The 136992-nt window shown below is 41.8% G+C and overlaps 32 protein-coding genes across 32 annotated transcripts; 16 read left to right on the top strand and 16 right to left on the bottom strand.

Annotated features, from left to right (window-relative positions):
• Positions 1–12342: 12342 nt before the first annotated feature.
• On the bottom strand, positions 12343–14580 carry K441DRAFT_703605 (acid protease). Its single transcript, XM_067653486.1, has 4 exons — positions 14268–14580; positions 13787–14218; positions 13633–13732; positions 12343–13582 (listed from the first exon to the last, which is right to left on the bottom strand). Exons 1-4 carry the CDS (start codon positions 14479–14481, stop codon positions 12778–12780), a joined length of 1551 nt encoding a protein of 516 aa, XP_067507568.1. The 5' UTR covers positions 14482–14580; the 3' UTR covers positions 12343–12777.
• Positions 14581–19948: 5368 nt separating this feature from the next.
• Positions 19949–20881, top strand: K441DRAFT_654991 (uncharacterized protein; the record flags this gene model as incomplete). Its single annotated transcript, XM_067647772.1, has 2 exons — positions 19949–19986; positions 20064–20881. A coding segment is annotated over exon 2 (317 nt), but the record flags the coding sequence as incomplete, so codon positions are not given.
• Positions 20882–21155: 274 nt separating this feature from the next.
• Positions 21156–22612, top strand: K441DRAFT_674713 (arginine biosynthesis protein ArgJ; the record flags this gene model as incomplete). Its single annotated transcript, XM_067650782.1, has 2 exons — positions 21156–21640; positions 21721–22612. The coding sequence occupies 2 exons, from the start codon at positions 21156–21158 to the stop codon at positions 22610–22612; spliced, it is 1377 nt and encodes a 458-aa protein (XP_067507566.1).
• A 112-nt stretch (positions 22613–22724) lies between these two features.
• K441DRAFT_685079 (glycosyltransferase family 8 protein) lies at positions 22725–24142 on the bottom strand (the record flags this gene model as incomplete). The annotated part of the gene is made up of 3 exons (XM_067651844.1): positions 22725–22897; positions 22985–24007; positions 24124–24142. 3 exons carry the CDS (start codon positions 24140–24142, stop codon positions 22725–22727), a joined length of 1215 nt encoding a protein of 404 aa, XP_067507565.1.
• Positions 24143–24744: 602 nt separating this feature from the next.
• On the bottom strand, positions 24745–26690 carry K441DRAFT_630004 (peroxisomal matrix protein importer Pex3). Its single transcript, XM_067646254.1, has 4 exons — positions 26452–26690; positions 26004–26386; positions 25563–25959; positions 24745–25506 (listed from the first exon to the last, which is right to left on the bottom strand). The coding sequence occupies exons 1-4, from the start codon at positions 26607–26609 to the stop codon at positions 24867–24869; spliced, it is 1578 nt and encodes a 525-aa protein (XP_067507564.1). The 5' UTR covers positions 26610–26690; the 3' UTR covers positions 24745–24866.
• A 1005-nt stretch (positions 26691–27695) lies between these two features.
• Positions 27696–28671, top strand: K441DRAFT_741001 (uncharacterized protein; the record flags this gene model as incomplete). Its single annotated transcript, XM_067654370.1, has 1 exon — positions 27696–28671. A coding segment is annotated over one exon (699 nt), but the record flags the coding sequence as incomplete, so codon positions are not given.
• Positions 28672–29841: 1170 nt separating this feature from the next.
• Positions 29842–32100, top strand: K441DRAFT_654987 (uncharacterized protein). The gene is made up of 4 exons (XM_067647771.1): positions 29842–30006; positions 30106–30521; positions 30568–31630; positions 31682–32100. Exons 1-4 carry the CDS (start codon positions 29977–29979, stop codon positions 31961–31963), a joined length of 1791 nt encoding a protein of 596 aa, XP_067507562.1. The 5' UTR covers positions 29842–29976; the 3' UTR covers positions 31964–32100.
• Positions 32101–32891: 791 nt separating this feature from the next.
• K441DRAFT_703601 (uncharacterized protein) lies at positions 32892–34070 on the bottom strand (the record flags this gene model as incomplete). Its single annotated transcript, XM_067653485.1, has 2 exons — positions 33595–34070; positions 32892–33531 (listed from the first exon to the last, which is right to left on the bottom strand). The coding sequence occupies exons 1-2, from the start codon at positions 33978–33980 to the stop codon at positions 32892–32894; spliced, it is 1026 nt and encodes a 341-aa protein (XP_067507561.1). The 5' UTR covers positions 33981–34070.
• Positions 34071–76319: 42249 nt separating this feature from the next.
• Positions 76320–80728, top strand: K441DRAFT_629996 (purine and uridine phosphorylase; the record flags this gene model as incomplete). The annotated part of the gene is made up of 5 exons (XM_067646253.1): positions 76320–77925; positions 77977–78814; positions 78874–79784; positions 80187–80288; positions 80592–80728. Coding segments are annotated over exons 1-5 (3105 nt in total), but the record flags the coding sequence as incomplete, so codon positions are not given.
• Positions 80729–81572: 844 nt separating this feature from the next.
• K441DRAFT_654982 (uncharacterized protein) lies at positions 81573–82539 on the bottom strand. Its single transcript, XM_067647770.1, has one exon. The coding sequence runs from the start codon at positions 82237–82239 to the stop codon at positions 81730–81732; it is 510 nt and encodes a 169-aa protein (XP_067507559.1). The 5' UTR covers positions 82240–82539; the 3' UTR covers positions 81573–81729.
• Positions 82540–83307: 768 nt separating this feature from the next.
• Positions 83308–83705, top strand: K441DRAFT_629994 (ankyrin; the record flags this gene model as incomplete). The annotated part of the gene is made up of 2 exons (XM_067646252.1): positions 83308–83508; positions 83613–83705. Coding segments are annotated over 2 exons (294 nt in total), but the record flags the coding sequence as incomplete, so codon positions are not given.
• Positions 83706–85402: 1697 nt separating this feature from the next.
• Positions 85403–87705, bottom strand: K441DRAFT_604849 (uncharacterized protein). Its single transcript, XM_067645356.1, has 2 exons — positions 87263–87705; positions 85403–87203 (listed from the first exon to the last, which is right to left on the bottom strand). The coding sequence occupies exons 1-2, from the start codon at positions 87396–87398 to the stop codon at positions 85573–85575; spliced, it is 1767 nt and encodes a 588-aa protein (XP_067507557.1). The 5' UTR covers positions 87399–87705; the 3' UTR covers positions 85403–85572.
• Positions 87706–88086: 381 nt separating this feature from the next.
• K441DRAFT_654980 (alcohol dehydrogenase) lies at positions 88087–89591 on the bottom strand. The gene has a single exon (XM_067647769.1). It carries the CDS (start codon positions 89301–89303, stop codon positions 88287–88289), a length of 1017 nt encoding a protein of 338 aa, XP_067507556.1. The 5' UTR covers positions 89304–89591; the 3' UTR covers positions 88087–88286.
• A 522-nt stretch (positions 89592–90113) lies between these two features.
• Positions 90114–92756, top strand: K441DRAFT_654979 (uncharacterized protein). The gene is made up of 4 exons (XM_067647768.1): positions 90114–91130; positions 91186–91472; positions 91624–92583; positions 92665–92756. Exons 1-3 carry the CDS (start codon positions 90207–90209, stop codon positions 92261–92263), a joined length of 1851 nt encoding a protein of 616 aa, XP_067507555.1. The 5' UTR covers positions 90114–90206; the 3' UTR covers positions 92264–92583; positions 92665–92756.
• Positions 92544–93135, top strand: K441DRAFT_654978 (uncharacterized protein). The gene has a single exon (XM_067647767.1). The coding sequence runs from the start codon at positions 92687–92689 to the stop codon at positions 93050–93052; it is 366 nt and encodes a 121-aa protein (XP_067507554.1). The 5' UTR covers positions 92544–92686; the 3' UTR covers positions 93053–93135.
• A 3143-nt stretch (positions 93136–96278) lies between these two features.
• Positions 96279–96752, top strand: K441DRAFT_342354 (uncharacterized protein). Its single transcript, XM_067641272.1, has one exon. It carries the CDS (start codon positions 96443–96445, stop codon positions 96698–96700), a length of 258 nt encoding a protein of 85 aa, XP_067507553.1. The 5' UTR covers positions 96279–96442; the 3' UTR covers positions 96701–96752.
• A 1572-nt stretch (positions 96753–98324) lies between these two features.
• K441DRAFT_546252 (uncharacterized protein) lies at positions 98325–100565 on the top strand (the record flags this gene model as incomplete). The annotated part of the gene is made up of 1 exon (XM_067642850.1): positions 98325–100565. One exon carries the CDS (start codon positions 98325–98327, stop codon positions 100563–100565), a length of 2241 nt encoding a protein of 746 aa, XP_067507552.1.
• Positions 100566–101755: 1190 nt separating this feature from the next.
• K441DRAFT_545579 (cell cycle control protein cwf14) lies at positions 101756–102392 on the bottom strand (the record flags this gene model as incomplete). Its single annotated transcript, XM_067642815.1, has 3 exons — positions 101756–101899; positions 101976–102106; positions 102218–102392. 3 exons carry the CDS (start codon positions 102390–102392, stop codon positions 101756–101758), a joined length of 450 nt encoding a protein of 149 aa, XP_067507551.1.
• Positions 102393–102569: 177 nt separating this feature from the next.
• K441DRAFT_604835 (uncharacterized protein) lies at positions 102570–103363 on the top strand (the record flags this gene model as incomplete). Its single annotated transcript, XM_067645355.1, has 4 exons — positions 102570–102662; positions 102714–102775; positions 102846–102992; positions 103079–103363. Exons 1-4 carry the CDS (start codon positions 102623–102625, stop codon positions 103361–103363), a joined length of 534 nt encoding a protein of 177 aa, XP_067507550.1. The 5' UTR covers positions 102570–102622.
• K441DRAFT_654974 (RBP11-like subunits of RNA polymerase) lies at positions 103246–104145 on the bottom strand. Its single transcript, XM_067647766.1, has 5 exons — positions 104038–104145; positions 103829–103881; positions 103676–103767; positions 103549–103625; positions 103246–103495 (listed from the first exon to the last, which is right to left on the bottom strand). Exons 1-5 carry the CDS (start codon positions 104099–104101, stop codon positions 103377–103379), a joined length of 405 nt encoding a protein of 134 aa, XP_067507549.1. The 5' UTR covers positions 104102–104145; the 3' UTR covers positions 103246–103376.
• A 102-nt stretch (positions 104146–104247) lies between these two features.
• On the top strand, positions 104248–105345 carry K441DRAFT_629974 (IGPD-domain-containing protein). The gene is made up of 2 exons (XM_067646251.1): positions 104248–104592; positions 104693–105345. The coding sequence occupies exons 1-2, from the start codon at positions 104325–104327 to the stop codon at positions 105100–105102; spliced, it is 678 nt and encodes a 225-aa protein (XP_067507548.1). The 5' UTR covers positions 104248–104324; the 3' UTR covers positions 105103–105345.
• Positions 105346–106416: 1071 nt separating this feature from the next.
• Positions 106417–110885, bottom strand: K441DRAFT_604826 (uncharacterized protein). The gene is made up of 6 exons (XM_067645354.1): positions 110562–110885; positions 110274–110510; positions 109641–110224; positions 108955–109578; positions 107344–108894; positions 106417–107163 (listed from the first exon to the last, which is right to left on the bottom strand). Exons 1-6 carry the CDS (start codon positions 110720–110722, stop codon positions 106646–106648), a joined length of 3675 nt encoding a protein of 1224 aa, XP_067507547.1. The 5' UTR covers positions 110723–110885; the 3' UTR covers positions 106417–106645.
• Positions 110886–111383: 498 nt separating this feature from the next.
• On the top strand, positions 111384–112327 carry K441DRAFT_545709 (uncharacterized protein; the record flags this gene model as incomplete). Its single annotated transcript, XM_067642825.1, has 3 exons — positions 111384–111582; positions 111641–111734; positions 111793–112327. The coding sequence occupies 3 exons, from the start codon at positions 111384–111386 to the stop codon at positions 112325–112327; spliced, it is 828 nt and encodes a 275-aa protein (XP_067507546.1).
• K441DRAFT_654971 (protein FYV10) lies at positions 112067–113941 on the bottom strand. Its single transcript, XM_067647765.1, has 4 exons — positions 113790–113941; positions 113188–113724; positions 112944–113132; positions 112067–112877 (listed from the first exon to the last, which is right to left on the bottom strand). The coding sequence occupies exons 1-4, from the start codon at positions 113838–113840 to the stop codon at positions 112446–112448; spliced, it is 1209 nt and encodes a 402-aa protein (XP_067507545.1). The 5' UTR covers positions 113841–113941; the 3' UTR covers positions 112067–112445.
• A 117-nt stretch (positions 113942–114058) lies between these two features.
• Positions 114059–116665, bottom strand: K441DRAFT_703593 (ATP-binding cassette sub-family F member 3). Its single transcript, XM_067653484.1, has 4 exons — positions 115931–116665; positions 115704–115868; positions 114511–115652; positions 114059–114452 (listed from the first exon to the last, which is right to left on the bottom strand). Exons 1-4 carry the CDS (start codon positions 116387–116389, stop codon positions 114326–114328), a joined length of 1893 nt encoding a protein of 630 aa, XP_067507544.1. The 5' UTR covers positions 116390–116665; the 3' UTR covers positions 114059–114325.
• Positions 116666–116899: 234 nt separating this feature from the next.
• On the bottom strand, positions 116900–117884 carry K441DRAFT_685067 (uncharacterized protein; the record flags this gene model as incomplete). Its single annotated transcript, XM_067651843.1, has 2 exons — positions 116900–117565; positions 117615–117884. The coding sequence occupies 2 exons, from the start codon at positions 117882–117884 to the stop codon at positions 116900–116902; spliced, it is 936 nt and encodes a 311-aa protein (XP_067507543.1).
• A 2348-nt stretch (positions 117885–120232) lies between these two features.
• K441DRAFT_654965 (uncharacterized protein) lies at positions 120233–122901 on the top strand. Its single transcript, XM_067647764.1, has 3 exons — positions 120233–120813; positions 120988–121779; positions 121830–122901. The coding sequence occupies exons 1-3, from the start codon at positions 120652–120654 to the stop codon at positions 122589–122591; spliced, it is 1716 nt and encodes a 571-aa protein (XP_067507542.1). The 5' UTR covers positions 120233–120651; the 3' UTR covers positions 122592–122901.
• Positions 122902–122957: 56 nt separating this feature from the next.
• K441DRAFT_674692 (SET domain-containing protein RMS1) lies at positions 122958–124600 on the bottom strand (the record flags this gene model as incomplete). Its single annotated transcript, XM_067650781.1, has 4 exons — positions 122958–123452; positions 123502–123735; positions 123791–124374; positions 124477–124600. The coding sequence occupies 4 exons, from the start codon at positions 124598–124600 to the stop codon at positions 122958–122960; spliced, it is 1437 nt and encodes a 478-aa protein (XP_067507541.1).
• Positions 124601–125084: 484 nt separating this feature from the next.
• On the top strand, positions 125085–126332 carry K441DRAFT_654963 (uncharacterized protein). The gene is made up of 2 exons (XM_067647763.1): positions 125085–125172; positions 125243–126332. The coding sequence occupies exon 2, from the start codon at positions 125251–125253 to the stop codon at positions 125947–125949; it is 699 nt and encodes a 232-aa protein (XP_067507540.1). The 5' UTR covers positions 125085–125172; positions 125243–125250; the 3' UTR covers positions 125950–126332.
• Positions 126333–126535: 203 nt separating this feature from the next.
• On the bottom strand, positions 126536–128332 carry K441DRAFT_545301 (carbohydrate-binding module family 48 protein; the record flags this gene model as incomplete). Its single annotated transcript, XM_067642804.1, has 2 exons — positions 126536–127238; positions 127497–128332. 2 exons carry the CDS (start codon positions 128330–128332, stop codon positions 126536–126538), a joined length of 1539 nt encoding a protein of 512 aa, XP_067507539.1.
• Positions 128333–128482: 150 nt separating this feature from the next.
• On the top strand, positions 128483–129492 carry K441DRAFT_604801 (uncharacterized protein). Its single transcript, XM_067645353.1, has 2 exons — positions 128483–128908; positions 128965–129492. Exons 1-2 carry the CDS (start codon positions 128699–128701, stop codon positions 129253–129255), a joined length of 501 nt encoding a protein of 166 aa, XP_067507538.1. The 5' UTR covers positions 128483–128698; the 3' UTR covers positions 129256–129492.
• A 526-nt stretch (positions 129493–130018) lies between these two features.
• Positions 130019–130546, bottom strand: K441DRAFT_740930 (uncharacterized protein; the record flags this gene model as incomplete). Its single annotated transcript, XM_067654369.1, has 2 exons — positions 130019–130256; positions 130341–130546. Coding segments are annotated over 2 exons (444 nt in total), but the record flags the coding sequence as incomplete, so codon positions are not given.
• Between the last annotated feature and the right edge of the window lie 6446 nt (positions 130547–136992).

The following is a 136992-nucleotide window of genomic DNA, read 5'->3' as shown; positions in this document are numbered from 1 at the left end:
CCTGCGCCTCGCCTACGCTAAGCCGGTTACGGCCAGTGTATCTCTATAGCCTAATAATAACCTCCTTTTAGACTACTGTATAACCTATTAGAAAATAAGCTGGTGGTACTATATTAATATATAGTAGATAATCTCTAGAGAGGATAGATTTAGCCCTTTATAAGCCTAGTAGGGGTACTAATTATATTTATACCTAAGAAGGATAAGACCTTTCGCCTCTATATTAACTATTAGGCGCTAAATAAGATTACTATAAAGAATTGCTACCTATTACCCTTAATAGGGGAGCTTATTAACAGACTATTAGGCGTAAAGATATTTATATAATTAGATATAAAAGATATATACTATTAAATCCGGATTAAAGCCGGCGATAAGTAGAAAACGGCGTTCTGAATATAGTACGGCCACTTTAAGTACTTAGTAATGCTATTTGGGCTTACTAACGCACTGGCGATATTTTAGGCTTATATTAATAAGGTATTATTAGGCCTATTAGACACGATATATATAGTCTACTTTAATAACTATAAAGTATATACGTACCACGTATAAATAGTACTAAAAAGACTATGGGAATATAAGCTCTATATAACCCTAAAAAAGTGCATATTTTATATTACTAGCATTAATTTTCTAGGCTTTATCATTAGCGTTAACGGAGTATTAATAGAGAAAAGTTGGGTGGACGCTATTAGGGAATAGCCCTACCCTATAATATTTAGAGAAGTGTAGGTTTTTTTAGGCACGGCGAACTTCTACTAAACGTTTATTGTTTATTATTTATAAGTAATATTTCTAATTACTAATCTATTAAAAGGATCTAAGAATAGTAAGAAGTTAGGACCCTTTATATTTAGGGAAGCTACTAAGTAGGCTATAAACTAGTTAAAGGATTTATTTACGTTGGCGCCTATTCTAATATACTTCTGCTAGGAGCTATATATATACCTTAAAACAGATATATTTAGCTTTACCCTAGGGGCAATTATATCTTAATTAAAAGACGGAGAATAGTATCCTATGGCGTTTTAGTTAAGGAAAATAACCCCTATAAAATAGCGTTACATAATATATAACTAGGAGTTGCTTATAATAGTCATAGTAATAAAGTACTAGTGATATTATTATATGGGAAGCAATTACCCTATTAAAGTCCTTATAGACTATAACAACCTAGAATACTTTATAACTATAAAGGTGTTAAGCGGTCGATAAGCTAGATAGGTAAAGACACTATTATAGTATAATTTTAAAATTATATACCGCCTAGAAAAGATAAATCCCGCTAATAGGTTATTAAGACGTCTGGATTATAAGATAGGAAGAATCCAGGATAGTATAGGGGAAATAATTCCTATATTATAAAATTTGCTTAAAAAGAAAAAAGACTCTTTCCCTAGAACTATAGAATTTCGTAATAGGGTAGAGGTCCTAGCGATATAGCTATAGAGCGCTATAATTATAGAGCTATAGGATATAGTTATGGACTAGGTTATAGGCTAGGCAGATATTATAAAGTTAGCGTACTTTAGAATTAGTAAGAATTTTATAGGATATACTAGGGGTATCGCGGCACCTTTAACTTAACGGCATATTAGCTATAAGTGTCTAGATCTAAGGGGAATAGATAAGATACCTATCTACAGCGTAGTATACTACATAACGGTAGGAGAATCTATTAGTACTAATAGTTTAAAACATCTTGTGCTACGCCTTATGTTTATAATAGTAGTAGGCAAAATAAAAGTAAGCGATTTATATAAAACCTTTTTAGATCTTCTTCTTTAAGCATAATAAAGGGACGCCTTTATTTTTGGGGAGAGGTAGAAAGATATAGTAGAGACTAACTTAGCTAGAGTTACTAAGAAGCTGTGGTAGCAAGACTAAAAGGGTTTATTGCGCTTTAAGGGTGCTATATATATCCCAAAGGACTAAGCGGTTTAAGATAAATTTTTAAAGGTTTTTTATAATAACCCTTTTTGGGGTTATTACGGTGCTAATAGAACCCTTAAGGCTGTTTAAAGGAAATACTTTTAGGATGGAATGTTAGAAGAGGTTAAGGACTATATATTAAGATATAATACGTACTAAAGGGTATAGATATTTAGACATCGCCTATATGGCGAGTTATTAGTGCTTCCTATTCTATAGGGACCTATATTAGAATTAATAATAGATTTTATAATAGGCTTACCCCCTACTAAAATAAGAACGGGAGAGGTTTCTAATACTATTTTAGTAATCGTTAATAGATATATAAAGTTCTTAGGGTACTTTACTGTTATAATAATGATTATAGTAGTAGAACTAACAGACCTGTTTTTAGAATGGTGGCTCTTATTTAGCACGCTAAGGGGAATTATATCTAATAGAGGTACCGTATTTAACAGCGCATTTTAGTCTTTATTTTATCTCTTATTAAAAATATAGCAAAGGATAAGTACTGCCTTTTACCTATAAATAGATGGGCTAATGGAGCGTCTAAATACATTATTAGAACACTACCTCCGCTACTATATTAATTATTAATAAGATAATTAGATATTATGGTTGGCTTTAGCGTAATACGTGTATAATATAAGCATCTATAGTAGTATAAAAATAACCCCTAAAATGTTAAGGACATTATTTCTAAAATGGAGGTACTAGTAGCGTCCGAGAGAATTAAGCAAATAAGAATTCGCAGAGAAGAACTTAAAAAGCACTTACTAGACGCCTAGGCTATATAAAAAAGGTACTATAACAAAAAATATATACTAAAAGAATTTAAGATAAAAGACGAAGTCTTACTATTTACAAAAAATATCTAAATAAAACGTATTAAGAAGAAGCTAGATTACTAGTAGCTTAGACCCTTTAAGATAGTTAGGAAAACTAAAGGAAATTAAGCCTATAAATTAGAATTGCCGAAATTATACCTAATATATCTTATATTTTATATTTCCTTACTAAAGTTATACTAGAGAAGAGACGGTGTGGAACCGCTACTACTTAGCGAAATTAATAGGGAACTAAAATGGAATATAAAAGATATTTTAGACTAAATATGGCGCCAAAAGAAGCGCAAATTTTTAGTTTACTAGGAAGGATACTTTTAGGCGTATAATAGTTGGGAACCTAAGGAGCACCTTTAGCTAAAATATAATATAGTAATTAAAACCTTCCTAAGGACTAAAGGTAAGGATTTAGTAATAATTCCGGATATACCATAGATAAGATAATAGGGAAGACCCCGTAAATTAAAACTATAAGGTTAAGTATAGGCATTAAGAATAGAAACGTTTTGCTATTATAATAGGGATCCTAGAACCCTATAAGGGGAAGCCTATAGGATTTATAGGAGAACCACTAGGGATACTATTTAAAGAAGACGCTGTTTAAAAATAAGTAGTAGCAATATAAGAAAAGGCCTTAGGGATTTAGAAGGTCCCCTTAGGGATAAAAGGAGAGTATCTAGTCTAGTACTGGAGATATATAGTAAAGTTAATAGTACAAAGAGGAGTAAAAGGACAGCCTATAAAGAATTAAAATTTTTAAAAAATTATAAAGCACCTATAGGAGTACTACCCGTTTATTATATATGGGGATTATAGTAGTATACTACCTTTATATAAATTGTTACCGAAGCTTAGAATAAAGGTATCCCTAAAGTATAAAGTTAATTCCTAATAATAGGGTATCCTAAAGGCACCTAAGAAGTACTATATAAGGCTATTCTATAAATAAAAAAAGGAAAGAGCTAAATAATAACTTAAATACTAGTAGTAGTAACAGGAGCCTCCTCTTTTATCTTAACGTTATTATTAACGGTATTATCGGCTCCTCTATCCTTAGAAGTATTAGTACTTCTACTAATATTCTTCTTAAAATAATAGGCACTAGAAGGACTAGTACAGGTAGAAGACTAACGAGGAGAATGTTTATCTAGACTTTTATTACTATCCTTAGTATCTCTAGGCTTTAAATTAGCATCTAAGTAGGGATCTAAAAGCCGTTAGCTAAGAGAATTAGTATAGTTCCTAAACGTATTACTAAAGAAACTTACCTAGCTAGAAAGACCCGCGTAAAAATGTGAATGTTATTATTTATAAGGGTAAGCTGCTCGTATATACACTCTTAAACACTATATATCCGAGATTACTGCGTCTCCATAGTAATAGAAACCCTTATTAAATTAAAGAGCCTATAAATAAGAGTAGATACCTTCTATCCCTATCTATTGCTATATAAATATAGGCGGAAATCCTAATTAGTATAATAGAGCTTATAAGTCTTATATATATAAACGGCGGGGATCTAATATAATTAGTGAAATTTAGAATAGGATAGAATGGAAAATACTAGAACGCAGGTTTTTCTCCTACTGCGGTAATAAGAATACTTAAATTTGTTTTTGCTAGAGTAAGGTATTTTATAGGCGTGGGATAAGTTTAGTATAAGCGCGTAAACGCAATAACGGTAGTACTTTAGAGAGATTACCGTAGGAGTAATAGAGGTAGTTTAAAATGGTACTAAAATAATACCGCTGCCGGTCTAGGGACGCGTAGTATAACCTTAAGCTATTATAAGAGAATACTATAGGGAGTTAGTATTATTAATAGAGATAAAATAGGGATCCTATTACTTATAAACGTGTTATAAGAAAAGAATAAAGTAGCTATAAAAGAATAGCTAGAGATACGGAAGCTAAAAGTAGAGATATAGAGGAAATAGTCTACTAAAAGATAAGATAAATGGTGTTGTTAATAAAAAGATGCGTAAGAGGCGACAGCTTATAAATTAGAAGAAAATTAAAATAAAGACGTTATTATTAGAACCTATTTTAGGTAAATAGGGATAGTGGCTTATAGATATGTTGTATAGGACAAACTTTTATAATAAGAAAGGTAAATCTTATCTAATTTTTTTTTTTTTATTTAGTTTTATTATAAAGGTATTATAAGAAACTATAGTAGGAGAAGAGTAGAGAAACTAAGGATAAAGTAAAGTTTTACGCTAGTAAAGAACTAGCTATAAGTCGCATTATAGAGTACCTTTCTACTAAGAATTTTCCCTAGTGATTTTAGCTGGAACTTTATAAAAGCTTAGTAAAGGCAAAGTCTTAGAGGACTAAGACCCTTAAAGGGGAGGTAATTATAACAGAATTCCTTAAAAGGTATATATTAGATAAAATAGAAGGAGGTCTTATCTATATTCTATCTATATCCTAAAAGACACAGTTAGATAAATAAGGGGTAAAGGGTTTTACTAGCGTCTTAGAAGGATTATATAGGGAGCTAGTTCTCCTTTAGAGAAGGATTAGCAATTAGTCTCTAAATAGAAGAGGTTAGAAGGCATTATCCTTTATTTATAAAGATTATTCTACCTTAACTTATCTTTTACTTACCTGCAACTCTTATTTTATACTATTAATTAAATAATTATATGTTTTGGTTAGACTGGCCTCTTATAGGTCTTTATATAGGAACTTCTTTAATATTTCTAAATCTGGCCTTATATATTCCTTTAGTTTCTAATTTTAGTATTTTTATAATATTTACTTTCTATTAATTACGCGCTAGGCGTAAATAGGTACTAAGTTAAACTATATAGCCTTTAATCTAGCTTATATAACTACCTAGCCTATATAACTAAAGCCGTAATATTAATTACGTACTAGTATAAATAAGCATTCTGCATAGACTATGCGGCTTTAATACTGTAAGCTTAGTAATTATATAAGCCTAGGAATCCTATAGGACAGACTTATACTTAAACCCCTACTATTACTAAGCTTGCATAATTGCCTAGCTCGCACAATTGCCTAGCTTATACGATTACCTAGCTTATATAATTACCTAGCTTATACAATTACCTAGCTCGCATAATCACCCTACTCGCACGATCACCCTACTCGCACGATCGCCTAGCTCGCACAATCGCCTAGCTCGTATAATCGCCTAGCTCGTACGATCGCCTAGCTCGCACAATTACCTAGCTTATACGATCGCCTAGCTCGTAGAATTAAAGCCGCGAAGTTATTAAACCTATTAATATCCTATTTACACGCTAGGCGTTAATTAAAGGGCGCTAAGTTAGACCACTTTACTTGCATAATTACCTAGCTTATAGGATCCCCCAGCTTGTAGAATCCCCTAGCTCCTATAAGCCCCTAGCTCCTACAACCTCCTAGCTTATAAGGCTAAAGCCGTAACTAGGCATTATATATAGCTATAAGAAGTATAAATAGGGTTAAGCTATAATAGGGACAATAGGGATAATAGGGACTAAAAATAGGTATAAAAGTAATAGTATGTTATTACTTAATGTTAATAGTAGTAAAAAGGGGAATTTAACGCTATATTGCTTAATTAAGACTAGTAGAATACCTAATATACGCTACCTACATAGTTCTAAAGATCCTACTACTTTGTTTAAAGATAGGAAACTAAAGGAGTATTAGGGTCTTGTGTACGTTATAGGCGTAACGTAGAATATGCAAGTCATTCTTAAGGGCTGCCTTATAGTTTAGATAGCTATACCTAATTAATCGTCCCTTTTTAAGTTAATTGAGGTACTTACGGTAGATATATCTCTTTAAAATGGCCCAGCTGTAGAACTAGTGTGGGAGGGTACAACCTCTCTAAGATAGGAAAGTTACGGTGCTGTCTGTCTGTCGGTCGGTCGGTTAGTTACGTCAGGAAAAAATTTACCAGCATCTAATTTTACTTTTCTGCCATTTCAGCATTTCCAGCATTTCCCAGCATTTAGCAGCTAAATGCGGCATTTATAATTAAGTATTAGCATTTAGCTGCATTTATTACTAAGTACTAGCATTTAGCCGCCAAATACTGCATTTATAATTAAGTATTAGTATTTAGCTGCTAAATGCTAGAAAATGCTAAAATGGTAGAAAAGTAAAATTAGATGCTAGTAAATTTTTTTCTAATATAGAGGCTCCGTATAAAGTTCTACACGAAGTTCCGCATAAAGTTCCGCACGAAGTTCCGCATAAAGCTCTGCGGAAGCTCTATATAAAGCTCTACACGAAGTTCTACACAAAGCTCTACGCGAAGCTCTACACGAAGTTCTACACGAAGCTCTACGCGAAGCTCTGCACGAAGTTCTATACGAAGTTCTACACAAAGCTCTGCACAAAGCTCTACATGAAGCTCTACGCGAAGCTTTGCACGAAGTTCTACACGAAGCTCTGCACAAAGCTCTACATAAAGCTCTACGCGAAGCTTTGCACGAAGTTCTACACAAAGCTCTGCACAAAGCTCTGCACGCAGTTCTGCACGAAGCTCTGCACGAAGCTCTACACACGAAGCCCTGCACGAGGCTCTGCACGAAGTTCTGCACGAAGTTCTGCACGAAGTTCTGCACGAAGCTCTGCACGAAGTTCTGCACGAAGCTCTGCACGAAGCTCTGCACGAAGCTCTATACGAAGCTCTGCACGAAGTTCTACACAAAGCTCTGCACAAAGCTTCTACACGAAGTTCTACACGAAGCTCTACACGAAGCTCTACACGAAGCTCTGCACGAAGCTCTACACAAAGCTCTTATACAAAGCTCTACACGAGGCTCTACACAAGGCTCTACATAAAGCTCTGCGTATAGAGGCTCTGTATAAGGCTCTACGCGAAGCTCTCGTACGGAGGTTCTACACGAAGCTCTGCGTACGGAGGCTCTACACGAAGCTCTGCGTACGGAGGCTCTACACGAAGCTCCGCATCGGGTCCCCGCTATATTCCCAATAGCCTCTACACGTGCCTCTGCCAAGTATACCCCCTATATACACCTAGGTAGCCACCTTATTTTTTACCCTTCCTTATATCCTCCCTACCTAGGAAGACACCAGAACAACAGCTAGCAGACGACCGTCGTCAAAGCTAGACGACCGTCGCCGGAGCCAGATAACCGTCGCCAGAGCTAGACGATCGTCGTCAGAGCTAGACGACCGTCGTTAGAGTTGGACGACCGTCGCCGGAGCCAGATGACCGTCGCTAGAGCTAGACGACCGTCAGAGCCAGACGACGGTCGTCAGAGCTAGACGACCGTCGCCAGAGCTAGATAACCGTCGCCAGAGCTAGACAACCGTCAGAGCTAGACAACGGTCGTTAGAGCTAGACGACCGTCGCCGGAGCTAGATAACCGTCGCCAGAGCTAGACGACCGTCAGAGCCAGACGATCATCGTCAGAGCTAGACAACTATCGCCGGAGCCAGATAACCGTCGCCAGAGCTAGATAACCGTCAGAGCCAGACGACCGTCGTTAGAGCTAGACGACCGTCGCTAGAGCCAGATAACCGTCGCCAGAGCTAAACAACCGTCAGAGCCAGACGATCATTATTAGAGCTAGACGACCGTCGCCAGAGCCAGATAACCGTCGCCAGAGCTGGACGACCGTCAAAGCCAGACGACGGTCGTCAGAGCTAGACAACCGTCGCCGGAGCCAGATGACCGTCGCCAGAGCTAGACGACCGTCGTCATCGCCATATAACCGTTGCTAGAGCCACACAACCGTCGCTAGAGCCACACGATAACCGTTTAAACGACCAGCCAGCGAACATAATAAACGATTCGATCAATCGATTAAATCAAGGTAACATAGACAGGTAGACACAGATAGGTAGGCATAGACGGGTAGGTATAGACAGATAGACAGATAGACAGACAGATAGACAGACAGGTAGGTAGGTAGGTAGGCAGGCAGGTAGGCAGGCAGACAGGCAGGCAGGCAGGTAAACAGGCAGGTAGGCAGGCAGGCAGGCAGGCAGGTAGGTCGATAGGTAGGTAGGTAGAAGAGAACCGTCGCTATATTATATTAAATTATCTAAAATAATATAATTTATTTTGCACCAACTGTATAAACCAAGCAAATACTATTAAGTGCGTAGGAAGAGTAAGATATATAGAATACGCGAGAAGGGCATTATATACAGAATGCGCAAGGAGGGCATTATATATTAATTGCGCATTAAGTGTAAAATGCGCAATTAGCTATACTGCATTATTAAATATAGCAGTATGCCGCACTATATTGTTGAATATAGCAGTATACCGCACTACATTATTAAATACAGCAGTATGCCGCACTGTATTGTTAAATATAGCAGTATACAGCGGTATGCCGCACTGCATTGTTAAATGCAGCAGTATGCCGCACCTTAGTCAATACTATACGCTACACGTTATAGTGCGCGGAATGCGCATTTGGCCGCCAAATGCTGCCAAATGCTGCAAAAATGCTGGTAAATTTTTTCCTGACGTAGTTAGTTAGTTAGTCGTAATTAATTAGTAGGAAAGCAGTTAGTAAGAAGAAAGGAAAGAATGTATTCCGGTAACTGGTAGAGTTGTAATTAAGAGAAGGAGAGAAGCCGAAGGCTTAATATATACAGGAAAATGCTAAGGCACTAGGCGTAAGCTATTTTACCCTACTATACTAGTATACACGTTCTTCTATTAGCTTTACTTTATCCCTAAGATAAAATATTTAAAGCCTAAAATCCCCTTAGAGAAATATAAACGCGTTTAACCTCCATTATTACTATATAATTATTTTTAATAGTCTTAATATATTTATCTTAATTCTTAATTAACGCCTAATATGGTCCTAATTAAGGTTTATATAAACTACTACCGTAATATAGATATAAAAAACCTCTAAGGCGAACGTGAGTGGTAATATAGAGTGTACCCCTCTAGGTAGTACGCCCGTACTATATTAACGGGAGGAAAAATACCTTTAGGTCGCTGCTCTAAGACCCCCGTATAGGGGTGTCCTAATTACCTATCTTGCCCTATCTACCTTTTATACCATACTTCTTGTTAAATATATAATTGCTATAAAATTAATATAACCCTGCCCTTTTGCTCCTATTTAAATACCCTAGCGTATATACGCCTATAGTCCTCCTACTTATAGCGTAATTTTTACCCTAAAGGAATAGCGGGATAAATGTAGATCTAGATCTAGGTATCTTGTCCTAGGGCCCCAACCTAGGTCCCCTATATATACCCCCAGCTAAAGGTATAGAGGAAGACGGAATACCGTGTAGTAAGTTTAGGCCGTTAGGTAGGGTAGGGAATAAGAGGCTTATTATAGACTTCCTAGGGCGTATAAGGTTCGGTCGGTCGCCGTTCACAGCTCGTTAGTTGCCACATGCGGCTTGTTTAGTTATGTAGGTATTCGTATAGGAGGTAGAGGGGGGACACCAGTTTAGATGCCGTACTTTAGGTGTACCAGACGTATACGTAAAGACGTAGTAGTGTTTGTAGGCCTCCGCTAGGGCTTACCCTCTTAGTAGAAACTTCTTTACACCACTACGTCGCAGCGCCGGCGCTACGCAGCCGTATATACGTCTCTGCGTTTACTCTAGTAGTCTATCAGCACGATCTAGATAGGACGCTAATAGCTATATACTAGGTTCTCGGGCTCCACCGCGTAGAGGTATAAAGGCTAATTTTATAGAGTCATCTTATTAACTAGGTCTTAGCGCTAAAACCTATAAAAACTCTACTGTTCTAATAGCGTTAAGGGTTAAGTATTTAAAGGCGCCCTCTAGCTACAACGTAACGTCGCTATATTAGTAACAGACGAGATCCTTACTCTTAGCTTAACCGTATAGATAAGATAAGACGGAAAGAAACCCCTATAGGACAGTATAGGTTAGATCTCGATTTTAGTGTTCCTTTCTATTTATCTTAATCATATCTTTAATATCTTTATTTTTTTATAGGGTCTTATATAGTAACCGCTCTAATAACTCCCTAGCGGTAATTACTTTTAAGGGTCTTATAAGATTAAATAGACTAGCCGTAGCTTTCTAGTCTACTTTTTTATAAGTAAAGGAAATACGCTTCTCTAGGGAGACTTTATTAGCCTCTTGCAGTAAAGGCGTTATTTTAAGGAGTAAAGAAGTATAGCCTATTATTGTTAATTAATAGCTATACGTTCCTTCTATAATAGATTATAAGTAATTAGAATTATAAACCGCTAAAGTAGTAGAATATGCCCACTACTTACTTAATAAAGAAATAACCACTTTTAATTAAACCTATGGTATAATATATACTAGAACTAATATATATAGTATAGCTAAAAAGCCTATATAATATAGGAGGGTTATAGTAGACTTAAAGGTAGGCTAATATATAGAAAAACGCAATACTATAACAACTAAAGGATAATAACTAGAAATAGTAGAAACTTAAAAATATCTTAAAAGATATTAAAGAAGATTTAAGAAAGGGAGAAGACAAATACCTATGTATAAGGGTAGCGTGTGTGGCCTAATAGGTAGGATAAATTACTTAGAAACTATAGACTAGGCATAATAGAAACCAAAACGCCGTAAAAAAAATAGGCTTAAGCGTATTAAGGATGCTATAAAATTATAAAGGATATTAATAATGTATATAATAAAGCCCTTATAGGCCAATGTTGCCGCTAGTGCCTAATTAGCGCCTCTTTAGCGCCTACCTAGCGCAGCACCTATAAGGTTTATAGTTTGGGTCTAAATATTAAAGATAGTGAAAGTAAAGCTAGAATATATTCTTATATTAATTAAAGTATATATACTAAAGGTAGTGGCAGTAAAGGTCCTATATAGTAGTAATGTAAAGGTTACGTTCTCTAACTAATAGGTAAAGGACTAGGCTCTTCTCTCTCTTTAAATAAGCTATTTTATATAAAATAAAATAAAGATACGCTTTTTCTATTTCTAAGTAGAATAGAAATAGCTATTAAAAAGTGGCTAATAATAGTAGGATCCCTAAAAGGAGGCAACTCCTAAAAGGCTTTTAGTAAAGAGATATTAGTAAGTAAAAGGATAGAAATAAATTATAAAAGGATAGGGATAGGCGTTAGGATTTGTTTTCTTTTCTACCGTTTTCTTATTCCCTAGTAGTTACTTATAACTTAGTATTTTACTAAGGAACTATAAATCCCAAGTTTAGGGATTTATAAACTACTACGATATAGTTACTAGTATATATTAAGCTGCCCTAAGGGATTTATATATATAGGACTATAGCGCTATAGCCTAAAGGCTGTATATATGGTATTATACGCAGTATAATATAACGGATATAATTTTTTTTAAAAAATACTAGTAATTATATTTTAGTAGTTTATAAACTTCTAGGGGTTTCTAACTCCTTAGTAAAGAACTAAGTTACTAATAACTATTTAGTAATAAGAAAATAATAGGAAAGACTATAACAAATAAGAAATCTTCCTTTTCCTATACTCTAATCAGTTATAACCTAAGGAGCGGTCAAACCCCCGTTAACTACGTTATATATATACTAAATGATAATGATAAAGAGCAATTAAATTTAAGTAGTATAGGTTACTAAGGGTTAAATAAGCTACTATAGGCTAAACAAAAAGAGGAAATTTAGGGAAAGTTTATAATACTATACTAAGTATTACTAACTCCAACTGGCTTTTAGGAGAAAGTCAGGCTTAGTAAAGAATGATATAGTCCCTCTTATATGATTTTCCAATTGTATAGTGTATTCTTAGCATAACGAAGTTTAACGAATAACTAAGCCCTTAGATAAATTAATCAACGACGCTTAGTACTACATTAGGTGTTCACTCGCAATATCTTCGCATTTTATATCTTTTCGGGTGGGTATAGATGTCCCAAAAGTTTCCGTATAAAAGTTTTCCCTTACATTAACATCACACCTTTCACATAAAAATATCTCAAGCCTGAGTTGGCGCATTGAGCGGAGCAAGCCAAATAAAAAATTATGCCTTGCCCAGGCGTGCGATCTAACATGTCTACAACATGAAGAGTGCCGCGAAGAAAGGAGAAAGCACCGAAATGGCACTAACTGTGAACCCAGAGGCTGCGCCTAAGAAGGGCGCCACAGTTGGCGTGAACGATCCGCTTCCAGTGGGTCGCGTCATAGTGGCCGTACCATTTCCAAACGTTGCCACAGGAACCGACGGGACGCTTGGGATAACATTGGTAGGTGTTACCCTAGGCGTAGTCACGGGTGTAGTCCCGGGTGTGCTCGTGACGGTAGCCGGGCCCTCCGAGCTCGTAGAAACGCTCTTTGAGACGGAGGAGCTTGTGGACGAAGAGCCGCACCCACAACCTTTGACCTGAGGTACGGCGTCTGGGCCCTTGCCAATCGCAATGACGTTGGAACCGCACTCGTCGGCTTGGTCAAGCCAGAGATTTTGGTTGTCGACGTCGTAGACCACGTAGGCGGCGCGGAGGAACGAGTCTCCTAGGACATACTCGCCACTCGGCTCGGATTTGATGCCTAGGAAACAGGTGCCGTCGGTATTCCAGATGAAGTCGCTATATGCTACGCTGATGGTCTTGCCGCCGAAAGTGAAGTCGATGGATCCGGAAGGTGCATTGCAGGGCACGTCGTATAGCGTGCCTGTTGAGTCGAGTCTTGCCCCAGGATAATCTTGGCCGATTGCTGTGAACAATGAGGCTGGGATCGAGGAAAGCGTTCCGCCGCTGTCAAGGAAAACCGGGAGTCCTTTGGAATTACCACTAGGAAGTGCATAGGACTTGGATGATTGCCCGGGAACGGTTTGGCCAATACCAGTCAAGTATATCCAATAACTTTGAAGTGTTAGTAGGGGTCTGAAAAGAATGGGGAGCGAGTTTTATACCGTGGATAATCACCCGGAGCTTGGGAGGCAGGAATAATAGAGCTTTTCGCCAAGTCGCATTTATATTTCTTGGTGTCAATGCCTCCAAAAATGACCGATCCTAAGCCTTATTAACAACGGGAGCATATGTTATAGGAGGTTTAGGCTAGAATACCAAAATCCTCATCCACAGAGCGAAGATCAAGACTGAAGGCCACGCTCTTGGTTTGTCCTTGGGCAGCAAGGCTCTCGATAAAACTAGGGTAGTTAAATTCAGGCGTATGAAGCCCAACTCCTAATATTCCTGTACCTAGATCGATGGAGTCTGAAGCGACACCAAATTGTTGGCCCTTAATTGTGCTAGATCCAACCTTGATGTCGTCGGTGTAATAAACACCATCAACCTCGCCTTTGCCATACGCAAGCTCGAAATTGTCCCCGAGATTATTAGAAGAAGTTGAGGTGGCAGGGTTATATCTCGACAGGGATTCACAGAAGTTTTGAAGTTTAACGGTAGGTGCTGTAGTACAATCTGGATTGACCCAAAGTTCGCTGGAGCCAGTATCAAGTTGAACCGATACATTCTGAGAATTACTTCCGATGCTAACTAAGAGTTGTTAGACTCGGCTTATGTTAACTAATAGAGGGAAACGCACGAGTGATTTGATAAAAAGTTCCCGTGAATTTATTGGTCAAGGGAGATGCAGCTTGTCTCCTGCGAAATGAAGGCTGCGATGTCCTATCAATGGCTTGAACTGGAAAGGCGACAAATCCATCTGTATTGTCGCGTTCATAGATATTGGCGGGACTGGGTGAGGCATACACTGATAAAAGTAGAGATGCTGCTACAAGAGAACGAGCGTATATCATCGTTGCAACAAACGAGAGGTTCAGGGCCAAGCTTTAGGAAACGAAAGGCGACACAATGTTTGATGGCCCTTAAGCAGCTACCAAGGGCGTCACTTTTATACATGAAGACGCCAGGAAGGCTGCACATTCGGCTATGGGTACAGCAGTGTTACAAAAAGCCATAGCTGTAAAGTCTTCTAGGCAACAACGAAAGAGAGGCTTGATGGCGGAGGCTGAGGTATCCCATATATTGAACGAATATCGATAAATGAAAAATGAAACGGCTCTATACCCAAGAGAGTAACCAACTCTGTGACTAAATGTTATCCTTAACGTAAGGCAAACATCTCCACGAGAATACGATAGAGTGAGCCTTGTCGTTTGCAACGCACGCCTGCGGCATACCCTGTACCGTGTCGGCAGCTTCTGGCTAGGAAGTCCTTGCCATAGGTGGCTCGCGGGTGGTGGAAAGACATCCAAAATTCCGGCTTTGGAAAAGTTTCAGGCATATCTGCGCTAGTGGTTCATAAGTGGTCATGCCGTTAAAGGAAGATTCTAGGCCTCAGCCTCAGGGGCATCAAAAATATGGAAATACGAAGTTTGCCTTCCTGCAGGTTTGCGGGGGGTAGGGATCAGGCCCGGTCGAGATGCATCGGGTGAGCGAGGGCTTTTTCCATTCGCTAGAATATGCTTAAATTGAATAGATCTGCACTCAGGAACCGAATGACGCAGCCGCAGCACAAGAAGCTCAGCATGAACTTCTACAAGTGCATTTTGCGTTCTAATTTTATCAACCTTTGGTGGCGTTTCTTGGCATTCTCTACCCATAGCAGGTAAGTGCATTAATGCATGCGCCGGAATAGGTAAGCTAAAACGAGCAAAGCGAGAGCGTCTACTACCACTCCACTCGTCCGTACAGAATTGAGACCAGGGAAATTTAAGGACAGGAGAGATGTTCTGTTTCTTCACTGATCACCATAATCTTAAGCTCCGTTGTGTTCTCCGCTCATCCTCGACCTTACGCCACGCGGTAACCGATTGGTGATTTTGCGGGGGCGTGTTCGGGTCTGGACTAGTCTAATGCGAGATACGAGCAGGAACAAGAATAGTCCAATCCTTTATAACACCTGAATGATTCCTTAAGGCATATGCGCTGCACGTGCCTAGGGAAAACCCTTCCTTACCTCGCAGCTAGACACCTCCTTTCCCTTTAAGGATTTGTCTATGCTTATAATATACCCTATTATTCTAACAATTGAACTCCTTATTTATACTTTACCTTATATTTAAATCTCATTTTTAGTTGGGTGTACTATACTTCTCGTTTTTTTGTATATTATATTATATAAAGAGGTTTTCTCTTCTAATTTTAAAATCTAGAGAGATTTCTTCTCCTTTCTATATAGAACCTTCTAAGCTTATACTTATTAATATACTATTTTAGCTACTTTAAGAGACTTATAGTCTTTACTAGTAATAAAGTATTTTTCTTTATAATTAATGTAAAGAGAGGTAGTATACTTATAAAATCTATTTATTATATTATAAATAAAATAGAAGTAGTTTTTAGATAGGTATACTACTATATAAAGCTAATAGGCCTTAATAGAGTATCTATCTTCTATATTACTAAACTTTTAATAGCTTATATACTATATTATAGGAAAGATCTCTAAGTATTTAACTATTAAAATAGTCCTTACGTGTAGCTATAGCCGTTCGCTATAATTACTATATATAGTTATTAGTAACTAGGTAAGATTAGATACGCTATAAGGGGCTAGTTTAACTAGAACGTATACTTATTTAATTAACAGTATTATATATAAGTCGAAGGTAAGTTAAAGGTAATGTATTAGCTACCTAGTCGAGCTAGCTATCTAGTTAAGCCACCCTAAAACATACCAAAATCTACCAACTTTAACCTTTTATAACTCCACCCCTATTAAAGATATTTAAAAAAAAATTTAAATATAGCCGCTTATTTATATTATTAATTCTATTTATTACCTAATTTGGCCTCTTTTAAGTCTATATAGGCTTTTATTAAGTATTTATTAGCTTAAATATATAAATAGAATACTTATATATATAAGCAGCTTTATATAAAATTTTATTTAAATATCTTTAATAGGGGTAGAGTTATAAAAGGTTAAAGTTAGTAGATTTTAGTGTGTTTTAGGGTAGCTTAACCGGGTAGCTGGCTCGACTAGGTAGCTAATACGTTAAGTTAAAGGTAAAACGAGCTTTACGTATTAAAGGATAAAGGTTTTTTAACCTCTTTTATATAGAGGCTAATTACTAGCTTTTCTCTAAAGAAGAACTAGCTCCCTTTATACTTCTTCTAAGACACTAATAAAACCCTTTATCCCTTATCTATCTAACTATATCTTCTTTAGGATATTAGTAGGATATTAGTAAAATCTTTATCTATTTTATCTATTAAAGTTTCTTAGCATTTGTATAAAACAGCCTATCTTATAAAATATAAAAGAAATTTTCTAAGACTATTTGCTGTAATTAATCCTTAGTGTTAAAACTAAAACTATACCATTTATAGAGTAAATCCATGTTCTAAATAGTTGTAGCGCTCTACAAGACCGTACCGTATATATCGTCGGTATATTATTATAGGTGCATCTTATACGCCAAAACAATCTAATAGAGGTTATATTGGATCTTTTCCCCTTCCCTAATATTTGCAAGGTGCTTCCGCTTAAAGTATTTACTAAAATTACCTAGGGTATAAAACAAATATATACGCTATTTAATTAATAGGTTTTTATTACCTAGATAAAGGAAATATATCTTCGGCCTCTTCTTACTATATACTAACACTTTAGCTGCTTCTAAAGCTTTAACTCAAGAGTTAATCTTAGCCTTATCTATCGTCTTAACTAGTATTACACAACCGCTAGATTATTTGTAAAGTTTAAAAGTGGCAAGGTACATTCCACCTTCCTTAACCTTATAGTATTGCATAACCGCATAAATAGCCCTATTACGTTAATAAATCTCCTCTTTAAATATGGTACCTAGTAGGCTAATAACCGCATTAACTAATTTCTTTTATTTTAATAATATGCCCTTAGAGATCCGTTACTACCCTAGCCTCTATATTAACTTAAACGCCGGCAAGCTATAGTTTAATATTATGCACTAGTTGCTCCTATTCCTAGGTCTCCTTAATATCTTTAAGAAGTACATACCGCTAGCGTTGCCTTTCCCTATTAATTTCGCCATTAAGCGCCTTATACTTTAGATATTTTATAGCTTTGCCTTTAAAACGGCATTTAAGTTACTTTCTTTACTTAAGCAGAGAACGGATAGTAGGATAATTATTAACTAATAAAGATTATTCTGTTATAAGCCGCCGCGGTTATTAAGGATTAATTAAACGGCTTATAGTATAAGCGGCCCGCATTAATACATCTTAGGGCTAAAGGCCTTAGATAATTGCCTATATATCTGCTATAATACGTCACAATAGGTAGTGCCTTAAGAACGTTTATATATCGGTATACTGCATTATTAGGTTTTATATGGCCTTACTAATATTACCTATATTTCTCTTTAGTGCTTTTAATAGAAAGGCTAGTTGTAATAAAGCTTACTATTCTTATTAAATGCCTTTCCGGCACTATATCTAAGCGAATATAGGCAAGAGACCTAAGTAAAGCCAGTAATCTCCCTAAGCCCTTTAGTTTAGGATATAAGGGTAAAGTATAGAAGAGGTTCGTTATAAGAAATGGTCTAGCTATTTAGAGTCCTTACTAACTGGCGGAACACGGGAATATCGTCTAGTTTCTAATTTAGCTATAATAGTAGCTTATTATAACCTAGCTTAATATAAAGCTTACTTAGCTCCTTAGGAGATATAAGGTTATATACTATAAACGCCTAATTAGTAAAAAGGAGACTAAGAAGGAAGATATAGGGGGTAAAGCTAAGGGATAGGTTATAGATAATTTTAGGAATAGGGAAGGTATTTCTAGTTAGTAGGTAAGCATTAGTACTTATTTTATAACGTTATAAATAGTAGCAACTAAAAGAAAAGGATAGAACTTTAAGAACCTACATATTTTTTATACTAAGGTACTCCTTTATAAATTTAAATATAAATTCCAGTAAAATATAGTAGGGCCCACCCTCTAGGTCCTAGAGTAGTGTAACCCTAAGATGCCGATAGCAGAGATTAAGGAGGGCTTAGGGCTAATTTATAGTAAAACCACCTAGTTATAGATATAGCTAAAGTAGTATCCTATGGCGTTTATGGGAGTACCTCTTTTTAGTCATTATTAGGTTCGTCCGTAGTACTTCTATAAGGTCCTCTATATATATATAGGGCTTCTCTGGCCCTATCTTCTTTAAGCTATACTTTTTAGCCAGCTTTCTAAGCACCTAACCCCTAAAATTAGTTACGTCCGAAGCCTAGGGTATATAATATCTTAAAGTAGCTAAAATACGCTCACCTTATATATATTCCTATTTAACTAACTATTAAGCTTTATACTAGTCGCTCTTTTATATACAAGGCGGTAGACCTTCTAGTATATCCTAAGGGAGTTTAATACCTTAGTCCCACGGCGCCTCCTTCCTCCTTTCCCTTGGCGTTAATTAAGCAGCCAATTAAAAAAGCCGTAGAGACTATAAAGAGAGACGGTTATATAGGCCTTTTAAGGGTCCTTTCCTAAGTACACCCAGAACCTATACCACACGTTAGCGCCATTAGGGTGGTATAATATAGTAGGGAAACGGAAAGAGATGGGCTGCTTACTAGTACTACTGCTCTTTAATACGGTCAAGCAGACGGGTACTACTAGGTTTATAATCCTCCTTCGCATATTCTACGTCATCAAACGTATTAAGCTATTTAAGGTAGTACTCGGGCGGGTGATCTTCGTTAGCGAGAAGCCTGTCACGGGACGGGGGCAGTGGCTACAAAGCGTATGTATTCGAGGAGTCTACAAGACGTTGCGCGATCGATCGTAAGGGTCGAGGGCGTAAGGAGGTGATATACTGTCACGGAACGAGGGCAGTGGCTACAGAGCGTATGTATTCGAGGAGTCTACAAGACGTTGCGCGATCGATCGTAAGGGTCGAGGGCGTAAGGAGGTGATATACCTACGCGTAGCTGACATAAGCTGTACGCGAGGTATACGCGAGAGCACGGGGCTCTCCTATAGAGGCCCCTGCGGTAGGGTTCCGTGACAAGCCATACCCAATCATTATCGTTATCATCACTACTAGTATCGACGTTAGTTAAGTCTATGCTAGAACTAGCTTCATCGGTTTTCGAATCTACATATTCGCTCTCCTTGGACGAAGAGTATTTGTCTAATAGGTATCGTCGCATATTGCGTTGTCGTCGGCAAATCTGTTAAAGGAGGGTTAGTACAATGCTGCTTTACGCCACCTAGACCCTAAAAAGTAAGCGAGTGTCTAGCTTACTTGCCAGATGCGCTGCGTAGAACAATACATATACTGTGGTATCAGGCCTATATTTTGTGGGTGGGAAGGGCCCCTGTGAGTGTACCTAACCCCTTTAACGTAGCATCTTACTCAAATCAGTCTAGACCGCTAACAAAAATCTGAACACTAAGAATGAATCGAGGCTATGAGAGAATGGCTTGCGCAACAGTAGTCAAAGGAAAAGCAGCCCGACGCCACGTATCCAGAGCAAATATTTGAAACTTCCTACTGCTAATCGCCCTCAGCCGCCTGTCTGCCAAGATTCCAAACGCACGCTATTTCAAAGCAAATCCACCGAAATAGGACACCCGATCCCAGTCGCCGTGACGCAAAGGCTGTGGCGGCAGAACAAACGGTGGGGTTGGCGCTGGATGTAGACACGAACGAGGGTTTTGTGGTGTTGACATTGCCTCTGGTTATTAGATGGATATAGGCTGTTTGCTAGTGTCCTGATTTTTTGATACTTTGAACTGAAGTGCGAGACTGAACAATGGCAGCCGTCGATGAGACCGCACCTCTCCTTCCTACAGTTGGGCTTGTTAAAGCCCTAGTGGTGGACGCATCTGCATCAATTGACGGGGATATCCCACCGGCTGACAGGTTTGGTGGAGGAGAGGTAGTCCTGATCAGCAGCATCTTCGCCCTCACTATCATCACCTCCATCTTAAATTTGCATTTCAAAAACCCTCGCGTTCTTTGCCGCCTCCACCTACTTCACCTCGCCCAGTCACTGCCTCAATCGCTATACCTGGGCATACCCGCAGCCTTGATCTTCTTCGTCGCCAGCCCAGCTATCGTGAAGCCTAACTGAGTAGCATTCTCATGGTGTCTTGTCCTATTTTGCTACCTCTTAAAGCAGTCTTGGGCGCTGGCATTTTTGGTGCTAGTCGGGAGCGGTTTAGCTGCGCGACAGGGCCGATACCGCAAAACCGATAAGGTCACGGCTCCACTGAAATTTTGAGTCGCGAGCTATCCAATATATTGAGGGGTAGCCACCACCTCAATTGGCTTTCTGTTGGACTTGTCTAGAGCATATACTTGGGCCTCTTGGGTGAGTTTATCTATGTTCATGTCCATTGGCCTCGTCTTCCTCTCTATCAGAGCTCATCTCCCTCCACCGCTCCCACATCACCGAGCTCCACCTGCTCTCCGCAGAGTTCTCCCACAGAGCTCTCCCAACCATTCCAGCACCACTTAAGCTAATGCCTCTTACCAGTCCAGCCATGGCTCTCCCTACCTCTGCCGCTAGGCGGCTCATATCTCATCTCTCAACCCAAATCCGACGCTACGCTGCGCCCGGTGAAGGCAGAATTCCCCCCTCCAAGAAAAAATACGTCCCGACCTCTGGGAGCTACCCCCTAGGCTTCCTCGCCGCGAGCGCACACGTCGGCGTCAAGGCGTCTAACACGCGGTTCGACGACCTGGCACTGGTGGCCTCTGAGACGCCATGCGCGGGCGCGGCGGTGTTCACCAAGAACAAGTTTCAGGCGGCGCCGGTGACGGTGACGCGGGACATGCTGGCGCGGCGGGGCGGCAGCGGGATCAGGGCTGTGGTGGTGAACTCAGGGTGTGCGAATGCTGTAACGGGGAGAGGGGGGATAGAGGATGCAGTTAAGATGGGGGAGGAGACGGATAGGTGTTTTAGCGGGGAGGGAGATGGGTTGGGGTCGAGTACGATTGTGATGAGCACGGGGGTTATAGGACAGCGGTAAGCACTCTATTTCTGAGCTATGGAGGAGATGTATTTAAGGAGTGTGTGGGTGCATTTGAGTGCTGATGGCTCAGTAGATTACCCATCCAAAAAATCACCTCCAAAATCCCCTCTGCATACGCATCCCTAGGCTCAACCCACGACCACTGGCTAGCCACAGCTCGCGCTATCTGCACCACCGACACATTTCCTAAATTACTGTCCCGCTCCTTCACGCTCCCTTCCTCTCCTAACACAACATACCACCTAGCCGGCATGACCAAAGGCGCCGGCATGATCCACCCGAACATGGCCACCCTCCTCGGTATCATCTGCACCGACGCACCCATCGCACCCGCACCTCTGCAATATCTCCTAACAGCCGCAATTGACAAGTCTTTTAACAGCATCTCAATAGACGGCGACACCTCAACCAACGACACCGTCGCCCTCCTAGCCAACGGCGCCGCAGGCGGCACCCCGATCGCCGACTCTGCAAGCCCAGACTACGCAACGATGCAAGAAACACTGACGACCTTCGCGGCCGACCTGGCCAAACTAGTCGTCCGCGACGGCGAGGGTGCGACCAAATTCGTCACCATCCGCGTGACCAACGCGGCCTCTTACACCGACGCCAAGCGCGTCGCGTCCACCATCGCACGCTCGCCGCTTGTGAAAACGGCGCTGTACGGCAAGGATGCTAACTGGGGCCGGGTTCTCTGCGCGACAGGCTATGCTGAGGGTGTTGAGTCCGTGGTGCCGGAGCAGACAAGCGTGAGCTTCGTGCCGACGGATGGCAGCCCGGAGCTGAAGCTGTTGGTGCGGGGAGAGCCGGAGGCGGTGGATGAAGCGCGGGCGGCGCAGATACTGGAGGCTGAAGACCTAGAGATCTTGGTGAGGCTGAGTGAGCGGGAGGGCGAGGAGGCGGTGTATTGGACTTGCGATTTCAGTCATGAGTATGTTACCATTAACGGGGATTATCGGACGTAAAGAAGAACTTGGAGATACCTGGCTAAAATAAAGTTCATTTGTTTGAGATGGTTAAGTTTTTAAAAATGGCCGATGATGTAGAGGTAGCAGGAATGGTATCAATATGTCAGAGTTATGGGTCCACCATTGACCGCCCATGCATACGAACTACAGGACCATGTCCCTTCTCCCCAAGCATTTTCTTACGGAGAACCGGTCTGTAAGGGGCTTGCTGGGGTTCTTCGTCCACTTGATCGTTGGCGTTACCTTCAGAATTAGTCTGCTCTTGGTGCCTTTGAGGATGTACTACCGGACCATGGCCTCTTTCTCCTAGCATCTTTTTGCGCAGAACCGGCCCAAAAGATCTTTTCTCTGCTTCTTCAGCAGCCTTACTCGCAAATGGCTGTGTCTGGCTCCCTATAGCCCTCAGATCTTCCCTCTCCTCTCCGTTCTCGCCAGCGACATACTGCCTTACTACCCCGACGAGCTCCTCCTCACCCTCTCTATCCTTCTCCCATTTCCCAAACTCTTCCCACCACCACCTGTGTGTGACTCCATCATTCCCCTTATAGCCCGCCACCCCATCCTCTCCGACCCTCGCAGCCCATGGCTTGTCAGCGATGTAGTGTAGACAGCACACCGAGCCATCATCCCACATATCCGGGTGCCAATACCGCATCGTTTTCAGCGCATTGAACTGATACCCAACGCTCCGCCACCTCCCCTCGAAAAACGCCGTCATGAAATCCTGACCCGGAAACGTATACGCAGCCAGCGATCCCGGCTCGGCGCTCTCAAACGCCCGCATCAAGCTCTCACCAAGCCGCTGGCCGGGCGCAAACACAAACATGCCCGAATCCAGCAGCCGGTGCTCTAGCGGCGCGTCCGGCGTCACGGGTCGCGGGTGCGAGAGCGCGGACGGGTGCGTCAGGCCGGCGTAGGCGCAGTTCGGCGGTGTCCAGGACGCCGGCGCCCACGGGTCGCGGTCGTGGTCGAGGTTGCAGACGCAGACGTGCGTGGCCAGGATGCCGTCGTCGGGCAGCGGCTCGCTATCGAAGACTGCGGATGGGTCGCGCAGCACGAGCATGTCGGCGTCGAGGAAGCATATTTTCGTGTGGGGGAGGGAGGGCAGCTCGAAGACGCGGAGTTTCGTCCATGTGTCGGCGAAGCGCTCGGCGATGAGGTGCTTGGGGTCAGAGTTTGGTGGGAGGAGTGGCTCGACGGGATAGAGGGTTAGGTTTGAGTGGCGGGATTCAGATTCTAGAGCGGCGATGCAGGAAGTGGGAAGACTAGACGGCGTGTAGAGGATGATGAGGGGGTACGAAGGTGAGTGCTTTCGCAGTGTGTAGGCAAGAAGAATAACGCCGGCGAGATAGGAGGGGCAAGTTATTAGGGTTGCATAGGCATATTTTGGAGCTTTAGGTGCCATATTTGTGGGAGATATAATATGATGTTTGAGGGAAAACTCGACATGGTAGAAAAGTTTCGATTAAAGGTGGCAGTGATAGGTGGCGGCGTTGTTGCACGTTCACCTGTGCGGCGTGACGTCATCAGGACGCCATGTCAGAAGTTTGTGGAAAGGCTTGTCTTCACTCACATACTAAATTTCAGGTTAAGGGTGGTTATAATAGTAGAGCATCATGAGTTCTTTAAGATGGCTATACAATATTGTAAGTAAACCCTTGCCTATGAAGTCTGCCATACGATTCTTTGCTCTAGACTTAATGGAAACGCATTGCCAAATTAGGAAACGTCACATTAAGTGTCGGCTGGCCCCCTTCCCTAAGTTCCTGAAGGCATTCTGGTGGTCTGCATCTATCAATATGGCCATAGAGCTGTAGGCAAGGTAGGGTAACTATAGTCTCAGCTTTTGTATCCAGTTTTAGGACTATCATAACTATTAGTGATTTTCATGGCCTCGAGGACTACTTCATCCTTCGTTAGGTCTGAGTTAGTTTTCACTCAAGCTTATATTATTCTAAATCGAAATACCTTGCTATACAAATCGACTCGGTCGATTTAGTATGAACTATGCGGGTTTAAGGCAATAAAGAAAAGGTTAGTAGCTGGTCAATGAAATTTCTCTAATGCATATGCCGAATTTCGGACCTCCTGAAATACGACGACCCTCAATACCTAAGAAGAACACAGTTCATTCATTATGTGTTAGAGATAGTTTAGGGTATCTAGCAACCCCACACCCGTAACCCTAGTTTATAGTATCGTACAAGTTCTTAGCCTAAGCAACGTCCTGTCTCTCCTCCTGTACTAAGATTTAGTTCTTTTTCCCATCCTCCTTCGCTAATGCTTTTCCCCATGCCGACTCGAAACCGCTTTCTGCGTTCACGAAGGTCGTTTCACCATCTGCTCCTTCGCTATCCGAACTCTTATCGGCAGCGCCAGCCGTACTCGGCCGGCTGAATTTACTCCGGTCAACACCCAAATCTCCGGCACTGGCTTCTGGTGTCTCAAACTCGAAGTTACTACTATACACCACCGCAGCGAAAGCTTCAAGGTCTCTGACATTCTCCATAGCTGCTAGATACTCGTTGCTCATGCCGCTACCAATGCTGTGTGCCTGTCTGCAGAAGACCGCAAGACTATTCGCCACTTTAGCTTTTGCGTCGGCGCCGACAATCTCTTGCACCCGTGCGGTAGACGCAGAGGTTGGTGGTATTTTGTAGGATAGGGCGGCTATTTTATTATCAATTAAAAGAGAGAATGCCGAGTCGAGAAGGAGGGTTAAAACGTGGGTGAAGGCTGGAGAGTCGATAAGGTCAGATGTTTCATCTAGGAGACGGCGGAGGGAAGGTGATGCTGGGGTAGTCGTCGACGCGGTGGCCATCCCTGATTCTTGAAGGACGTAGTCTTCTTGGTCCGGACCCGGCAATAGGTAGGGGAGCCATTTACAGGTTCTTTAAAGGATTAGTTTGGCCTGATGGGCGAATGAGCTTGAAACAGGATTGCATACCTTCTCTGCTCATCTGTACCACCCTCGACTTTCTTTCGTACTTCTAGTGTGAGCTCAGAGAGCTTCTCCAGGGTAATTTCTTCACGTGGGTCTATTCTGCCGAAAACTTCTTTCACGGCAGTGGTGACTTTGTCCATTATGTCCAAACATCCTCGGTGTAGTAGCCACCAACTGAAAGACAGGTATCGCCGGTTTGTCTCAAAATCATTGCCATAAGCATGCTCGAAGTTATCATCATCATTATTCTCCAAATTTATACGGGACTCATGTGTAGGTGGTGAAGCTAGTGAGACAACGCTTGCGAGGTAATTGCGACGGCCGAGAAGGTTAAGTTGTATTCGAGTGAGGAGTGTGAGTAGGGATAGAGTGTAAATCAAGGTAAAGGCCCTCGCAATTGCTGCCCAAATCAGTTTTAGTAGAAAGAGATTTTAGAACACTCACAGCTTATCTTCATCTCATTCCATAATTGAAGTTTAGTCTTCTTCTGCCGTGAGGAAGCCTGAGGCACACCATCACCACCACCCTCTCCATTTCCGCTGCTGCTGTCGCCAATCTGGCTGGCGTGAACATAACTCTCGCTCTGAAAGCTAGTCAGGCTCTTTCCATCATCATCCGTCACACTCGGTGGTGCCGATTGCACATCCGAGGTGGCAATCTCGGAGGGGCCCACAATCCTTGACAATCTCTCTGCCTTTTGCTTCTGAAGCTCGCTCAATGTTTGTTCGACAGGCAGCGCCTCAAGTATATTTTCTGTCGCGGTAGGAAGGATAGCAAGGATCGTAAAGGTACAATCTTCCTGATTCTGCTCGAATCGTCGGCGGAGGCTGGCGGGGGTCCAGTTAGCATCGATCTCGACGCGTGCGTAGGCATAAGGATTCAAAGAGCATACTTCTCCTTCGCAATGCGGTCGTCACTCATGCGCTGCCGCGCTTCTGAGACCTTGCCCAGGATATATTGACCTGCAAGATATCCAGCCCCCAGCACGCCAGCTCCGATAGCGAAATTGGTCCGATTGCGCCGGAGCCACCTGCGCGTGGAAGCTATCATGGTGGAAGAAAGGGTAATATAGATATTCGTTTCAAGTCATGAGGAAAGATCGGGTAGGGTTTGGCTTCGTTTTCAGGGTTGGCAAGCTTGCCTGCCCAACTCTAGGCCGAGGCTGTTGCCCACGTCAAGACCCATGATTACACTAACATGAATTTGGCCGCTTCTGATCTGCTTGCTGGAACAGGAAAACCTACACGAGATCGCGACCCAGCCTTGTGTCTTTCAGCTCCAAGTAGCAGCAGCACGATGGAGACTGATTACCTCTGAAGACTAACTCCTCAGGTCAATTGCAAGCCATAGATAAAGTGCAATACATTCAGATTGACATGTCACGGTATTCTATACCCTCATTTAGTCCACCATGTGCCTGCGTTCTGCTGTCTATCGTCCGATCTCTAGCACCATGAATCAGTTATATTCATTTCGCCGAAATTTCTTTTCAGGCTCTCATTCTTCAGATACAAAACGCGACCGGAATCTTTGTAAGGATTGTCGACAGTAGATATCGAGAAGTTCCTCTACAACGAAGGAGAATTTCAACAATCCAAGGCTCTCCAGCCGCGTACTCCAGAGCCGCGATGCCAATTGTGCCAAATCTCTCAAGATGCGTATAACCAGATTTTCAACGGCGCGTGCTCGAAGGATCCTGACCGTCGGTTTTTTGACTCGGAGATGGTGGAGCACTTGGCTAAATGCGATGCCGAATTGGATGCTATCGCCAAGAGTAAAAGCTGGAAGAATGGTGTAACCATTAGCCCAGCACGAGATTACTTGGGTCCATACTTTGCAATCAAATGGCACGGTGCAAAGCGAACAGAAGTATGGTTACGACCGCTCAAGCTGATCGAAGAGAACCTGGCCGAGAAGCGTTTGTCTTTCAATAGCAATAGCTCATGGATGTCTAGTCCTAGAGATATCCCTGATGAATCCGAAGGCATCATCGAAGGGTCGCAGCTCTCAACAGGTCTAGTTCGTAAATGGCTCTGGAAATACACAAATACGGACGGTGAACGCTGTAACTCAAGGTTGGTCGACGATAGATACAACGAGCCTATCGACCTCCTTATAGACGTGATCTAAGGACGACTAGTTCAAATCCAATCTCAAAGGAGATACTTAACGTTATCTTACTCGTGGGGTAATGTTCAGGGACTCCAGATCACAAGAAGCAATTTCCAGGCTTTGCAGCAGCCAGGCGCCATTTCATCTAATCGTGTTGACCTTCCTCTAACTGTTCAAGATGCCATTAGATTCACCCTCAATCTGGATATACGTTATCTCTGGGTTGATCGTTTGTCCATAGTCCAAGACGATGCAGACTATAAACATCGACAAATTGAAAGAATGGATATTGTTTATAGTCATGCACATATGACTATTGTAGCAGCTTCCGGCGTTAGTGCCAATGCAGGCCTGGCGTCCGTCCAGGTTCCCGTGGCGTACCAGTGTATCCGGCCATTGCTCTGGGCAGCGTTCCATTCGGCTTCTTACGCTCCCGACCAACATTCCAGAGCGCACTTTCAAGCTCACATATTCGAACGCGAGCGTGGACCTTTCAGGAGCGACTGCTCTCGAGACGATGCCTCTACTTCTTTACTGAGCAAGTCTTTCTACTGCAACTCCGCCTTCGAGGCGGAGGCCTTCGGCGCACCTGAGGTTGACTTTGGCCACAAGGGATATCGTGTGCACGAAGCCAACCCGTTGCACTGCTTACGTCGAACGGAAGAAAGGTATCATGCGGGAGGATCGGATAAAGACTTCACGCCATTGCGTATTGCAGGTTAGTAGAGGAATACACAGCAAGTAACTTATCGTATCCCGGAGACATTCTGGACGCCTTTGCGGGCCTCACAGCAGTGCTGCGAAGCGAGCTCGTGAGAAAGGGACACAGTGGAGTACTACTCCATAGAATACCAGAGCACAAGATCGAAAACTACTTACTCTGGTTCTCCCGAGGCGAGATAACCAGACGCTCTCCCCCATGCTTCCCAAGTTGGACTTGGGCTGGATGGGTTGGCGGCGTTGCCTTTCTGAACATTGAGAACTTAGAGGGAAAGATCCTGTGCCATAAATTCGGCTATATCCTGACCGAAGAAGCTATAGAACATATCAAGTCAGAAATCGCACAAGCGCAAAGGACTGGCGCGACATTCCGCAATAGTCTCAGCTGGCAAAGGGTATATGTGTCGTATATTAATACTGATTGGAGCGCCGTCCAGGGTATGCTTCATTTCGTCGCCCGTGCCATCAATGCTAGTGCTGTTGCTCCTGGATATTTAGGAAATAACGATTGGAGCATACCTACACCAAATGACGGAAATCGCTACTGACACATTCTGATGAATGAGACTATACACACTAAAGAATGGAACCCATCACTATACGATCTAGTCATTTTGTCACAGACGCATGATGTCTATAATGTCATACTAGTCCTTTGGAAAGGCGATTTTGCGGTGCGATTCGGTGTGAGTGTTTTTGAAGTCTTGGCCTGGCCAGGGGCTCATGAGGTCTTGAGGCATATTATTCTCGACTGAGTGAAGCGCGTTAGATAAGCAAGTGCCATATCTGCTAGACTATCTATACAAGCAGAGTTTGCCCAAGGCCATAGTTGTTCGTACTCAAGGATTGCCAGGAGATCCGGTTGAGCCTGGCGGTTGGGGTGCCCTTAAATCTCGCGTGCTTACCTTCAAGCTCCTTCGTACACGGGATTCATAAATGGGCTTCAAATAGGACTAGCGGGTTGTATCGAACTTACAGGCCGTTAATATCGGAAAGCTTTGAGCAGCTTTTTTCCCGATACCTTTAGCACCGGTTTTGTCATTATGCAGTATGTCGGCGCAATGCATCGTATTCCATGCGCTGGTGGCGTCCAACGAGTTGATGGTCCGTGCGCGAAGACCAAGCAGCTCTACATAGCTTTATTTAATAAGTCTACCGCCAATATAGGTAGCAAACATGCTTCCAATGATATAGACTTTGTTGAGCCCCTGAGGGCAAGAGAGGCTACCCGCACATATATTTTAGACTATATAAGGCCTTGTTATCACGAGTTGCATGACCTCAAGGCACGATGAGGACGTTAATGTAGAACCTCTTATTGGCTCGCTTACCATTGAACGTGTGCCATGGGACAATCGTACCAGTTTTAGCAGGGATTCCCGTGTCTAATGCCAGCGGGGTCACACGGCAAGCAAGTGAGCGATGCAAGGCTGGGAGGTTGCAGTATTCTCCCGCCTGAAGGATGCAGATGGGGTGGCTGAGTATAAGTCCGCACAAAAATCCGCACATTCCCAGATTCCACATTTTCGTTTATTCATAATTTGACTCGTACATAATTGCTGTCCGTGAGAAATTCGTATCGTAAATGGATCCTTTAACAATTACGGCTAGTGTGGTGAGTAGCAAATACACAGAGCACGGTCATCTTCTACAGTAACCCCCGGAGGCTGGTTTTAGCGGTGCGGTTTGTTTGAATTACATCTGACTTGCACAGGCCAAGATCACCGCCGTCGGCCTTACTTCTGCAACGACGCTTCGGGATTTGTGCACCAAGTTCAAAGACGCCGGAATTACCATAGCATCAATATGCAACGAGACAACTATTATAAGCGCATCGTTGGTGCAAATCCAGTCACTGCTTATCCAGGATCCACAAGCTTCGAGTAACCAGTTCCGCTCCAGACCAGAGCTCCTGGCCACCTTTGATACAGCATTGACGGGATGCATGGTCGTTTTCTCATGCCTTGACGATGAGGTGCGCAAGCTCACTGCGAGGCCGACGGACCCAAGAAACCTTCGGTGGAAAACGAGACTTCGCGCAGTTTGGAATGGAGAGAGGATGAATGATTTACTGGTGCAACTCCGAGGGCAGCAGTCCGCTGTAAGCGTGCTAATTCAGGTCATGCAAATGTTCGCGAAACCTTACTCTTAACTTTACTTATGCTCACAACGACAGGGAATCGATATCCGAGATGAAACAAATCATACAAGAAAACAGCGCTGTGCTAGAGAAGGTAGCTCATCGAACGCAATCTCTCCGACAGTCAAATCGGCATGTTCCGATTCCAGGATCAATCCTAGGCACTGATACCACTAGGGAAAGCATGACTGGAGAAGCCGCATCAAGGAGTAGTATGGCTGAATTTGATTTTGATGAGTTGATAGTCACTTCAGGAGCATATCGAAGAGCCTTAGCTGCGGCCCGTAGACAGGTATCCAAGGGGAAACGCAAAGTTAACACTCCGGAAGGAGATCTCATCGACTTATCTGAACCTGGTGCTTCCATACCGACTGTCCAGGTCCCTCGCGAGATCTTCGATGACCTGCGATCTCTACGATTATCAATGGTAGATGAGCAGTTTGATATTGCCACTCTTCCAAATGCAGTCGACCAGATGGTTGAAGACGACGATGATGCTAGTTCTGATCGTGGCTCCTTCTACAGAAGCTTCAAGAGTATGGGGCTCGTTCTAGAAGAAAGCGAGGAAAATCATGAAAGTGCTGCGAGAACAATGCGGATGTCACATGAAAACATCTCTCGCTTGTCAGCTACTTTAATCCCGATGTCAGTCTCCTCCAACACTTTATCATCCTCTGACGCACCCGCCTCACCTTCTAAAAACCGAATATCATCCTCCAACAATTCAGTTGCATCCCATACGAGCCCACTAGCTTCTTCTATCACCCTTGCACAAACCTCACCTACCTCAACCTCAGCATCCGATACTCTTATATCACCATCTTCAGCTCTAGCATTACCATCCAGTGCAACAATATTACCCTCTTCTCCTCGAAGAACTCCCCACACCTCAATTTCCACCCTTGCCACCTCAATATCGAGCCATTCTACCCCGGCTCTCAGTCCAGAAAAGGTTAATGCAGACGAAGGACCCCCTTCTGACATGGGGGTTCAATTCCTAGCCGCCAGCCTATTCGAGTTTAACGCGTTAAGCGCGCAAGAAGTTGGACAAGGAGTAGGCAAAGGCGGAATTCCATTTCTATCCTACAGCCCTGGCGAGGTGAGCAGAAACTCTCCTTCGTCCCTAACAAATTCGCTAACTATGCATTAGATCTTTGACATCGTTAGCGTACACGATGAGATCTGGCTCGCGATAAGTCAAGACGACGATCGCAAGCAGGGATGGGTTTGGGAGAAGCACTTCGCTCGCATCTCACCTGAGTCGAGCTCGCCCTTCCAAACGCCGGATCTGAAGGTTTTCACGCAGCAACAAAGACCGGAGAGGCTATCAGATATCGATGAGCCGACGCTGGTTACAGAGCCACGGAGGCTAGGTTGGGGGCGTAGCTTTTGGTCGGGCTTCGTTAAGGTTGTGGATGAGATTAGTTCGTAGCGGCGTGGCTTGGAGGGTTTTCAGCATTCTATGATATTTATTTAGTTAGGGACGTATGCACATAGCCGTCCTAGTATATGATTCAAGCAGTTAATTGAATATGTTAACATTGGATCTTGACGATCCTTATATTTATCCCACTTCAGCAATAAGGAATATGCACTATTCCATACACCGCTGATAACGCTTACGCACAACCGATCAAAGCCTCTCCACTATTCCTTGCGACACCATGCGGGTTTTCGAGGACCTCGGAACTAATCCTGCAGAGGACCTTGTTAAGATTTCCTCGGTGTCTGAAGGCATCCATGAAGGCGTAGTTGGGAGACGAAATTACACTCCAGCGACACACGGGAAACCCTATTTTCATCTCTCGATGGCTAGCGCAACACAGAATGCTAATGCGGGGTGGTGCGATAGACGATTTTACACCTTCGATTTACGGTCCTCCAAACCACACCTGCCTAACCATCAAATTGCCGACATTTCTTCCTGACCCTTTCGCACTACGGAATGCGAGCTGAAGCAGATCTCACGCCTAACACGTCATCCGTTTGGCTTTTGCTAACTCTTCTTCATCCTCGACCGCAATTCCATTAGAAGCCTTCCCAGCACGCCCATCAGTTTTCTCGACAAGTTTTGCCGTAGTCAATCTCGCGAAGCTAATAAATGGTGATTCTCCAATTCGCTCAGCAAATTAGGAATGCGCTATTCATATAAGGCGGAAGGGCCGGGCCAGTCGAATCTGTCCTCCTGATCTCGAGCAACTCCATTCCGTGCCAGGCCATTTTCCACGATTGGGGGATTCCTTTCCCCCCGCTTAGGAGAATTCAAGCTGGCACTATTAAGTATACACAGCGAAGACTCCCCTACAGCGCCACGGAGTCCAGATTTCCAGAAAATACAACCTTAACGGCGATCAGACATCCTACTGATACGTCGTCGCAGCCGGTTTATTAGGACTATCAGGACGCACCGGCGAGCCAAGCTCGTATACAGGCCCATGATGCTGAAACAGCTCCTGCGGCGGGCCCGGGTTCAGCTTCACGCCCGTAGCCATGCCGCCGGAATGCGAGCCCTGCAGTTCGTGGGCCTGCTCGGCGGGGACCCCGCTGTAGTGGACGCCGCCGGAACCGGAAACCGTCCTGTTGCGGCGCATTTTCCGCAGCATGAGCAGGGCTAGCCCGAGGCCGATGAGGAAGACGAGCGGGACGACGACGCCGATGGCGATTTTGGCGCCCGTCGTTAGGCCGCTAGAGGAACCGCCTGCCGTCGCCGCCGCGCTGGTCGAGGCGGCGGCGGAGGTGGCGGAGGTTGAGGCTGAGGTTGATCCTACGGTTACAGTTTTCACGGGCCGGTCGGAGGCCTTCCAGTTGATTTGGATCATGGGCGCGTAGAGTGAGACTTCGGAGATGGTTACGGCGGAGACGGTCGTGAAAGGGATGGTCCAGAATGCGAAGCCGCCGCTCGTTCCAGACTCACACGTGACAGCTGAGTATGTGGCAGACGTAGCGATTGATACGCATGTCTGCCAGCTGTATTGTGGGTTGTTTGAGCAGGAATAGCCACTTTTCTAATTATTAGTAGATGTAACTTATAGGGGGAGTGCATTGGAGAATCGGGCAACACACGTAGGACAACAGCCAACGGCAGTCTCGCCAGCATTGAGGGAATATTGGAACACAAATGGGGTTATCAGTGATACTGATGATGATGATCCTTGTGCTTGCGATATAGCTGTACAGGCGCTAGTATAGCCAACTGGACAGTTCAAACCAGGAGAGTAGAAGCCCCATCCTGCCAGCGGTGCCGGCGGAGTGGTGGCAGTTGCCGGAGGCCAACACGACGCCTGGTCCTCAGCGCCTTCATCGCTGCTATCGACGCTATAACATGATTGTCCTTGCCAGGCAACGGTACAGGTCGCGCATTGGGCCACCAGGATAGAGCATGCGGGTGGAGGGGTGAAGGTTGACTTTAACGGGCCGATAATGGTACGCGACATAATGGCACGCGACATAATGGTACGCGATATGATGAGTTGATCGTTGCGCGAATAAGGAAGTGGCAAGTACCTGATAATTAGTGAGCGCGATGCGGGGAGTCTTTTTCTCGATTGTTTTAAGGAGACGACGTTGTTAAGGGTCCTAAGATTTTCGAAGGATTCAAGCATGGATCGTAATCACCGAAGCATTTAGTCCGCAAAGGAGGCAGTGAAACTCGGGAGGGCTGCCAATGAGCTTTACCTGCAGCCTTTCTTTGAATGTAACGCGAGCCAGTCTAATAATATAAAGACGAAGGATTCGGCTGAGCCACCTCTAGATTCAACTTTATTTTTTAACTCTGTTTCTAAGTCTAATTTATCTGATCTCTAAATCACAGGACAGTGAGAAATTCAAGTTATCAAATAGCAGAAAATATTTTAATACGCAACTTCGAAAAAAGGAACAAAAATTTAAAGCCGGGAAGGGAAATTGGTGGTTGCTGTAGATTCAGGGTCTCCAAGCTTTCCTTGGCACTTTTAATGAGCCGCCCCTCTGATTGGTGAGCACGGGCCATCTTCTCGTTAGACGCGAATTGACGGGCCAAGATACTCTGACTGTGCGAGGCTGGCTAGAGTTGCCCTATTTTGTTTGAGCCCCCGCCCCTTATCTCATAAATCAGACGCTCCGTAGAAGAATTTTAGCCGAACTTAGTTAGATCAGGTCTGATTTATGAGATAACCCACCCCTCCCTCGCTTTCCCCGCGACCATTTCTCACCTGACTTGGCGCTCAACACCATACAGCCATCCAAGTGTAATAATGGATTAAGCCTCAACCAGGGGTAGTTAGCCATTCTCCTTGTTGAACCGATGTTTCCGGCGAAGGCCCCTGTTGATGCTTCAAGATGATGTCTCCTCGGACAGTTGCAGACTCCCAGACCAGAGCTGGGACGTGTTACGCAGATGAGAAAAGCCACATTGCATCCAGGAACGGCCCCAACCTACTGAACGCTAAGCTGAAATAGCGCAAGGATGTGGCGCCGATGGCCATCTACTTATAAGCCAGTGGCTCCGAGTCTCTGTCCTGGTGCAATCAACTTTGTCTTGATCGTTGACTCGGCTCCAGCACCATGTCAGATCGAGACAATATTCTCCGTCCTGCACTCCAGGTTCTTCCCTCCCCCAATCCGGATCTGTCGAGGCATGAAGCTCATCTATTAGAGACATGGACCGTTTTGATGATCAGCCTCACTCCGGGGGTCGAAGCCAAGACGATGGAGGTCCAATTTCCTGGGATTCCAGCCAAACAAATTCACGATCCAATTGGGCCAAGATGACCCGACCGGCCTGGATAATCTAAAGCATTTTTGGAGTGGTGGTTCTGGCCGAGCGGGCGCGCCAGGAATCCCAGGATCCTCTTCCTCGGAGCAGGCTGAAAAAGCAGTGAACATTGAAGGAAACCAAACGAAGAAGAGAATCTTCATCTGCTGCGACGAAACCTGGCAGAATGCAATCGGCACTAATAGACCTCTGACCAATGTTGCGGGATTCGTCTGCTCTATTACACCGACAGATGCGGATGGTATCATGCAGATTGTCTATTATGCTAGCGGGATCGGCTCCAAACCCGACAACACGACTGAGATGCCAAAGTCGATCGCTGAGTGGGGGGGAAACCGCTAGTCTCGAAAAGGAAGGGGACATCCCTTTTTGCTCCGTGGGTCTCCGACGTGCCGGCGATGGGACAACGGCTGGGTGACCGGTATACTAAGTATTTTGGCGGCAGCACAGGATCAAGTATTTGTCTTTTCAAGTGATTCTTCTGACAGTGCACTTGCTGATATTTGACTGCTATGGACTGGTGGCAGGCATTGCCGGCAACATCCTGAATGCTTACTACTTTCTCTGCCTCAACTACAACTTCAGGGACCGAAAGGATGAGATCGTTTTGGTTGGATTCTCCCATGGCGCGTACACCGTCCGATGTCTTGCTTCATTTATCAGCTGTGTCGGCCTCATACGGCGGAAGACCTTGGCTTTCCTGCCAGAGCTCTTCAAGGGATGGAAAGACGAACTTTCATCGCAAAAGAAATGGAACTCATCGTGAGAGGAAAGCAGTACATTGCAAGAGATTGTCGGTTACCTCAAGGGGGAAAAGCTGCTTTTCGAAACTAGCATAACGGTCTGCGGCGAGTGGGATTGCATGAGTGCCTTGTGGTCCCCCGAGTTTCTCTCATCCAAGACAAGGTTCCCAAAAAGGTCGACAATGCCTTCCACGCCGTAGCGCTGCACGAGGCGCGGACCGACTTCCAACCCGTTGTCGAACATTGAGGTCACTGTCAAGTACCACCTTATGACTCACACCCTGTTTCTTGCCATCGTATGTCTTACTATCTATTTTCTATTACCTATTCATTACCTATCACCGACTGAGTGGCAATGTCGACCTGGTGGCGATTGAGTAATAGTTCCAAATNGTCGTCAGTGTCGTCGTCAGTGTCGTCGTCAGTCTTTTGCCCCAACGTCATGTATATAGAGAGCTTCTGGAGCCAGCTTCAATCGACAGAGTTCTTATGAGTGACTTGCCCGTCCGACAGTTATGAGCCCGGGCCATCTACTGCATCATCTTTGATTTAAAACCCTGATTACCCTATCATCAACTAAACAGTAGAAGCCTTAAAATGTCCTCTTAATAATCCGAAACCCTTATTACAACGCACACTATAATCCTAGCAGGCCCAAACAATTGGGATTAATAAATTGGTGTTATTAAGTATAGAGCTAACGGTAAGAGTGTATAGGAGTATATCGATCTAGATATTAAGAAAAATAATCTACCTAGACACAGAGCACCGTCAGAGCTATTACTATTAGTTATTAATCCTCAAAAGACTATATTCTTAGCCCTTAATAAAGGCAAGAAGGAAGAGCTTTAAGCTTTACAAAAATAGTATAACTATGCTTATAAACGGTATAAGAAAGAGGAAGCAGCCCTTAAGTCTCTACGCACTTATATTATTAGCACTATTTCCCATAACTATATTAACTATACCTTTAAAGGAAATAACGTCTATAATATCCTTATATTACTTAAGTAGGCTATTACCTTAACTAATAACGCTTAGAAGGTTAATCTAACTACCTAATATTTAAAAATAAAGAAAGCCCTAAAGAGTTAAAATATTAAGAAGTGGCTCTATAAGTAGGAGAAGGTGTATAACAACTATAAGAAGGTTAAACTACCTAAGGTAGATAACGATTAGCTAGTTAAGGACTTCGTATATACCATTAAATCTATCTTATTAGGATGGTTAGAATATTAGAAAAACGAATTACAGAACCTTAAGAGGAAGAAGGAAAAACTACCTACCCTTTAAGTTATTATTAAGGTCTATTAAAATTATTGTTAATTAGACTTAGCTTAAAAGGTAAGGAGCTAGTAAGGCTCCTATATAGTAAGCTTTAAAGAAGAGCTAATTAATAAGCCTAAATCGAAAACTAAACCGGAAGCTAAATCTTTAAGAAGGTTAGATAAGAAATGGATAAAGCTATACCTATACGGACTGCTATACCCATAGAGGAAATGCTTTTACCTTATTAAGTTAATTTAACTATTAGGTTAGAAACTAAATAACTTAAAGATATAGTTAGTAGAGTAAAAGCTTACTAAGGCTTTACCTAAATTTAAGGCCTTAATTAACCGATTAAGGAGCTAAGCCTTATTTAATAAGAAGCTAGAAAATATAGAGAATATAAAGTAGAAAAGCTTACCTAGTAAACTACACGGAAGCTTTAAAGTTAATTAAGCTGGAGCTTATATCGCATTTAATTACGCTCTTTATAATAGTGTAATTCTTAACCCTATAATGACCCTATATATTATTAACAACTAAGTAAGGTTTATAGGTGATATCTAACTGGCTAGTAATTAGTTATATATAGGATTTAGTATAAAAACTATTAAAGGCTTTAGAACAGCTGAAGTTACAGTTATTACCCTATTAGGAAAGAAGAAGATTTATCTAAATAAGGCTATATATATATTAGGATTTTATATAAATCTAGTCTATAATTAAAGACTTAATAAAAAAGGTGTCTTTTAGCATAATAAGGGTAACTACCTCTACTATTACAGTGGCGAGAAGTTTGTATATTGCGGATATTACTATAGTTAGATAACCCTCGAATATAACGAATTAAAGCTAAAAACGAAGGACGCGTCCTTTGCGGCTAAATTAACGGAACCTCTACTAAATCAAAAGGTAGATAGACGACTTTAGTATAGTTAACTCAGATATATAGGAAGTGCTACTATTAAGCAATTACCTAAAAAAGTAACTGGGGCGATTCTATAAGGCCCTATAATAATTAAATATAAGACCTATATAGTTAGTAAAGCTTATAAGATTATATTAAGAAGGATACCTATAAATAAGGTAATAAGGCCCTTCTACCGTATATATATAGATTTAATTTAGGAAATTAAAGCCTATAACGGACATAAATATATAATATTTTTTTTAATAATCTAACACGAATAAATAAGGTTAAGATATTCGCGTAGAAGTTATTAACCACCTAAGCAATTATTAAGTATTATAATATAGTTAAGCGATACTACGGCTTTAAAGTCTTTATAATTTATATTAATAATAAGTTATTGCTTAGAAACAAATTTAATAACTAAATAGCCGAAAAGGGTATTATAGTAGAGTACTTAGCTCTAAGTATACTAAAATAGAATAGTCCTACGGAACGTTCTAGGAGGGTAATTATAATAAAGTCTTAATGTATATAAATTAAAGCATAACTACTAGAAGAACTCTAGCCTAAAGTCTTTAAAGTAGTAGTGTATATAATAAATAGGACACTAAGCCGACGGCTTAACTAGAAGACGCCCTTTAAAAAGCTTTAGTTAGTAATAGGTCTCTTACTAACTAAGCTAAATATAGCTTACTTATATGCCTACGGCTATAGAGTATACCTACTTAAATATAACATTCCTTATACCTAAAAGCTTGCTCCTAGAGCCTATATTAGGTATCTAGTAGGGTATAATTTAACGAATATCTTTTAAATATATATACTAAGCGAAGGGAAGGTGATTTGTATAAAAGACGTTACGTTTAATAAACGACTTATTTATAATAATAGCCAGCTAAATTTAGTAAATTTGCTTTAGGAGAAAGCTAATTAAATGCTAAAAGTAATTAACGTAATTAACCCTAATAGGACGCTTTAGAAAGACCTAGTAGATAATATAAGTAAAGACGATAAGATTTTAGATGAAATTCGAGTTAAAAATAATGGAAATTAACGTGTGGATTCTTGTGGAAATTAGGACCGTAAGGAGCTAGATACTTAAGGCGATGATGTAATTATAGTAGATACCTCTAAGACCGATTCTCTACCTAGCCTTCCTACACTAGAATTAACGCTAAAACCTTAATTGATTCCTACTAATATAAAATCCTTAAGCACCTTAAGCACCTCTAGATCCTCCGCTTTATTAACCTATTAACTATAATAGAACCTTATAGCAGGAACTACGGTGGGCTTATTATTAGGCTAGGTGTATAGGTAATACAAATTAAAGTTAATAACGTAATAATAACTAGTGGAGTGGTTGCCTAATAGATTAACTTTAATTGTATTCTAAGAATTACTATAAGGAAGAAACTATCTAGGTAGGGATTAAGGGTCCTTAAATATACAACCGTACTTCTATAAAATCCTTCTTATATATAATATACGTTTTATATATAAGGTATATAAGTCCCTTTTATTCCTCTTATTTAATATATAGTATATTATATAACTTTAGTTACTATTCCTCGTTATATAGTTCTATCAGCTCTATTATAGACTATACTTATATTAATTAACTAGCTTCTTCTAACTCTTCCCTAAGTAGTTATAATATTATACTTAAAGCGTCCGTAATACTATCCCCCCCCCCATCCTTATCCTTAAAGATTCTTAATATCTTTAAGTTATTTACTAGAGGTGTAATATCTGTTTAATTAATTTGGTTAATATTATTACTTATTATACCTAAAGCAATTTCTTCTTTATACGCCCAATGTCGTACTCACACTATTACTGCAATATTGTCTCTTAGTGAGATTATACTATCTCTATATTCTTGTTATTTAAAAGAGGGGTTAGTTTATATTGCGTTAGCGAACCTATCTTTATAATAACCGTCCTCTTATTTAGAGTACACTAAAGCGAATATTTATTTATTTTGTAATGTTTACTTTACCTTTAATGCTAAATATACGTAACCTATTACTCTTAATAGTTATCTAGTTCCCTAATTAATTTATCTTAGGGTCTTATATTTAATCTACTACTACACGGCTAGATAGTAAACTGTCTTAAGCCCTTACTAAGTTAGAACGTTCTTAGGATGTAGAATAGAAGGCCCTAAATACTTATATCGCGGCGTTTACTTACTTACTCTATCTTAAGAAGGTTTATAAGAAGGTTTATTTCAAGGAGTAGAAACTTATAGAATAGGGTTTATAGAAACTTAGTAATAAAAAAACGGATTCTCTTCTAACTAAGAAGGAAATAAATCCGAGTAGCTTAGTAACTGCTCTTCTTAGGTCCCCCTTAAGTAACTTATTCTTTAGCAATCTTTCTTTATTAATGCTGCCTAACCTAATCTCTTCTAATACTCCTATACCTTTTCTATAGCGTTTTTTTTAAATTTTTTAGTAGTTCCTAAGTAGTTTTAGTATAGCCTATCTACTTAACTTCGTACTATATTTTATTATTAATGTCCTTATAACTAATAATCTTTAAAACTTACTATTTATCTTNNTTTNANCCTNTATANNTNTCTNCTTTATAAACTAGTAGCTTAATATTCCTATATACTAGCTCTAGTATTATAATATACTATATAGGGTAGATCTTTATTTTAGCTGGTAGGTTTAACTTAAATATAACTAGTAAAATTCTTTATTTAATTTTAAAAGGTCCTAGTCTAACGTAGTCTAACTTCTTACTTAGTTGTCGACTTTTAAAATTTTTGTGTAGTAGCTATACTTTATCTCCCTCCTTAAGATCTGGTCCCTTAGATCTCTTAGCATTATAGTACTTTTTTATTCTCTGCTATATTGCCTTTACTGTTTCTATAAGGTTTTTATAAAGATTTATTAATATCTCTATTCTCTACTTAGCTGTGCTATTTATTTTCTTTACTTAATATAGTAATAATAATATCCTTAGCTTATATCCGTAATTCGCCTTAAATAGTAACGTACCTATTCCTTTTTGTAGTATTATATTATATATAAACTGTATAACTAGTAGTAATAATACCTAATTATTTTATGCGTAATTAATATAGTGTCTTAGATACTACTCTAGTGTCTAGTTTAGTCTTTCTATTTAACCGTCTATCTGCGGATAATATACGGTAGAAGTTACTGCTCTAACTCCTTATTTCGCTAAGAATACCTCCTAAAATACTACTATAAATCTTAGATCCCTGTCCAATATAATCTTACTTAGTACTTTATGTCTTATAAATACTTCTTTAATATAGATTCTAGCGATATCTTCTACTAATATCTCTTCTGTGTATGCTATAAAGTATCCCTACTTTATAAGCTTATCTACTATTACTAAAATTATATTATAATCTTATCCGGTAATAGGATCTCTTAACTTTAATAACTTAATAATAAAGTCCTATAATATAACTTCTTATAGTCTCTCTGGTATTTTAATAGGTTATAGCCCTCTATATAGCTTATACCTTATTAGTTTATTCCTCTAGCAATCTAGATATTCCTTTATAACTTTTCGTGCTATACCCTAAATTCCGTTAATAATATACTTATCTTAGAGTCTTAATATTAAGCCCGTGGCTCTATTATGTCCTTAAGTTATTCCCTTATAGAAATCTTTTATAAAGTATTCTGCTATGCTTCTTAGGATATATATTACTTCTTAACTTTTATATATATCTATCTATAAATCTTTTAGCTATACTTTTAGAATTCTTTATACTTAAAAGCTTTCTAGTAACTTATAAACTCTATCTTATTCTTTTTAAGTTATTATAATTTTCGGATAATTATATCTAATTAATCCGTCTATGTCTTTTCGCAGTAAAGCCCCTAATGGCTTCTCGTTATTTTATAGTTTAGCTTTACGGCTTAGAGCATTTACTTATATATTATCTATACCCTTAGTATACTAAATTTTAAAATGGTATTCTATAAGCATCTCTACCTATCTAACCTATCTTTAGTTAAGTTCCTTTTGTAACGGAACCTTGTAGTAGGAACTACGATGGGTTCTGTTAATGGGCTAGGTATATAGGAAATGCAAAGATAGTAGTTAACAACGTAATAAGAACTGGTAGAGTGGTTGCCTAATAGATTAACTCTAATTATATTCTAAGAATTACTATAAGGAAGGAACTATCTAGGTAGGGACTAAGGGTCCTTAAATACACAACTGTACTCCTATAAAATCCTTTTTATATATAATATACGTATTATCTATATTAAACGTAACGTCCCTTACGTTTAATACAGCTAATGCGTTTAACTATTATATGACCTTAGTTACTATTCCTTATTATATAGTTCTACTAGTTCTATTCTAGACCGTACCTAAATTAACTAACTAGCTTCTTTTAACTCTTCTCTAAGTAGTTATAACATTATACTTAAAGTGTCCGTAATACTATCTCCCTCCTCTCTATCTTTATCCTTAAAGATACCTAGCATCTCTAGGTCGTTTACTAGAGGTATAATATCCGTTTAATTAATTTGGTTAATATTATTACTTATTATACCTAAAGCAATTTCTTCTCTTTTTTAGGTTGAGCGTTGCCTTCGTACCGTCTCCTTAATACTATCGCTAGGTAAAGTAATGGCGATTCCTTGCTCTTGTTATATAAAAGAGGGGTTAAGTTATATTACAATCGCGAGTCCTTCTAGTTACTAACCCTCTTCTTATTCTAAATATACTCACGCTAATATATATTTATCGTATAACGTTTATTCTACATTTAATGTTAAGTATACGCGTCCTATAACTCTTAATAGTCTTTAAGTTCCCTAAGTAATTTGTTATAGGGTTTTATATTTAGTCTACTGCTATAAAGCTTAACGGTAAGCTAGCTTCTGCATTGCTTAAGGTTTAGCGTATCTTAGAAGAGTCTACACATATCCTTAAAGCTTAACGTTTAGCTTACGCTCGTCTTTAGCGTTTAGAACGTGTTTATAAGAAAGTTCGTTTAAAGGAGTAGAAGCTTATTTAATAAGGTCTTTAGGAACTAGGTAATAAGAGAACCGATTCTCCTCCTATAGTGAAGGGAATAACTCCAAGTAGTTTAGCAGTCGCTCTTCCTAGGTCCCCCTTAGGTAACTCATTTTTTAATAATCCTTCTTTATTAATATTACCTGATTTATTTTCTTCCAATACTCCTATACCTTTCCTATAGCGTTCTTTAAATTTTTTAGTGGCTTCTAGGTAGTCTTAGTGTAGCCTATCCACTTAACCTTATACCATGTTTTATTATTAATGTCTTTATAACTAATAATCCTTAAAACTTGCTATTTGTCTTCTTTCTATCCTCTATACGTATCTACTTTATAAATTAGTGGCTTAATATTCTTATATACTAGCTCTAGCATTACAATATGCTGTATAGGGTAGATCTTTATTTTGGCTAGTAGGTTCAACTTAAACGTAACCAGTGAAATTCTTTATGTAATTTTAAAAGGTCTTAGTCTAACATAGTCCAACTTCTTACTTAGTTGTTAACTTTTAAAATTTTTGTATAGTAGCTATACTTTATCTCCCTCCTTAAAATCTAGTCCCTTAGATCTCTTAGCGTCGTAGTACTTTTTCATTCTTTACTATACCACCTTAGCTGTTTCCGTAAGGTTTATATAAAGATTTATTAAAGTCTCCATCCTTTACTTAGCTCTACTACTTGTTTTCTTTACTTAATATAGTAATAACAACGTTTTTGGTTTATACCCGTAATTCGCCTTAAATAGTGATATACCTATTTCTTCTTATAGTGTTATATTGTATATAAACTATATAACTAGTAATAACAATACCTAATTGTTCTATATATAATTAATATAATGTTTTAGATACTACTCTAGTGTCTAGTTTAATCTTTCTGTTTAGCCGTCTGTCTATAGATAATATGCGGTAGAAGTTACTGCTTAAACTCCTTACTCCGCCAAAAATACCTTTTAGAATACTGCTACGAATTTTAGATCTCTATCCAATATAATTTTACTTAGTGCTCTATATCTTGCGAACACTTCTTTAATATAGATTCTAGCGATATCTTCCGCTAAGATTTCTTCCGTATATACTATAAAGTATCCCCACTTTATAAGCTTATCTACTATTACTAAGATCGCGTTATAATCTTATCCGGTAATAAAATCTCTTAACTTTAGTAACTTAATAATAAAGTCCCATGATATAACCTCCTATGGTCTCTTTAGTATTTTAATAGGTTATAGCCCTCCATACGGCTTATACCTTATTAATTTGTTTTTTTAGTAATCTAGATACTCCTTAGTAACCTTCCTAGCTATTCTCTAAATTCTATTAATAATATACTCCTCCTAGAGTCTTAATACTAAGCCCGTAGCTCTATTATATCCTTAAGTTAGTCCCTTATAAAAGTCCTCTATAAACTACTCTGCTATGCTTTTTAGGATATACTTTACTTTTTAATTTTCGTATATATCTAACTATAGGTCTTCTAGCTATTCTTCTAGAATTCTTTATACCTAAAAGCTTTCTAGTGTCTTATAGACCTTTTCTAGTTTACTCTCTTAAGTTGCTATAATTTTTAGATAATTATACCTAATTAATCCGTCTTCATCTTTTTGCAGTAAAGCCCCTAATAGCTTATTATTATTTTATAATTTAGTCTTTCTGCTTAGAGTATCTGCTTGTGTATTCTCTGTGCCCTTAATATATTAAATTTCGAAATAGTATTCTATAAGCATCTCTACCCATCTAACCTATTTTTAGTTAAGTTCCTTCGTTATTAGGAATCCTATTAGGTTCTTATAATCCATTTTAACTATAAATAGTTTTTCTATACCTTATAAAAATGCTCTCTATTTCTTTAATGCTATAACTATACCTAATAACTCCTTATTGTAGATATTATAGTTTAACTCTAGTGGTATTATCTTCCAACTATAGTATACTACTAGATACCATCCGTCTGGATGCCTTTATATAAAATATGCTCCTAGTATAAAGTCCGATGTATTTATTTCTACAACTATCTCTAGTTCTAATTAATAGATCTTAAGAACTAGCTCCTAGGTAAACAACTTTTTAATTTTCTTAAAGAGTTTTTGCTATTTCTTTCCCCATACCTATAGTTCTTCTTTCTTCGTTAATTGTGTAAATGGTTTAATATCCTTTAACTATTATGCTATAAACCTTCTATAATAGTTGCAAAATCCTAGAAACAATCTTAACTGCGTAACGTTCTTTAGTTTTTACTAATTTACTATAGCCTTAATCTTCTTTAGATCTATACTAAGTTGGCCTAGTTTAACAATAAATTTAATGAAATCGGTCTTTTTAGTAAAGAACTCGTATTTCTTAATTGCTACTAGCATCTATTCTTCCTGTAGTCTTTTTAAGACCTATTTAACATGTTCCCCGTATTCTTTCTTAGTTATTAAGTAGATAATAATATTATTAAGGTATACTATAACAAATTTATCTAAGTGTTCTCTTAATATATTGTTAATACGCTTCTAAAACGTTGCTAGTGCGTTTATAAGCCCGAATTGCATAACTAATAGTTTATATAGTCCTTCCTTTAATCTAAAGGCTGCCTTCTATTTGTTACCTTCCTTGATTCTAATCTAATAGTACGCCTATTTTAGATCTATCTTTATAAAGATTTGCGCATTACCTATCCTATCTTAGATCTCGCTAATTAAGGGTAAAGGATACCTATTCTTCCTAGTAATACTATTTAACTATCTATAGTTAATATATAGCCTTAGTTTGCTATTCTTCTTTAGTACAAATAGTACTAGATAACCCGCTAATGACTGCGATGGTCTAATATATCCCTTTTATAAGTTTTCTTAAATAAACTCTTTTAATACTTTACCTTCCTCTTTAGTAAGCTTATAGATTGGAAAGAACCTTAGACTTATTCCTAGTTTTAATTTTATTTTATAGTCCTATACTATATACTTTAACAGCTTTTTACTCTTAGGTAACTATAGTTTCTTACTATACTTATAGTATCTTTTTAGTATATAGCTTAGCCCTTTTTCCGTTTCTTTATAGGTTGCTCCTACTTAGTACCATACTATCTTAGCTTGTTATTACATCTTATAGCGTCGAGTATCCTTAATATTAACCTAACCTATAATCCAATCAATCTTTAAATTATATTTCTATAACTAAGGCATTCCTAATACTGCCTTATTATTCCCTAATAGTAATATATTAAAAGATATCTTAACTTACCTTCCTTTAATAGTTAGCTAAATAGGTCCTATTTTAAGATTAATAATACCTTCTCCGTAGGCTATCGGATCTCCTAAAATTATTATTAATAGGTAAGAACGTTCCTTCTATCTATATAGTAATCCTATTCTTTTAACTGCTATTAGCAAGATATAATTCCTTATTGCTCTACTATCTATTAGCGCCTTAAACTATTAATCTTACCACTTAACTTATAAATTTAGGTATCATCCTTAAATTCCTTTAAGGGTCTAAGGCTCTACTACTAGCTCCCTTTAGTCCTATAGGCCTCTACTTTTCCTAACTATTAGCTACTAAATCCTATTTATACTTAGTCTAACTTAGGCTAATACTTAGTTTATTTTTTGTTTTTAATATACTATAGATAGGTGTTCTCTAGATATTCCCACTATTATTATCTATTTAGGTATTCTTCCGTAAGGAATCTTTCTAGTTAAAGTATTAAGTCCCCTTATTCTTAAACTTCTACTAGGTGCCAACTATGCATATACTTAGCGTTTTAATACTTCGCCTTATCCGTTATCTAATATATCCTTATTAAATACTTCTAATTTTTATCCTTTAGTGCTCTATATATGTTGCACATATTATCTACGTATACTATCCATAATAGTGTATAATATGCTTAGTATCTTAGGTTAACTCTTAGTTCGTCTTCGTCCTTAAGTTTAAACCTCTTTTATATTAATCTAAGCGTTATAACTTTATTTATAGGTACTAAGATATGCCTTTCGTTTCTCCAGTCCTCTAATTACTCCTTTAGATCCTTTAATGTTATAATTAAGGCTCCCTTAATATAAGTTATAGCCTTCTCTATAATTGGGTGGTCTTAGATAACTTTCTTATCTAACTATATATAGAAATCCTTCCACTTATCATTGTATTATTGCCTGTACTACTTTTAATACAGCTACTTAAGTGTATACGGCTCGTCCGTAAGGAAATATCTCTTTATTACTATATTATAATAGCCTTTAGTATATTATTCCTTAAACCTAGTAGGAATCCCTAGATCCTCTTCTTGTTCTAGTTTAGTAAGCTACTTAGCTCTTAGTGTGCCTGCTTTAGGTCTATTAGTAATCCTTTATACTAGCGCTCTGTCCCTTATATATCCTAATGTGCTAGATCTCTTATTTAGTTTCTGTTCTTACTATAAGGTAATTCTTACTCTAAATTCCTCTATAGTTTCTTTTATATCGCGTCTTATAAGTAGATCCTTAAAGTCTCCGTACTTCTTAATTTTAGTATTAACTTTTCGATCTTTAGGCCGAACACTATATTCCCCTAGTAAGTCTTTTAGGTCTATATATCTGTCTCCTAGCCTAATTACTATTTATGCTGCAGATTCTTTGATCTATAAAGAAGCCTCTTGCCTCTTATTTATAAGTATTCTGATTTATACTCCGAATTCTTAATCCCTTAGATTTATTAATCCTAAGCTTGCTTCTGTTTTAAGCTTAGCTCTAGCCTTAGTCTAACTAGGCTTGCTTAGTGTCCTTATCTTATTTTAAGAGTCCTAGATCTTACTTATCTCGTCTTAAAAGTCTTATACCGTTAGGAACTCTTATCCCAAGCTTATTTATATGTCTCTAAACTAAGCTACTGCTCTACTTTATTGGTTTCTGTCTGTTATAGGTCTTTAAGCTTACCTTATCTCGTCTTAAGAATCTTAGTCGTCTCTTATCTTATTATAAGAATCTTAAGCCTTTAGCCTTTTGCCTTTATTAAGTAATAAGCTAGCACTAGCAGTCGTCTACTTACTTAATTGTCCTTAGATATTGCTCCTTCCGTCTTATAAAGCGATGGATGCCGTATCTAACGGTGTTATAATACCCGTTACTAAACCTTGCTCTATGGCGGTCTTAGTCTCTACTTTTATCGCGTTATTGAGGTTTAGATACCCCTAGTTAGTTCCTTTACTATCCTTATCACTGTTAATTAATAAGTACTCTAACTCTATTATTATTATTGCTAATTATTATCCGTATATTATTATAACATCTTAATCTAGCTTATAGAGTTAATCCTATTCTTTATCTAACTCTTTAGTTCCTCTAAGTCCTTTTAACTCTGGCTCTTATAGCCAATAGCTTGCACTATACTTAGCGTCTTTATAAATTTGGCATGCGTTATTATAACAAAACGCAAAACTTTTAATTAAACACTCTTTTATTCCTCGCAGTATACTATTATCCCTTTGTACGTATATGTTATATACTATTAGTCTAGTTCCTTTTATTACATAGTAACTCTAACTATCTTTATAATCCCTTATAAAGTGACCCTGTTTTCCGTAATTTATATAAGCTCTATCTCTAAACTATTAACTTTATTATAAAGTCCACCTAAACATCTTCTACTGTTAAGATCCCTGGTTTAGCCTTTGCTCCTTAGTCCTATAATTACTAGATCCTTAACCTTTAGGTTTTTATAGTTTCTTACTCTATCTCTTATAGGCTTCTTTAGTACCACTTAGGTCTATTAGCTCTGCGCCATACTATAGTTTTTAACTTAGCTTTAGTTACTGCGTACTTTGCGTCTTATATAACTATAGAACTCTATTCTAGCCTTTCTTAGCCTATTCCCTTTAGAAGATCCCATTATTAATCTTAATTACTTAATCTATTAATTCCCTTAGGGTGTCCGCATCTTCTATTAGAATAATTACGTCCTAGACTTTAGCCTTAAGTCCTTATTTATACTGTACTATAAGCGCCCTATTATTCTACTTAACTTATATTACGAGTGTTTAAAACTATATTATATATTTAATTACTAAAGTTTACTATATTAGGTCCTGAAGCTTTCTCTCTACTATAGTCGTTGCTTTTGGGTCCCTAAATATCTGTGTTAATTGTTTTATAAATCCTGCCTAGCTAGAAAATACAAATCATACTTCTTAATTTATAGTAGTTATTCCGTTAGCCTGTATTTTTATTAAGTAGGGTTTAAACCATTTAAGTGCCTAACCCATTAGGAATAGTCCTACGTAGGCTATCTAGTCCATTATTATAGCTAACTTAGCCCCTTCTTATATAACTTTAAAATGCATTTGCGTTAGAAATCCTTTAAGCTTTAATCTCTCTCCTAAGAATCGTTTAATTAATGGTAACTTAACCTTTACTGCTCCAATTCTATTAAGTCTGTTTTTAAGTACCGTATTGTTTTCTATTAATCGATCTACTATTTCTTATAATTGTCCTACCATCACAGGTTGTTGCGAGTCAGTGTCCGCTATACTAGTGTTACCCCCTAACCTTAACGTAGTTGCCGCCGTTGATGGCGTTATAGTGGCTGCTTTTGGTGGTATATTGTTTGATTTTACGTTTAATACTATAACCAGGTAGTAATTATATAACGGAACCTTATAGTAGGAACTATAATGGGTTCTATTAATAGGCTAGGTGTGTAGGAAATGTAAAGATAGTAGTTAACAACGTAATAAGAATTGGTAGAGTGGTTGCCTAATAGATTAACTCTAATTATATTCTAAGAATTACTATAAGGAAGGAACTATCTAGGTAGGGACTAAGGGTCCTTAAATATATAACTGTACTCCTATGAAATTCTTCTTATACGTGATGTACGTGTTGTCTATATTAAATATAACGTCCCTTACGTTTAACACAGCCAATGCGTTTAACTATTATGTGACCTTAGTTACCATTCTTCGTTATATGGTTCTACCGGTTTCATCCTGGACCGTGCCTAAATCAACTAACTAGCTTCTTCCGACTCTTCTCCAAGTAGTCGTAATATTATACTTAAAGCGTCCGTAACACCTTTATTATTAGAAATCCTATTAGGTTTTTATAATCTATTTTAACTATAAATAGTTTCTCTATGCCTTGTAAGAATACTCTTTATTTCTTTAATACTATAACTATACCTAATAACTTCTTATTATAGATGTTATAGTTTAACTCTAGTAGTGTTATCTTCCGACTATAATATACTACTAGGTGCTATCTATCTTAATATCTCTATATAAAGCACGCCCCTAGTATATAGTCTAATATATTTATTTCTATAACTATCTCTAATCCTAGTTAATAGATCTTTAGAACTAGCTCCTAGGTAAATAACTCTTTAACTTTCTTAAAGAGTTCTTACTGTTTCTCTCCCTATACCCATAGTTCTTCTTTCTTTGTTAATTACGTAAATGGCTTAATATCTTTTAATTATTGCGCTATAAACCTTTTATAGTAATTATAAAACCCTAAAAATGATTTTAACTGCGTAACGTTTTCTAGTTCTTGCTAATTTACTATAGCCTTAATCTTCTTTAGATCTATACTAAGTTGGCCTAGTTTAATAATAAATCTAATAAAATCAGTCTTCCTAGTAAAGAACTTGTATTTTTTAATTGCTATTAGCATCTGTTCTTTCTATAGTCTCTTTAAGACCTATTTAACGTGTTCTTTGTACTCTTCCTTACTTATTAAGTAGATAATAATAATATTAAGATATACTATAATAAATTCATCTAAATATTTTCCTAATATATTATTAATACACTTCTGGAACGTTGCTAGTGCGTTTATAAGCCTAAATTATATAACTAATAGTTTATATAGTCCTTCCTTTAACCTAAAGGCTGCCTTTTATTTATCGCCTTCCTTAATTCTAATCTAATGGTACGCCTATCTTAGATCTATCTTTATAAAGATTTACGCATTACCTACCCTATCTTAGATTTCACTAATTAAGGGTAAAGGATACCTATCCTTTTTAGTAATGCTGTTTAACTATCTATAGTTAATGTATAGCCTTAGCTTGCTATTTTTCTTTAGTACGAATAGTACTAGATAACCTACTAATAACTGCAATTGTCTAATATATCCCTTTTGTAGATTTTCTTAGATAAACACTTTTAATACTCTCCCTTCTTCTTTAGTAAGCTTATAGATTAAAAAGAACCTTAAACTTGTTCCTAGTTTTAATTCTATTTTATAGTCCTATACTATATACTCTAACAGCTTTTTACTCTCTAGTAACTATAGTTTTTTACTATACTTATGGTATCTCTTTAGTATATAGCTTAGTCCTTTTTCTATTTCTTTATAGGTCGCTCCTACTTAGTACTATACTATCTTGGCTTATTATTACATCTTATATTATTAAGTATTCCTAATATTAACTTAACCTGTAACCTAATTGATCTTTAGATTATATTTCTATAACTAAGGCATTCCTAATACCGCCTTATTATTCCCTAATAGTAATATATTAAAAGACATCTTAATCTATCTTCCCTTAATAGTTAACTAAATAGGTCCTATTTCTAGATTAATAATGCCTCCTCTATAGGCTATTAGATCTTCTAAAATCGTTACTAATAGGTAAAGTTGCTCCTTTTATCTATATAGTAAACCTATCCTTTTAACTGCTGTTAGCAAGATATAGTTCCTTATTACCCTACTATCTATTAATGCCTTAAACTATTAATTTTGCCACTTAACTCGTAAATTTAGGTGTTGTCCTTAAATTCCTTTAAGGGTTTAAGGCTTTACTACTGGTTCCCTTTAGTCCTATAGGCCTCTACTTTTCCCAACTATTAGCTGCTTAATCCTGTTTATACTTAGTCCGTATTTAGCTAATACTTAGTTCGCTTTTTGTCTTTAATATACTATAGATATATATTCTCTAGGTATTCCTACTACTATCGTCCGTCTAGGCATTTTTCCATAAGGAATCTTTTTAGTTAAAGTATTAAGTCTCCTAACTCCTAAACTTCTACTAGATACTAATTATATATATACTTAGCATTTCTATACCTTTATTCTTCTGCTAACTAATATATTCTTATAGGGTATTTCTAGTGCTTATCCTTAGGTGCTCTGTATATACTATATATATTATCTACGTATACGATCTATACTAATGTATAATATACTTAGTATCTTAGGTTAACTTTTGGCTTATCTTTATCCTTAAGTTTAAACCTTTCTTATATTAATCTAAACGTTGCGATTTCGTTTATAGGTACTAAGATACGCCATTTGCTTCTCTAGTCCTCTAATCATTTCTTTAGATCTTTTAATATTATAATTAAGGCTCCTTTAATATAATTTATAGCCTTTTCCGTAATTAGGTAGTCTTAAATAACTTTTTTATCCAACTATATATAGAAATCTTCCTACTTATTATTATATCTTTATCTATACCACTTTTAGTATAGCTGCTAAAGTATATACGGCTTATCCGTAAGGAAGTATCTTTTTATTACTGCATTATAATAACCTTTAGTATGTCGTTCTTTAAACCTAGTAAGAATCCCTAGATTCTCTTCTTATTCCAGTTTAATAAGCCACTTAGCTCTTAGTGTGCCTATTCTAGGCCTATTAGTAATTCTTTATATAGGTACTCTGTCCCTTATATGTCCTAATATGCTAAATCTCTTATCTAGTTTCTATTCTTGCTATAAGGTGATTTTTGCTCTAAATTCCTCTATAGTTTCTTTTTTTTTTACGTCTTATAAGTAGATCCTTAAAGTTATCTTACTTCTTAATCTTGCTATTAGTTCTTTAATCTTTAGGTTAAATACTATATTCTCCTAGTAAGTCTTCTAGGTTTATATATCTGTCTCCTAATCTAGTTGCTATTTATACTGCAGATTCTTTAATCTTATTAATGGTCCTTATTCGTGTTTTAAAGTCTTAGTTTTATAGAATTCTTAATTCTAAGCTTGCTTCTATTTTAAGCTTCGCTTCTACCTTAATCTAACTAGGCTTACTTAGTGTTCTTATCTTGTCTTAAGAGTCTTAAATCTTACTTATCCCGTCTTAAGAGTCTTATACCTATAGGAAACTCCATCCTAAGCTTATTCGTATATTTTTAAACTAAGCTACTGCCCTACTTTATTGGTTTCCGTCTATTATAGGTCCTTAGGTATACCTTATCTTATCTTAAGAATCTTAGTCCTTTGGCCTTTTGCCTTTATTAAGTGCTAAAGTGGTTTATTATCCTACTTTTCTTACGTCTTATAAAGTGATAGACATTATATTTATAATAATAAATTCAATTTACCGCCCGTCCCGGTCCCCCTAGTAGGTCTACGTAAGCTAATACCTTCTATAGGAAAAACTCTAACTTAGAGAAAACCCCACCTCAGGCCGCGCTGGAGAGATGGCAGCGTTCCGACATTAGAGCGCCGGCGGCTTGCCTTTTACCTGCCTTTAAGTCTGCATATTAAGCCAACTGGCCGCGCTTCGCAGATAATCTTACTCTACCCCCTTCTTTCCTTATCCTTTTACCCTTATTCTTTTACTAGTCCTCTAGGCTTTAAAAGGGCTAGTATCTACTTATATCCTCTATATCTATTGCCTTTACTACCTAAAACTAGGGTAAAATACCTAACTGTACTAGCCATTTTGCTGCTACTTAGGCGCTTTTTTTATTATTTAAAATATCCTAAAGGCGTTTAGAGGCGCATTTTGCTATAAAGTCCGCCCTTTAGTAGTATAGACACTAAAATAGTATATAGTGGACTATCTATCTTATCTAGCTATATTCGCACTACGGGAGAATGTAAGAGTATATATATTAGGTCCCGCCGCGCTTACGATAAGTTCGCAAGCACTCTCAGTCTTTTTGGCCGTATGGCGACGTGGAGGCGGGCCACGTTACAATTGTGCTTGCGAACTTACTGGGGCCAGGTGTTGTAGGTTTAATCTCCATTAGTTACTTCGCTCTGGTATAGTCTAACGCGCATCCGTACAATAAGGCGTTAGTAGAGATTCCGATCGCTTATATTACTGGGGACTAACTAATATAGTAATACTCTTGGCGTTTAATCCCTATGGCGCGAACGGGCGTATAGAGGAATCCCTGTAAGCGTTCGAGGGTGAACGCGTAGAGGAGAGGGCAATTGTAAGAGTATATATATTAGGTCCCGCCGCGCTTACGACAAGTTCGCAAGCACTCTTAGTCTTTTTGGCCGTATAGCGACGTGGAGGCGGGCCACGTTACAGAGAACTACTAGTACACTAATGGATATAAGCTATATATTAAGCCCTATTACCTCTATATAAAGGAGAAATAGTACTATAGCCTCTGCTTTTATTAGGCCTTTATATAATAGAATTATAGGTTTCCCCTATAGGGTCTTCTACGTGGTTTCTGTGTAGTCTTTAGCCTTTACCTACTACCGTTATCGCTATTCTAAATCTACCCATTTCGCGATAAAGGTGGTTGCCTGCCTTTAGTACTGGTGACCTTCTATATAGTAGCGGCGCTCCGCCTATACTCTACTAGCGTTCCGCTGGCTACGCTTATAGGGGTTTATTATAGCTTCCCGCTCTATATAGTCCTTCTAGTGCGTAAGAAAGCCTTATATTTTATTTTTACGGTCCTTTACGCGTTCCCTAAGCGCTTCTAATAGTACTAGTAGCCGTTTTGTTTTTTGCTGGCGCTTTACTAATATATTTTAGATACCGTTAAGTACCTCTACTAATTCCTTTTCTACTCTATTAGAGGCCGTCTTAGCGGCTCTTTAGAGGGCTGTTGTTTTAATATAGAGTTAGATTAGGGGAATAGCCGCTTCCTTCTCTATTGTAGCTATTAGTGTTTGCCGGTATACCCCTATAACCTTACGGAGACACTAGTTCTAGACTTTCTATAGTAGTTTAAGTAAGCTTTTCGCTGGCGTTCCGCCGTCGTCCTATACTCCCTATACTTGGGCGCTATATAGCATCGCTAGTCGGACGGTGGCTGTATATAGGAGGCGTGAGCGGCGCATTAATGGGCCCCATGTAGACGCGGTGATCCTTAACATCGCTTCGAAGGCTGCTAAGCCCTTGCTTGCGGCCTTTTTGACCTGTTCTTTCCATTGGAGCTTGGGGTCTACCCAGATCCCTAGGACTCGCATGCTGGTTTTCTGGGGGGCTGTCTCGCAGTCGGCGATACGTATGGTGGACGCAAGGTCTGCGGTGGCGTGGCGCCGTCGCCTTATAAAGTGCATAAGCTGGTAGACATTATATTTAGTGGGGTCTTAATCCCTACTAATGTTCCTTATTTTATAGTGGAATTATCCTCTGCCTCTTATATAATATCTCCGAGGTCTATATGCTCCTAGTAAGCCGCCTTTATTGCCTTATCATTATAAAATGTTTCGCCTTTATTAAATTTATTATCCTTAATATCCAATCTACAAGCTAGTTTGTTAGTTCCCCTATACTCTAAGGGTTTTAGCTCCTATAGCCAATAGCTTACGCTATACTTTACGTCTTTATAAATTTAGCATGCGTTATTATAACAAAACGCAAAACTTCTAATTAAATATTCCTTTATTCCTTGTAATATACTATTGTCCCTCTATATATATATGTCTTTTGCTAGTCTAGTTCCCTTTATTATATAGTAACTCTAACTATCTTTATAATCCCTTACGAAGTAACCTTATTTTCCGCAATTTATATAAGCTCCGTTCTTAAACTATTAACTTTGCTATAGAGTCCGCCTAAACGTCTTCTACTACTAAGATCCCTAGTTTAGCCTATGCTCCTTAGTCCTATAATTACTAGATCCTTAACCTCTAGGTTTTTATAGTTTCTTACTCTATTTTTTATAGGCTTCTTTAGTACTACTTAGGTCTATTAGCTCTACGCCATACCATAGTTTCTAATTTAGCTTTGGTTATTGCGTACTTTACGCCTTATATAACTATAGAACTCTATCCTAGCCTCTTTTAGCCTATTTCCTTTAGTAGATCTAATTATTAATCTTAATTACTTAATCTATTAGTTCCCTTAGGGTATCCGCATCTTCTATTAGGATAATTATATCCTAGACTTTAGCTATAACGGAACCTTATAGCAGGAACTACGATGGGTTCTGTCAATAGGCTAGGTGTGTAGGAAATGCAAGTATAATAGTTAACAACGTAATAACAACTGGTGGAGTGGTTGCCTAATAGATTAACTCTAATTGTATTCTAAGAATCACTATAAGGAAGGAACTATCTAGGTAGGGACTAAGGGTCCTTAAATACACAACCGTACTCCTATAAAATCCTTCTTATACATAATATACGTCTTATACATAAGGTACGTAAGTTCCTCTTATTCCTCTTGTTTAATACGTAGTATATTATATAACCTTAGTTACTATTCCTCGTTATATAGTTCTATCGGCTCCATTCCGGACCGTGCCTAAATTAACTAACTAGCTTCTTTCGTCTCTTCTCTAAGTAGTCGTAATATTGTACTTAAAGCGTCCGTAACACCATCTCCCTCCTCTTTATCTTCGTCCTTAAAGATACCTAGTATCTCTAGGTCGTTTACTAGAGGTATAATATCCGTCTAATTAATTTAGTTAATATTATTGCTTATTATACCTAAAGCAATTTCTTCTTTATACGCCCAACGTCGTGCTCGCACTATTGCTGCAATATTATCTCTTAGTGAGATTATACTGTCTCCGTATTCTTATTGTTTAAAAGAGGGGTTAGTTTATATTGCGTTAGCGAACCTATCTTCGCGATAACCGTCCTCTTATTTAGAGTGTACTAAAGCGAATATTCGTTCGTCTTATAATATTCGCTCTACTTCTAATGCTAAGTATACGCGACCTATTACTCTTAATAGTCGTCTAGTTCCCTAATTAATTTATCTTAGGGTCTTATATTTAATCTACTACTGCGCGGCTGGATAGTAAACTATTATAAGCCCTTACTAAGTTAGAATGTTCTTGTAATGCGGAACAAAAGGCCCTAAATACTTAAATTACGGCGTCTACTTATTTGCTTCGTCTTAAGAAGGTTTATAAGAAGGTTTGTTTTAAGGAGTAGAAACTTATAGAATAAGGTTTATAGGAACTAGGTAATAAAAGAACGGATTCTCCTCCAATAGAGAAGGAAATAAATTCGAGTAGTTCAGCAACTGCTCTTCTTAGGTCCCCCTTAGGTAACTTATTCTTTAGCGATCCTTCTTTATTAATACTATCTAACCTAATCTCTTCCGATACTCCTATACCTTTCCTATAGTATTCTTTAAATTCTCTAGTAGCTCCTAGGTAGTCTTAGTATAGCCTATCTACTTAACTTTATACTATGTTTTATTATCGACGTCCTTATAACTAATAATCTTTAAAACTTGCTATTTGTTTTCTTCCTGTCCTCTATATATGTTTGCTTTATAGACTAGTAGCTTAATATTCCTATATACTGGTTCTAGTATTGCGATATACTATATAGGGTAGATTTTTATTTTGGCTGGTAGGTTTAACTTAAACGTAACTGGTGAAATCCTTTATATAATTTTAAAAGGTCCTAGTCTAATATAGTCTAATTTCTTGCTTAGTCGTTAACTCTTAAAATTTTTATATAGTAGCTATACTTTATCTCCCTCCTTAAGATCTAGTCCCTTAGATCTCTTAGTATTATAGTACTTTTTTATTCTTTTTTATACTTTCTTTACTAATTCTATAAGGTCTATATAAAGATTTATTAATGTCTTTATTCTTTCTTTAGCTATACTACTTGTTTTCTTCGCTTACCGTAGTAATAATAATATTCTTAGCTTATATCTATAATTTACCTTAAATAGTAATATGCCTATTCCTTCTTAAGGTGTTGCATTATATATAAACTGTATAACTAGTAATAGCAATACCTAATTGTTTTATATATAATTAATATAATGCCTTAGATACTGCTCTAGTGTCTAATTTAATCTTTCTATTTAACTATCTGTCTATAAATAATATGCGGTAAAAGTTGCTGCTTAAACTCCTTACTCCGCTAAAAACACTTCCTAAAATACTGCTATAAATCTTAGATCTCTATCTAATATAATTTTGCTTAGTGCTCTATATCTTATAAACACTTCTTTAACGTAAATTTTAGCGATATCTTCCGCTAAGATTTCTTCTATATATGCTATAAAGTATCCCTACTTTATAAGCTTGTCTATTATTACTAAGATTATATTATAATCTTATCCAGTAATAGAATCTTTTAATTTTGGCAACTTAATAATAAAGTCCTATAATATAACCTCCTATGGTCTCTCTAGTGTTTTAATAGGTTATAGCCCTCTATATAGCTTATACCTTATTAGTTTATTCCTTTAGCAATTTAGATATTCCTTTATAACCTTTTTAGCTATTTTTTAGATTCTATTAATAATATACTCCTTCTAGAGTCTTAATACTAAGCCCATAGCTCTATTATGTCCTTAAGTTAGTCCTTTATAGAAGTCCTTTATAAACTGCTCTACTATACTTCTTAGGATATACCTTACTTCTCAATTTTTGTATATATCCGTTTATAGATTTTCTAGCTATACTTCTAGAATTCTTTATACCTAAAAGCTTTCTAGTATCTTATAAACCTTCTCTAGTTTATTATCTTCTTAAGTTACTATAATTTTTGGGTAATTATACCTAATTAATCCGTCTATATCTTTTTGCAATAAAGCCCCTAATAGCTTTTCCTTATTTTATAGTTTAGCTTTATGGCTTAGAGCATCTACCTATGTATTATCTGTACCTTTAGTATACTAAATCTTAAAATAGTATTTTATAAGCATCTCTGCCTATCTAACCTATCTTTAGTTAAGTTCCTTTATTATTAGGAATCCTATTAGGTTCTTATAATCCGTTTTAACTATAAATAGTTTCTCTATGCCTTATAAGAATACTCTTTATTTTTTTAATACTATAACTATACCTAACAACTCCTTATTATAGATGTTATAGTTTAACTCTAATAGTATTATCTTCCAACTATAGTATACTACTAGGTGCTATTTATTTTAATGCCTTTATATAAAGTACGCCCCTAATATATAGTCTAATATATTTATTTCTATAACCGTCTTTAGTTCTAGTTAATAGATCTTAAGAACTAGCTCCTAGGTAAATAACTCTTTAACTTTTTTAAAGAGTTCTCTTTGCTCCTTTCCCTATATCTATAGTTCTTCTTTCTTTATTAACCGCGTAAATAGCTTAATATCCTTTAACTACTACGCTATAAACCTTCTATAGTAATTACAAAACCCTAAAAATAATCTTAACTATATAACGTTCTCTAGTTTCTACCAATTTACTATAGCCTTAATCTTCTTTAGATCTATAAGTTAGCCTAGTTTAATAATAAATCTAATAAAATTAGTCTTCCTTAATTGCTACTAGCATCTATTCTTCTTATAGTCTCTTTAAAACCCATTTAACGTATTCCCCGTATTTTTCCTTAGTTATTAAGTAGATAATAATATTATTAAGATATACTATAATAAATTTATTTAAGTGTTCTCCTAATATATTATTAATACGCTTTTAAAACGTTACTAGTATATTTATAAGCCTAAATTACATAACTAATAGTTTATATAGTCCTTCCTTTAACCTAAAGGCTGCTTTTTATTTGTTGCCTTCTTTAATCCTAATCTAATAGTACGCCTATCTTAGATCTATCTTTATAAAGATTTGCGTATTACCTATTCTATCTTAAATTTTACTAATTAAGGGTAAAGGATATCTATCCTTCTTAATAATGCTATTTAACTGTCTGTAGTTAATATATAGCCTTAGTTTGCTATTTTTCTTTAGTACAAATAGTACTAGATAACCCGCTAATGACTGTAATAGTTTAATATATCCCTTTTATAGATTTTCCTAGATAAACTCTTTTAACGCTTTACCTTCTTCTTTAGTAAGCTTATAGATTGGAAAGAACTTTAGACTTATTTCTAGTTTTAATTCTATTTTATAGTTCTATGCTATATATTCTAATAGCTTTTTACTTTCCGGTAACTATAGTTTCTTACCGTACTTATAGTATCTTTTTAGTATATAGCTTAGTCCTTTTTTTATTTCTTTATAGGTTGCTCCTACTTAGTACTATACTAACTTAGCTTATTGTTGCATCCTATAGCGTTAAGTATCTCTAATATTAACCTGACCTATAATCTAATTAATCCTTAGATTGTATTTCTATAACTAAGGCATACCTAATACTGCCTTATCCCGTCCTAATGGTAGGATATTAAAAGATATCTTAATTTATCTTCCTTTAATAGTTATCTAAATAGGTCCTATTTTAAGATTAATAATCCCTCCTCTATAGGTTATTAGATCTTCTAAAATCGTAACTAATAGGTAAGGTTGCTCCTTTTGTCTATAAGGTAGTCCTATTCTTTTAACTGCTGCTAGTAAGATATAGTTTTGCGTTACTTTACTATTTATTAGCGCTTCGAACTGCTAATCTTATTAATTAACTTATAAATTTAGGTGTTGTCCTTGAATTCCTTTAAGGGTCTAAGGCTTTATTACTAGCTCCCTTTGGTCTTATAGGCCTTTACTTTTCCTAATTATTAGCTGCTTAATCCTAGTATACTTAGCTTGCTCTTTAGCTAATACCTAGTTCGCTTTTTATCTTTAATATGCTATAGATACGTGTTTTCTAGGTATTCCCACTACTATTATCCGTTTAAGTATTCTTCCGTAAGAAATCTTCCTGGTTAAAGTACTAAGCTTCCTTTCTCTTGGACCTCTATTAGATGCCATCTATATATATATTTAGCATTTCTGTACTATTACTTATTTATTATCTAGTATATCCTTATAGGGTATTTCTAATTCTTTTCTTTTGGATTCTTATATATTTTGTATATATTGTCTATATACGCAATCTATAATAACGTATAGTATGCTAGGTGCTTTAGGTTAACTCTTAGCTCGTCTTTATCCCTAAGTTTAAACCTTTATCGTGCTAATCTAAATGTTATAACTTTTTTCGTAGGTACTAAAATACGTCTCTTACTTCTTTAGTCCTCTAATTATTCCTTTAGATCCTTTAATATTATAATTAAGGCTCCTTTAATATATATTATGGCCTTCTCTATAATTAGGTGGTTTTAGATAACTTTTTTATCCAACTATATATAGAAATCTTCCCACTTATTATTGTGCCTTTACCTATACTACTTTTAATATAGCTACTGGAGTATATACGGTCTATCTATAAGGAAATATCTCTTTATTACTATATTATAATAGCCTTTAGTATATCGTTTTTTGAACCTAGTAGGAATCCCTAAATCCTCTTCTTATTCTAGTTTAGTAAGCCACTTAGCCCTTAGTATGCCTGCTCTTAGCCTATTAGTAATTCTTTATACTAGTACTCTATCCTTTATACGTCCTAATATACTAGATCTTCTATTTAGTTTCTATTCTTGCTATAAGGTAATTCTTACTCTGAATTCCTCTATAGTTTCTTTTACATCGCGTCTTATAAGTGGATCCTTAAAGTCTCCTTACTTCTTAATCTTAGTATTAACTTTTCGATCTTTAGGCTAAACACTATATTCCCCTAGTAAGTCTTTTAGGTCTATATATCTATCTCCTAGTCTAATCGCTGTTTGCGCTATAGATTCTCTAATCTATAAAGAAGCTTCTTACCTCTTACTTATAGGTGTTCTAATTTGTACTCTAAATTCTTAACCCTTTAAATTCTTTAATCCTAAGCTTGCTTTTAACTTAAGCTTAGCTCCTACCTTAGTCTAATTAGGCTTAACTAGTGTTCTTATCTCGTCTTAAGAGTTTTAGATCTTACTTATCTTATCTTAAAAATCTTATACCATTAGGAATTCTTGTCCCAAGCTTATTCGTATATCTTTAAACTAAGCTACTACTTTACTCTATTGGTTTCTGTCTATTATAGGTCCTTAAGCTTACCTTATCTCGTCTTAAGAATCTTAGTTATCTCTTATCTTATCTTAAAAATCTTAAGCCTTTGGCCTTTTGCCTTTATTAAGTACCGAAGTGGTTTACTGTTTTACTTCTCTTACGTTTTATAAAGCGATAGATATTATATCTAGTAGGATTTTAATCCCTACTAATATTCCCTATTCTATAGTAGAATTATCCTCTGCCTTTAGTATAATATCTCCGAGGTCTGCTCACTCCTAATAAGCAGCCCTTATTACCTTATTATTATAGAATGTTTCGCCTAAGTTAAATTTATTGTCCTTAATATCTAATCTGCGAACTAGTTTATTAGTTCCTTTGTATTTTATAGGTGCTAGCTCCTATAGCTAATAGCTTACGCCATACTTAACGTCCTTATAAATTTAGTATACGTTATTATAACAAAACGCAAAACTTTTAATTAAACATCCCTTTATTCCTTATAGCATATTATTATCCCTCTATATATATATATTGTCTACTAATCTTATACCTTTTACTATATAGTAACTCTGCCCACTTCTACAGTCTCTAATATAATAACTCTGTTTTCCGCAATTTATATAAGCTCCTTCTTTAAACTATTTCTCTTATTATAGAGTCCGCTTAAATATCTTCTACTGTTAAGATCCCTAATTTGGCCTTTGCTTCTTAGACCTTTAATTACTTAATTCTTATCCTCTAGGTTTTTATAATTTACTCTATCTCTTATAGGCTTCTTTAGTACTACTTAGGTCTATTAACTTTGCGCCATACCATAGTTTCTAACTTAGCTTTTATTATTGCGTACTTTGCGCCTTATACGACTATAGAACTCTATCCTGGCCTCTTTTAGCTTATTCCCTTTAGTAAATCCAATTATTAATCTTAATTACCTAATCTATTAGTTATTACGGACGCTTTAAGCACAATGTTACGACTACTTAGAGAGGAGTTGGAAGAAGCTAGTTGGTTAATATAAGCACGGTCTAGGATAGAACCCGTGGAACTATATGACGAGGAATAGTAAGTAGAGTTACGTAATGTGATCTGTATAATCTATATAATCTATAAGATCTATTATAGAGCGAACAGAGTAGATAGAGTAGATAGAGCAACAACTTTCTTAAGAGTATGGTTGTGTATTTAAGAACCCTTAGTCCCTACCTAGATAGTTCCTTCCTCATAGTAATTCTTAGAATATAATTAGAGTTAATCTGTTAGGCAACTACTCTACTAGTTATTATTACGTTGACTAACTTTTATACTTATATTTCCTATATACCTAGCCCATTAATAAGCCTATTGTAGTTCTTGCTATAAGGTTCCGTTATATAATTACTACCTAGTTATAGTATTAATATAAGAAGTCGAACAACATGCCACTAAAAGCAGCCACTATGACGCCATTGACGGTAGCAACTACTTTAAGGACAGGAGGTGATACCAGTATGGCAGATACTAACTTATAGTAACCTGTAACGGTCGGACAGCTATAGGAAATAGTTAACTAGTTAATAGCTAATAATATAGTGTTGGAAGAAAGACTTAACGGGATAGGAGCAGTAAAGATTAAGCTACTATTAATTAAGAGATTTACAGAAGAGAGGTTAAAGCTTAAAGGATTTCTTATATAGATGCACTTTAAGGTCTTATAGAAGGGAGCAAAGTTACCTATACCCGTAGATCGGATAGCCTATATAGGACTATTCTTATTAGGAAAAGCACTTAAGTGGTTTAAACCNTACCTTACGGAGATATAGGCAAACGGAATGACGACTACTAACTAAGACGTGCGATTTATATTCTTAAGTTAGGAAGGATTTATAGAACGACTTACGCAGATATTTAGAGACCCGGAAGAAACAACTATAGTAAAAAGAAAACTCTAGAACCTCGTATAACGAACTTTAGTAATTAAGTATATAATATAATTCTAGACACTAGCAATATAAATAAAGTGGAATAATAAGGCGCTTATGGCATAGTATAAATAGGGACTTAAGGCTAAAGTCTAGGACGTAATTATCCTAATAGAAGATGCGGACACCCTAAGGGAACTAATAGATTAGGCGATTAAGATTAATAATTAGATCTACTAAAGGGAACAGGCTAAGAAAGGCTAGAATAGAGTTCTATAGTTATATAAGGCGTAGAGTACGCAATGACAAAAGCTAAGTTAGAAACTATAGTATGGCGTAGAGCTAATAGACCTAAGTGGTACTAAAAAAGCCTATAAGAGATAGAGTAAACTATAGAAACCTAGAGGATAAGGATTAAGTAATTAAAGGTCTAAAAAGCAAAGGCCGAATTAGGGATTTTAATAGCAGAAGACATTTAGGCGGACTCTATAATAAGAGAAATAGTTTAAAGAAGAAGCTTGCATAAATTGCGGAAAATAAGGTTATTATATTAGAGACTATAGAAGTGGGTAGAGTTACTATATAGTAAAAGGTATAAGACTAGTAGACGATATATATATATAGAGGGATAATAATATACTACAAGGAACAAAAGAATGTTTAATTAAAAGTTTTGCGTTTTATTATAATAACGTATACCAAATTTATAAGGACACTAAGTATGGCGTAAGCTATTAGCTATAGGAGCTAGTACCTATAGGATGTAGAGGAACTAATAAACTAGTTCGCAAATTGGATATTAAGGACGATAAATTTAACCTAGGCAAAATATTCCGTAACGATAAGGCAATAAGGGCCGCTTACTAGGAGCAAGTAGACCTTAGAGATATTATACTAGAGGTAGAGGATAATTCTACTATAGAATAGGGAACGTTAGTAGGGATTAAAACCCTACTAGATATAATGTCTATCGCTTTATAAGACGTAAAAGAAGTAGGACAGTAAACTACTTTGGTACTTAATAAAGGCAAAAGGCTAAAGGCTTAAGATTCTTAAGATGAGATAAGAGATGACTAAGATTCTTAAGATGAGATAAGGTAAGCTTAAGGACCTATAATGGATAGAAACTAATAGAGCAGAGTAGTAGCTTAGTTTAAAGATATACGAATGAGCTTGGGATAAGAATTCCCAACGGTATAAGATTCTTAAGACGAGATAAGTAAGATTTAGGACTCTTAAGACGAGATAAGGATACTAGTTAAGCCTAATTAGACTAAAATAGGGGCTAAACTTAAGTTAGAAGCAAGCTTGGGATTAAAGAACCTAAAGGGTTAAGGATTTGGGGTATAAATTAAGACACCTACAGGTAAGAGGCTAGGAGCTTCTTTATAGATTAGAGAATCTGTAGTATAAACAGCAATTAGACTAGGAGACGAATATATAGACCTAGAGGATTTACTAGTTAAATAAAGCATTCGGACTAAAGATTAAAAAATTAATACCAGAATTAAGAAGTAAGACGACTTTAAGGATTAGAGCATAAGGCGCAAACTAAAAGAAACTATGGAAGAATTTAGGCAAAGAATTATCGCGTGGTAAGAATAGAAACTAGATAGAAGATCTAGTATATTAGGACGTATAAAGGATAGAGTACTAGTACAAAGAATTATTAATAGGCTAAAAGTAGGCATATTAAGAGCTAAGTGGCTTACTAAATTGGAATAAGAAGAGGATCTAGGGATTCCTACTAGGTTTAAAGAACGATATATTAAAGGCTGTTATAATACAGTAATAAAGAGATATTTCCTTACGGATAGACTATATATACTCTAGTAGCTGTACTAAAAGTGGTATAGGCAAAGGTATAATAATAAGTAGGAAGATTTCTATATGTAGTTAGATAAAAAAGTTATCTAAAACTACCTAATTATAGAGAAGGCCATAACGTATATTAAAGGAGCCTTAATTATAACGTTAAAGGATCTAAAGGAATGTTTAGAGGACTAGAGAAGTAAGAGACGCATTTTAGTACTTGCAAATAAAGTTATAACGTTTAGATTAGCATAATAAAGGTTTAAACTTAGGGATAAAGACAAGCTAAGAGTTAACCTAAAGCACCTAGCATACTATATGTTATTATAGATTACGTGTATAGATAATATATACGAAATATATAAGAATCCAAAAGAAAAGAATTAGAAATACCCTATAAGGATATACTAGATAATAGATAAGTAATAGTACAGAAATGCTAAATATATATATAGATGGCATCTAATAGAGACTTAAGAGGAAGGAAGTTTAGTACTTTAACTAGGAAGATTCCTTATAGAAGAATGCTTAGATGGATAATAGTAGTGGGAATGCCTAAAAAATATATATCTATAGTATATTAAAGATAAAAAGCAAACTAGGCATTAGCTAAAGAGTAAGTTAAGTATACTAGGATTAAGCAGCTAATAGTTAAGAAAAGTGGAGGCCTATAGGACTAAAGGGAGCCAGTAGTAGAGCCTTAGACCCTTAAAGGAATTTAAGGACGATACCTAAATTTATAGATTAATTGGTAAGATTAGTAGTTTAAAACGCTAATAAATAGTAGAGTAACGCAAAACTATATCTTATTAGTAGCAGTTAAGAAAATAGGATTACCTTATAGATAAAAGGAGTAACCTTACTTATTAGTTATAATTTTAGGAGATCTAATAACCTATAGAGGAGGGATTATTAATCTTAAAATAGGACCTATTTAAATAACTATTAAAGGAAGATAAATTAAGATGTCTTTTAATATCCTACTATTGGGACGGGATAAGGCAGTATTAGGTATGCCTTAGTTATAGGAATATAATCTAAGGATTAATTAGATTATAGGTTAGGTTAATATTAAAGATACTTAATGCCGCAAGATATAATAATAAGCTAAGTTAGTATAGTACTAAGTAGGAGCAACCTATAAAGAAATAGAAAAAGGACTAAGCCATGTACTAAAAAGATACTATAAGTATGGTAGGAAACTATAGTTACCAGAAAGTAAAAAGCTGTTAGAATATATAGCATAGGACTATAAAATAGAATTAGAACTAGAAATAAGTCTAAGGTTTTTTCTAATCTATAAGCTTACTAAAGAAGAAGGTAAAGCATTAAAAGAGTTTGTCTAGGAAAATCTATAAAAGGGATATATTAGACCATTATAGTTATTAGCGGGTTATCTAGTACTATTTATATTAAAGAAAAATGGTAAACTAAGGCTGTGTATTAACTATAGACAGTTAAACAGCATTACTAGAAAGGATAGGTATCCTTTACCCTTAATTAGCGAAATTTAAGATAGGATAAGTAATGCGTAAATCTTTATAAAGATAGATCTAAGATAGGCGTACTATTAAATTAGGATTAAGGAAGGCGACAAGTAAAAGGCAGCCTTTAGGTTAAAGGAAGGACTATATAAACTATTAGTTATATAATTTGGGCTTATAAATACACCAGCAATATTCTAGAAGCGTATTAATAATATATTAGGAGAACACTTAAATGAATTTATTATGGTATATCTTAATAATATTATTATCTATTTAATAACTAAGGAAGAACACAGGGAATATATTAAATAGGTTTTAAAGAGACTATAAGAAGAATAGATGCTAGTAGCAATTAAGAAATACGAGTTCTTTACTAGGAAGACCGATTTTATTGGATTTATTATTAAATTAGGCTAACTTAGTATAGATTTAAAGAAGATCGAGGCTATAGTAAATTAGTAGAAACTAGAGAACGTTATATAATTAAGATTGTTTTTAGGATTTTATAATTACTATAGAAGGTTTATAGCGCAGTAGTTAAAGAATATTAAACTATTTATATAATTAATAAAGAAAGAAGAACTATGGGTATAGAGGGAAGAGTAAAGAGAACTTTTTAAAAAAGTTAAAGAGTTATTTACCTAGGAGCTAGTTCTTAAGATCTATTAACTAGGACTAAAGACGGTTATAAAAATAAATATATTAGACTATATACTAGGGGCGTACTTTATATAAAGATATTAAAATAGATGGCACCTAGTGGTATACTATAGTTAGAAGATAACACTACTAGAGTTAAACTATAACATCTATAATAAGGAGTTGTTAGGTATAGTTATAGTATTAAAGAAATAAAGAGCATTCTTATAAGGTATAGAGAAACTATTTATAGTTAAAACGGATTATAAGAACTTAATAGGATTTCTAATAATAAAAAAACTTAACTAAAGATAGGTTAGATAGGCAGAGATACTTACGGAATACTATTTTAAGATTTAGTATATTAAAGGCACAGATAATATATAGGTAGATGCTTTAAGCCGTAAAGCTAAACTATAAAATAAGGAAAAGCTATTAGGGGCGTTATTATAAAAAGATATAGACGGATTAATTAGGTATAATTACCTAAAAATTATAGCAACTTAAGAAGATAATAAACTAGAGAAGGTCTATAAGACACTAAAAAGCTTTTGGGTATAAAGAATTCTAGAAATATAGCTAGAAGATTTATAAACGGATATATACGAAAATCGAGAAGTAAGGTATATCCTAAGAAGTATAGTAGAGTAGTTTATAGAGGACTTTTATAAGGGACTAACTTAAGAATATAATAGAGCTATGGGCTTAGTATTGAGACTTTAGAAGGAGTATATTATTAACGGAATCTAGAGGATGGCTAAAAGGGTTATAAAGGAATATTTAGATTACTAAAGGAATAAATTAATAAGGTATAAGCCGTATAGAGGGCTATAACCTATTAAAATACTAGAGAGACTATGGGAGGTTATATTATAGGACTTTATTATTAAGTTGCTAAAATTAAAAGATCTTATTACTAGATAAGATTATAACGCAATCTTAGTAATAGTAGATAAGCTTATAAAGTGGGAATACTTTATAGCATGCATAGAAGAAATCTTAGCGGAAGATATCGCTAAAATCTATGTTAAAGAAGTGTTTATAAGACATAGAGTACTAAGTAAAATCATATTAGATAAAGATCTAAGATTTATAACAGCATTCTAGGAAGTATTTTTAGCGGAGTAAGGAGTTTAAGCAGTAACTTCTACTATATATTATCTACAGACAGACAGTTAAACGGAAAGATTAAATTAGACGCTAGAGTAGTATCTAAGGCATTATATTAATTATGTATAAAATAATTGGGTATTATTATTACTAGTTATATAGTTTACATATAATACAATACCTTAAGAAGGAATAGGCATATTACCATTTAAGGCAAATTATGGATATAAGTTAAGAATATCATTATTACTATGGTAAGTAAAGAAAATAAGTAGTATAGCTAAAGAAAGAATAAAGATATTAATAAATCTTTATGCAGACTTTATAGAATTAGTAAAGAAAGTATAAGAGAGAATAAAAAAGTACTATAATGCTAAGAGATCTAAGGAACTAGATCTTAAGGAGGGAGATAAAGTATAGCTACTATACAAAAATTTTAAGAGTTAATAACTAAGTAAGAAATTGGACTATGTTAGACTAGAACCCTTTAAAATTATATAAAGGATTTTACCAGTTACGTTTAAGTTAAACCTACTAGCCAAAATAAAGATCTACCCTATATAGCATATTATAATACTAGAGCTAGTATATAGGAATATTAAGCCACCGGCCTATAAAGCAGACACGTATAGAGAATAGGAAGAAGATAAATAGTAAATTTCGAAGATTATTAGCTATAAGGACGTCAATAATAAAATATAGTATAAAGTTAAGTAGATAGGCTATACTAAGACTACCTAGGAGCTACTAGAGAATTTAAAGAACGCTATAGGAAAGGTANNNNAGTATNNGAAGAGATTAGGTTAGGNANTATTAATAAAAAAGNATCGCTAAAGAATAAGTTACCTAAGGGGGACCTAAGAAGAATAGTTGCCAAACTACTTAGATCTGTTTCCTTCTCTATTAGAGAAAAATCCGTTCTTTTATTACCTAGTTCCTAAAGACCTTATTCTATAAGTTTTTACTCCTTAAAGCGAACCTTTTTATAAACGTATTAAAGACGCTAAACTTTTATAAAGGTAGACTGCTAAGCCTTAAGGGTATAAGCAGACTCTTTAGATCGACGATGGGCTTCCGCCAGCGCTACGGCAAGATTACCCTTAAGTTTTTCTGCCTTAAACTAAACACGAGACCCTAAAATAAATTAATTAAGGAACCAAACGACTATTAAGAGTAATAGGTCGCGTATATTTAATATTAGAGATAGAGCGAACGTTATAGGATAATCGAATATTCGCTTTAGTGCACTCTAAATAAGAGGAAGGTTGCTAGGATAAAGGACTTACTAACACAACATAAACTAGCCCCTCTTTCGTATAACGAGAATACAGAGATGGCATTATCTTACTAAGAGATAATATTATAGCAACGGTACGAGACCGACGGGCTATAGAGAAAGAAGAAAGTACTTTAGGTATTATAAGTAACGATATTAACCAAATTAATTAGACGGATATTATACCTTTAGTAAATAACCTAGAGATGCTAGGAATCTTTAAGGACGAAAATGGAGAGGAGGGAGATAGTATTATGGACGCTTTAAGCACAATATTACGACTACTTAGAGAGAAGTTAGAAGAAGCTAGTTAGTTAATATAAGCACGGTCTAAAATGGAACCTATAGAACTATATAACGAGGAATAGTAAGTAAAGTTACGTAATGTAATCTATATAATCTATATAATCTATAAGATCTATTATAAAGCGAATAGAGTAGATAGAGCAGATAGAGTAATAACTTTCTTAGGAGTACGGTTGTGTATTTAAGGACCCTTAGTCCCTACCTAGATAGTTTCTTCCTTATAGTAATTCTTAGAATATAATTAGAGTTAATCTGTTAGGCAACCACTCCACTAGTTGTTATTACGTTGACCGACTTTTATACTTGCATTTCCTACACACCTAGCCTATTAACGAGCCCATCGTAGTTCTTGCTACAAGGTTCCGTTATATTAGTTCCCTTAGGGTATCCGCATCTTCTATTAGGATAATCGCGTCCTAGACTTTAGCCTTAAGTCTCTATTTATACTGTGCCATAAGCGCCTTATTATTCCACTCTATTTATATTGCTAGTGTCTAGAACTATATTGTATACTTAATTGCTAAAGTTTATTATATGAGGTTCTAGAGTTTTTTTTCCGCTGTAGTTATTTCTTCTAGGTCTTTAAATATCTGCGTAAGTTGTTCTGTAAATCCTTTCTAACTTAAGAATATAAATCGCACGTCTTGGTTAGTAGTTGTTATTCTATTTGCCTATATCTCCGTAAGATAAGGTTTAAACCACTTAAGTGCTTTCCCTAATAAGAATAGTCTTATATAGGCTATCCGATCTACAGGTATAGGTAACTTTACTCCCTCCTATAAGACCTTAAAGTATATCTACGTAAGGAATCCTTTAAGCTTTAACCTCTCTCCTATAAATCTCTTAATTGATAGTAGCTTAATCTTTACTGCTCCTATCCCGTTAAGTTTTTCTTCCAACACTATATTATTAGCTATTAACTAGTTAACTATTTCCTGTAGCTATCTAACCGTTATAGGTTGCTATAAGTTAGTATCTACTATACTAGTGTTACCTCCTGTCCTTAAAGTAGTTGCTGCCGTTAATAGCGTTGTGGTGGCTGCTTTTAGTGGTATATTGTTCGACTTCTTATATTAATACCGTAACTAGGTAGTAATTATGTAACGGAACCTTGTAGTAGGAACTACGATGGGTTCTGTTAATGGGCTAGGTATGTAGGAAATATAAGTATAATAGTTAACAACGTAATAACAACTAGTGGAGTGGTTGCCTAATAGATTAACTCTAATTGTATTCTGAGAATTACTATAAGGAAGGAACTATCTAGGTAGGGACTAAGGGTCCTTAAATACATAACCGTACTCCTATGAAATCCTTCTTATACGTGATGTACGTCTTATACGTAAGGTACGTAAGTTCCTCTTATTCCTCTTGTTTAACACGTAGTATATTATATGACCTTAGTTACTATTCCTCGTTATATGGTTCTATTGGCTCCATTCCAGACTATGCCTAAATTAACTAACTAGCTTCTTCCGTCTCTTCTCCAAGTAGTCGTAACATTGTACTTAAAGCGTCTGTAACATTAGCCTTAAGTCCTTGCTTATATTATGCTATAAGCGCCTTATTATTCTACTCTACTTATATTGCTAGCGTTTAGAACTACGTTATATACTTAATTGCTAAGGTTTATTACATAATATTTTAGAGTTTTCTTTCTACTATAGTTACTGCCTTTAGGTCTCCGAATATTTATATAAGTCATTCTATAAATCTATTTTAGTTTAAGAATATAAACCGTACTTTTTAGTTTATAGTTATTATTCCGTTTACCTAGATTTCTATAAGGTAAGGCTTAAACTATTTCAGTGCTCTTCCTGTTAGAAATAATCCTGCGTACGCTATTTAATCTATAGGTATTGCCAGCTTAACTCCTTCCTAAGCTACTTTAAAGTGTATTTATATAAGGAATCCTTTAAGCTTTAATCTCTCTCCTAAGTATCTTTTAATTAATAGTAACTTAACCTTTGCTGCGCCTATCCCGTTAATCCTTTCTTCTAATACTACGTTGTTAGTTATTAACTAGTTAACTATCTTCTATAGTTATCCGACCGTTATAGGTTGCTATAAGTTAGTGTCTGCCATATTAGTGTTATTTCCTAATCTTAAAGTAGTTGCCGCCATTAATAGCGTCGTGGTGGCTGCTTTTGGTGGCATGTTATTTAACTTTTTATATTTAATACTGTAACTAGGTAGTAATTGTATAATGGAACCTTATAGCAGGAACTACGGTAGGCTTATTATTAGGCTAAGTGTATAGGTAATACAAATTAAAGTTAACAACGTAATAATAACTAGTGGAGTAGTTACCTAATAGATTAACTCTAATTATATTCTAAGAATTACTATAAGGAAGAAACTATCTAGGTAGGGATTAAGGGTCCTTAAATATATAACCATACTCCTATAAAATCCTTTTTATATATAATATACGTTTTATATATAAGGTATATAAGTCCCTTTTATTCCTCTTATTTAATATGTAGCATATTATATAACCTTGGTTACTATTCCTCATTATATAGTTCTATCGGCTCTATTCTAGACCGTACTTATATTAACTAACTAGCTTCTTCTAACTCTTCCCCAAGTAGTCATAATATCGTACTTAAAGCGTCCGTAATATTAACGCCCCGGTTTTAAGTACGTTAAAATTAACCTAAAGGAGTTAAGGAAGAAGGACTTAGCTAAGGTCTTTAAGGACAATATTATATAAGGAAGAAGATTAAAGAAGCTAATAAAGCGAAATAAAGCTTATTTAACTTATCTTAAAGAAGTAGACACCTTTTAACTATTTTAAGCAGCCTTTTATGCAGGGCTTAAATATTAAAGGAAAATATATTGTAATAAGCTTTTACCTCTATCTAAGAATTAGAAGGAGCTGCTGACTTACTAGTATAAGGTAGAGTTCCTAGTAGTCGCTATAAAGGAGTATATAGACCTAGATAATTATAGAACGTTTAAGGTTATAAATAAGATACTATTAATTAAAACGGTACCTATTACCTAGGTATTTACCTATAAAACGGATATAAATAAATGCCTAATAAAATTTAAAGCCTAACTTTATATTAGAGGTAACCTATAAGAATTAATTTATAAGGATACCTATACAGTAACTCTAGCAGCTAGAGTCTTTAGAGCTCTCGCAGTAATTATTACAGTATTTAATTTAGACGTTTAGTAAGGTGACGCTATTAATATATTCGCGAATAGCCTAATTAATAAGATAGTCTATATTAAGTATCTAGATAGATTTGCTATTAAGGGCAAATATCTACTATTACGCAGAGCTCTCTATAGACTTTAATAATTGCTACATCTTTAGCATAACGACTTTAGTAATTAACTTATTAAATTAGGGTTAAAGCCTATTAGTAGAGAGCTATATCTCTACTATAATGACTTACTAATCGTATTCTTCTATGTAGATAATATCTGCGTTGCCTCTACTAAAGAAAATCGATTAGAGCTCTAGAGCTTTAAAGAAGCACTTATAAAGAAGTACGAGATAAAGGACCTAGGTAAACTGTAACCGACTACCGAGGCTCGCATTACCTCGTGGCTCACCACCTCGTATGTCTCACATCGTATGTCTTACTACCTATTTTCATTACCTATTACCGACTGTAAGCGCTGTCTACCTCGGCAATTGAGCATCATCGTCATCATCTTCTTGTCACCCACTTCGTGTATATATAGACGCTTTAGAGCTACATTCACAATCAAGTCGTTTATTCAATTCTTCGCACTGCAAAGCTTACATAAACTATCCTAGTTCCTAGGAATTTAAGTCTTAAGAAATAGAAGTTAAAGAAAGCTATAGCTCTGTTAAGACTTCTATATTAAGAAGATTACTAATATATTTCACCTAACTAATATACGCTTAGTTAGTATACCTATAAGCACTAATAAGCTCCTACCTAACCTAGAGAAAGCTTTAAAGTAGGAGATCTACGTCTACTAAAGGATAGTCAGATTACTACTTTATACGACCTATATTATAAGACCTAATATAGCTAGAGCTTTAAGTAAGCTATTAGAGTTCCTATAAAACCCCTTACCTCTTTACAACGCCGCAGCTTAATAAGTAATTGTATACCTATATTAGAATAGGACTCTAGTAATTAAATACTTAGGATAAAATATAGGAAGTTAAGCCTTTACGGGGGTAAGCAACGCGGCATTTAGAGACAATTTAATAAGCAAATATAGTATAAAAGGATATTTGTTTACCTTATTTAGAGGAGTAATTAATTGGCGCTCTATAAAGTAGACGCTAGTAATAAAGTTAAGCATAAAGGCAAAACTTATAGCTCTATCCCATATAGGAACTGAATTAATTTAGTAGAGTTGCTTCTTTAAGAAGATTAAATTATCCTTAGATAAAGAATAAACAATTAGCTATAATAATCTATAGATAATTAAACTGCTTATAAAGGACGGATAAGAGCTCTCTATAAAGCTTTAACACGTTAATATATACCACCACTAGCTACGCTAAGAGGTACGTAATAATTAAATTAGAATTAAATGGACACCTACCGCGGCTATAGTCGCAGACGGCTTAATAAAGGCCCTACCACGTTAGAAGCATAAAGGATTCGTTTAATAATTAAATCTCGTTAATATTAAGGATTTAATTTAATTTAATTTGGATAATATTTGGATAAGGTAACTCTATGGAGGATTTCTTTAACTTAACACTAAATTGGTATCGTGACTTTTTCTATTTTCTATTCAGCTGCTCAGTCTTGACTGAGCAGCTGGGGGGGTGTGTCGAATATTGAGGTCACTGTTAAGTACCACCTTATGACTCACACCCTGTTTCTTGCCATCGTATGTCTTACTATCTATTTTCTATTACCTATTCATTACCTATCACCGACTGAGTGGCAATGTCGACCTGGTGGCGATTGAGTAATAGTTCCAAATCGTCGTCAGTGTCGTCGTCAGTGTCGTCGTCAGTCTTTTGCCCCAACGTCATGTATATAGAGAGCTTCTGGAGCCAGCTTCAATCGACAGAGTTCTTATGAGTGACTTGTCCGTCCGACACCCGTCCTCTGGAAGGAGCGCGAGGACAGTGAAGATGGGAAGAAGTCGACCGTCAAGAAGCTTGTTCTTCGGATGCCATTCAGACGTGGGCGGCGGGAATGCCGACCCGGGCCTCGCAACCGTCAGCTTGCTGTGGATGATGTCGCAAGTGAGGAGTGTCTGCGACGCCAAGTTTGATGATAGGACTCTCTTGAGCTTTTGGGGTCCTAGGGTCACTGAAGTGCGAAAACTGGGGTTCCTTGGCCGATACAAGACCCAGCGGCTCGACTTGGGCGATATGGAATGCCATGTCTTCACCAAAGGTGACTGACATATCCATTTTAGTACCTTGGACATACGCCGTTGAACGATAGAGCTAACGTCCCTGCGCAGGCAAGGTTGAGGATATCATGTTGTCAAGTTTTTGCTTGTCTACAAGTAGAAGATCTCCAGCGATGGGTCGGGAGAAAGTCTACAGCGCCCGGACCACTACCGGTCTGTGGCTGTATGCCCCGTCTCGTGACAAATTTAGAGCCAACTACTTGAAAATATCGCCGCCTACCAATCGTGACATCGTCGATCACATAGGTTGTGCCCTAAGAAAAAAGCATTATTATTAAACAGCCACCATCTGTCCTTGCCTTCTGTTGGGTGTTTCCTGTGCCCGAGCGAATCCGTACATGCGAGTTGACGTGGCAAATGTTGGTTGGGGCCGCAATCAAAGTACCCCGCCAGATTCAGCCCCGAAGGCTGAATCCAGGCCCAATGTTCCGCTCTCATTGCATTCTCCTTTCTCCTCATCTATATAATAGTTCGATCTGTAAGTGTCGCTAACTATTATATTTCTGCCAGACGTATTCTAACAAGGGTAACGTCGGCTGCATTCTTCACACTCTATCAGTCATCGTCCTCTAAGCGAATATAGCAAACTTCGGACCCTACGTATCGAGACTGCCGATTTTGCTTTGCTATATTGTCATTTTGTTCTCTCGACATATCTCTTGGCAGAAGGCGATTGATCGTGGAAGCGCTGCCAGTCCCTATCGTCCGAGGGACCCTTTCCAACCTGAACCTCTACGCTGAACGATTCAAAGAAGTCGGAAAGAAACGGCGATACTGGGAAGGAATGCCCTATGTCTAACGAGACCAAGACAAGAAAGGCGGGCAACTTGTCTCATTCGACTAAGTTCACCCATAATGACTACACTGTGGGATGGATTTGCGCGCTGCCCAAGGAGCAGACCGCAGCCACAGCCATGCTAGACCAAATACATCCAGACCTCCCCAAGCCACTACACGACTACAACACATATACCCTGGGAACGGTTCGCAACCATAAAATTGTCATAGCCTGTCTGCCAAAAGGCAAGTACGGCAATAATCCAGCAGCGACTGTCGCGGCCCGGATGGTCAGCACTTTTCCATCCATTAAGGTCGGCCTCATGGTTGGCATCGGCGGTGGTATTCCACCCAAGGTCATACTCGGCGACGTTGTGATTAGTACACCGGTTGATCAGTATCCTGGAGTGGTCCAGTGGGATCTTGGTAAGGCGGAAGAAGGTGGCAACTTCAGAAGAACCGGTGCGCTAAACAATCCGCCAAGCGCACTGCTGACAGCATTAACGAAACTGGAGACTACCCACGAGATGAATAGATCTAAGATCCCTCAATATCTGGACGATCTGCAAAAGAACTGGCCAAGCCTAGTACCCAAATATATCTGGTCTGATTTCCTCAAGGACCCTTTGTCCGTACCGGACAATTCTTATCTTAGATGGAGCTACTGGCAAGTCATATTCTTGATGCTCTGGGAGAAGATCCTGGCACTACTCGGTTACCTTTTAGGCTGGTGGTCGTTTGCTCCTATGGACCATGAGGCCGAGCAAGTGACGAGCAACGCGGTGAGCAGGGCTGTTAGTGGGGAGCAGAGCAGGCCAAGAAACGTGCGCGTTCATTATGGCCTAATCGCATCCGGTAACCAAGTTATTAAGGACGCCAAGATTCGTGACACTCTCAACGAGAGTCTTGGCGGGAACTTGTTGTGTGTCGAAATGGAGGCAGCAGGACTGATGAACGACTTTCCGTGCATTATTATCCGAGGGATCAGCGATTATGCTGACTCACAAAAGAACAAGGATTGGCAGGAACACGCTGCAGCTGTGGCTGCAGCGAGCGCAAAGGAACTTTTGGAATATGTACAGCCAAGTGAGGTTGACAGAGAACGCCCAGTGAAGGACATACTAGGCCAGGGTTAGCCATTTTCAAGTCGAGCCGACAGCAAGCCTCTAATAATATATGCAGTTCTTGACAGTATAAAAGAAACAAAGGATAGTGTTGACACACTGAGTCTTATTAATCATCAACGTAAAGTCATTAAGTGGCTACATCCACCAGATCCATCAACAAATTACAATAAAGCTCTGGAGCAACGCTACAAAGGCTCAGGACTCTGGTTCTTAACAAGTAAAGCCTTCACCGAATGGAAGACGCGGCGAAATTCCTTTTTATGGCTTTACGGCATTCCTGGATGTGGCAAGACAATTCTTAGCTCCGCCATTGTTAAGGATCTTAATAGTATACCATCTTCTCCGCCTGTCCTCTACTTCTACTTCGACTTTACCGATATAGAAAAGCAAACACTTAACAGCATGTTACGCGGCCTTATTAGTCAGCTCTACTATAACCATGTAGAGACCTCAAAACAGCTAGACTCTCTCTTTTCCTCCTGCAAAGATGGACATCGACAACCAACTAGCGGAGAACTTTGCAACGTCTTATTACATATGATAGAGCAAGTTAAGGAAGTCTGGCTCGTTCTAGATGCACTTGACGAATGCTATACAAGGAGAGGACCCCCAACAGAAGGCTTACTATCCTGGATAAAAGAAGTCTTGGACTCGGAGCAAAGAAACGTCCACCTCCTTATAACAAGTCGACCAGAACAGGACATTAATTTTGGAATAAGGAAGTTTGCTCATAATAAAGATATAGTACCCATTCAGAGCAGCCTTATTACTGATGATATCCGTGCCTACGTTCGTGCGAGAGTTAGAGGAGGAAATGGTCTCGAGAGATGGCAATCGCAACTGGAAGTCCAGACTGAGATTGAGAACGAACTTATGAAGAAAGCAGATGGAATGTGAGACTGAGTAGTTTATTATTAATCTATTATCTGTAAGAGATGCTAATAGTCAATAGGTTTCGATGGGCTGCATGTCAGCTTGATACGCTAGAAAATTGTCTAGATTATCGCACTCTCCAAAATGCTCTCGCATCCCTTCCGAAGACGTTAGACGAAACTTATGCCAGGATCTTACGTAGCATTCCTGAGCAACACAAGCAGAATGCTACAAGGATTCTTCAATTCTTAACATACTCCAAGCGGCCATTAAAGATTAAGGAGGCCCTTGACGCAATAGTAGTAGATACAAAAGGAGATCAATACTTTAATCTAAAGCATAGAATGCCTAATCCCCGCGAGATCTCGTGTTACTGTTCAAGTTTGGTGGTCTTGGTATCCGCAAAGGACAGTTCGTACGATGAGGATGGGCCTATTGAGCTTCAGTTGGCGCATTTCTCGGTTAAGGAATACTTAACCTCAAACCGGCTTAATAAAGATATCGCGCAAAATTTTCAGGAGATTGCTGCTAAAGCATCAATTGCAACAGTTTGCCTTGCATATTTGTTGCACTTGGACATGGAGCTTCCAACTAAGGAGATTAGACAGAGATTTCCGTTAGCGCAGTACAGCGCAAGATACTGGATGGCTAATGCTGCAGCAGCTGAAAGTAAGGACGAAACACTGCAGGATTTCATTAGAGAGTTCTTCTGCTCTCACAGAAGTTCCTATAGAAATTGCTACAGCCTCTATCGCCCAGATTGGCCACGGGAAGATGCACCAGATAAGAGAGGGGATGAACCAGCTTCAGCGTTATATTACGCATCATTTGGAGGTCTGGTGAATGCGGTAAAGTACCTGCTGAGTCAAGGGGCCGACGTCAACGCGCAAGGTGGAGGATACGGCAACGCGCTCCAGGCGGCATCGCACGAGGGCCACGGCAAGATCGTCGAGCTGCTGCTGGGCGGGGGCGCCGACGTCAACGCGCAAGGTCGAGGAGTCTACGGCAACGCGCTCCAGGCGGCATCGGGCGAGGGCACGGCAAGATCGTCGAGCTGCTGCTGGGCGCGGGCGCCGACGTCAACGCGCAAGGTCGAGGAGTCTACGGCAGCGCGCTCCAGGCGGCATCGCACGAGGCCATGACAAGATCGTCGAGCTGCTGCTGGGCGGGGCGCCGACGTCAACGCGCAAGGTGGAAGAGACTACGGCAACGCGCTCCAGGGCGGCATCGGGCGAGGGCCACGACAAGATCGTCGAGCTGCTGCTGCGCGGGCGCCGACGTCAACGCGCAAGGAGGGAGACTACGGCAGCGCGCTCCAGGCGGCATCGGGCGGAGGCCATGACAAGATCGTCGAGCTGCTGCTGGGCGGGGGCGCCGACGTCAACGCGCAAGGTGGAGGAGTCTACGGCAACGCGCTCCAGGCGGCATCGCACAAGGGCTACGGCAAGATCGTCGAGCTGCTGCTGGGCGGGGGCGCCGACGTCAACGCGCAAGGTGGAAGAGACTACGGCAACGCGCTCCAGGCGCATCGCGCAGGGCCACGGCAAGATCGTCGAGCTGCTGCTGGGCGCGGGCGCCGACGTCAACGCGCAAGGTGGGGAGTCTACGGCAACGCGCTCCAGGCGGCATCGGGCGGAGGCCATGACAAGATCGTCGAGCTGCTGCGGGCGGGGGCCCGACGTCAACGCGCAAGGTGGAGGAGTCTACGGCAACGCGCTCCAGGCGGCATCGCGCGAGGGCCCACGGCAAGATCGTCGAGCTGCTGCTGGGCGGGGGCGCCGACGTCAACGCGCAAAGGTCGAGGAGTCTACGGCAACGCGCTCCAGGCGGCATCGCGCAAGGGCCACGGCAAGATCGTCGAGCTGCTGCTGGGCGCGGGCGCCGACGTCAACGCGCAAGGTCGAGGACGCTACGGCAGCGCGCTCCAGGCGGCATCGCGCGAGGGCCACGACAAGATCGTCGAGCTGCTGCTGAGCAAGGGCGCCCGTAAGAAGAGTACAGTAGTGAGGTTATGATAGCCTTACATATATAATATATTATTTTCTTCATATCTCTATTTCATAGAGGGTCAAGGGGGCCATGTGCTTATATAGTCGTCGTATTCGCCACTCGGGTTCTAGCCACCTGTGCATGACTCACCAGATAGCGGCAACACTTTCCCAATCACGTCGCGTGCGCGGCTGAATTACGCGCTGAAATGACAACTCACTGGAACGTCATGCCGGTGCTTGCAGGGAGGGTGCCGACCCGTTCTTACTACGGTTACAGGCAAAAGTTTTGTGGGTGGGCCGCACGTGAAGTCAGCAACATGGTATCAAAACACAGACCAATACGGGCATCGTGGCCAATAGATCTTTCAAGATCTTGTTAAAGTTACGCCTGTGCACGGAATGATATTAGACGCCACAAATCCCCACCCACAAAATATATGCCTGATACCGTAGTATAAGCCGCTTGAAGATAGCCGGTTTCGCTAGCGACTGTACTTCGAAGCTAACTGCTCGCACCGTCCAATCACTTATCTAATCATTTTCCGGAATCACTCGCCAAAGGACGGGGAAAACCTCCTGAGGAAAAGAGAGAAAGGTTACGGCGCTCTCGAACCCGGCCCATCAATTACAGCCTTAACGAATCGTTCATGGTTCAAATCCCTCCGAAACCATCTTTTAGCTCAAACTGATCGAACATTCTGCTCATAGTTCTCCACTGTATTCCCAGGAATCCCCTTCTCTTTTTCATCACATTCATCGTCTCCAATAGAATTCGCAATTGCTTCCCGAAGCATCAACCTTCCCTCTTTCCCCCCCAAGAAGAAATTTACCGTTGCAAACACAGTAATCATCCAGGTAAAGCCCCTACACCAAAGCCAAAATCATTTAGCAGGCCTTCCAATCATGCAATCCGGACGCGCATCAAGTTGCAAATAGGGAGCTACTTACAGCGCGATTGCCCCGGCGACGATGATATCGCAAACGAGCGCACAGTGAGCTTTTTCAATGTTCTCCCAAACGGGCGCGAAGTTTCTGCCCTCGCACCACGCCTGCACATAGGGGATCTGGCGCAGCTCGTAGTAGCCGAACGACAGCAGCACGCTAGACAGGCCTGTCGTTAGGGCCAGGCATCGATGATTAGGCCGGTGGCGGGTTGAGGTGACGGAGATGGCGGAGGTGATGTAGTTTTCGAGGAAGGCGTAGATGCACTGGGCACAGTTAGGATGTAGGGCTCGGCTTTGAAGAGGGAGTGATGGGGAAAAGAGAAGGGCACGCACGGCTGAGAGTAGGACAACGAACCCCCGTGGAGTAGGAATGGCGAGTCTATCGTGCCACCAGATAAAGTAGCAGGTGATGAAGCCCGTGATGGCGGTGGAGCCACATTGGATGAAGCGAAGAAAGAAGAGGAGCTGGACCCTGCGCTGGTGGGATTTTCGGATGGCTTCCATATCCATTTTATTTTAGTCGCTAAATGCTGTCTTGTTGTAGTCGTAGGATTTGATGAATAGTATCCCACACAGGAATGGTGGTCTATCGTCAAACACTTATACAGGCAGCAGAGATCCGGGAAAGAGTGCGACTAGGAGAAGAAAGGAAAGTGTGCCTTATTTTAAATGGATAACGGCCGTTGTTTTCAGCTCTTCGGCCGTTTTGTTCTTGTGTTTCACACTTCGCCGTCCTAAAGCATGATTGGAGGGGCGCAATAATTTATTGGAGGCGTTGATAAAGTGGTGGCTGTAAGCCGAAACCGGCCAATAGTAGCGCAGCAAAAGCTTGCTTACACGGAACTGTTGCCTGGTTGGCAAAGCCTGTGCGGCCCCTGCGTCGGCCGATGGCTTTTCGGGATCCAGTAATAAGCTGATTCGCATAACGTAGGTGACACGCGACTGGCACGCTTTTCCTCACCAAAATATACTATTCAATAAAATGTCAATATAAGTTAGCGGTTCAATACCACCTGTCCTTCACTCAGCAACCCGCCAACAATCGGCAATCTTGATTCCATCAGTGACTTCATCAGCTTCCCAGCCACGGGCTCCACCGCACAACCCAATTCAGAGGAGCCACTGCTCAGTGCACAAAACATCCACTATGGGCAGGATGCTCCAGATATGGTGAATCATGACGAGTCCAAGTTACAACCTCAGAACCCCAGTGGGGTCGGCATCAAGACACAGATGGTGGATACAACTTGTTCCGGTCGCCTGCCAGCTTAGACGAATTCCTCAAGTCATACTCGAAACCTTCGTCAAGAGCGATGGTATCCACACCTGAGAACAATGCTTATTCGGGCAAGCAGTTGAAAGAGTGCACCACACGTCCTCCTTCGGGAAATCCAGAATTCCCACCTGCATCTCATTCGAATAATGACAACCCACGAACGGATATCACATATGGACTCGTCATGTGCGGGGGTGATTTTAGTGTGGATGATATGCCAACACAAGTAGTCCCTTTTATCAAGATCATTACACGCTTGTCGTTGGCTATTGCGTGCGTCAGAGGATGGGGATGAGGTGGCGGTACAGCTGCTCCTGACTCAAGGAGACATCAAGCCAGACCCAGAGAGCCTGTTTAGCCCAACGCCCCTTACTGTGGCGGCGGAGAACGGGCATGGGGCGGTGGTGCGGTTGCTGCTTGGCCAGTACGACGTTAACCCAGACGCTAAAGACGACAGAGGTCAAACGCCATTGTGGTACGTAGCGCGGAAGGGGCATGAGAGCGTACGGCTTCTGCTTGAGCAAAATGGCGTCGACCCAAACGGCATGGACGACCAGGTGAAGGCCGCACTCCGCTAATGGTAGCGGCGTGGAACGGGCATGAAAAGGTAGTGCAGGTACTATTGGGAAAGAATAATGTTAATCCTAACATTCCAGATAAACGTGGTGAGGCGCCTCTATGGTGCGCGGCATGGCTAGGCCACGCCGCTGTCGTAAGGTTGCTCCTGAAGAGGGACGGCATCAATGCAGACCCAAAAATGAATGAGACGATACGCTGCTGTAGTGGTCGGCGTTTAACGGACAGAGCGCGATAGTGCAGCTGTTGTTGCAGCGCAATAACGACAATATCGATCCGAATCGAGGGACTGATGGCCTAACACCACTGATGATTGTGGCATAGGGCAGGCATGAGGCGGTGGTGCAACTGCTCCTCAGTCATGGAGACGTGCGTCAGACCAAATATTCATGCCCTTTGTGGCTAGACTGCTCCGACATTCGCGGCACATAGCGGGCATGAAGCAGTAGTGCGGCTTCTGCTAGATGACGTCTTTGCAGATGAAGCACTGTCCTTTGCGGTGTAGGAGGCCATGAGACGATACTTCAGGTTCTGAAACAAAACGGCGTCAACTCTCACAATCAGCGAGATTATATCGAGAACAGATGGTACACAAAGGAAACTGCCTGTTCCGCGAAATACCACGCCTTATAGGGATGGACGGGGAAACATTGGATCAAAGTACCGACGATATTATAGTAGTTGCGGGGAGAAAGTTCAAGACCGGAAGCCGGTCCTTCACCCACGAGCACCCCCAAGCCATCCCGAGCTTAGGGCCTGTATGCATCGGAGTGGTTCCGAGCAGCTCACAGCAGCGGCGTCCGACCCAGTTTGTTCTTCAAGTCGGTATCGACCTTGCCTGTCTCGAGCAGCAGCTTAACGACGGCCTCTCGCCTGCTCTCAGCAGCGTATAACAGTGGAGTCCAACCGTCTTCATCCTTCCTCCTGCCGGGCGTATAAGTTCGGCCACAAGGCCGGAGAAACAGGTCGTGATGGAGAATGGAGGGAGATGGTGGCGCACTCCGGTTTCATAGGAGTCAGCTGTGCGCACTTGGAAGGCGGCCCGACTGCCTCATGGATTATCGAAATTGATACGGGCTGTCGCGGTGAGCCCACGGGAAAGACAGTTAACGTGGAGGCTGGTGGCTTTCTGGAATGTTAGTCGGAGACATATTCAAGATTCTCTTGTATCCTTTATGGGGTCATGGGCAGGTGAGAGTATCATCTGCGTAGGTCAAGGCACAGGCAGGAGATTATCAACCAGGTCTGCTCACTAAGGATAAGGAGAATGAACTCCAAGAACCCGTCGATGAGAAAGGGCAGCCAATGACCCTATTTGACTTTGCCGAGACTTACACCGAAATCAACTCTCGTGTCTCGTTACCCACCACGCTGTTAGGCCAATTCCCCGACACCAAGCAATATTTTAAAAAGTTAGATCATGATCGTCACCAAATACTGAAAGCAGTTAGAACTCTCGGAATTCCACCCCAGCGATCAACTATGGATTCTTCGAAATCTAACAACGCGGGAATACGTTCGTGCTGATGCGATTGCTTTAACATCCGAACATATCCACGGACCTGAAATCGACCTTGTGGGCTTCGGTGAAGTAATCGGTTGCAAGGACGTACGATAGGAATATTCATGGGGGAATTTAGGTAGGGTATTATTTCGATATCATAATGTTAGGTAGACATAGAGGATACGAAGGAAGATGTATGGAGAGATATCAGTGAGAAAAGTGGCTAAAGAAATTGCAAGTATTTGGGAAAGTGAATACGGTAGCGGACGGTATGACTGGGAAACTGGGTCCTAGAACGGTCGTTGAGGTTAAGCAAGAACGGGCGGTATGTATATGATATGTGAAATCGCCCTCAGGTTGATCACAAAGATGGCCAGGGTAGGGCTAGTCACGACAGATTTAGGGAGCCAAACCCGGCTATCATCTATTCATTATCAAAATCCGAAATCCAAACCCCTCAATCTTTGCCTTTGACTGCCCAAACGACTCAAACTTCCAATGCAGGCCCCTTCCTCCCTTTTTCTTTAGCATATCTAGTTGGCAACAAAACTTGCAGTTGAAACTCTGTTATCATGCTTGGCCGCGCCACTCCTCCAACCACTGGGCACCAAGTCGTGACCTTTTTCTCATCTGCTATACGAACCTGCTGCCTGGCTTTAAGCCCGGATCTCGTGATATGTCCTGTATCCTGGTCCTGAAAGGTAAATATGCCCAAATCATTAAGGTCTACCCAGGGCCGGCGTTGTCTCTGATTTTGGGATCCTAGAGAATTTGTGGAGGCTTCAAACCTGACAATTGTAAGATTGCTGTTGAGTGAGAAGCGTTCTTGACAGAGTGCGCGGAAGGTCCGGGATACTTTTGCGCAAGCGTTTTGTGTTGAAGAATCAGCGATTTCGATGATTCTGGCGTATATCTCAGTTGGGAAACATCCGTTGCCGAAGACTGAGAGATGGCGATTAGCTGCTACATTGAAGAAATTCTGCAAGGAGATAAAGCCTAGGTGTTTGCGACAGATTTGTTCAACTGGACTGACAGCATCAGCCTGACAATTGACACCACCCACCCCGCTTTCGTTGTAGATAGACACCACTCCAGTGCGTTTAATAGCCTTGACGCCGTCTTTCATATGTACCTCCAGCATAATAGCATTGAAAATCGAAAAGATCACGATCTGAAAATTTGTCTTGCCTTCTTCAAGCCCATGCTCTACTGCTTTCGCCATAGCAGCTTCCGTGTCTTTTTCAAAAATGGTGTTCGGCACAAGACTGATTAAGACGTTCTCGAACCAATATATGTTGCCTAGTGGAGCGGAACCAGGCTCCTGGTCCGGGCGATGACACCCCGAACCAAAAAGAGGCATTAATTTTGGCTCACCACCTTCATTTTGATCTATGAGATAGCCACTGGACTCATCTTTGCTATAATAGCCATAGAATCGATTAGGGTCGTCAAAATAGTACTGGCCTGCAGCAAAGGATAGAATGGCAAAGGCTACCTCGCGGAAAGCGAATTTCTCGTGCCCCCATCCAGGGGCGTATTTCCAGAAATTCGAAGCATACGAGAGAGTGGACTCTTCAAACAACATTATTCCAATGATTTGCTGTGGAGAAGCTCGGGAGGAAACACGGATGTCGGAAATGGCTTCTACCGTCAAGTGGCTATACTGCTGATATATCGTACGATATTTGTCGCACTCGCCAGCGGTATCGTCACCAAAGTACTCAGGTGGGTTAACACCAGCTGAGCCTTCAGGACAAATCTCAAAGGAAAACTCTTTCCCACCTCCGTCATTCTCGAAGGCTTGGATCCAGCGATCGCGAGGGATATCCCAGAGGTCGAAGAAAATACAGTTGTCGACGGAGAAGAACTCATTGTCGAGATCAATGATGTAGGTCCACTCAATCATAATATCGATTCCTACATCACAAAAAGCGGTAGGGAGTTCCTGAAGTCCGCTGTCTATTTTTTTCCAGGTAGGCCACACTTCGCTATCGTATTTCTCGAGCGCAGTCTTTATATTCGCAAGGTCTCCCAAGCTGTCTTCAGGGACAGTAAGGACTTTGCTCTCGAGCTCTGCCGTTAGCTTGGCGTAGAAGGCGCGTTCGCTCTCGAGCCATTCTACGGCAGATAGTTAGCTAGACTGTTCACTTAGAAGAAGGGGTGAGTGTTCAGACTACCTTTGTATTGCTCCGGGTCAGTTGGTATGTTGCTCACAAGTTCTTTGCCGAGCCCTGTCGGGTAACTATCGTACTGGTTGTAATATACGAAGTATCGGCCGCGGAAGAGTATGATCCTTAGCCCTCTGGTGCCCATAATGTAGCCGTAATGAGGTTGAATGGACGAGGGGGTTGAATGGATGATGGATGAAGAGTTGAAATCCGTGACGGCTTGTTGGCACGAACTCAGTGGCGCACAGAGCTACCAGTATTATATGATTTATAGTAAACCGTTCATGTGCTAAACCAAGAAATACTGTATGAGTCAGTCGCTTGCAAAGGAAGCGTAATACAAACCTAAAAAGCCGCAATAGGCCATGCAAACCACATCCTCCGGATTACTACAACTAACATGCTGCTGCCTCGTCCTGTATCTGCCCATATCGTCATTCACCCGCTTTTCTACCACCCCGGCTTACGAGATCTGTGCACCTCGGGTACAGTCGCTTGCAAAATCGGCTTCCCCTTGCGCACTGAGGAATTCTCGGAGTGCGGGTCGGCCCCCTGCTAGCGCCGCCTAGTTTCCACGTGACCTTTGCAAGAGCAGCCTGTAGTACCACGCGAACCTGCTTTTTTTCAGCCAGGCAGGTATCACGAATGACATAAGCTAGCTGGTAGGTAGAGACACAGAATTGTACGAGTGATCTGTCTTATTTAAGGTGGCTCTAAGAGCCCTAATATACATAAGAGAATTGACCTCCTACAGGGGTCCCTAGAGAGTGATGATACAGGTTGAAAACTAGACTGACACCGTCTGATACGGACGTCGACAGCACCCGTCGCACCTCCGTAGTAAGGCTACCTCAGTGGCCAACACTTTTGACACTTGATTTTCATTGATATAAAGACGTATGCTACCGTAATTAAGAGGGTTAGCAAACATAATACCGTCCAATCATGCGCTTATCATAATAATACAACGGCATATACAAAATCTGTTTTCCAAGAGCGAGATCTATCCGGGAAGCGTATGATCCACTCTTAGCTACTCATGAACCTTGATTATAACCTTTCCTCTAGGATGTCCGCTCTCTGACTTTGCAAACGCTTCCTTGAATTCCTCCAAGTTCCACACGCTATCCACCACGGTCCTAGCCTCGCCATTCTCCAGCAGTCTAGCAATTTCTTTTAGCTGCCAGCCTTCAGGCTTCATGATGAAGAAGTGGTTAGCAACATCTTTCGGCGCATTTTCCTTCGGCTTGCGGTTCTCGGGGGGCTCCCTGATACTGATCAAGACACCGCCATCTTTAACCGCCGTCCATGCATCAGCGAGGGTCTGATTGCCAAGCATGTCAATTATGAGGTCTACTTTTGGGTTGCCCGCGGCAGCCCATGCACCGAGCGACTGCTGCTTGTAGTTGATAACTTCGGTGACGCCGAGGCTCTTGACAAAGTCAATGTTATTGGGGCCGGCCATCCCAATGATATCTTTCACGCCTGCTATTTTGGCGAGCTGGGCGACCCACACACCAACAGCTCCCGATGAGGTAGTGATCAAGACCCGCTTCTTTGAGTTCTCTAGCTTGCCGGCCTCGTCATTCCAGCCAGGATTGAGGCCACCATGTTCGAACAGAGCCTGATAGGCCGTAAAGGCGCTCAGCGGGACGGATGCTGCTTCTTCCCATGACAGATTCTTCGGCTTCAATGCGAGCTCGCTCGTCAGCGCAATCGTGTACTCCCGGGCGTTGCCTGTTCGACCAGCGTCGATGCGTGTGTAGATTTCCGCACCAGGCTGGAACGGCGAGCTGGCGGGCGCGGTAACCACAACGCCGCTGAGATCATAACATGGGACGCCAACCTTGCCGGGCAGTACTATTTGTGGGAAGTCCCTGACCCACAACAGCTCGCCACTGCAGGGAGCGGTTGCGTAGACTTTGATTAGATGCTCATCGGTGCCTTCCTTAGCTTGCTGGATGGGAAGCTCGGTCAATATCAGGTCCGTTTTTTGGAAGTCTGGTTGCAGGATGGATCGAATCTGAACCGGTAGTGATGTGGAAGACATTGGAGATGTGAGAGTAGCTCTTTGATATATCTGGGAGTATTACTGATGGTAGAGGATGGTGAATGAATATAAATTTTTGTCTTGCTAACTGAGTATTTGAATTTACGATTGAAGCTTGTGCTGTTGATACTGGGAAGCAATAGAAACTTGACGGAGGTTCATCGCGGTTATATACGCACAAGTCTCCTTCAATTCGCGCACAATCACCAGTGCATTCCGCGGAAATCGATACAATTCCAATGTTCCTATACCATTTCCATGAGCAGCGGCTATGCGCCTTGATTACTTCCATGATGTTATTTGTTACGCAGTTCAACGCCGAGCGAGGAAAGTTGAGTACCCGATGTCCTGTTAGGCTCTCGGTTATTTGATACACAACGAGCTTAGTCTCTCGCATCTCGGAAACAGAGAAAGGTAAAACTCACCTGCTTAGGTTAGTCCCAGAGTCGCCCGCTGCAGGATCTCCCCCCCGCAGCGCGGTACACACACGCAATTTCGCTTTCTTGCACACTAGAGAACTTCAAGTTTAACTCTTACAATTAAGCTTAAAAATTTACAAGTGCACATACCTTGCTTAGGCGTGCACAGCCTTTTTCGTAAGTGCACAGTATCTACGCTGGATGGTGCACTTGGCTAAATATTAGCGAAGTTGCGTGTGTACCGCGCTGCGCAACAGGAGATGCCGGAGCGTACAGGCTGTATGCAGTGCCAAGGAATATGCTCGTAAACACTTCCTTGGCATGGTGTGTAAGCAGTTTTTTCCAAGAGTGCCAATTGGCAGTCACGGCAGATGACTCCAACTTCAAGTCAGCACGAATGTGTATGAATCGACTTCAATCTCTTTGTGCTTTCGTTAGTCGTAGGTGATTTGTTTATGTGATACCGGTCGTCACGAACACGATCATGCAGCAGTCACCCCTCCAACCTTCCACAAGAACCGCGAACCGAGCTTCACTAGCTTGCGTGCAGTGCCGCAGCCGCCATCTCAGATGTAATGCAGCAATTCCAACTTGCTCTCGATGCTCTAATGATGGCAGCCAATGTGTCTATCTGAAGTCACGCAGAGGCGGTAGGGTCCGCGCCGTGGCGCCGCAAAACGAGACCCGGACGACGTCTCCTCCATCCCTGTCCAACCAACCTGTGACTATACCACCCTTACGTAGTACCCAATCTGGGGGTTTGGAGAATACTCCTATTCTCATATCAGATCAATCCGAATCTTCGAACTCCAGCGGCTCCAGCCTCGCGGATGATGATCATGTCGTCGGATTTCAAATAAACGGCGCCAGGGAGTCTCTCTTGGATCTTTACTATACCTTCTTTCATATCTCTCAGCCATGCGCCCTTCCGATCCATATTTTCAAGCAAAAGCTCAACGAAAAAATTCCTGGAATGAAAGTATTGGTTTTGGTCATGCAATTTATTGGCTCACTCTATGCACCAACCATCTCATCAGCTCCATTAGAGGAGCAAGTGAAGATTGCTTTAGGGGAACCACAACCATACGCAAGTGGATATGAAGTCCAAGCGCTAATTCTGTATTCAATTGCGGTGTATTGGTGTGGCAATATCCAAAGAGCGCGCAAGCTGCTTGACATGGCTACCAGCCAAGCGCTTACTATCGGCATGAACCTCAGGCAGTTTGCAATTGGGAATTCTGAAGGAGATCTAGTTCTGGCCGAGAGCTGGCGAAGGACATGGTGGCAGTTATATCTCACCGATGCACATATCGCATCTAGTAATCATGCAACAACTTTTGGCACAAGCCAGAGGGAAGTGCCTGCCACTGTTGAGCTTCCATGTGAAGAAGCTGAGTACAATTCAGGGGTACGTCCTGCAAGGCCCAGTCAAGTGGCTTACGGTTGCTTAAACGTGTCTTCAGAATATCCCTCATCCTAAGACTTTGGATGATTACGATAATCGGGAATTCGCGATAGACCATACGGATTTCTCATCATTCGCCTACCTTGTTGGTCTAGTACGAAGTCTTGACCATATAATTATTGGTATTCCCCGGGACTGCGAAGAAAGTGTCAAGATGATGTGCGCGAACGCAGATGCTAGCATTGCGGCTTGGCTATCGCTGCTTTCGAAGTCCAAGCATAAGCTGTTTAGAGATGACGGAACGCTGGACGAACTTCTATTTAAAGCAAATATATTGGTCCAAGTGTAAGTCAGCTCTAATAGTCCCAAGTCAGGCAGAAGGTTCGTATCAGGCTACCGCTGTAAGTTGATCACATAGCCTACCGGTCTGCCCATTAGCTCCCATATCAAGGCTTCATATGCATGCATTCTAAGCTCTCAAGCTAACATCCAATAGTTATACGGTGGATCTCCATAGATATCTCTCAACCCTTAAATACAGCGCGATCGAAAGCGTGTNTTCATGTTCCCCGCCACCGCCACCAGAACGCTTAGCGCCAGTTTATTACTGCGACGCACATATTCACACAGCTAAAATCCTGTGCGCCATTGAGAGAATGACTGATATGCTCACTCTTCCCTGCCGCATGGCAGTCCATACCCCTTTCTCTATTTGCATTATCGCCAATATTACCATTGCACATCTCTCGGCCTGCAAACACATTCTCAAAGGTGAGCAACTCAGAGTCGCAAGAGAGCGCATAAGAGTTGCCATGGGCTCCCTTGAGATCTTTTCGGAGGTGTGGCCGCGGGGAGAGAAGGTGGTGAGGGAGGTCAAGACCATTGCAAAGGAGTTATTGAACTTAGGGCCTGGAGCTGAATCCGAAAAGCCGCCTGAGGGCGGAAGCTTGCTAGATGAAAACGTCCCACAGATCCTTAATGATAGCCCAATTATCCATGTGGAACTCTTCACTGGGACCAACCCGGCTGATTACTTTGATTTCCCAGGTTCTGGCTTGGAACTAGGATTAGAGTTTGCAAGAAGTGATCTGACTTCGAGTACTGGCTTTCCATTCGACGCTACTATTCATTACTAAGGACATAACCCTTCGGATCAGTGTAGGCTATTCGGGGACTCGTCTCACGGGAAACGGCGTATGAAAGTAAGCCTGGAGCAATGGCATTGCTCCTTTGGTACCCGGTATGTCTTTCTAGTCCTTTGGAGGTTTCGTTTTGCGTCTCCACTCTATGATTTTTAAATATAAAGAGGTGATGCTGCCCATCGAGGTCTTGAGTATCTTGACCATACAACACATTAACGTGGCCACGAACACAAAATCCACCCTATCTAGAGAGACTACTCAATAAACACAGCAAAGATGGTTCACACGATCGAGGACCCGGTCTTTGACAGAAGGTATGCAACCTAGTATAGATTACCCCAACGGAACGGCCGTGTACTCCTGCTCCAACGCTTCATAGCTAAAGATTACGACAGCAAACCGCGCCCGGCCATAAAGATGCTATACAACTACTCTCTCCGCAACGTTCCAGGCTTCTCCGTCATCGGCTTGAGCGTCTCCTTTCCCCCAGGTGGCTCCTCGCCTCCTCACCGCCACGGTGGAGCGTCCGTCGCGGGCGTTGTCATCTCGGGAACCGCGTACAATAAGATGAACAACGACCCGACACTCGTTCTGGAAAAAGGGGAGACGTGGTATGAGGCACCAGGCTGCCACCACAAGATCAGCATGAACGCGAGCGATACTGAGGATCTGATGCTTTTGGCAACTTTCGTGGTAGAGACGAAGTTTGTTGAGGAGGGCGGATTCGGCGCTCTAGTTCAGGTTGACGAGGAGTATAAGGATCTTGAGTTTCCGACGTCTTGAAGGCAGCGCAATAAGATTGTTTGGACAGTGGATTAGTCTTTAAGGTTTTAGGTGGAGAATTCTAACAAAACAAATAATGCTAGTTTCATATCATTCATTACAAAGTTTGCATCTTTGGTGTGACGACTATTGCCTCCAGTGTCACCGCAGTCAGTATCCCTTCCCCTGGTAGCGTCCTACCATCTGGTGATCCGTGCGTTGGCAAAATGATAATTGGGCATTTCAACTTGGTTCTATTGGCTTTACTCTTATCGATAACCGGCGAATTTTACCAGGCGAGATACTCGAGCATGATCTGTGCATACCCGGATCGCCGAGCGAGGGCATTCGGCAGCTTCCGCTACTGTAAATTATTTCGGAGTTCGGGAACAACCTGGAGAATTCTATTCCTCGCTTCGCCGATGATGCAGCTTACACAGCACCCTTGTTTGCGGAGGCGCTAACGCCAGTTAATAGTGGCATGATTTATGGTCAATGATTCTAGTGGAACGTCGACCGGCAGCACGTTGGTGTTAGTTTAAGAGCAGTTAGTGAGCAACCGCCTAGATGAGTGAAATTCCTCAAAGAAACCTTATTCTCCTCATCTACATCACTTTGATATCCCGCAAGAACAATACGTCTCACCATGAGTCATATCAGCTTGGAGATGCTTCCATAGAGCTCAGTTTTACGACCTTGCTGCAACTCTCTTCACCAAAAGATGTTTGTTGTACTATCCGTACGTCCCTCTACTGTTGTCAAATCCTTAGAAATCACAAACCCCTTATCTTCGCCACCGTTGTCCAAAGAGTGTTTGCATCACTGGTCTTGCCTGATGCCGTTCTGGCCTACAATGCCTCCCTAGTGTCCAGCGTTACCTTGCAGTTAGCCAACTAGGATAGTACAACAGCATGAAATTCCTATGATTTTTAAGATCTAGGGAGAGCTTTCACGGACATTAGACGCTAACGCACTTTGGCTTTTTTCAGAAGGCAACAGGACGAAGTAGGTGGACGCAGATCTTCGCGACTTGACTGTCTCAACTCCGCTTTGTCGGATTTGGTCAGTCGTGGACTTTTTATCGACGATTATGCCCAGAAATCTCTGGCAAAAATGTGAAGCTTTATTCATCAGCGAAATAAGATGCCACATGACCGCGGGAACCTAGGGCTTGGGCATACTAATTCTTTCGGATAATGAACATAACCGTTTACATCGCGCATTCCGCGACTCGAGGCTTACCGTAGACTCTTTAGCGGCCGTGCCCAGGGAGCTCGGGAGCAAGTGATGCTAGGTTAAATTGCCGAATAACATGGTCAGGCTTTCTCCATGGGAGCTAAAGGAGCTTAACTGTATCTGGTCACAAGATTCGAAGATATCGTCGATGAACTAGAAGGTTGTATTTAAACTTCCGCATCCCATTCCAAAGCTACAGACTAAGAAAGTTAGGGCATGTGTTTTGGGACAAAGACTGGTGGATAATACAGGATTACTTGATCTCGCTAGCCAAGACGTCAATCTTCACTCGAAACTCAGGTACAGAGACGAGAATCCTTCGGCGGAAGAAAGGCTCGATGCTTGAAAATTAGGGGCAGGCTTTCTCAAGGCTGGGCCCCGGTTCAAGTGGGGCCAAGAATTTGCGGATCAGGCTAAGCAGTATTGAGTATTGAGCTAGCCTTAGGACCCCAACAGATATCCAGCATCCTGGCGCATCCCGTGGTTAGCGTGTTTTGTCAACTTTCCCCTACAAAAAGGCCGTGCGGGAGCGGCTGCGCTAACCACCGGAATTGAAAAGATGCTGTACTATAACATAGTGATCTTGGCATATGCAACCTTTTTTTGTGCGGGCTTTCAGATACGTATTATGCAATCTTGCAATTTTCACAATTAAAGAAATCCTTTTGATTTAATACATCCAAGAAATAGCAAGAAACTCAATACATGGTCGAGATAATCGCCCAGTATCCGAGCTAACTAAAACCGTAGATTAAATATAGGCCTCAAAAATTCCCCCTTAGATGTCGACCTGGTACCGATCACTACTGTATTAGGGTTAGATCAGGGGTGCCTGTGACCCATCCATTATGTATTTATAGTCTCATTTTCTTCATAGATCAATCCACACGAGTTCGTTCAACAGATTCCGATGACACTAGCGGGTATTGATAACGGGCTGTCTTGAGCCATTCTTGGGCGATGCTATAAATATTGTTGTATGCGGTGCTTCTATGTCCCGCTGCTTCTTTGGGGTAGAAATCATGCTGCAAGCAGGGGGCCTATAGGCGTGTACACACATAGGGCAACTAAGGGAGTAAGGGCAGGCACACTATCAGTTTTACGGCAACCTTAATTTAAGCGGAAGCACGGTACGAACGGCAGACAGGGCAAAATAGGCAATCAGGACACTCAAAGGACTGAGTCTCAGAGCAGTGACCTAACGGTATTTTCCCTCCCGTTGATGTAGTACGGGCGTGCTACCTGGAGGGGTACATGCTGTATTACCGCTCACGTCTCCCTTGGAGGTTTTTTGTACCTAACGATATTCGTCTGCATGGACCCAGATGGGGACAGCATCAGACATTAATCAAGAATGAATAATGTATGCGGTGCATTAAATATTAAACGATCGTTATTGTTAAAGTAATACGTGGCTCTAGCCAGAAATATTATAAAGTAGTTTTGCCCAAGGCAGCCCGCCGGGCTGAACATAAGAGGCTAGTTCAACCTTCCCCTTCAAACTTTCGGACTTGATAAGGCTGACTCGGCCTAGACGGGAGAATGATTATCTTTAGTTATGCTGTTGTTTATCAAATTATGAAGTCAATTCAGTTCAGGGCGAAATAAATTTCATGTGATACTATATAGTTAGCAGGTAGAGCATAAAGCTTTAGGGGGTGGAAGTTGTTTTAAATCAAACGTGATTTATTCATACTGATTATCAGTCAAATCTCGCAGAGTAAAAGGGGAGACTTGGGAGCCGGCGTATGATAGTCATCACTAGTGGTTTGCGTCACCGACTGAAGCCTTGGAGTCTGCCTTTACTTTCCTAAACGTGCCTTTCCCAAAGCGTTCTTCGGAAAAATTGCTTGAGTGGGATTGGTGTGGACGCTGAGTTGTCGTGTAAAGTTGATCTTTCACCTAGCAAATGTGATGCGTCTCATTGCAATAAATAAGGGAAACGAGTCCATGGTCTGGTTGTCTACGGGAATGTGATAATTTAGGAGTAGGACCCTACCATACCCGACAGCCTGGACCTACCGCACGGTATTCCGTCTTCCTCTACATCTTTGGCTGGGGATGTGCATAGGGGACCTAGGTCGGGCCCTAGGAAAAGACACCTAGTTCTTACACGTCTCGCTGTTCCTTTGGGGTAGAAATCACGCTGCAAGCAGGAGGGCTATAGGCGTATATATGGGGCGTTCGAATGGGAGCAAGGGCAGGATTACATCAATTCTACGGCAGTTACAATCTCAACAGGAAGCATGGTACGAATGGCAGGCAGGGCAAGATAGGCGATCAGGACACTCCCTTATGGGAGTCTCAGAGCAGCGACCTAAAGGTATTTTTCCTCCCGTTGATGTAGTACGGGCGTGCTACCTAGGGGGGTACACTCTGTATTACCACTCACGTCTCCCTTGGAGGTTTTTTGTACCTACATTACGGCGGTAGTCTGGACCTTAATTGGGACCGCATCAGACGTTAATCAAGAATCAATAAATAATAATTTAGGAGTAGGTGTTAATGATTCTTTGGCATTTCCACTCCGAATTAAAACTAGTAAGTATTCCGAATGCAGTGAAATATTATTGTTGAGATAGCGGTTCTATAAAACGGAGGACAATGAACCTCAGTACTATCTACTTTGTTAGGGAAATCACCCGTGTGCAATAGGTAAGACCAGGAGGAGAGTACACTTAGAAGGGCGACGTTGGAAAAGAGCTTGAGATTGCGGGAAAAGGTGTTTGGATTGTGGTACATGGAAAACTCCGTGCAAAAGTATCCCAAGTTAGGCGTCAACAAGGGTCCACGCGTGCCTAGGGAATCCCTGACGGCTGGCAAAGTGGGCTCATACTTTGCTGGACGGGAGAAAGCTGCGGACATGACGTGGAGTAAACATTGGAAACCATAGGATGAAGACTGCTATTACTGCTTAGGGTAGGCTACGTGTTCATGTTTTCTGCTGGTCTAGTAATTAGAACTTGTAGTGCACGAAGAAATAAGTGAGCGTCTGGTTTGCATGAGCACAGCATGGCAATCGCGTAGTTACACGTTATGTGAACATGAAGGCATGGATGAGAGTTTCCGGAAGTTCGGAGTACTGCCGCTTCAACTTCCCTCGACCAGGCATTCTTGGTGTTTCGCAATGACAAGACTCGGTGTGCTTGAGTTTTCGTCATGCATCGTCACCTTTATCCGGCACGGTGCATATGAAGCATTGGCAGAGCTCACAGCCTTCTCGACACGATCAATGAGAAACGCAGCAGACAATTGTGCCTTGGATGGGTTGCAGTCGATCAAAAACCTGCTGTCTAGTGGTGAGACGGAGGGGAAGAAGCTTGAAGGCTGTGGATGCGACGCGATCGATTAGGCTGGACGCGTCGAGACGGTTTTGTCGATGATAGGCTGTGATTGGAAAAGGCACCCTTGCGTCAGAACGGGCGGCTGACGCTCTTCACCAATAAGTTGGGTTGGCGGTATGCCTTGCCTACTCCCTCGCCCTTGCCGTTCCTCCCACCCCACCCAACGGAAGCAGGGCACAGCAGCAGCCGAACCATTTCATCCCTTCTTGCTCCTCTCTCTCACACACTCATATCAACACCTCCACGGCGTTTCTTGCCGCTTCTTTATCTCGCAATTATTACGTTCAATTTCCACACGGCTTACTGCCCGCATTTGTCACCTTCAGCTGGCCTCCACTTCCTAGTCTGCCGCTAAGCGCAGAGCCTTAGCGCCATCCAAGCGAGTCACCATCCGCCCAGCTTCCTCAAGCTCAGCCAGGTAAGATGATCGAGCCCACTCTCTTTTACGCCACGCAACTCACCTATCTCTCCAGATATCTCCGGTGAATCGCTTCTCGCATCTTTGTTTCTACAGCTTCATCCGTCTCCATTTTGACTTCTCCGACCTCGCCTTCTCGCCCATCGTCATCGCAATTTCCGCAGACACCGCCGGTCCGAGATCGTGTCCACCGCCCTCGATTGACTTCGAGTTGCCCTAATTCACGCGATTTTACGCGTCATAAGACCTGAGAAGTCCTTCTGGGATCGACTGAATCTCTCCGTCGACAACAGCCATGGCTGCGACGCGTCGACAACCTCCCTTGCAAATTTTCCAGGACCCCATTTCCTCTCCGGATCACCATGAGGTCGCCCAATTTGAGGCCCAGCTTCTCTCCGCGTTCGGACCAGTTACCGATGTGTCTTCTGACCACCACACACTCCTGAATCCACCTGATTCACAACCGGGCGAACCTTCGCCGCGAAAATCTTTCCGACTCTCCAGCTCACCTCCACCAAGTGCCCTTGCAGAAACCTGTCTAAACTCCATCTCTATACCTCCCCCTCGACAACCCGCCCTCAGCACCGACTCCCCGATGAAAAAAGCCCAACGTCACTTCCCGAAACAAGCGAAGTCGATCACAAAAGTGCAAAATGCTCTTTTCACAACTTTCCCGTCTGCTCAATTCGATAAGGAGAACATCTACACCCCGTCCGTACTCGACGATCAAGAACTCCAATTCTCGGACCCCTTACACGGACAGAAAGCTCCAATGAAGCGAGCACTGATGGACTCCGCACCTTTACGTGATCGGCCCAGCAAGAAACAAAAGACTAAAGATGATGACCTTGGTCCAGTTCCGGAACCAGACGAAATGCCAGTCGTAGAAGATGATGGCGGCAAGCCACCGTTTAGCTACGCTAACCTCATAGGCATGGCTATTCTCCGTGCGCCCAACCGTCGGCTAACTCTCGCCCAAATCTACAAGTGGATCTCGGACACTTTCAAGTACTATCGCTCTTCGGAAACTGGCTGGCAGAACAGCATTCGACACAATCTCAGTCTAAGCAAAGCCTTTAGCAAACAAGAAAGACCGAAAGATGATCCTGGAAAGGGCAACTATTGGTATATCAACACAGGTTATGAGAATCAGTTCCACAAAGTCAAGTCATCACGGCGAACCACTAACCCAGATGGATTCATGCAAACAATACATAATGATATGGCGCGTCCTTCCACAGCACCTTCAATCGGTGCTTTCCCAGTCCAATCGAGCGTTGTTAAAAGCATTGACTCGAGCAAATTCCCCGAAGAGACCGAGCTCTCCTCAGACGCCACCATCCCTTGCTCTGATCCTGCTGCACATGACGGCCAAGAACCGGAGTACCAAATGCCACCTCCCTCTCGAGCAATTCCGTCCTCTCCGCCCCCCGCTGATATTCACTCTTCACCACCTCCACCCATATCTCGTTCTCTCCGAGACGGCACACCACCACGAGTACCCCGCTTTCCCTCGACGACCCGATCCGGCGGAAGGAAATGCAAGTTCACTACTTTGGGAGACAGCGGCTATTATTCGTCAATTGAATCGTCAGCCATCAAAGGCAACCCTTTGGGTCCTCTCCTGACTTCAGAAGCCGATATTGATCGCCCTATTATCAAACGTGGTCGTGCCGAGGAAGAAATTGCTCGCATTCGCGGTTCATCCTACGATAGCCCCTCGAAGGTTAGGTCTCTCATGAAACCACCCAGCGCCTCTCATCTTGTCTCTTCATCCCCATTCCGCCCTTTCGACACAAGCAACGAAGGCCCACTCACTCCAGCTGTCGTCTTCAAGCGGCCTGCGCTGCCTCCTGCATCTGTCTCCCCCAACACAAACCTCCGCAACCACCGTAACCGCATTCGCGAACTCGTGGGCGGCTCTCCCGACAAAAGCATGGCGGTTATGGTTGACAACCATCTTCTATATCAGCCTTGGAGCCCTGCTGTTCAAGTTCCAGACGAAGAGAACTTCAATCTCCATGAATCTGGGTTTCATGACTCTTTTGATGTGTTTGCAGACGCGGCGAATCTCGAATCTCCATCTAAACGTTCTATTAAGCGCCCCCGTCTCGAACGTGCTGCTACTACCTCTGGTATTCTTGCTGACATCACTGGATTGAAAACCAACGCTCGATCTATCACTCCAACCCCTAGCTGGAAGTCGCCTTTTCTAAACATTCCATCACTTGAATCGCCAACTCGTTTCGAATCACCATCGAAGGCACCGACTTCAAACCCATCTCCCGAGTTCGCACTGCCTAAATCGATGCCAGATTCGAACCCTTTGCCTGGCTTAAGCCCCGTTGAGGATTATGACCTCCCTAATGATGATTTCTTCGGTGTCGATCTGCACAGCGACGAATCAGAGGAGGCCGGGTTTGATATCCTACAAGGTTTTCAGAAAATTGGCGCGTCAGCTGTGGCTCTGAATGGCTCGCCAACAAAACCACCTAACCGACCGTCTTTCGGTCGTAGCTCTACCTCCCTTTTTTAAACCACTCGGATTAACGCGTTTGGACGCGTCAAAAATTATTAGTATATTTTTTTGGTGACTTTCTGACCGTACTGTCTGGAAAGCTGAACGATGCTATGACGAAGATGATACCCATGACTGACCGCTGGCGGTGTCTTCCCGCCCACTTGATTCTTTTTGGAGGTTGAATCACGGCGCTTTAGGGCCGGTTTTATACGCTATATCCCAATTACTAAAGATATTTCAGCGTTGGCGTATTGGTACGCGTACTGCGCACTCCACACTATTTGTATGGACTGCGAATGATTTCTTCTGGCGTTTTTGGGTCCCTTTTTCCTTTCCTTACTGGACTGTTTGCTTTTCTAGCGCTTGGATTTTCCCTTGGAATGTTTTAGGTTCCTTTCTTGAGCTTTTTTTTGGGGTATTTCCTATAATAATGCTAGCTTCCTCACTTTCCTACCTACGCACACCCTACCTCTACCTCCTATCATGATTCTTACTGAAGACATGTTGTCCCCGGTATGACCTAACATGGTTACGAGGATCATGCAGTTTATGGGCTGTTTTCCTGTATCTTATCCTGGGGATTGGCACGGGTAGATTCTAGTTCACTTTTTCATGGTTGTGATACAATATTAGTTTAGTATGTGACACAAACTACTTGTCTGCTTGAGTGACCTTATATATTTGATCTATCTAGGAAAAGAATATCCATCGCACTTCATTAGATGTGAGCGGACAATTGTTCCTCGTTAAGGGTTTTGATGTTCTGCTACCGCGATGTCAGGTTCAGCTAGAAATAAAAGCATGAGATGATTCGCCATACACTGCAAGACCGTCGCATCTTTTACACTTATAAAAATACTCCGTGTACACCTGAATGGGCTTAAAGCCTGTGGTCTCCAACTCTAGTAGCGACAAATATAGAGTGAAAGATACGGTAGCCGTAGAATCTATACTACAAGGCAAAGAGATCTTCTCCCATCTTCTAAACGCCGCCGCAACCGTGGAATACTAGTGCTTTGGGTATCCAATACTTGTCCTACTTGATAAGGTTTCCGTGCCGTTATGGCCGCCTTTCGTGGGACTTGTTACAGCAAGAACAGAGGTGTCAGGGTGCTGAAGGGGGTCGTGAGGTTGCGGGTGCTGCAGCTACTGCTCACGCAACGTTCGGTAACGGTTCGACAAGGTGATAAAGTTAGTGAATGTACCTAATCGCTGGAAGAACACCCTCGACAACCGCAGCTGACGCATTCGATCGTCTGGTTTTCCTGTAGCTTGTCTTTCGGCACGCGGCATATGCAGGTGCTGTTGAAGTTCGTTTCCTTTGTCTGGATGCAGCGCAGGCAGCAAAGCTAGAAGGCGGGTATAATGTTAGCATAGATCCTACTAAAGATATGAAGAGGGACAGAGGATAAAGCTTGTGTGTACCTTTTCATAGCCTTGTTTCTTCCACTTTGCGATCAGATTCGCGTCAGCGTAGCCGTTCTTTAACAGCCAGTCGTATAGGGTTTTACTAATCGCCTCCTTCTCATAGTATAAATCATATATGTATCGAGATCCTGTAAACCAAACCTGTTAACATCCATACTCTACATAAGTTATGAGAAGGTCAAGCCAAGATAATAGGACGGGCCAAAGGCCCTTGAGTATTGGTTGCGGGCAAGACGTACGTTGATGAGTTATTTGGAAGATAGGCCATAACATCTCGTACTTCTTCTTTCCTTCGTGTGAGGCGTTCTCCGCATCCTTCATCTTATTTGAAAATTCGAGGAGGGTATCCTCGATATCTTCGAAGCCATCTGGTGGGGGTTTCTTATTCCTTGCTCCAGTCCGATAGACAGGCATGATGGCAGTACGGACTTTTTGGAGCTATGCAGAGAGACAGTAAGCGGTACCTAATTCGTAGGCAACGAGTGGCAGATCTGTGACACTAGGTTGTTGTTGGTAAGAATATGGGTTGTCGCCGCTGTGAACTTTCATGACATCGCTCCGTAAGCAATGCCAAGTCCATTCCGAACGCAACATCAACCCACCAGACAGAGCCGCCATCATCCCTGGTACAAGCTCCGCACAAGATGATCAACCCGACCTATCTCGCCCAGAGGACGCGATCCTGTATGTATTATTCCTCGATATTCTTTGCTAACTCAACTAACGTCTTCACAGCGGCCAATTGGGCCGATGCCAAACGACGAGTCCTCCATTCCTACCGGGATTGGCTTCGAGCTGTATGTTGTTCCTGAAAGGTTACAGAACCATCTTACACCTTCTCGATACTTACAAGAGTAAAATCCATAGGCGCCGGAGATCCAGCAAATGTACTCCTTGAGCCTACCAATCTCGACGATCCGAACAAAAGTGCGCCAAGAGTTTGAGAGACATCGATATGTGGCTCAGTTGAACACGGTGGACGTACTGATATTCAATTCGCATCAAGAGTTCCAGGTATGAAGGTCTAAAGGAATTCAGGGAGGATTATATAGCCCCAGAGCTCTATAACGAGAGACGGGCTATTGCTAATTACCTCGCAGGAAACGTTAAATTACTGGAAACAATTGACCCATGTCCTTAAATACTTCCGTACAGAAGAGGACCCTAAGGCACGGCTGCCGTCGAATTTCATCAACGGGTTCTTGGAGGTCAGAACACCCGCCAAATTACTTCGAACTAATGATTTTGGGCTAACGGGGTATAATATAGGGACGGAACTGAGCGCGACAGCTCCTGTGCCAAAGACTTTTGTACATATGCCAATACCACATTTCCTTTTTGTGCGCCAGATCCCATATAAAACGCCCGCAATGCACATCCCATGATTATGGTGGTCTCCTAGCTTTCTCGCGCAGCAAACTCGTCTCGTGCAATCGTAAACTTGTCCATCACAACATCACAGAGGTCCATGAGATCGTTTAAACCCTTCTCGAGAACATCGTATACACTAACGTTATCTGCATCAAGCTTCGTTAGCTAATGTAGATATGGAATATCAGAGAAAACATACCGTATGTCTGGATTCGGATATTCATCCTCTCCTCCGAAGGATGCGGAATAGAATACCCGCAAAACTCTACGTCTGGACTATCTCAGGTCAGAATGTACCTAATAATCTTGGCCTTATATAAATGTACTTCTTCATAATGATATACCGCAGCGCGTTCCCTAACGTGTGATCTTCCTTCTCGAACTCAAACGATGCAGCTGTGTCAGTTGACCCAGGTAACTAGATTATGTTAGATACGCTCTACGGTCTGCAGAGCAGCTATAAGTGCAATGCGACGTACCACACGAATGCGTTGCTTCTCAGGTTCTTCCTCTTCAGCGACCGGCAGCTCGCCATCCTGCCCGTTTACCGGCGCATCCTCCATAACCTGGTCCCCGTCTCGTGTTTGCGACGGCATGACCGGCAGCTCGCCATCCTGCCCGTTTACCGGCGCATCCTCCATAACCTGGTCCCCGTCTCGTGTTTGCGACGGCATGACCGGCAGCTCGCCATCCTGCCCGTTTACCGGCGCATCCTCCATAACCTGGTCCCCGTCTCGTGTTTGCGACGGCATGGCGGTGGTAAATGCTGTTCCTCGGAAATTGCTGCGTCGAATGCTGGGCAAGCCCGAGACTTCGAAATTTCCAAAGTCGCCTTATCTAATCAGCAAAAAGTCCCGAGACTCCGCCGCCGAGCTCCCCACGTCAATTCTCACAAAGACAATCCACGCTTTTTTTTCCAACTCATACTCAACACCAATTGATTCCCTTCGCGCTCTCAAAAATCAATATATCACTATGGCGGACAGGATACGCAGCACGACGCTGAATCGCGACACCAACGAAACTAAAATTCAGCTGTCCCTCAATCTTGATGGCGGGGCTCTCGAAGAGCTCAAAGAAAGCGCAACTGCGAATGGGGAGTCAAAAAGCCATGCCGCGCAGGTCTCGAAATCGCAGACTATAGATGTGGACTCCGGGATCGGTTTTCTGGACCATATGATCCATGCGCTGGCGAAGCATGCTGGATGGTCGCTCCGAATACGATGTCGAGGAGACTTGCATAGTACGCTCCAGCTCCATTCCATCGCGCCTAGCTAAGCCTTCTACGCCCTTATATTACCGTCAATCCTGTATAGTCCTACCATTCTAAATAAAACTCCTAGTTGATGACCACCACACCGCTGAAGACACCTTCATCGCGCTAGGTACTGCCTTCAAGACCGCCCTCGGCTCCTCTACAGGCCTCGCCCGCTTCGGTAGCGCCTACTGCCCGCTCGACGAAGCCCTCTCACGCGCCGTCATCGATCTCTCCAATAGGCCCTACTCCGTGATAAACCTTGGTCTTAAGCGCGAGAAAATCGGCGATCTAAGCACCGAGATGCTACCGCATTGTCTGCAGAGCTTCGCACAGGGCGCTGGTGTCACGCTGCATGTTGATTGTATAAGAGGTGACAATGACCACCATAGGGCTGAGAGTGCGTTTAAGGCGTTAGCCGTAGCGATTAGGATGGCGACGAGCAGGATTGCTGGGAGAGAGGGAGAGGTGATGAGTACGAAGGGGGTGTTGTATTAGAGCGGAGAGCAGAATTGAATAGAGGAGGTCTAGCTGCGGGCGTTTATGGTATATCAGGGGCGGATTTAGGGTATCTGCGTTCATGTTTTGTAGAGGTTTGTGTGCTAAAAGCGTGCAGGGAAGGGAAAGGGCGAGACAGTCCCCAAAAGTATCTAGATTCAATGGCTAACTGAAGACTCCTGAAAAGCTTTACTGTAGCTTGCCATAGCCTTTCAAGAAATATCTCCCAGCTTGTGCCTCCCGCGTACAGTTATTAATAGCTTGCACCTAGGGGCAAAGCAGTTAAGTTGTTATTAATTGACGTCTTCTGGCTCTTCTTACAGATATAGCCCATAGAGTCAAATCTAGAAGCGATGGACTATCATCCTGACCGTGAAGCAAGGGCTATGACCTAGCTTTTGGGAAATGTAAAGATATAAACAAAAGCCAGCCGCTACTTCCAGCATCGAGCTGGTCAGCAAAGGTCTCTAAAAACCACTGCACAATTATGTCCAAATTCTCAGCGTTGAAATTTCACCATATGTGTGTTTCATGCTGGAGTCATGCTAAATACAAACAACACCCGCGGCAAGCCATGGGTGATCTCAACTTTGTAGGCAGGTTCTAACAGCATTGCTACAACATCAGGCATCAGATCCTGCTGTTAGCGTAGCAGGGTTTTGATTTGTCGAACGAACTCGTGTGTTTGATTGATCTATGAAGAAAATGAGACTATATATACATAAAGTAGTAGACTAAGTGGGTGACCGAGTCGAGTCAATAGTAAGACGGTAATAAGTAAATCCGATTCAGGTCGACATGATTCGAGCGAGGAATACTCTATATTGCGACCTGTGCGTGAAGGTTTGGGCGTGCTTAACCAATGAAGGTATTCTCGACTTCTTTTGTACTGAAGGATTCCTTGATTGTTCGGTGGAGAAAGTGGATCTTCGATCGTACATACTTGTTTGTCAGGGTGGGCGAATTTCTCTGCGGCGGTGAAAAGTGCACTTCAAGCAAGCCTTTACAGCGGGCGTGTATTCTTCTATCTGCCGCCTTCCCTTTTTAGGGGTCTCACCTAATGCTTGCGAGAACTAGGTTGTTTGTCTTGGTCCATATTTGGAGGTTGTTCTCAACTAGCGCATGCTATAGATGCTTCATCAGTGTGCCTTTTCCAGAGCTGGATTCGCAATGCCAAGACACCTCCGCTCTAACTAGCCCCATTCTGGCTAGCTGGCTTATTATAACCAGGGTAAGGATAAGGCGTGCGAGCCAAACCAATCTCGCCGCAAAGATTGGAATCTTGCTTGTATGGCATATAGAATATTAATTTCTCCGGCTCCTTATTTCGCATTCTTCCCTTCGTGTTCTTTCTAGATACTAACGCTACTTTGGATTTGCTAAATTTTGGCTGTTAATTACAGAAGATACTAGAAATCGAGTGGCAATTATAGACTATAGAGGCATATGTTCCCCTTGACCCTATATAATATAGGATACAAAGAAAATACAAGTAAAATATTATACCTAGAAGGTATCGCAATAAAGCCACACTAACAAGGACCTACCTTAAACGAAGCTTTTTGTAGCGTTTTGATTGTGATAGAGTTCCTTTAGCACCTAGATGCGACGTTTCTCCCTGAGATTTGTTCACCGGCTCTCTCACGTCTATTAAGGCCTTTTTCTCCGTCGCGGTATCCAAAGCACGAAGATTGTCCCGCAAACCCCGAGACCTTAGATGATCAGGTCCGCAGACTTTCTCATATCCTACTAGAGCCTTTGAATACATTATCCTAGCCTTTGCTAAATCGGCTTGACGTTCAAAGAGAGAGCCGAGGCCCCAGATTGTGTTTAGCGCCGGGATATAAGCCGTAACATTGTCTGCACCGAGGGCCTTCTCGTATCCTTGCAGCGCTCGCTGGTACATCTTCTCTGCCTCGCCTAGCTTGCCCTGGTTGGCGTAGAGGTTCCCTAAGTTATTGACCGGGTCCAGTGTCGACATATGTTCTGCACCGAGGGCCTTCTCGTATCCTTGCAGCGCCCGCTGGTACATCTTCTCTGCCTCGCCTAGCTTGCCCTGGTGGTCCCTATAGAGGTTCCCTAAGTGACCGTGACCAGTGTCGACATATTTCTGCACCGAGGGCCTTCTCGTTCCTTGCAGCGCCCGCTGTAACATCTTCTCTGCCTCGCCTAGCTTGCCCTGGTTGGCGTAGAGTTCCCTAAGCTATTGACCGTGACAGTGTCGACATGTGTTCTGCACCGACATCTTCTCTGCCTCGCCTAGCTTGCCCTGGTTGGCGTAGAGGTTCCCTAAGCTATTGACCGTGACCAGTGTCGACATGTGTTCTGCACCGAGGACCTTCTCCTTTCCTTGTAGCGCTCGCTGGTGCATCTTCTCTGCCTCGCCTAGCTTGCCCTGGTCCCTATAGAGGCCCCCTAAGTTATTGACCGTGCCAAGTGTCGACGTATGTTCTGCACCGAGGGCCTTCTCCTTTCCTTGCAGCGCTCGCTGGTACATCTTCTCTGCCTCGCCTAGCTTGCCCTGGTCGGCGTAGAGGCTCCCTAAGTTATTGACCGTGTCCAGTGTCGACGTGTGCTCTGCACCGAGGGCCTTCTCGTATCCTTGCAGCGCCCGCTGGTACATCTTCTCTGCCTCGCCTAGCTTGCCCTGGCCGGCGTAGAGGAGCCCCAGGTTATTGACCATGCCCAGTATCGACGTGTGCTCTGCACCGAGGGCCTTCTCATATCCTTGCAGCGCCCGCTGGCACATCTTCTCTGCCTCGCCTAGCTTGCCCTGGTCGGCGTAGAGGAGCCCCAAGTTATTGACCATGCCCAGTGTCGACATGTGTTCTGCACCGAGGGCCTTCTCCGTTCCTTGCAGCGCCCGCCGGTACATCTTCTCTGCCTCGCCTAGCTTGCCTTGGTCGGCGTAGAGGTTCCCTAAGTTACTGATCGTGACTAGTGTCGACATGTGTTCTACACCGAGGGCCTTCTCGTATCCTTGTAACGCCCGCTGGTACATATTCTCTGCCTCGCCTAGCTTGCTCTGGTCGACGTAGAGGATACCTAGCCGACAAATTGCATCTAGCATTACAACTCGTTCCTCGGCTACCTTGATCTCCATGTTTACCCTATCGTGACTTCTAGAACTTCGTCTTGTCTCGTCCGTTAGTACACATCGAGAACACGCTTGCGCATGAGGTAGGAGTCGGCGCTGTATAGTAGAGTATCCCCGCGATAAGTTGTGAGGTACGGCCCATCCAACAACGATTACCGCTAGTTGAGCTAGCTGTACTCTAGAATCCTTGCCTTGGAAGTAGTATGCCCACCTATGGACGACCGGATGAGTAGCATAGCTCGCTAGGTCTTTGACATCCTCGATTAGCGAGTAGTTGCGTAGTAGCTGAATCGCCTTGGTAAACTCTAGCTCATTGCTTGCAAGGTCTCCAATCCATTCCGATAAGCTTGTCGCAGTAGTTGTAGACGCGCTGCATGCTGATGCAAACAGACCGTACCACAGATCTTTGCTGTCAAGGAATGCCCAGAGAAGAAGTAGGTTGGCCGTAGCTACGTGCCTTTCTCGAATGGCATTATACGAGATAGCCCATGTCGTCCAGATACTGCGATCGGGGTAGTCCTGGAGCGGGGCGTCCGCCCAGTCTCGTAAATCCATGAGCTCTTTCCACTGCTGCTCATAGAATCTGATATAGGTCTGAAGCTCAATTCCACTCTCCTGTAGAAACGCAGCGGCCTGTGCAATTGCTAGCGGGAGGCCGTCCAACAAGCCTAATAAGCGCTCGCTCTCGGCTAGGTCTGTAACAGTATCATTAGCTTTGACGTCCGTATGGTTACTATAATAAAGTACATTCTTACTGTACTTTCTCTTATACCGGCTTCGAAGAATAGCTTCCGCTTGATCCTGGTCAACCTTACCCAACTGCTGCGAGTGCCCTAGCTGCTCTAGCTTGGCTAGTCTAGTCGTGATCAGGACAGACCCATGGTCGGCGCTAGAGAAGTAGCGCCTCACATCGTATGCATCGGGGTCGGAATTGCGATGGCTGTGATCTCTATCGACATTGTCGAAGATAAGCAGCCAGTCGGTGTTGTCCTGTTGAGCAAGCCAGCCTATTACCTCTCGGACAACTATGTTAATGTCGCCGTTACCGTCTGCAGAGTATGTCCTACTTGACTCGGAAATCTGGCCTTCTGGGATCCTACTCGCGGAACTCGCAATGCTCCGCATGAGGCTATCCTCGCTCCTTCCATCTAGCCAGAACACGGCACTAAACTTGCGGTGATGCTGCCGGGCAAACTCAACGGCTAGCTGCGTCTTGCCTATCCCGCCGAGTCCATAAAGCACAAGTGTCTTCTGTCGGCAGCTCTGCCGTTTTGGTAGGAGCACTCGTTCAAGCTCTGCCATCTCGGCTGGTCGTCCCACGAATTTGCTCACTCTCGGGACACCTTCGAGGCTGAAGACTGTTCGATATTCTCCAAAGTCTATATAAGCATTTAGCTACATGACTAATAAAGCAACTCTTGATTGAACATTTAGGACTGACATTCTCTTCCTGCCATATTGTCTGCGCATGCCTGCATTTGCTTAAACACATCCTGAGATCCGACGTAGTGCCGTGTGGCCGCGGCAATCTCCTTCCTCTTCTTCGACTCCTCGAGGCCGATCTCCTCTAACCCGCGATTAACGTTAAACCGGTAGTACCGGCCACCGTCATGGAGGTGTGACTTGTCTCGGCGAAACCTCTCTGCCGTCTGCTCCGTCTCTGTAGCGATTGCAACGAGCGTGTTGCCGATGTAGACGTCATCCCGAAATGGCTTTAACGAAGGGACGCCGGTACCGATCGAGACCAGACATTTAATCCTGCCCTCGAGCGGTTGCGGGCCCCACATTAGCTGAGCCTGATTCCATACCTCCCATACCGGATTATTGGCTCCCGTAGCCCCGTCCACAAACTCTTCTTCATACCGCCCGATAGCAATAGGATCAAAGAAGGAGGACGCCGCCGAAGTTGCACGGCAGGCTTCCCATATCTTAACGCAGTTTAGGAGGTCACTACCACCACGCGGCGACCTGTAGCTTGTGAGGCACACCGTTTCGCTCGTCTGTTTGCTTGTCGCGCACACGAATCTGCATTGATTAGTGACTAGCACTCCAAGCGAGTATGAGGCTAACTCACACTTTGCATGCATCGTCCAATACGTCCTTTAGCAAGGCGTCTTCCTGTAGTTCCTGTGCTGTGACCACCTCCTTCACAGCTCGCGCCAACTCCTCGGAGTCGAACCTGCCTTGAATATTACCTTTTGTCGTGACGCGATGCCTCTTTTTCTGGAAAACTCGGTCTAAAAGTGATAGGTAGGCGTCGATGCACTCGTCGATGCTCATCTTTAGCCGGCCGAGCATGATTGCAATAAGCCTGGTCGGTCAGCATATACGTCTATAGTCTGCGAATATTGCAACAACCCACCCGCCAGTGCTTGTTCCCCCAATCATGTCGAAGTAGTCGCACGGTTTCGGAGGGCTCTCTGGGTCGATAGTCTCCATGAGCTGCTCGAGGATAATAAGCGCGGACAGGCCGCGGACCCCACCGCCATCGAGCGCGAGTAGGCGGAGGTCCTTGTCTGGCATCGCTGGGGAGCGAAGGGGTTCTCAGTGAATATTGAGTCGCTGAGTCGGCATACGAAGTTGGCTGTCGAGTTGGGAAGTGGAGGTTGGATCCAGGCTGGCGCTCACATCGACTCAGCTGAACGGCATCCTCGCGGCAATGCAGGCACCGTTGTGCATCGCTGCGAGCGCGCAAAACTAGCCAATCGCTGGCAAAACACTGTCTGGGCCATTCGACGTTTCATGTGAGATTGAGCCATGATTTGTTGTCGCTAAAGGCGTATCTCGATCAGTGTTAGAACCAGTTCCTCATATCTGGACTACGCGGCTGCTCACGCTAATTAGGTTACCCATTGGCTAGCCTGATAGCATCGGCATTTACGGCAATTCTATCGCCTTTGAGTGTGCTGTTCTTACAGCAAGGAACTTTTGGCAATAATCCTATGTTATNACATGCGCAGAGGTATTAGTTGTAGACCAAAACGAAGTTGTCTAACTGGGTGGGTGCAAGGATAGAACCAGCTAGCCAGAATGATACTAGCCACAGAAACTTCTTGGCAGTGCGGCTTAGCACAAATTAAGTTTCCCGCAAGGTTCTCCACAACTCCGGCGATAAACCTCAACAGTCGTTACCCGACATCAAGTATCAAAAATGGGCGCGCGCAAAAAAGCAATGCGCAAGGCGATGCGCGATCTGAAGCCGGTGAAATCAGGGAAAATAGCGAAAACTAAAAAATCTTTAGAGGACAAGTCCAACAGCCGCAAAGCCAATCGACAGCAGATTGAACGTGCTAATGACACAGCCAAAAAGAACCAAAAGCCACAGTCAGCACGCCCAACTATTCCCTTCGAACCCAATGACCATATTCTCCTCGTTGGCGAAGGTACTGCCCGCATAGTTACATTCAGTGGTACCTGCAATACTAACGTTGCACTCCACAGGCGACTTCTCCTTCGCCCGCTCCATTGTCTCCGAGCACGGCTGCGCTAATGTCCTCGCAACATGTTTCGACAGCGAGGATGAGCTTTTGCAGAAGTACGCCCTCCATCATTTTCTTCCCCCTCAACAACAGAAGTTAATTGAGCTCCCATAGATACCCCCAAGCCAAAACTCACATAGACTACCTTACATCCCTTGAGCAATCCGTGCTCTACAACGTTGATGCCACAAAACTCCAGCAAAAAGTTATGCGGAAGGGCCAGCGGTGGGATAGAATCATATTCAACTTCCCACATGTGGGTGGTAAGAGCACGGATGTCAACAGGCAGGTCCGGTATAATCAGGAGCTTCTCGTTTCCTTCTTCCGCGCTGCCCACCCGCTACTTGCCCCTGATGGTACTATAATTGTTACGCTCTTCGAAGGCGAACCGTACACATTATGGAATATCAGGGATCTGGCACGGCATGTTGGATTGAAGGTTGTAACAAGCTTCAAATTTATAAGCAATGCATATCCGGGATACGAGCACGCACGTACACTTGGGAACATCGAGGGTGGCGGGGGATGGAAAGGAGAGGAGCGCGATGCGAGGACATATATCTTCCAGGTCAACGATAGCGAGAAGCAGCATAACGATGCCAACAAGAAGAGAAAGGCCGACGACAGCTCGTCAGACGGTGAGGATTGAGTTATATACGATCAGCTTCCTGCTGCTATGTACGCCAACCGAACCAAGCCAAAACCATCAACACCGTCGCTATGGACTTTCCAAAGAAATGTCACGTCATTTGACCGGACGCCGAAACCTAAGATATAAAAACCTTTTTGATCTGCGACTCATCGTACAGCTGCGCCATATCCGTTGGATCCCTGATCTTGCCGGGTGGTGTGCCAATTTTCTCATTTATCTGCATGAGACGTTCCCGGCCATATATTCTACCATTTGGTAGCACCACTGGGTCATTTTCGACGTAACTCTTGGTATGATGTGCATATGGTACGTTCCGGGCAAGCTCGTTCAGCTCAGTCGAGCAAATCGGGCAAACGGTTGTGGTGGATGAGGAAGCGTTTGAAGAGCTACTGGCATATTGAGAATGGCAGGATGGTGTTTTGAGTGCTGAAAGGCCGGCGGAGAGAGCTATGTGGAGAAGGGGTCGGGATGGTAGCGAGAATAGCTCGTTGTGGGTTTTGATGAAGAGGGTTGAGAGGAAATCCCAGCGGTCAGGAGAATAGAGTGACTGCCATGTACATTAGCATATTCTAGTTGAAAACTAGTAGAAACTTCGGAAGACAAGGGAATGTACCTTGTATGGCTCTGCTTGTGTCTCTGGGGGAAATGCGAGCAAACCTGCGGCTCGTATCGCGAAGTTCGTATCCTGATGCGGCGCCAGATACTTCCTCGCGTGCATCGTTGCCTCCATGAGCTTCTGGGTATTACCGCTTCGTACCAACTCAATATACTGCTGTAACCGTAGCTCGAACTCCAGATTGCTCTAGCCGCCACCGTGTCAGCAACCCACCCTACTTGTGAAAGAGGAAGAAACCTACATTCAACTTCTTCAGCGCCTGCTTATTATCTGCACACCAAACAAGGCACTCCTGCGTCCTACCCGCCCTCAAACTAGCCTCAATCTTATGACACGCCACAAAGGCTTCTACATCCACCAGCTCCTCGATGCCCTTCTCCTTCGCCAAGGCCATCGCGCTCTCTCCGTACCCACTCCTCAGTAGATAATCCACTAGCAGCCTGTTCAGCCTAACACGGCTCCACTCGTCATACTTGACGTCCGCTAGACTAGGAATATCATAGAGGTCCTGTAGATGCTGGATGCGGGTGCGGGAGTGTTTGTGAATTGCCTTCTCTTCCTCATGCAAACCTTCCAGCTTACGCTTAAGCCCTTGCATCCGGCTAATCATGCCGTCGAGACTGCTGAGGGCGTCGGAGGAGTTAGGTGACGAGATGGCGGCGTTGGCTGCCGTTTTGAGCGCTGTAAGGACGAATTCACGCTCCCTTTCGACGTATCGTTGTGCTGTCTTGAAGTTCTTGCGGGACAGCTCGTACGGCATGCGGAGGAGGGGCTGGTCCTGCAGGTACAGTCAGAGACGAAGCTCAAGCCTGAGTTGCGGGCTTATTGGGGTGGGAACCATACGAGCAGCAGATGGGACTCTGCGTTGAGCTTCGTTGTCGTGAGTTCGGCCATGGCTGGTGCTTTTTCCTATATGTTTGCTCGGAGGATTCCCAGCTGCAATAGTTATGCATGGGTGGGTGCTGCATAAGTGGGTGCGGTTGCGGGAAAAGTTGAGCCATGAGATGTGTGCTGGTGGGGTCGCCATACACAGATCGTCAAGTGGCCATGTGCTGCGAATTAAAGAACACCATTCCGTCTAGGGATTTCACGAAAGCAAATGGGCTTATCTTACAGTATAGCGCAGAATGATTACGCATGACGTTTTTATGTTCATTGGAAAAAGTTATTCTAAAACTCCTCTAGACCCAATGCCGTATCATGAACGCAGCAGAATTTAGGTGCCGCCAAATGCAGACACTGAAGCAGGCCCTCCTATGCTGCCAGCCTAGACGTGCAGAAGTAATCCTAGACTCTACATCAAACCCCACTATCTTCATCATAGCATTCTGCAACTGGAGGAGCGATTTTTGATACCAGCAGGCTTCCACTGACTGACTTTACACAGCTCCAGTAGACACCATCTTCTTCCGGAGGTGGTTCTTGTAATCTCCGATGCTTCCATCCCATCGTCGAACGGTTTTATTTTCACAGACCATGATATCCTTCGCGATTTTGTCAAGCAATCTACTACAAGTCAGCCTAATTGCTCCGAGTAAAGAGTGATTTCAGCAACTGATCTTACCTGAAGTCGTGGGAAACAACGACAACACCTCCGCTGAATGCTTTGATGGCGTCTGCCAAGCTGTCGATCGTTGGGATATCAAGACCATTGGTAGGCTCGTCAAGTAAAATCATGTTAGGTCCCTCAATAGCCAGTAGAGCAAAAACAATTCTGCTCTTCTGACCTTCGGAAAGCGTGCCCATCTTTGCTGTTTGGGATTCTCCGCTCAGACCATAACGACCAAGCTGCTGTCTCCAATATTGGTAATCTTGGCTCTTGTTGCTGTACTTGTCGCGAACGAAGTCAAGTGCCGACTTGGTGAGGTCGAGCTGCTCAGCAGAGTGCTGGCTGTACATTCCCAGCTTCAAATGGGTGTGTCGGGAGACAGTTCCTGCAGTGGGAGAAATTTTGCCAGTAAAGATACGGAGCAATGTCGATTTCCCGACACCATTCGGGCCAACAAGGGCTGTTCGGGAGTCCATGTCTACGCCGAAATCTAGATGTTCATAGAGGTTGTCCGCAGGCTTTCCGGAGTAAGAGAAAGTAACGTCGTCGAGAGAAAGTACAGGTGGTGGTAGTTTCTCAACATCAGCGAATCGGAAGGTGAAGACACGGTCTTGAACTACGGGCTGGATAAAGCCATCTGCCTCCATCTTGTCCAGAATCTTTTGTCGTGACTTTGCTTGCCTGACCAAGTTGGCGTATGTACCCGCCGAAGCAATAAATTTCTTAATGTGCTTAATTTCGTCCTGTTGCTTTTCGTAGGCCTTTTGCTGGTTGACTTCTTGCTCCGTTCGTGTCTTGATGTAGGAGTCATAGTTTCCTCCGTAGTACATGAGCTGCTTTTGGCGCATATCGATCATATTTGTGCAGACACCGTTCAAAAAATCCATACTATGAGATACCAGAATCAAGGTGCGGTCCCATTTTTTCAAGTACTCTTCCAACCACACGCAGGCTTCCAAGTCCAAATGTGCGGTAGGATCGTCCAGCAGAAGAAGCGATGGCTTCACGAAGAGAGCTTTACCTAGTGCAACTCTCATTCGCCAACCACCAGACATATCCTTCGTCTTTTTTGTAATGGTCTTCTTGTTAAAGCCGAGACCGGTAAGAATCAGTGATGCGCGAGTATGGAACGTCGAAGGGTCCATAGATTCCATTCTCTGTTGATGGTTAGCCTTGCCCTTTGCCAACTACATTAAGTAGCGGCTTACCTCGTATAACTCATCCAGAACAGGACTTTCCGGTCCGTCCTTCTCCAGAATATCCTCGGCCAGCTTCTCCAGCCGCGCTAACTCATTTTCAGCCTCCCTCACAACCCACTCCAATGCACCGAGGTCGGAAGGAGGAGCGCCCTCGTTTAATAGGTAGATGTCAACATGCACTCCAATGCACCGAGGTCGGAAGGAGGAGCGCCCTCGTTTAATAGGTAGATGTCAACATGCTCCGGGAAGGGAAACTCGCGCTTGTCGATGGCCTTAAGGAGCGTCGATTTGCCGCATCCGTTCTCTCCCAACAGACCATAGCGGCGTCCATAGTTGACTTCGATTGTAGTGTCGTTGAATAGAACTTTGCCGTGAAAAACGAGGGAGGCTGACGTGATCTTCACATCACGGCTTGCTTCTAGAGAGGCCAACACACCAGTGGTGACTCGATCTGACAAGCCGTGTTCGTCCTCTTGTAGTGTTAGCTTTTTGACTTCTTCACTGATGCCTGTATCGTCTGCGTCCTCGGCGTCTATAAGTTGTTCTGGCTCATCGCCGTTCACGGATGAAGCCTTTGAGGCATTCTTCGATGCAGCCCTCGAGGAAACCTTGGAGGCTGCAGTCTTCTTTGTTGTTGTATCTTTGCCCTCGGCGGCACGCTTGGCCTGGCGAGCAGCTTTTGACGCGGAAACCATGGTGTACTGTGGTGGTCTTGGAATAGGATTTCGGTGTGGAAAGAAGAAAATTTAAAGTGTTGGAGAAACGTCAGGCGTGGCCGGCGGGGTGGGTCGTTATCGATAGCAGGGAAGGTTTATGGGCAAAGCCTCACGGGGTGCTTGAAGTTCAGGAAAACGGTGTAATGAAGACGCTGCACTGGCTCTTAAAACACTTGTCTGGATGCAAATGTTGTAGAAAGACGAAGGGAAAAGAAATCGGCGTTGGCAGCGGGACAAATAAGTTGTGGGCGGACAAGGCGACCAAGGATTAAGAGACGAACTCGAACAAATCTTAGGGCTTTCCTTGACTTGTGGAGGCATGAAAGCGCGCTACCCAATCACATGTAAGGTTTTTTCTCTGCACATATGCATATAATTCAACAGTTTCGGAATAAACGTTTTCCTATCAGTGAAATACGATAGCTAGTTCCTCATAATTCTTTCTCTAACGAATCGCTAGCCTCCGTCAGAGCGCATTGAGAATGTGTTTCATGACTTGGGTGTCACAGTCATACGCTCTGCGCTAAGAGCAGCAGAGGGACGACGATGAAGTTCGGAACTACGCTGTTCGCGAATCCTATCCTTCAGTCCCTCTAACATCTCAACCTCCTTAATGCTTAACGAAAATTGATCAGGAACTGTGACATAGTCTGCCGTAACGATGAGTTTGTAGAGTCCACTCGAGAGACCTGGGGCGTCCAGCTGTTTCCCTCCTGTTGTGATAATACCTTTAGGGAGCTTCTCAACATCGTCATCTTTTTCGCGGCGTATGTCATCCGGGGTCCACCAATAGACGGGAAACTTTCTCTGGATGTTGTTGATGATAAGGCCAACTAGCAACATCAAGGTCGAACCGAGAAGAATCAGTGGCACAAAATGCCATCCCATATCGGTTACATTAGATTGAGTAGCTGCGAGCACTGCCGTGGCGCCTCCAGGTGGGTGGATGGTATTTGTCATAACCATCACACTTGAAGCCACGCCACAGCTGACTGCACCAGCTATCCATCGAATGCTCTCAAAATCTGACCGAAGCTTAAAGAGTTTTGTGATGCCAACCCCAAGGGTTGCTGATATGACATGCCCGAGGATGGAGTTTCGAGGCTGGCCCAAAGATGCCCGGATAGCGTTATATTCAAGAATAGCAGACGCACCCTCGTTGAAATTAGCTAGACCTGAGAAGTGTCATGAGAGGAAGGCTTACAAAACTTGCAATCAAGACAGGCGGGTGATCCTGTTGTATTAACAGGCTGGAATTGAAGACGCCAGCAATTACAGCCAGTCCGCAAAACGCTCCGATGAATGACCAAATACAGACAAGGACGTTCCCAACATCCCTTCGCTCTGATGATCTGCGGTAGCCAAGAAATCTAGAGATGGGGTATGGCAGTCGGTAAAGCTGGGAGGGAGGAATGTATCGGTTTATATAATTGTCTATGTCGAAGTTGAGGTCCTCCGCCGTAGGTATTTTCATGTTGAAACAGGTGACATAACCCTAAACCCTCCGCGGGAAAAGAGAAAAGAAAGTGGAAGAAAGGAAAAAGTATTGAGTATTAAGAGACAGCGAATAATAGCATTACAAAGGGAACACGGATTCACCACAAGCACGTATTCGCGTATGACGATCGCATTCCAAACTGGAGAGCATTCGGATCCTTAGAAGGTTTACCATAACGTAACGAGTACGTACACGATCCAAGAAGCTCAAGAATCTCCTCGGCCACTCAGCATATTTTGTATATAGAACCGGAGATACACGCACTATAATTTCATAGGGGCTTTCTTCCCTTAGCCATAAGCCAAAGTGTCGCATTGCTTCTGCCGTTGATGTGAAGCACTCGGAAAGCTTATGGTGAGGTTTGCCACACAATTAATCGGATAACCACTCTGTGGGAGCTCACGGTGCTGTTCGGCCAGTAAAATTGTTCTTATAAATCTGCTCATATAAAGTACAAAGGTACCACAGGTGTCTCTTCGCAGTGCCAGTTCAAAGCTAGGCAGGAAGTGGGCTGTCGCATCGACGAATTGCATGACGAAGGAAGGGCGCGCAATAATAGAAAGAATATGATTCGGAAGCTAACGCATAATTGCCTCGCAGGAACTATGCAAAGTGAGCATGATGAAAGGTAACAAAGGATCGGGTTGGCGGGACGAAGGGTGGTGTTGGATTCCTTCGCCGGTATTCCTCGACCGAAGATTTCTAAAGATGTCCCAAATAGGAGCGCACACATCATCAAAACAAAGGAAAACTAACTGAAAGCGCCGAAGGCAATTTTGTAAATACTTGCCCAGGCGCATTACCGACAGGGCAACTCTTCAAGTTGCGCCAACGGATAGTGATCAGGCGTTTATTGTGAATCTTACAGGCTCTGCGAATAGCTGGTGGAGTGCTTCAGAAGGATTGCTTTGACAAGATCATGACACGTCTTTAAAGGTTTGGATATTATGCCGAGAAAAGAATCCCGGAGAGGGGAACGTAGTGGTCCTTTTGGCGGAAATCGCAGCTTCCATACGCTCATCTATAGACTTTATAGGAGTGGAATATCATTGACAAATACAATTATATTGTGTTTCATCCTAGGGGCATCATATGTGCATTAGTTCTATAGATATGCAATGTGCACATGCTCGAGTCTCGGGTAATGAATTTGGCCTTTGTCAAGGAGGTTAAGTTTTCTCTACCCCTCCTTCAGCTGTAAAGCTACATATACTGAAATTTTTATGTCTTCCGATTCGGTTGGAATTCAGCTTTCCATGGCGTAGCTGGTTATAGGCGAACCTGGCTGGGAGCATTAAATCGTACTTTTTTTTTAAAATTTCCTTTTGCTCCTCAATGTACCCTACGTACCGCCCATTGATCTTCTATTTCGTTTTTATTCTCGTTTTTCAATATCAGTGAATTTTCTGGCACAGGTGACCATTTCAATAGTTATTGGTGCTAATATCTGGTTTAGAGACACGATTGGTACAACGCAATTGCACCACCAGTACACTAGAATTTGGCGTACTTGAATACCTTTGTATTAGTATACAAAACAACTCCATCGCTAAAGGTTGGCCCTGCCCTCAGCCCCGACTTCTTGTAATTTTGCCTTTCAGAACTTTGAATGCACAGAAGGATATACGAAAACGGAGCCAACCCGACATAGCATGCCAGCCGAAAGCGGTTAAAGAGGGCACCAGCGCATGCAGCCGACGGAAGGCATGGTTGTTGTTCTCTTAAAAAAGCTAGGCTTCGATTTCCAGTAGAAAAGGACGCAGGTTTTGAAAGGCATTGGATAAATGTCATGCAAGTGAATGCGTTGCTCTCACCGACACGACGATGCACCAATGATGTATTACTTCAAGACTTGACGAATCAATCGCGAGAAATAATTCACGAGAGTGTAACTATTGGACACGAAAGGCATAGTTATCTGAGACTTGACTGGCTAGAAATGATGCTTTCCGATAGGTATCCGCAACTATCTTTCACCTCGCATGTGCACTGCATTTGCAACTTTCGAAAGCGACACTGGAGAACAGGTATGCTTTATATAGATCAGCTGCGGTACGAGGCTCTCGGAAATGCTGGGAAAGGTTAACACCGTCTCTTAGGAAACTACGGTTGCCTAAGAAGGGAGCTGAGCGAGGCCATGTCACTGAAGTATCGTAGTGGTCGAAAAGAAAACCACAAACTGGGCGCAAAACGCAATGACAATAGTCACAATAGCAGCAAAGTCACAATAGAAGATGCTATAATATTATTTTAGCATGTTTGTAGCATATATATATATACATATATTATTTTGCAGGAATGAAAACGTCGCCCTTCCTCTAGCAATCCAAAAGGAATCCTGCGCGCGCCGCCCTAATCTCGTCTGCTCGCTTCAAGGCCAAACAAGGTCAGGCCCGCTGCTCTCGCCTTCCCCAACAACCCGCCCACGCCCGCGACCGACCATCACTGCATCACGCAAATCCATCAAAACATTCACCACAACTTATCGTGAAACTCCCAAAAACCCGCTAGATCGACTTTTCTCGACGAGGGCTTTCATTTAACACGGCTCACGAGGATTTTGGGGCACAAGCTGAGCTCGTAACCGCCGCTTTCTCGCGCGCAGCTACCGCTAGGCCGTCGCCCTTTGCGACCGAGCGCAGATTTTGCGCCAAGCTTAGGCGCCCGGGAGCCAGCGTACGCGCAGCGGGATCACGGCTACGCTACAACCTTCGCCTCTTGCTACTGTCTACAACCACCAAACATGACGCAACGAGCCACTGGGCAGCGGTTTCGCCAGCGCAAACTATCCACAAAGCAAAACCTACCTGTGCTGCGCGAAAATGAGGTCGAGAAGCTGCCCGACGACGACGCGCAACGCCACATTCCCAAGGTCGAAACCGGTGTCGAGAAAGGCGAGGAAATCGTAAGTTTTCACGCTTAGCCCGATTCATCACCTTCACAGCCCCCTATTTTTCTGCCCGATTCCACACCTTCGATATCACTACGTGATGAGTCATCATTACGATACTCTGCTTAGTCCACTCACCTTTTTGCATCTCGCAATATGGAATTGAAGTATTAATGCATTGCAAAATAGGAACATCACTTACAAGCCGTAATATCCGCGTCTCAAGCTGCAGCGACCGGCGGTAAGGTCGCACAACTCTACATTCCAACTCCTGATGCCGTCGCGAGTAGTCTGCAATATGAGCAGCTCTATCCGCGGCATTTCGCCCAGCCAGCCACTTATATCCGCTTTTCATCCACCGTAGAGGACTGCGTAGGATGCCCTTACTGCATGACCTCCGAGGATATGCTCTTTCTCAAGGAGATGAACCAAAAGAAGGGAAAGGCAATCCAATGTGCTGAAGATGAATTTGAAGAAGTGATGAACTTTTTCGAGGAAACTGCCCAAACGAAACAGCCGTATGCGGCAGTGGATAATCCTCCAGTATTATCCTACGAGGAAATTGAAACTGAATTCGATGAGACGATCAGCGAATCCTCAAGGAGATTTGCGAAAGATATCTATGAGCATTGGAAGAATCAACGATTGCTGACAAACAATCGGGGTCTAATGCCAACCTTGAAATTCGAGACAAACTTAGAGACAGATGACTCCGACCCATACGTGTGCTTCCGACGGCGCGAGGTGCGGCAGGTCCGCAAGACGCGTGGCAGAGATGCGCAGGTGACAGAGAAATTAAAGAAACTAAGAAAGGAACTGGAGGAGGCACGATACCTGATGTCTAGGGTCAAGGTTCGAGAGGTAATGGGCCGAGAACAGCTGGCCATTGACAGGCAGATCTTCGAGCAACGTGCTGCAGTGAAAGAGGTAAAGAGGAAACTCAGTATTAAAGGAGATGACGAAGACCTCATCAACCAGAAGGTATTTGAGATATCCAAAGGATATGTCTGGACTTACTGACCAGAATGCAGCCGGCACCGAAACCGAAGCCCAAGGTGGATTCGACAGCCGTGCAACGCGGTATTCCTGGCATGGGACCAAAACCTCAACTCACACGTCCAGATGGTCGCCTGCTAGACTCCGACCTCGTGTCTTTACAAGAACAGTTGGCAAAGAAAGAAGAGGCCATCAATAGTTTCATCGAAGAGAACTTGGCCAAGCACCAGAAGTGGAACCAGGGCTGGGAAGATCTTACTTGGCGACCAATTACTCCGCCTCTGGAGCAGGCAGCCTCCAGATCCACTTTCCGTCCGGTAACTTGCCAACAGTTACCCACACCCCCAGCATCAGTGTCATCTGAAAACTCTGGTGACAATTTGAATGCTGACCAAGATATGAACAAGACGGAGAAGCGAAACAGAGTCGTAGTTCGCTATGCTTCACCGCCAGACGACGTGCCATACCTAGACCAGCGGCGATATCGACGTCGCAAGGGGCGAGGTGGGCGAGTCATGGTCGACCGTCGAGGCGTGAAACGGCCATGCCCAGAACCAATTGATGAGCGCGTCCTTGATCGACACAAATATTCTGGCGATAGTAGCGAGGATGAGCAGCTGTACTTTGTTGACCCATATGATAATCTGCACATCAAGTACCGTATGATGATAGACAGACAGGGTGAAAAGGGGCAGGGTGTTGTCCAGAGGAGTATTGGAGATTCGAACCATCTACACCAGAACCACAACAGATCGGCATCAGGACATCTATTGCCACCTTCGAATGCTGCAGGCTGAAAGGTTTGCTCACTCATCTTGGAGTCCGATTACATTGTTACTTTCTCCGTGAAACACCATTCTTGACTTCTCAAGGATTTTTCGAGTCCTGTATCTTGTTCGAGCGACTGAGCGAGTTTAGAGTCTTTGATGGAAGACTGAATTCTGTTCATGTACAATAGTCCTCCAGTGGACGTTCGGTGCCGAATGATCAAGTCCGCCAAACCAGCTTGAGGGAAGCTTTTTGGGAGAAACCTAGGAGCATGTAGATTAGTAGCCATCACTGGCATAAAGAAACAAACAATAATAGTAGCTCACCCGAGCCGCTGCCACCATATCTTTTCTATTGCTGTGAAATCCTGTCCGTTGTTTATGGTAAAGCCAAGTCTAGGCAATTCTCCTTTTCTTGTTTGCGCTGGCCTGGGGGCTCCTCTCGTTCCTTTTCAATGGGTCCTCTCCCGCTCTTTCGATCGTCTCTTTCAAGGCCTTTTCGGTCTCTTCCAATATCAATTTCTCCCCAATTCTCACTTCAATGGCCATTTTCATTCGCTTCAGTTTTTGAGAAGCTATCTCTATAGGAATTGTAACGCTAGCCAATTGGAAGAGCATATCCACGTCTTCTTTACGACTCGTCGAATATTGCGTAGTCCGATTTCTGAGTATACTCAAAAGGGCTTTTGTTCCTTGGGGTGACAGGTTGTCGACTTTTGGTAATTTTCCTTTAGCTCTAAGACGGTCGAACTCAGCTGTGGGGACCAGGAAGGTCTCGATAAGGACAAGGAGTTCAGGTGAGATGTTTCCCACAAGATCCTGGCCAAGGCGACTTTGGTATGAGATATCATAGCCGGAGTCGATGATTCCGTGCTCTTCCAAATATAAAAGCTAACCGGTGTCAGATACGTTTAGCTGACGCATTCGATGCATAACTTACTCTATCTTCAACAACAGATGCTGAAATTTGGCTTTCAGATTCTATAACTTCACAAACGATTTCGAAAGGAACCTCAACCACGTCGTACTGCGCGTAGTTGGTTGTGATATATCCATACCGCCGAAGCAAGTCCGAACGGGGTAAAGGACCATAGTCGTTGAATATTTCCTCTCCGGCAACAATGGGTTTAAGTGCCTTCATTGTCAATACGTCACTCTCATAGAAAAGTCTCGCCTATCCACTGGGTTAGCAAAAACTGCAGTCTTAAGGACGAGATGTGGCGTCATACGTTATTCCTATCCGCGTCGGCATTTAGCATATCTGCTAACGGCACCATACCTTTCGGGAGCGCTTCATCATCTTCTTCTGAAGCATACCCCTCCTCGTCTACTTCTTTATTGGACTCCACGGGCTCGATGTCAAAGGCGTAGGCCATAATTGTCGAGCCCATTCTGTGCGCCAAGACCAGCAGATCCGCGTCGGACAATGCGTAATTACGTCGAATCTCTTCCGGAAAGAAAACCTTTTCGTTTTCTCGAATGATTGGTATTACTGTTTCTTTGAACAAATTGTCCGCTCCCTCTTTCCCAATTTTGCCGCGCACAGCGCTGGCCTGAAGCTCTGCCAGCTCATCCTCGGACCAAAACATAAGCGTGTTAAACTCGGTAGGCAGAACATCGAAATAAGACTCCCAAGGAGAATTTGCGCCCTGCAGATACTCGTATATCATGACGAGGATGAGAGAGGCCCATGGGTCGAGTCCTTGGAGTGCTTCGCGGAGTTTGACGGAAAGGGCAGAGTTCTCTACGCTGAGTACGGACGTGCGGGGAATGCTGAAGAGAAGCTCATCCTCTGCAATATGTGAAATTGCAACTAAACTGTAGATCAGCCGACGAGCTCTCTTACCCAGTGAATGCAAGTTAAAGAAGTTTGGGAGGATTATCTCAAGAATTACTTGAAGACATATCCGCTTACCCACACCGCGTCCAGCATCATATTCCCGCAGGTCCCGAAGCGCGATTTTGCTGCTGATATTGGCTGAAGATTTAGCTAGCCAGGCCATAAAGGCCTCAGATTCAGCCTGGAAATCGTCTGCCATTGCTGAATACTTGGTCAAGCAAAAGGAGTGTTGGGGGAAGAATTGTAGCAAGAGTAATATTCGCTATTGGCGAACTTAATGGTGGACATTTTAGCGGATCTCCAGTAGGCTAAGCGGCTCCGGGAGTTGTTCCATGCCTTATCGATAACCTGAATTCTTGGCGTATCAAAGTTCCTGCGTCACAAACACCACGCGAGCACTTTGCTGTCTTGGACACAGGATGATAGCCCTCGGACTCGAAGGCAGCGCTAACAAACTTGGCGTCGGCATCATCCAGCATTTGTCTCTCTCAAAGCCCCCGAAAATCCTCGCAAACCTCCGCCACACATATGTTTCCCCGCCTGGAGAAGGTTTCCTCCCAAAAGACACCGCTAAACACCACCGAACATGGGTTGTAAGGCTGATTAAGCAGGCGATGCGCCAGGCAGGGGTGATGGTTGATCATCTAGATTGCATATGCTATACAAAAGGACCAGGAATGGGTGCGCCGTTGCAGAGCGTTGCAATTGCCGCAAGGACGCTCGCGCTACTGTGGGGAAAGGAATTGGTTGGAGTTAACCACTGCGTGGGGCGTGAGTTGAGCAAACTCCACATTACTGCATGGCACCCAGGGCTGCTGATCATCATTCTTTCATACCTCAGATATTGAAATGGGTCGCGCAATCACTCGCGCTCAAAACCCGGTTGTGCTATACGTTTCCGGCGGCAACACTCAAGTCATAGCTTACTCGTCGCGCTGCTACCGCATCTTCGGTGAAGCCTTAGATCTCGCCGTGGGTAACTGTCTTGACCGTTTCGCGCGCACAATACGAATCCCAAATGATCCTGCGCCTGGCTACAACATCGAGCAGCTGGCAAAGAAGGGGAAGAATCTGATTGACCTACCATATGCAGTCAAAGGCATGGATGCGTCGTTCTCTGGCATATTAGCGGTGGCGGATGTGCTTGCGGCGCAAATATCAGATGATTTGCCCGAAGAGAAACGGTTGAAAACTGAGGAGGGTGAAATAGTAACGAAAGAGGATCTTTGCTTTTCGCTGCAAGAGACCGTGTTCGCGATGCTCGTTGAGATAACTGAGCGGGCTATGGCACATGTGGGGTCCAATCAAGTGTTAGTTGTGGGTGGGGTGGGCTGTAATGAGCGGCTACAGGAAATGATGGGACTGATGGCACGAGATAGAGGCGGGAGTGTCTTTGCCACTGACGAGAGATTTTGCATTGATAATGGAATTATGATTGCCCACGCCGGGTTGCTCGCATACGAGACAGGAGTTAGGACAAAATTGGAGGATAGTACGTGCACACAAAGGTATAGAACGGACGAAGTGTTTGTTGGTTGGAGGGATTGAGGGGCCGATGCGGACAATTTACGTGGAAATGAATAACATATCAGTACACAGCATTTAATTGGAGTGGGGTTCACGGCGCATAACTAATCGCCTCTTCAACCGTGTTTAGAAGTATTGAACATTGAAAAGAAAGGTGATCCTGAGGAGCCACATGATCTAGAGAAATCTCAAAACACTTTTAAGATTGATGCGCCGTACCAGGAAATTAGAGGGAGGTTGAAGGAAAGCGCCAGAAATCTATGCCCACCCATCCTAACTTGAAAAATGTTCATGCCGGTGTCCAGATTCCCCCTCTACCTAGATGCCCGAGATTCTCTAGTGCACCTGTAGTGAGCTAAATGACACCCTAAAATTAATTTCCATCTACAGAGTTGAGAGGATGAAAAAAACGCCTAACCATCGTGATCATCGTCGTTATGTGAGTCTCATACGCGAACATAGTTGTGCCCCTTCAATGCTAGATGCTTAGGGAGCAAAAGCAGTTATGGCTCCTAGTCCTTGGATGCAATTTTGCAGGTATTATTCGACTTATTCGCCGTTCACGCTTGTTGGTTTGTACATGATGGTAGTAAGAAACTGCAACGCATTAATGGGAAATGCCATCTGGCCTATATTGCTCCACAAAACTCACCTTCCGCTTATACCTTGTTGTTGCACTCGTCGCTAGAACATTACTCTTGATACTGCTTGTCGCCAGATGATTCAGCACTGTGTGGTTTGGCATGATTAGAACACTGCTATCGTCCTTCATTGGCGTGGTACCATTGAGAATGCTCTTGCTGAGGAACATGGGTAGTGTAGGCGGCGTTGGCAAATTGCTAACTGCTGCATTGGCACGACCAAACCGTTGGGATTCTTCTGGCGCGTCCAGATCTGCCAAATAGCGGGGTATCACTTGGTGGTACTGCTTTGGAGACGAGGGCGCGATTGGAACCGGCTTAGTAAGAGCGCGAGCTTCAGCAATAGGCTGCAGTGGAGTTTTAGGCGCCACTGGTCTAAGTTCTGGGGTTGGGGGCAGAACCTGAGGGGGATAAAGTCCGGGAGGTATTACAATTTCGGGTACAGGTGCGGGCTCTGGTTGTTTGCCAGCAATGCCGACAGCCGCAGGAGGTTGAGGAAGATCATCTGGGGACACTTCAATGTAGTTGACGAGAATGTTGGTGAAGTCCACAGCCGTAGGGAGAGAATCCGAAAGCCGCATCTCCCCGTCCACAATGAACTTAAGGTGATGGGTACCCGGGACGAGATTGATGATTGCGGAGAGTGCATCTTTATGTTTACTAGGACCACTGCAGTCGTATGTAATGTCAGCGTTTTGTGCAACCTCAACATTAGGCAAATGAACGAGTTGGCATTTCACATGTTAACTCAGTACACTTCGCGTTGCTAATTGACATGATTTCAGGACTCGGGCTGGGTGTGAAAAATGTGCCTGTACGGAAGGATGCATGCGAAGGGGAGGGCGCATGAGCGGATCAAACGAGGCTTTGAAGGTTTTGAGAGAAGGTTAAAAGCAAAGACGCACATGACGGAAACATCTCACTTACTCTTTATGTAACCTGTATTTTCGATCCCAGTTACCAGCGAAAGTGCCTGTCACGTAAACTCGATCGCCTCCCTGTGTCCACTCGATAAGTGTTGGCACGGCTGGTCGAGCACCAGCTTCATCTCCGTGAAGAAGACCATCTCCCAGGTCATCATCATCCACCGTCGTACTGCTCAGCACAGAGGACCGTCGCGGCAGTATGCCATCCACGTCAACAGGATCAAGAGGGGCAGATAGGTCTGCGGGGGAGATGATGGGAGAGCCAGGCGTATGCACTTCCTCCTCGATAGGTAATGGCAGACGCGGAGGCCGGGTGTACTGAGACTGCGAGGGCGGTATGTAATATGCTTCTTGGGAAGAAACGGCAGGGCCAATGGCTGCAGGTCCGAATCTGTTATAGGTCTCCGCCGAAGGTGCGGGGACATCAACCGGTTTTGTTAGAGGAGATGGGCGCGCGGGCGGCGGCGTGGACTCTCTCGCAAGCTTCTCACGGGACTGGTCATTGCCCATCTTCTCCTCAAGGGTGGGCTTCTCTCTTAAGGGTATGTCGTGGGCTCGCAGTTGCGGTGTCACCAACGCGGCGGAGGTTGTCTGTGATCGGCTACGAGAATGCTGGCGGACAGTGGAGGAATGCGCGGTGGCACTTTCAAGACTGGCACTTGGAGGGGCGGCAGTAGCCTTGACGTTAGAAAGCGCCTGGATGCTTTCACGGCGACGCGGCTCCCTCCGCACTGAGTGACTTGGGTGAACAGTCGCGGAGCCATGTGACGCAGTCGCTGATGCCGGGGACTGCGGATTGCTCGTGGGTGTAGTTGCGCGGGAGGGATTGTTTCCCATGGCCTCTGCCAGTGCGTTTGGGGGGCATATAAGAGTGCTGTGGGCTCGGTAGGGCTGGACTGGCACACTCTTGGTCCCATTCAGATATCGAGGTGAGATCTCGGGTCGGGAGGAGGCAACCTGCTAAGAGACACGCTGCAGGGGGGGTGCGCAGTCCCTCGGCCACAGCACAGGCCAGCATCTTACAACCATCTCAGATCACCACCGCATACCTGCCATACCAGCTTTCACTACCTTGCTCGCTTGGTGTTAATGGTGATGAGGGTGCGGGTCTAAAGTCTAAATGCCATGCCGGGTCTGCCTTTCCTTTCCTTAACCTTTCTAGAAACATGACATGACTGTCACGAACCCATCAAAACTATCACCATGACTGCCTACGACTATCTGGCCGCCACGCTCACAGTTCTCTATTACATCCTCTACCCCATCGTCAAACTCGTCCAATGGCTTTTGATTGCGCTGTCGCCGCTCTGGTACGCCGTGCAGTTCTTTCTTCTTCCTCTGACACATCTCGGTCACGTTCTCCTGGGAACATTCCTCTTCCCTTTCCACCCTCAGTTGCTGAGCAACATCGAGGTAAGAATCTGGCCGTGTTAATAGTTGGCTTTATGACTAAGAGTCTGCAATATTAGACTATCTACATATATTTAGGCGTCGCAGGTCTCATCGGATTCGTGGCTGGCGGCTTTATCCATCTTTGCTTTGGTTTCCTCTCCGCGGTACTCAACATCGACTCTACCGCCGGAAACACACAAGAAAAGGGGAGGACAGCAGCTTCATATCGGGCAGCAAGGCGCAAGAAGAAGATGCAGTCTCTCGATTACCCATTGAGCCCACCTCTACTGAAGACGGAGGAGACAATCCAACCCCAACGAGGTCTGCTTTCACAAACTATAATTGAGGAAGAGGATTCCGACTTTTAATTGCGGGGGAGAGGTCGTGTACCATACCATGCGCTAATGATACCCAATGTCTCTGCCGGAGTGTGAAATGTAATCGAAATCCCTATGCCGCATTGCAAGGTGAGTGAAGGTAGCGGAAAGTGCGAAAGTGAAACAAGCCGTGGCTGTAATGGGCGCCGTAAATTCCATTGTTCTAGATAGATGAATTAAAAACTCCAACACCTTTGGAAATACAGCTTCATCACAGCGAGATTCCAGCACCTGTCGATCTGGGATTAATGATATCCGATTGAATTAACAAAGCCATCGTTCTTCCATCTATTTCGATGGAGTCGACTGTTAGCCAGCGTATTATACAAACTGCCCAGGTTACTATGATTTCGTCTGCAAGACACCGCAATTTCAACGAGTTTATTTGTAGTATGCTTTTCGTAGCAGAGCTATAAAGGTTATAACAGTGCTTTAACCTGATAGGAATGGATCATGAAAGTTAGACATACCGTCAAATATGCATATTGTAATTCCCGTCCCTTCATGTGATATAGCAGGCCTAGGCTCGCTACTGTTAGTAGCATCAAAAGGGCAGATCCGATCAAGAATTTCCACAACAACATTTCGACTGACTTCGGAAAATTTTTGTTGATTGGATATAGATAATCGCTATCCGGTCGCTCCTTAGTTTTCAGTACAGCGAATACAGCTGGTTAGCCGGTTTGTCCGGAGTGGGGAGGTGTTTGACAGCTCACTAAAGCTTAAAAGGGGCTAAAGAAGGTAGATGAAGACTCTAGAGTAGGGGTATTGTAACTTTCAATGGAAAACCAATGCGGCACTTCCCATCCGTAGTAGAGAGGTCAGTGAGAGGGTAGATGAAAGCAAAGACTATAATGGTTCCAAAACCAGAAGCAACGACTATCATTCTTGCAAGCCATATCCAATCATGAGCACGTCGTAGGTAAGGTGCACGCAATACGTGGGCTCTTTCGACTAAGAGTATATACGTATTTCCGTTAGAATACAATAGTCTTCAGATGTAGAGGTTCTTAAAACGAAAAGAAGAAAGATAGATTTCTGATCTAGGCACTTGGGTAACTAGACGGAGATCTTACATAGTCACCTTGCTGCTCACATAGAAGACGAGGCAAATGAGGATAGCAGTACGGCATATGGTAAACGAACATAACCCGAGCCCGCTTTCAACAATGGCCGCGGCAATGACGAAGGCAACTGCCAGCATATAGAGGGTTACAACGATGGGGCGAATGAAGTCCATTGCTAAGAGGTTGTTGAATCGAAGTTGCTTGGCACGGAAGCCTGTCTACGGTCGTACCAAGCATCGATGCAAGCAACATGCATAGTAGCGAGACGACGGTTATATCGTCCGCACGTAAGGAGCTTCTCCATAATGTACAGGGGCGCTTGCTCATCCAGATGGACTATCTCGTTCCCGGAGACCTGTCTCATGGTGTATGGGGCTCTTCCGTGCTGAGTGGGTCGGAAAGAGCGGACGATCGTAAGGCAGGATAATGGGAGTGGCAAAAACTACCTGCATCTACGACCAAATTGTCATGAGCATACCACGGCGAAGCACAAGAGGCAGCAGCATATCATAAGGACAATGAGATAACGGCCATATATGACTGTAGGCGTTGAAAGTGATAATTCTGAGGGATAGTTAGGTTTCTAAGCCCGCTGCCTCATAACTGGGCCGCAGCATAAACCGAGATTAAGTTGCTGCACGGCAAGCCCTGATGGTGTGCCAAAGTGGAAAGAACCAAAGGCCGAGATCGTCGAGAGATTTTATCAGTGTCTTCCGTTTGGATATGCCTATCGCGCCCGGTATGATCGTCTAAAGATGATAGAGTGCAATTTGATCTGCCAAACGCGGGTCTGGAGAACGCCTGCTGTTGGTAAAGGCAGATACAATGAAGGGCTGGAGATTTTACCTGGAAAGCCGAAGTGTGGTACCAAAAGTGGAAAGGTTTTTGTTTTACACGCCAAGCAGCGCGCTAGAATGTAGGGAAGCAAGGCTACGCAGTTATGGTAGACCTGTCCCTTAACCCGTCAGGGTAGAGTGCGTGGTCTGTGCGCGAACACCAGGATCAAGACCAGGCTTGCGGAGGATAAATTATCCTATCCAGTCGGGCGGATAATAATCCTATCTGAGGATAGCCCGGATATCGGATAATATCCGGATAATATCTAAATATCCGTAAAATTTTTAACTACGAAACTAAACCTTTACCCCCTATTATACGACGCTATAAATATAGCTAGTACTAGTAAAATTTACCCTAAAAACCTTAACGATAATAATTTCTTTAAAGTTAATATACTTTCTACCCTTTTAAGCGGCGTTAAGACTAAAGCTAATACTGGTTTAATCCTAATTACTTATATAATATAGATCTTAAGATAAGTCTCCTTAATTTATAAACATACTTATACGGTAATAAAGGAAGAAAAGGCTTATATAAAGAAACGCTACTTTTGTAAATACTATCCTCCTTAAAACCTAAAAGGACACTATTCTTTAACTATTAGATTATAAGGCCATTTTAAAAAATATAATATTAAATAAAATTTAGTAAAGAACTAAAAGCGTATAATAGTAAAAGATTGGGGAAAAAGATCTTTTTTAGAACTATATTAAAAGCTTTTAGTAAAAGGAGAAGTTTAAGGTTTTAAGGGTAAGGTTCTAAAGCATATAGTATATTAAAATACTATAAAGCAAGCACTTCTAGATCTAATTATTATATAACAGCTTCCCTTCTTATATATAAAATAGCTAGAGTTTTATACTTTTATAAAAGCATTAAATTAAGAAGCACCCTTAATTATCCCTATATACTACTTAACAATTATAGCCTAGATTCTTAAACACTTTACTAAGAGTTAAGATATTATATAAAAAGTACTTTAATCTATAAAAATAAATATTTACCTTACTATAGATATCTAGACCTCTCTAAGTTATTCCCTTCTTCTTAGAATTTATACTAGCTTTATTAATATCTAGGATAAATACCGGAACCCCTTAATTGCCCTTTATATAGTATCTAGTTAGAGTAATATAGATTAATAGGAGGCGCTTTATCTGGTTCTTATTAAGTACAGCATTAAAACAAAGATTAGAGCTTTTATTGGCGATAATACTAGATTAAATAATATTCTCTATCGTACGATTAGCTAATGGCTTAGCCTTAAGTATAAAATTAACTAGATCGTAATATATTAAAGAATTCGCTATTAGGGGCATATTATTAATCTTATTATTTAGGCCTTTCTATTTAGTTTAAAAAAGGATAAGAAGCTTATAAACTTATATAATAAAGANAATAAGNAANAGNATAAANAAGAAGAGNAANAAGAAGAAGAAGTTNTATAATAAGCACTACCGCTAGTTAAAAGAAAGAAAAAAAAGGATAAAGAATTAGAGCTAGCATTAGATAAAAAGCATAAAAGAGGTAAAAATATTTAAAATATTATGGGGCCGATAGGAAAGCTTTATAACTATATTATTTATATCCGCAGCTTAGCTAACCATATAATATAGTTTATTAAATATACTAGTAAAATGGTTCCTTTAAATAATTATATAAGATAGAATAGCTAGTTTCTTATGCTATATATAGCTCTAGAGGATAAGGTAAAGGCTAGGCTTTAACTCTATATAGAGCACTATAAGGATAACTTAAAAGATAATATCCTCTTAATAAGTAAATGGATACATCTTTATATAATTTATAATTTCCTTTAGTCTTTCTATAAAGTAACTCTATTTCTTTAAAAAAATTATATAATATTAGAAAGGGTTCTAGAATTAGTTAATATCCTTAAGGATATAATATAGACCATATTAGTAAATTATATAATACTCTTAATATTTCTTTAGCTAATTATTTCCTATAGGTAATAGCTACTAAAGCTAAGAATAAGTTTATAACTCCTTAACTCTAATATACTAAGGAAAAGCTTGTGGAATACGTTAAGAAGCTAAATAATTCTCCCTACTATCTAGCGGCACGAGTTCTTGACCTAGAGTATTATACGGCTTTCTTAAAAGATTAGAATAATTATATTACCGTTAAAGGAGAAAAGAAGCTCTTTAGCGTATAAAAGCTCTAGGAGAGATTCTATAAGAAAGTAATACTTTTAGGTTTAACTATATTGTACGCAACTAAGAAAGCTTAAAAGTCGCCTTTAAAGTCTAAAGAAAATCTCTCTGCCTTCTATAAGGCTTATTTTTAGTATTATTTAAAATATACTCGTCTATAGAGTCTAGATAAGTTTAATAACTACATTAATAAGAATCTAATTCCGCTTAATAGCCGTATAACAGCTATTTAATAGTAAAATCAGCCTCTTTAGTATATAAGATTTCTATAACTCTTACAGCTTATAATTAAATTTCTTTTAATACCTAGAATAAGTAATAAGCTAAAGAAAGTATTTTTAGGTTCTTAACGCCGTATTCTATAGAATTATATAAGAACTACTCTATAAATACTTAAGGCATTAAAGTATATAAAGGACTGGGCAGCTTATAAGATTCTAAGTATTCCCTTATAGTCGTATAAGGGAAAGTATATAAGGAGTATATTATATAACACTAAAGGGGGAAAGGGGGGCATATAAATAAAATAATTTTAGGTAAAAGGTAACCACTAAAGGCGCGTAGGTAGCATAGGTAAATATATACTAACTTTAAACTTAATAAATTATAAGTTTAAATCCTACTAACGTTATCCTTTATCGAGAATTAGGAAATATAATTATTTAGTATACTTCCTGTCCTACTATATAACAGATTCTCTAGCAACATTATTATACTATAAGTAAACTCTCCTCTCTGTACGATATACCTATATAACTAACTACTCTTAAGATAAGCAGGAGAGGGTAAAAGCTTTACCGGCGATTAATATAGAGGCTTAGGTAGGGGGTATATTAAAGAGGCAGGTGCGGATAGGGAGGCCCTTATATATAAATGCAATTCTAATTTAAAGCCGTGGGTCTCTAAATATAACTATAAGTAACCTATATTACTTATATAAGGTAGAGAGCTAATTAATACTAGCCTTATAAGGCTTATACGGCGACTCTATATCATCTAGTAGGCCCTCGCCCCTTCACTAAATGTCAAAGTCTCCTAGGGTTCTGTGGTGGGTGCTATAGAAATTATAAGTAGCGGGATTATGGAGCTTAATGTTCGTCGTACGATATAAATTCTTAGCCTATAGTAGCGGCAGTGGGGGCACTAGAGGGTAAGGATTGGATTATAGAACTGGAGGATAATAAGGAGTAGAAAAAAGTTACTAAATTTAAACTACTGGGTCTCTTCTCTTTTTTCCTATTTTTATTTTATTTTATAGTATTTTATATAAAGAGAAGTATAAATAAAAAGGCAGAAAGAAGATATCTAATTAGTAGGAAAGCTAAAGGTATTTACTAAGGCTCTATANAAAGCTCTACACAAAGCTCTNCANNAAGCTCTNCACGAAGCTCTGCGGAGGCTCTNCANNAAGCTCTGCACGAAGCTCTNTATANGGAGGCTCTGNATAACGGCTCTGCGTACGACGGTTCTGCGTACGACGGCTCTACTACGGAGGCTCTATATAAAAGCTTTGTGNAGAGCTTCGTGCAGAGCTCCGTACGCGGCTCCCCGTAAGCCTTATCCCNTAGAGCTCTTATAAGCTTTATATCTATATAATATTACTTATCCTTAGGATATTTAGATAAAAGTGGTACCATTTTAAAGCGCTTTGCAAGCTCTATAAATCTATATTAATAGAAAAATTATTTATTTAATATTGGGGGTTGCATCGCAAGTATAAGTATATTAAGGTGATTTTGCTAAGACTATCCAGAGACTATCCGGATAGTCTCCGGATACTATTAGCTGATAGGTCTATTATCCGAGAGGCCTATCCGGCCTATCCTCCGCAACTCTGATCAAGACTACGCGTGCTCTATATATTACACCACCGCTATGCCTTGCAATCATGCAGGAACGACGCCTGCTGGCAGCCTCATATTAAGCGGCTCAACTCCAATGGGTAAGCTTGTATAGAGATTTTGTATGAGAATTAAGCAATATCTGAGCACGGCTAGCGAATCTGGCTAGTGCTTATCGATAAGCTACAGACACAAATTAACGGGTTAAGGTTATCTCAGTAAGCGACTTAGACGGCAAACGTAAATCTCCCTAGTACTTAACTAGTATAGCTTTATATAAAACCCCTACTAGCTTTATTACGTATATATGTACATCGGGAAAATATTCGCAGGATGAGATTCAAGTAGACTTTGATTTTCGCGTTTCGCGTAATTGACATGCAATTTGACCAACTTGACACGCAATTAACCAACTTGACACGCAATTGACCAACTTAACACATTTAAAAGTTAAATAACACGCAGTTGACCTACTTAATAACTTTAAAAGCTAACTGCATATTTCTTAATACGCAGTTAACCTACTTGGCAACTTTAAAAGCTAACTGTATATTTCTTAACATGCAGTTAACCTACTTAAAAGTTAAATAACACGCAGTTAACCTACTTAACAACTTTAAAACATCGGGAAAATATTCGCAGGCTGAGATTTAAGTAGAGTTTGTTAAGCGAGTTTCGCGTAATTAATATGCCATTGACCAACTTAATACATTTAAAAGTTAAATAACACGCAGTTAACCAACTTAATAACTTTAAAAGTTAACTGCACATTCCTTAATATGTAATTAACGTAATATAATATATTATTTTAAAGTTGTATACTAATTGCGTAAATTAATTTTTATTATTTTCTTAGCTTATAGTATACTAGCTTATAATATATTTAACTATTATATAATAATTTTATATAATCTTATATAATCTTATATAGTCTTATTACTATATTATATATTATAGGTTCTATACTAGCTTAGCTGCTTTTACTGCGTCCTAACTTCTATATAATAACGCGATGCGAGTTCCTTTTTTAAGAAAGTTATCCGAGTATAAAGTATTATATTAGTCCTAATTAATATAATTATTAATATAGTATAAATCTGGATAAGAAGTAGCGGCTAAAATAATATGCGCGCTTTATAGAATAGATAGTATTAAATAAAAGCGACTACCTCTAAGTACTTACCTAGTATTTACGCTCGAGCGCGGCTACCTTTTTACCTTAACTATGCCGTGTATTGGATGCGGTAGTCTATAATTTAATGGCTAAAGCAGCTCTACTATAGCTCTAGTATACTATATATATACACCGTACTTATCTAATCTTTTAATATCTAGAACAGTAATAATTAGCTAAAGCTAGCCTATAAGTCTTCTACCTAATAGTATACGGCCCTTTCTAATACAGTTGCCGTTATCTATATGCTCTTAGACCTATACATAATTACGCCTCTACTAGTTAAAATATTACTAATCTGGTGCGCAACGTACTACCTTACTAATTTAGCCCTTAAGGTTAGTTGTATTTTTTCCGTCTTATTTCTAATAGCGGATAAATAGATATATTTTAATAAGCAGGCGCTTAACCTATAAAGGATTCTTCTCTTTCTGGTCCATATTGGAGTTCTAGGCACATTCGCCTTATAGTTTTCGCCTACACTTTTAAATAAATACTATAATGCCGTCTAGAAACCCTGGGATTTTATAGTAGTTTACTATATAAGATATATAAAGCCACGTCTTTAACCTAAGACGCCTTTAGATAAGATCTTGTTACGGCACTAACCTGACGCATACTGTTTTATA

Source organism: Cenococcum geophilum, assembly GCF_001692895.1.
Source record: "Cenococcum geophilum 1.58 unplaced genomic scaffold K441scaffold_8, whole genome shotgun sequence".
Lineage (NCBI taxonomy): Eukaryota > Fungi > Ascomycota > Dothideomycetes > Gloniales > Gloniaceae > Cenococcum > Cenococcum geophilum.
This window is presented reverse-complemented; position numbering and strand designations above follow the sequence as displayed.

Excerpts from the sequence above, each read along its gene's own strand:
- K441DRAFT_703605 (XM_067653486.1), bottom strand. The coding sequence starts at position 14,481 with ATGATATACGCTCGTTCTCTTGTAGCAGCATCTCTACTTTTATCAGTG. Across the intron at positions 13,733-13,786 it reads CTCTGTGGATGAGGATTTTG|GATCGGTCATTTTTGGAGGC; the intron begins GTATTCTAGCCT and ends AATAAGGCTTAG. Across the intron at positions 13,583-13,632 it reads GCTCCGGGTGATTATCCACG|TTATTGGATATACTTGACTG; the intron begins GTATAAAACTCG and ends AACACTTCAAAG.
- K441DRAFT_630004 (XM_067646254.1), bottom strand. The coding sequence starts at position 26,609 with ATGATAGCTTCCACGCGCAGGTGGCTCCGGCGCAATCGGACCAATTTC. Across the intron at positions 26,387-26,451 it reads GACCGCATTGCGAAGGAGAA|CCTCCGCCGACGATTCGAGC; the intron begins GTATGCTCTTTG and ends GACCCCCGCCAG. Across the intron at positions 25,960-26,003 it reads GAATGAGATGAAGATAAGCT|CAATTGCGAGGGCCTTTACC; the intron begins GTGAGTGTTCTA and ends TGATTTGGGCAG.
- K441DRAFT_654987 (XM_067647771.1), top strand. The coding sequence starts at position 29,977 with ATGGATCCTTTAACAATTACGGCTAGTGTG. Across the intron at positions 30,007-30,105 it reads TAACAATTACGGCTAGTGTG|GCCAAGATCACCGCCGTCGG; the intron begins GTGAGTAGCAAA and ends TGACTTGCACAG. Across the intron at positions 30,522-30,567 it reads CTAATTCAGGTCATGCAAAT|GGAATCGATATCCGAGATGA; the intron begins GTTCGCGAAACC and ends TCACAACGACAG.
- K441DRAFT_654982 (XM_067647770.1), bottom strand. The coding sequence starts at position 82,239 with ATGGATATGGAAGCCATCCGAAAATCCCACCAGCGCAGGGTCCAGCTC.
- K441DRAFT_604849 (XM_067645356.1), bottom strand. The coding sequence starts at position 87,398 with ATGGGCACCAGAGGGCTAAGGATCATACTCTTCCGCGGCCGATACTTC. Across the intron at positions 87,204-87,262 it reads TGACCCGGAGCAATACAAAG|AATGGCTCGAGAGCGAACGC; the intron begins GTAGTCTGAACA and ends TATCTGCCGTAG.
- K441DRAFT_654980 (XM_067647769.1), bottom strand. The coding sequence starts at position 89,303 with ATGTCTTCCACATCACTACCGGTTCAGATTCGATCCATCCTGCAACCA.
- K441DRAFT_654978 (XM_067647767.1), top strand. The coding sequence starts at position 92,687 with ATGCTATACAACTACTCTCTCCGCAACGTTCCAGGCTTCTCCGTCATC.
- K441DRAFT_342354 (XM_067641272.1), top strand. The coding sequence starts at position 96,443 with ATGGGGCGTTCGAATGGGAGCAAGGGCAGGATTACATCAATTCTACGG.
- K441DRAFT_654974 (XM_067647766.1), bottom strand. The coding sequence starts at position 104,101 with ATGCCGTCGCAAACACGAGACGGGGACCAGGTTATGGAGGATGCGCCG. Across the intron at positions 103,768-103,828 it reads AGAAGCAACGCATTCGTGTG|TTACCTGGGTCAACTGACAC; the intron begins GTACGTCGCATT and ends AACATAATCTAG. Across the intron at positions 103,626-103,675 it reads CGGTATATCATTATGAAGAA|TCCAGACGTAGAGTTTTGCG; the intron begins GTACATTTATAT and ends GACCTGAGATAG.
- K441DRAFT_629974 (XM_067646251.1), top strand. The coding sequence starts at position 104,325 with ATGGCGGACAGGATACGCAGCACGACGCTGAATCGCGACACCAACGAA. Across the intron at positions 104,593-104,692 it reads ATGTCGAGGAGACTTGCATA|TTGATGACCACCACACCGCT; the intron begins GTACGCTCCAGC and ends TAAAACTCCTAG.
- K441DRAFT_604826 (XM_067645354.1), bottom strand. The coding sequence starts at position 110,722 with ATGCCAGACAAGGACCTCCGCCTACTCGCGCTCGATGGCGGTGGGGTC. Across the intron at positions 109,579-109,640 it reads CAATATGGCAGGAAGAGAAT|ACTTTGGAGAATATCGAACA; the intron begins GTCAGTCCTAAA and ends ATGCTTATATAG. Across the intron at positions 108,895-108,954 it reads CCGGTATAAGAGAAAGTACA|ACCTAGCCGAGAGCGAGCGC; the intron begins GTAAGAATGTAC and ends ATACTGTTACAG.
- K441DRAFT_654971 (XM_067647765.1), bottom strand. The coding sequence starts at position 113,840 with ATGGCCGAACTCACGACAACGAAGCTCAACGCAGAGTCCCATCTGCTG. Across the intron at positions 113,133-113,187 it reads AGGCGCTGAAGAAGTTGAAT|AGCAATCTGGAGTTCGAGCT; the intron begins GTAGGTTTCTTC and ends GGTGGCGGCTAG. Across the intron at positions 112,878-112,943 it reads CACAAGCAGAGCCATACAAG|TCACTCTATTCTCCTGACCG; the intron begins GTACATTCCCTT and ends TGTACATGGCAG.
- K441DRAFT_703593 (XM_067653484.1), bottom strand. The coding sequence starts at position 116,389 with ATGGTTTCCGCGTCAAAAGCTGCTCGCCAGGCCAAGCGTGCCGCCGAG. Across the intron at positions 115,653-115,703 it reads TTCTGGATGAGTTATACGAG|AGAATGGAATCTATGGACCC; the intron begins GTAAGCCGCTAC and ends AACCATCAACAG. Across the intron at positions 114,453-114,510 it reads GTTGTTTCCCACGACTTCAG|ATTGCTTGACAAAATCGCGA; the intron begins GTAAGATCAGTT and ends GACTTGTAGTAG.
- K441DRAFT_654965 (XM_067647764.1), top strand. The coding sequence starts at position 120,652 with ATGACGCAACGAGCCACTGGGCAGCGGTTTCGCCAGCGCAAACTATCC. Across the intron at positions 120,814-120,987 it reads TCGAGAAAGGCGAGGAAATC|GAACATCACTTACAAGCCGT; the intron begins GTAAGTTTTCAC and ends ATTGCAAAATAG. Across the intron at positions 121,780-121,829 it reads AAGACCTCATCAACCAGAAG|CCGGCACCGAAACCGAAGCC; the intron begins GTATTTGAGATA and ends ACCAGAATGCAG.
- K441DRAFT_654963 (XM_067647763.1), top strand. The coding sequence starts at position 125,251 with ATGGGTCGCGCAATCACTCGCGCTCAAAACCCGGTTGTGCTATACGTT.
- K441DRAFT_604801 (XM_067645353.1), top strand. The coding sequence starts at position 128,699 with ATGACTGCCTACGACTATCTGGCCGCCACGCTCACAGTTCTCTATTAC. Across the intron at positions 128,909-128,964 it reads AGTTGCTGAGCAACATCGAG|ACTATCTACATATATTTAGG; the intron begins GTAAGAATCTGG and ends CTGCAATATTAG.